The 144,179-nt window shown below is 42.4% G+C and overlaps 11 protein-coding genes, 3 long non-coding RNA genes and 1 pseudogene across 14 annotated transcripts; 10 read left to right on the top strand and 5 right to left on the bottom strand.

Moving 5' to 3' along the window:
• The first annotated feature begins 2,672 nt into the window (after positions 1 to 2,672).
• LOC143138774 (uncharacterized) lies at positions 2,673 to 3,454 on the top strand. The gene is made up of 3 exons (XR_012990295.1): positions 2,673 to 2,737; positions 2,831 to 3,000; positions 3,420 to 3,454. It is a non-coding gene; the product is annotated as an uncharacterized LOC143138774 (long non-coding RNA).
• A 6,875-nt stretch (positions 3,455 to 10,329) lies between these two features.
• Positions 10,330 to 25,165, bottom strand: LOC143118874 (cytosolic phospholipase A2 zeta-like). Its single transcript, XM_076280005.1, is given in 18 exon segments — positions 10,330 to 10,544; positions 13,680 to 13,866; positions 15,798 to 15,964; positions 16,236 to 16,442; positions 17,188 to 17,268; positions 17,432 to 17,569; positions 17,873 to 17,990; positions 18,461 to 18,683; positions 18,937 to 19,073; positions 20,274 to 20,412; positions 21,444 to 21,478; positions 21,584 to 21,673; positions 22,201 to 22,228; positions 23,411 to 23,451; positions 23,553 to 23,684; positions 23,963 to 24,099; positions 24,468 to 24,540; positions 25,157 to 25,165. Coding segments are annotated over 18 exon segments (2,157 nt in total).
• On the bottom strand, positions 22,282 to 23,083 carry LOC143138827 (uncharacterized). The gene is made up of 3 exons (XR_012990296.1): positions 23,043 to 23,083; positions 22,493 to 22,535; positions 22,282 to 22,325 (listed from the first exon to the last, which is right to left on the bottom strand). It is a non-coding gene; the product is annotated as an uncharacterized LOC143138827 (long non-coding RNA).
• A 6,462-nt stretch (positions 25,166 to 31,627) lies between the features above and the next one.
• Positions 31,628 to 39,438, top strand: LOC143118879 (polyunsaturated fatty acid lipoxygenase ALOX15B-like). Its single transcript, XM_076280018.1, has 13 exons — positions 31,628 to 31,841; positions 32,340 to 32,421; positions 32,516 to 32,638; positions 32,830 to 32,933; positions 33,026 to 33,195; positions 33,597 to 33,740; positions 35,568 to 35,774; positions 36,045 to 36,131; positions 36,363 to 36,532; positions 36,732 to 36,853; positions 37,196 to 37,296; positions 38,346 to 38,516; positions 38,897 to 39,438. The coding sequence occupies exons 1-13, from the start codon at positions 31,628 to 31,630 to the stop codon at positions 39,074 to 39,076; spliced, it is 1,875 nt and encodes a 624-aa protein (XP_076136133.1). The 3' UTR covers positions 39,077 to 39,438.
• Positions 39,439 to 41,687: 2,249 nt separating this feature from the next.
• On the top strand, positions 41,688 to 67,611 carry LOC143118889 (polyunsaturated fatty acid lipoxygenase ALOX15B-like; annotated as a pseudogene).
• Positions 67,612 to 90,799: 23,188 nt separating this feature from the next.
• LOC143138878 (histone H4) lies at positions 90,800 to 91,120 on the top strand. The gene has a single exon (XM_076299355.1). It carries the CDS (start codon positions 90,809 to 90,811, stop codon positions 91,118 to 91,120), a length of 312 nt encoding a protein of 103 aa, XP_076155470.1. The 5' UTR covers positions 90,800 to 90,808.
• A 1,061-nt stretch (positions 91,121 to 92,181) lies between these two features.
• LOC143138944 (histone H2B 1/2-like) lies at positions 92,182 to 92,837 on the top strand. The gene has a single exon (XM_076299476.1). It carries the CDS (start codon positions 92,375 to 92,377, stop codon positions 92,747 to 92,749), a length of 375 nt encoding a protein of 124 aa, XP_076155591.1. The 5' UTR covers positions 92,182 to 92,374; the 3' UTR covers positions 92,750 to 92,837.
• Positions 92,838 to 93,502: 665 nt separating this feature from the next.
• On the bottom strand, positions 93,503 to 93,981 carry LOC143139020 (histone H3). The gene has a single exon (XM_076299593.1). It carries the CDS (start codon positions 93,970 to 93,972, stop codon positions 93,562 to 93,564), a length of 411 nt encoding a protein of 136 aa, XP_076155708.1. The 5' UTR covers positions 93,973 to 93,981; the 3' UTR covers positions 93,503 to 93,561.
• Positions 93,982 to 95,717: 1,736 nt separating this feature from the next.
• Positions 95,718 to 96,159, bottom strand: LOC143139102 (histone H2A). Its single transcript, XM_076299712.1, has one exon. It carries the CDS (start codon positions 96,145 to 96,147, stop codon positions 95,770 to 95,772), a length of 378 nt encoding a protein of 125 aa, XP_076155827.1. The 5' UTR covers positions 96,148 to 96,159; the 3' UTR covers positions 95,718 to 95,769.
• A 6,141-nt stretch (positions 96,160 to 102,300) lies between these two features.
• LOC143127645 (uncharacterized) lies at positions 102,301 to 103,370 on the top strand. The gene is made up of 2 exons (XR_012987664.1): positions 102,301 to 102,643; positions 103,257 to 103,370. It is a non-coding gene; the product is annotated as an uncharacterized LOC143127645 (long non-coding RNA).
• Positions 103,371 to 108,614: 5,244 nt separating this feature from the next.
• On the bottom strand, positions 108,615 to 109,229 carry LOC143139183 (histone H1-like). The gene has a single exon (XM_076299817.1). It carries the CDS (start codon positions 109,227 to 109,229, stop codon positions 108,615 to 108,617), a length of 615 nt encoding a protein of 204 aa, XP_076155932.1.
• A 10,719-nt stretch (positions 109,230 to 119,948) lies between these two features.
• Positions 119,949 to 120,509, top strand: LOC143127697 (histone H1-like). The gene has a single exon (XM_076289353.1). The coding sequence runs from the start codon at positions 119,949 to 119,951 to the stop codon at positions 120,507 to 120,509; it is 561 nt and encodes a 186-aa protein (XP_076145468.1).
• Positions 120,510 to 122,106: 1,597 nt separating this feature from the next.
• LOC143127720 (histone H2A) lies at positions 122,107 to 122,685 on the top strand. Its single transcript, XM_076289384.1, has one exon. The coding sequence runs from the start codon at positions 122,118 to 122,120 to the stop codon at positions 122,493 to 122,495; it is 378 nt and encodes a 125-aa protein (XP_076145499.1). The 5' UTR covers positions 122,107 to 122,117; the 3' UTR covers positions 122,496 to 122,685.
• A 539-nt stretch (positions 122,686 to 123,224) lies between these two features.
• LOC143127710 (histone H3) lies at positions 123,225 to 124,130 on the top strand. Its single transcript, XM_076289375.1, has one exon. The coding sequence runs from the start codon at positions 123,452 to 123,454 to the stop codon at positions 123,860 to 123,862; it is 411 nt and encodes a 136-aa protein (XP_076145490.1). The 5' UTR covers positions 123,225 to 123,451; the 3' UTR covers positions 123,863 to 124,130.
• Positions 124,131 to 127,480: 3,350 nt separating this feature from the next.
• On the top strand, positions 127,481 to 142,896 carry LOC143127731 (polyunsaturated fatty acid lipoxygenase ALOX15B-like). Its single transcript, XM_076289400.1, has 16 exons — positions 127,481 to 127,605; positions 128,361 to 128,520; positions 132,140 to 132,341; positions 133,919 to 134,000; positions 134,085 to 134,207; positions 134,439 to 134,542; positions 134,659 to 134,828; positions 135,044 to 135,187; positions 136,007 to 136,210; positions 136,639 to 136,754; positions 136,810 to 136,813; positions 136,916 to 137,052; positions 138,631 to 138,752; positions 140,546 to 140,646; positions 140,947 to 141,117; positions 142,524 to 142,896. The coding sequence occupies exons 2-16, from the start codon at positions 128,368 to 128,370 to the stop codon at positions 142,701 to 142,703; spliced, it is 2,013 nt and encodes a 670-aa protein (XP_076145515.1). The 5' UTR covers positions 127,481 to 127,605; positions 128,361 to 128,367; the 3' UTR covers positions 142,704 to 142,896.
• Positions 142,897 to 144,179: the final 1,283 nt, after the last annotated feature.

Below are 144,179 nucleotides of genomic sequence, written 5' to 3' on the forward strand. Positions count from 1 at the left end.
ACGCAAAGCATTATGGGAGTACAGTCATAACAGCTAGGCTCAGATCATTACAATATGTTATTTCAGAAGTGAAAGCATAGCTTTTGTTGTGGATTTTCTTTTAACCTTGACGAGGAGTTACTCGCTCCTCTAAAGATCCACTCATGACAACGTAGCCGGCTGATTCGGCTGACTCGCACTCATAACAACAACATAACCAGCCCACTTGGCTGATCCGACTGGCTAGCCTACTCTCCATACAGAGCTTGCAATGTTTCGGACTGTCTTCGCGACCTAATTGCATTTTAAAGTAGACTATGCTTGCAGAATATATGTTATTTCAGAAGTGAAAGCATGGCTTTTGTTGTGGATTTTCTTTTAACCTTGACGAGGAGTTACTCGCTCCTCTAAAGATCCACTCATGACAACGTAGCCGGCTGATTCGGCTGACTCGCACTCATAACAACCTAACCGGCCCGCCCAGCTGATTCGACTGACCCGGGTAGATAGGCTACTCAAGCAGCTCCATGAGCGTGCAGTTCGGACTGTCTGCACGACCTAATTGCATTTTAATATGCTACATCTATACACCAAATCTAATTATGTCTAGGCTACATGCAGAACATTGAATGTTATTTCAGAAGTGAAAGAAATGGCTTTTGTTGTGGAATTGCTTTTCACCTCGAGGAGGAGCTACTCGCTCTCGCAGATCCACTCATGACAACGTAGCCGGCTGATTCGATTGACTCGTACTCAACGTAGCCTAACCGGCCGGCTGATCCGACTAACCCGGATTGCTACTCAGCCGCTCCAATCTGAGTCCCATGGTCTGTGAGTCTGCAATGTTTCCGGCTCTGCGGGAAGTTAACCAGTTATCTCGGACTGCCTGCTCACTCAGTCGCTTGAGTTGATTTGTGGAGTTGTGGTTGCCTACGAAATTGTTACATTTTTGGCAGCTACGATGGCTAGGGCTAGGAGGCTAGCTAATGTTGCAAGAGGTTTGTGTGTGGCGCTGTTTATCGTTTTAGATTGAATTGTAGTAGGACTCAACTGATCCGAGTTAATGATACTAGGGACTCGCGACTCATGGGTTAATTTAAAGATATGGGTGAAAGATCCGAGTGAATCACAACTCAAACAGGCTTACATCACAAACGTATAGGCTACTACCTTACTAAGACACAAAATCAACAAAAGAAAAAATATTATTTGATGACCAAAACTGATAGATCAGTATGTCTCTAGGCTAGGTTATTGCACATTGCCATCCATGCGGCTGACATATCAGGCCTAAAAGCTACACACATTAGTATTTTATTAAAGGTGAGATGACTATGAAACTATACAAACAATGTATTAGGCCTACCAAAAAAATATACTTTCCATAAGCACACTATATTACAACAAAGTATTAGCAATTTAATACACTTAAACTAAATAAACTTCTTTACCATTTAAAATACACTAACAACAAAGTACACTTTTAAAAACTACATTACAAAAACACTTTGAATATTGCACAATAAGTATATTTAATTTTAGTACACTGAAGTTGAACTTAATACTATGACTATGAAACTATAAAAACAATGTATTAGGCCTACCAAAAAATATACTTTCCATAAGTACACTATATTACAACTCTAAGTATTAGCAATGTAATACTCTTAAACTAAATAAACTTCTTTACCATTTAAAATACACTAACAACAAAGTACACTTTTAAAAAATACATTACAAAAACACTTTGAATATTGCACAATAAGTATATTTAATTTTAGTACACTGAAGTTGAACTTAATAACATCTACTTTGAAGTATACTTTCTAAAAGTACACATTAAACATACTTTACATAAAGTACAAAACGTGTAAGCATACTTGCTTTATACTTCATGTACTTTAATCATATTTCTAACACACTAAAGTATACTACTTTTTTACCTATCAAAACGAAAAATGACGGTTCCATGCTATCCATGTGGGGTTACATGCCCACCAAGTTTTGTGTACCCGGTCTTTCAGTGTCCCGGGAATCCTTGTTGGTGTACGTCACTAAATGTACACATAAATTATTTTATTGTAAGGCCCCCCATGAACGAAAGTACACAAAACTTGGCATGCATTCGGAGGGTGTCATAATGATCCTACACTTTTAATTTCGTGCAGTTTTGACCTTGTCAGCCAGAGATATTGTGATGAAAACACCTACTTTTTTGCTTTTTAATTTTGAACTAGGTGGCGCTATACATGAAATAAGTGGTAATGGGATGGGTTGACATGGCCCCTTGAGATCAACATACAAAAAAAAAAAGGTCCTCCTAAACCTTACGGTTCTTGAGATATTCACAGAAAACTGTGTCTGCCCTACCCTCCTATCGGGGGGTGCAGTCCAGCGGGGGGGCTACAGATCAAAACGAAAAACGATGGTTCCATGCTATCCATATGGGGTTACATGCCCACCAAGTTTCGTCTACCCCGGTCTTTCAGTGTCCCGGGAATCATTGACGGAAATTTGGACATGCGAAAAAGAAAAAAACTAAAAAATCTGACTAAACCTATATGACCGCCGCTTCGCTGCGCGGCGGTCATAATTATAGATCATTATTGTGTGTGTGTGTGTGTGTGTGTGTGTGTGTGTGTGTGTGTGTGTAGGTTAATTTATCTGAAGCTCAATGGATTAGCTGACAACAAAGAATCCTGGGAAAGCATCGACCAGCTGCACATGATCCATTGTGACATCACAAACAAAACCATTGGTAATCATCGTACTTGGATGTGCATAATTGCATAATGAGAACATAGCACTGGCTGTATCTGTTGCAAATGTTCTTACATGGAATGCTTTTCAGAATACGTTGAGGACCACTGGGACAAGGACGAGTTCTTTGGCTACCAGTTCCTGAATGGCCTAAACCCCATGCTGATCCAGCGCTGCTCAAAGGTGCCCGAGAACTTCCTCGTCACAGAGGAGATGGTCAAAGGCCTTCTAGGAGAAACCACCTTGAAGGCAGAGATAGCGGTAGGCAACACATTGGTCAACAGTCTAGCTTGGGGAAAAAATCAGTAGATTTGAGCACAGTATATAGCATTATGCAAATTAACTGAAAATATATAATTACATTTAATTTGCTGAAAGGCTTTTTGGTAGGAAATATTTCTCTTTTTTTAAGCATAAAAGCATAAGCATAAAAAGCATGAATCCAATAATCCAATGATTAATCCAAGTTGCTGGAAAGGTAGCATGGCCAACAAAGGCCCCTTTGACTGGACTGATTGAAGTGTAGCTTCAATCATGAATGTTTGTAGAAAAAAGAGACCAACACAAATATGTTGTTTTTTCATCTGTGTGAAGCTAGTTCATGTTATGTCTGATGCTAAACTCTTTTCTATATTTACTGTCTATGTATTGTTTGCCCTCCACTACACTAAACCACTCAGAAAGGGAACATCTTCCTGTGTGACTACAAGATGTTAGTATAAGTATAAGTATATATACTCTTTTGATCCTGTGAGGGAAATTTGGTCTCTGCATTTATCCCAATCCGTGAATTAGTGAAACACACTCAGCACACAGTTATCACACAGTGAGGTGAAGCACACACTAATCGCGACGCAGTGAGCTGCCTGCTACAGCGGCGCTCGGGGAGCAGTGAGGGGTTAGGTGCCTTGCTCAAGGGCACTTCAGCTGGTCCTACTGGTCGGGGTTCGAACCGGCAACCCTCCGGTTACAAGTCCTACCAGTAGGCCACGGCTGCCCAATGTTGGATGGGCTTGTGGGAAATGTAGTCCATGACAGGCAGCAGTATCACACCGCTCCCTTGGTCCTGCTCTACTGCAACCCTCAGGGTCTGATGCTGCCCATCGCCATACAGGTAAACAGTTTGCATTTATTTTACCTTCCTTATCCATGATATTCATCAACCGACACATTTCCCATGATTCATAACGTACAAATGACTCTATACTCTTCACTATTTACAACTTCCGACTCCATGTATAAAACACTCCTGCCTTAAAAAAATTCCTTTAACTTATTTGAGTTGTTTGTACAACCAGCCATGGAAAAAGTTGAACCTGATCTCATTTTTACTCATTTCCACAGCATTCGCTGTCAACAGCTGTTAATGTTACCGAAAGTTTAAAACAGTATTGGTTGTCATGGCGGTGCACATACTGTAGATCACTTACGAATAAGGTGCTTGAGCATCTGACGAGAATTGAGCATCTGACTGTCTTTTATACTTTTTTTTCTTTACTGTCTCTCTCCCCACTGGTAAGTATTTGGTGCCATGTATAACAGACCATTTTTGTAGAGAGAATTACCGTACTTTACTTCTAATTGCAATTCATCATGACAATCTTGCAGGATTTCATTCTGATGCATTCCTTTTGTCCACTTGACTGTTCTGCTGTTATTCAAAGTATGATCAGAGACTTTCTAATGAGGAGACACAGCACTCAATAAATCCTCCATAGAAATGCATGGGGTTAGTTTGTAACGCCAATATGGCAATTGTCTACACATATCACACCCCTTCCTTGGCAAAACGTTGACATGTGAATACATTGAGCCAATCATATGGTGTGTTGTGAAGACATCGTGCAAATCATGTGTTGTGATCTTGCCGCTGGAGGAAGATTGGTGTCGGGAAGCCTTGCGCACGCACATTTCTACTGAAATGGATGCCTGATGAGTGCCCAAAAAGCGTTGCAATATGGCCGCCGAGTGGAGCGAATTGCCTAAAAGGACTTTGGTATGATAGGTATACTGTATGTAGGCTAAAACTGGAGTAGCTGCCAATATTTAATTGGACTAAAAATTAAAGATCGAGAAGACCCTGTTGGGACAAAATGTTGTCGTTTTTTAGTCCAATTAAATATTGAGAGCTCCAGTGTGCGTGGACATTTATCTTCTTTTCATCCTAGCTGTACCTTTGTCCTGCAACTGGCCTAACAACAGGCGGGATTTGCACACAACTATTCTTCTATGCGATTAAGATCTTTTTAGGGTCGCATTCATTCATCAGAATGTTGGTTCCAACTTCATACTTTCACCACTAACATGTATGTCTCCCCTACACAGTTAGGGCAAACCCCTGGACCTGAGAACCCCATCTTCCTGCCCACCGATCCCAATCATGACTGGCTGCTGGCTAAAATCTTTGTGCGGGCCGCAGAGTTCAACGTGCACGAGTCCGACTTCCACCTGCTAAGAACTCACCTGCTATGTGAGGTGTTCACCATGGCAACATTACGGAACTTACCCTCCATACACCCGCTCTATAAGGTATAACACCTGGAAAACGGGTGGGGAATCATGGGAAACAATCTAATCATTGAAAGACTATAGGTAATTGTAGAACATATTCATATGTGCATTTATGGATTCCCCCCCCCTTTGCAGCTCATCTTTCCGCATATCCGGTACACGCTTCACATCAACATCCTGGCCCGGAATCAGCTGATATCTGAAAATGGGGTCCTTACCAAGGTATGTACATACAGCATTTTTCAACAGGCATTAACGATACAGTCCTTACGTTTAATCCAATATAGGGCAATTCCATGGAAAATAACATTTTTGTAACATCCATAACACCAAAAAAATGTGATGGTATGGTATGATGTGATGTGAATTTTCTGTCACGGCCTATGTCGACATTTTTCTAATTTAAACCGACTGGCATTGCCATTGCCATCAGCAAAAACCTAAACCTATTGCAAGCATATAAAACAGTTAACTTAAGCCGAACAATATGAGTCATTATTTGTGTTAAATATCTATGTTGGAAAAAATATATAGCCTGGACGAATTTCTGGGTATCGCTAATTTTCTCAACTGGCTCGTGGCTTAAAGGAAAATTCCGGTTTTTAGCACTTTAAGGCCCTTTTCTGGTTTGTTTTGGATGAACTAGAATGGTGGACACCGAAATTTTGACAATTGGTCCGGTCTCGACTTTTCTGACTCATTTTGAATCGCCTTTGACTTCTCAGGGTGGCTGGCAATGGGCATACTGTAGTAGGCTACTCAAACATGTCCTAAAACAACCCCTAACGTTCGTTTTCAAAACTGTGCAACTCACAGAGTGGTTAGTGGTGTTCGTTGATTATTAAAAGCAAATATATCGGCGCAATGTATGATTTCCAGCCGTCTTATTTGCTATTGTGGAACTATTCACAACCGCTCAATATTGGAACCTGAAGCATAGACTGCGCAGCTATCAACGTGCAATGAGTCTTCCAACAGAAATCAATGGGATTTTACAAAATGCCAAATAAAACACGACAGAAACTGTATTTCGCTACGCTACTTGTTTTGGAACATCAACCAACACCACTAACCACTCGGTGAGTCGAACCTACAACGCTGGGATAACAAGTCACCTGCTTTAGCCACTAACATGTATCACTATGCTGGTTTTAAGAGTCTGAATATTATAATACTAGCCTAACAAAAAGCAAGGAGAATATTATTAACAGCAAGAATGAGCCAAGTAGGGGAGTCAGTCTCTTAATCAAAATTAAGCTAAACAGGGGTGCAGGAGATATTTTGAAAGTGAGGGGGACCAAATTGTGAACACAAACCCATAGTGAGATCAGATTTCCAGATATAATCGGAGCGCCACCTCTGGCCCACTTTCGACCATCATATTTTAAACTTGCCAGAATATTAAGATAATACCATTGATTGTTTTCAAACAATTGTTTTCACTACTTGGGCCAATGGTAGAAAAAAGCAACATGGGATGTTGATATTTTATGAAGCCATGAATGAATCATCATGCCTATGATCCAAACATAGACTACATGATCAAATAGCCTAGTTAGGCCTACTTAAATTGTCTGGTATAAACCAAATCAACTCTCCACTGTGTGTTTGCAGTTAATATTTATGCATTGTTAGAACTTAACAAGTGTTGGTTTAACAAGTTACCAGTCCAGAACACACAGAAAATTGCAACAGAAAGTTGCCTTTATAATCAACTATTTGTTCCAACAGCATTTAAACAAAGCATTTATAAAATTGAAGAAAAAAAATTTACATAAGAAGTAAAATAAAATACTGTTACTGTAGTGACTGTATCACATTATCCCAAGCTTCAAAGAGCTCCCCACGTCATGTTGAGCAGGAGAAGATGAGCACTAGGCTACCATAAATCCTCAAATTTTCGGGATTGATTCTATTTATAGCAGGGCAAATAAAGGCAGGTTCCCATACAAGACGGGGTAACAATTGCCTACCATACCAACAATTGCCATTAGTCCAGTAGAAGACATTGTTCGATTTAAGTCAATGAAATAACCTCTTCTTAATATTTTATTATATGTTGTATTGTATTGTAGGCTATTATGTTGGTTGGATTAATAGCCTATGGTTGGCAAAGAAAAGTCGTTTTCCTACCATGGGTCTCCAACACACGTTCTCAAGCTCATTCTCTTGCCGCCCCTTTCGAGCTTGCCAGAGGCTGAAGCCTATTAAACACAATTGTTGCGACTCAAGGCATTCCAGCCTACAAATTTTATTTTAAAGAAATTACTAAATCATGCATAATTAAACAATAACTCAATTTAGGCTATACTTGTCTATGCAAAAAGGTTTCCATTACAGCACAACCCCTATTCAATGAAGGGCTGTCTCGCAATAAACAGCAGTGGAAATCCCGACACTTTTTCAACTGCATGAAACTTAACAGTGAACCATCAAATATTTCCCAAATATCAGTCCCAACATTTAGCAAAATAATCAAACAGTCCAAAAGTAAATTAAATCCCAAACCAAACCGAAAATGCTTTTGATAGCCTACCGGTATGCATGCCGCTCCAAACGAAATGCATGTCTAAATGCAGGTTAGACATATTTTAAAAAGCCTGCCTCGAATACCAGCCTGCCTCAAATAAAGATGATGATAAATGATTTATGCTAAGCAAGTAGCCTGGATTATTTTATGATTGTTAGTAGACAAACTGGCTTCAGATATCCAACAGAGTGAATATGAGATTGTGCAGTCTTACAGTAGGTAGATGGCTGTGGTTAGTGATGTGATGCTGTTAATGGGGAGTTTTACAGTTAGCGCAAATCCTATATGTTATTATTTATTTAGCGTACCTATAAGGCTTTTTTTTCCTTATCAAAAGTGAGGGGGACGACGGCTGTCTCTTCAGCACTGCGTGGGACATATCCCCCACGTCCCCCGTGCCTCCTGCGCCCCTGAAGCTAAAGGATAGATAAATCATTGAGTCACGAAATAAACATCCACTTCGGAATTTTTGGTTAGGCGGTTGTGATTTTTGGTTAGGCGCTCAGGACACCAACTGGAACTACCAAGGAACAACACAAGTGCGACTGCCCAGGGGCAGTAGTTCAAATGACCAAACTTTGCGTCCTTGTTTGCGATTGAGAGTTCGAACTACCTTTTCTAGGAACACCAAATCCAAGAACGATGGAGCGAACTACCAAGGTTGCGACGCAAGTTAGCAAACAACGCTTTCTAGAAACGAGCCCCTGAATGACCGCGAGGGAACGTTAGCAGCGAACGTTCCCACATCCTTCCGCAAACGTCCGCAGAACGTTCCCTGAATCGAAAATTGTTTGCTGGGTGAACACTATGGACGCGTGTATTAATTTCTTGACCAAGCACAATTCCCGTCTTTCCAAGTTGGTGTCATGGTTCTTATGCCTCCCTATTTCTCCCTAATAGTGCCATCCCGGTGGACCAAAGGAGAACTCGCAGCGATTATCATTGTACTCATCTTGGCACTCCTGGTTTTGGCAACTGTGGTCGTTACGTGCTGGTTGTAAGTGTCAATCAGAAGCACTTAATCAATTTGTCCATCTCAACAAAAATGAAAGTAACACATCCAAAAGAAGTAGATTATATTCTATCGAGTGATTTTAATGTCACCACCTCACACATTATTGCTGTCTTTTTGTGGGCGTCCTTAAACAGGAGGAAGAAGGCGATTGTAAATGAGGACAGCGTGATTAAAGCGGATGTCAAGGTATTTGAAATCATTTAGCATTGAACATAACAAATACGTATTTGATATATCGTATATTACTATCATTCCTTTCATACATAAGCCTGTAAACCAGAGTTACTTATCTGTTCTATGACATGTAATGATGGCTTTTAGAGGTTATTCTAGTTCTTGTTATTTGACTAGCCACTGTAATGCTACTTTTTAAAGGCTTCACAGGATAAGTATGTTTCTTTCCCCTATAATAATACTTTAATAACAAAATTATAAGTGGTTGTCAACTCTTTATAAGGGAATCCTCATTGTAAAGTAGTAGGCTACCAATGAATTAAGAAGAAAAGCGTACAAAGATATCAGAGTAACATATCCAAGGTAGATCCAGCAACAAATCAATCGAGTACAGGCCACACCTCACTTCAGACAATATACTGTATGTGATCTCCCCTCACCAGCAATGCACTAGTAATGTTTACTGCAGCACCGTAGCAACCATCTCTGACCCTGCATGCCTCAAGATGACCCCTGGCCCCCATGTCAGCGTTCAACATGACGAACACTACGCCACCCTTCACTTCACTCCCAGCTGGCAAGAGGTGTCTCTGAGCAGCAGCATAGCGAAGGAGCATCAGTTCAAATAGCCATGGGAGGAGTGGCTCGACACCTTTTCCAAACAACAATCATATCACTAGCAAAAAAATGAGCACTAATCACAAGCACGAGTCTGAATGTTTATTTGAAGTATATTTTTTAAATGTGCAAGCAAATGCTACATGTACTGTACACCACCCGAGACCAACACATGAAGAGTAGTCAACCAATTTTTAGTTTGTATGCAATTTTAGTTTAGTTTATATATTGATACTGTAACGTCGGTGTGTTGGACTAGCGCTATAGGTTCCCACAATGCATTGCGGCTGGGGTTCAGGGGGGGTTATTGTGTGTGTCTTTACCTTTGTTTACTGTTTATGGATGTGTTTTAGTGTAGTGTGTATACCTCATGTGTGACCCTTCTTGCTCGAGTCATTGCAATACATTTTCTGACACTATGGGGGCAACATTCTAACCTTAAAGCCTTTCAGTAGAACAGACTGTTTTTCACAAGTACAACATATATCATCATGCAGTATTGTAAGTAAGTGTGAATCCTTTTTTTATTTTCTATTTTCATATGAATGTACACGATAAGAATGCTTGAATAAGTATATCATGATTATAAACATGCAATTAAAGTAAATGAGATACAGTATCCCACCTTGGTCTCCATAAGAACATGCTTATAATTCTATATTCTCACAGACTATGTCTGGCTCCAAATAATCAAAATGAAAACAAATAGGTATCCATTCAGGGACAGGAGTGGTCTTCGTGTTCATCCTCGTCTTCGTGCACTCTCTCTCTCTAACGCCCGACGCAAAGCCGACAGGAGTGTGTCGCGGTTGTTCAGGATGTTGTAATGCATGAGATCCATCAGCTTCTGGAAGTTCTCCGGCTGATAGGCCAGGTTGCTAGTGACGTACGGCGAGTCTTCGGTGCTGACATCCACGTCCCCTTGTTTCAGTTCCTCCACCCCCTCGCGCCTGACACCTTAGTGCAACAACAAACAGGATGTATAGAGTTGATAACAATATGCGATTTTCACGGCAAGATTGTTGAGGCAAAAATAATTAAAATGAAATCACCACAATGTCTGTAAAACTTGATACTATATAAGACACGCATACACTATCCGCGGTAATTAACTTGTCTGATTCTGAGTTAAGTGTTGCACAATTGTCAGTGTTGTCTAAGGGGTTATCCTTTGCCCCCACTCACGATGTAACTACATTTGCCACTCGAGTGGATTTATTTCGGTTCTATCGTAGCCTACACCTGAAAGCATGGCACTCTCAGACTTTTGGCCACACTCAGAGCTCCCTGAGTGCAACCACACTTGATGACACCTCTGACACTTCTGACCTGCCCACTGTGTTTAAACCTAAATCCCGATTCACCCCTAAAGTGACCAACCCAGCACTTGTAACTTTTTCTAAGAAAGTAGACTTTGAGGTTAACCGGTTGTTGAATATGGACCCAGTTACGCACAGAACAAATCTATCCAAAAACGAGCGCATCGCCCTTAACGAACTTTCCAACAACCAAGCTCATCGTCAGCTAGACACCAAATACTATCAGACACTGTATACTAACCCGTTACCCGTTATAAAAAAAAAAAGAATTTGATGCGCTGTTAAAAGGGCATTTGATGAAGGCTACATAACATCAAACGAACTTGGTTTTTTAACTGTTGAGTACCCAGTTGTGGCAGCTTTTTATTTACTCCCTAAGGTGCACAAAGAACCCAGGGACAATCCCCCTGGTCGGCCTATCGTATCAGGCAATGGTACACTCACTGAGCCTGCATCGAAATATATTGATTCCTTTATTAAACCGTTGGTAAGGGAGCTCCCATCATACATAGAGGACACCACGGACGTATTGAACAGATTAAAAACATTGCCCAATGTGCGCACACATTTTCTAGTCACCATGGATGTTGAAAGTCTATACACGAACATTGACCACCAGCAGGGCTTGTTTGCGCTGAGTCACTATATCACAGGAAGAATTGACTTAAGTGAATTTCTATTGAAATTGACGGACTGGGTTATTCACAACAATGTTTTCATATTCATGGATGAGATGTATGTACAAAAAATTGGGGTACCCATTGGATCATGTTTTTCACCTAATTACGCATGTTTGTATTTGGGCCTGTGGGAAAAGGAACACATATTGAACTCATGCAATCCTTTTTTTGAATGTATTACGTGGTATGGTCGCTACATAGACGATGTTCTTTTGATTTTCAATGGGTCTGAAAGTCAACTGTTGGACTTTCATACTTATGTTAATGGCATTAATCCCAATATTAAATTGTCATTAGACTACTCACTTGATAAAGTCAATTTCTTGGATTTGACTATCTATAAGGGCTTGGAGGGCCAGCTACACACTACTCTTTTCAGGAAAAGCACCTCCCGTAATACCATCCTTAGAGCAGACTCGTTTCACCCCCCGCACCTTATACGGAATATCCCTTACGGCCAATTCCAACGTTTGAGACGTATCTGTGACAAAGACAACGACTTCAATGAACAGGCTGAGTCAATGGCTAGGAGGTTTTCGGATAGGGCGTATAGGCCAGAAGTTATTTCCCAAGCTAACAGTAAAGCGCAGGCACTTCAACGTAGCGTTCTACTTGAGAAGAATACACATAAACGGACTAATAAATCACCACCATACTTCGTCACTACTTACAGTAGTCACGCGGCACGGATTAAAAACATTGTAAGGAAAAACTGGTCGATCATTGAGAGTGATAGCCAATTACGAGAAGTGTTTCCTGAACCTCCAGTAATATCATTCAGATGCGCGCCTACTCTTAGGGATAAGTTAATGCGCTCATACCTCCCACCTGAGCGAAAAGACTCCTGGCTCAAAAAACCTATAGGTACTTTGAAATGTATGCATTGCCCCCATTGTGCCAATGTCAACCAATCCAAATGTTTTTTGGATGCAAGAACCAACAGAACATATGAATTAAGGGATTTTATTAATTGTAACACAACATTTGTAATTTATCGTTTGGCATCCTTGTGAGGAGGGGTTCTTTTATGTCGGCCGCACAAAAAGACGGTTAAGGGACCGTCTTGCTGAGCACAAATATGCCATCAGAGTGGTGAAAAAAGATTACCCCATGGCTAGACACTTTAACGAGTACCACAACAAGAACGACTCCTTGTTAACTATACAGGGCATTGAGCATGTCAGACCTTTGGCGAGGGGGGGCAATAGGTTACAGAGGTTGAACCAACGTGAGTCGTTCTGGATACATCGCCTGAATGCTATGGAATATCCTGGTCTAAATGAAGACATCAATTTCACTTGTTTTTTATAGTGATGTAGGCCTACTGATGTGAATGTCACTGTATATTTATTTTATATAATATTTTTTTATTTTACATTTCTTTTCTTATTTTTCTTTCTGCTGTATTAATGTGCAAAGGATCACCTGTTGTAGAATGTCTTTTCTGGTCATATGACCTCTTGACCCTATATAGGTGAGTCCTCATTCACTTGTACATGCCCTGATGAAGACCAAGTGTGGTCGAAACATGTTGCCGTTTTAAACTATGGATTAGCCAGTAACAAATAAAGGCTTTTTAAATATACCTTCCCTGGAGTGCCTGGAATTGCTTTCCTTTTCATGAACTGTTCCCATTTTCCAAGAGCACCCAATACGAGGATAAAGTCTACGCTTTACAATCAAGAGCTACCAGCCTCTTTTGCTGAAGTATATAATATATAATATCATTATAATTTGATGTATTATTAATAGTGAAATTAATTTATATTTGATTGCTTTGTGCTTTTTAACTAATTTGGGAAAATAAATTACACTCAAAATACGAGTGAAGTGGTGGTGAGTATGTAACCACACCCAAAAGCATTCAAATGGAACAATGGATGACTGAAAAGATGGTTAATATGTTTTATCAATAAGACATTAATTATTGCATTTATAAACATCACAATATTGACGGTTAATGCCTGTATTCTGTGACACATCCTGGCCCCTGGGATTTGAAACGATGAAAGGACTGAGCTGAAATAATCACAGGCATGGTATATTGTGGAGAATGAAAGATTTCTGAGGGGTCGGGGCTTGCACCTACTCACCTGGGGCTTTGAACTCCCTGAAGGTGAGATTGACCATGGGGAAGTGAACCACGATGGGTGCTTTGGGGTTCTCCTCATCCTCGAAGACGTACACCTCTTTCATGGGCTCGTTCTCCACGTGGCAGAAATCGATGTGGGGGAACGGGATCCTGTGGTCAGCACAGTGCTGCTGGGTTTCCTTTAACACCTGAGGAGTACATTGACAGGGCAAACAGGTCAAACGTGCCTCAGAGAAGATGAGGAACTCAAGCATGACCATGATAAATGGATAGGTCGTGGTTTAGTGTCGTTAGGTAGGTCATTGTTTATCCACAACTACATTTATTGGGGTCAGAAGAATGTCAAGAGAAAAGGCAGTTTGCTCTATTTTAATCAATAAGAAATGGTGTCAGGCATGACAGGTGCACGGTCCCTTCAAATTAAGAGCCTCAGATATGAGCACCATGCTGGCCAGGGTGTCACAACACGGCTGATTTGAGAATAACATACATTGCTCACACTGATGTACTACCTCATGTAAAAACAATTATTATGACCGCCGCGCAGCGAAGCGGCGGTCATATAGGTTTAGTCAGATTTTTTTTTCTTTTTTTTTTTTCTTTTTCGCATGCCCAAATTTCTGTCAATGATTCCCGGGACACTGAAAGACCGGGGTACACGAAACTTGGTGGGCATGTAACCCCACATGGATAGCATGGAACCATCGTTTTTCGTTTTGATCTGTAGCCCCCCCGCTGGACTGGACCCCCCGAAAGGAGGGTAGAGCAGACACAGTTTTCTGTGAATATCTCGAAAACCGTAGGGTTTAGAAGGACCATTTTTTTTTTGTATGTTGATCTCAAGGGGCCATGTCAACCCATTCCATAACCACTCATTTCATGTATAGCGCCACCTAGTTAAACACAAAAAAGTAAAAATGAGGTGTTGTAATTGAAGGTATCTGTGACCTAACAAAGTCAAAACTGTACAAAATTGAAAGTGTAGGATCATTATGACACCCTCTGTATGCACGCCAAGTTTCGTGGAATTCCGTTCATGGGGGGCCACACAATAAATTCATTTATGTTACTATACACCAACTGGCCTGTAGGTGGCCGGAGACAGTTTTCTGTGAATATCTCGATAACCGTAGGGCCTAGGAGGTCCACCTTTTTTATGTATGTTGGGCTTAAGGGGGCATGTCAACCCATTCCATTACCACTTATTTTATGTATAGCGCCACCTAGTTAAAAATGAAAAAGCAAAAAATTAGGTGTTTTCATCACAATATCTCTGGCTGACAAGGTCAAAACTGCACGAAATAAAAAGTGTAGGATCATTATGACACCCTCCGAATGCATGCCAAGTTTTGTGTACTTTCGTTCATGGGGGGCCTTACAATAAAATAATTTATGTGTACATTTAGTGACGTACACCAACAAGGATTCCCGGGACACTGAAAGACCGGGGTACACAAAACTTGGTGGCCATGTACCCCCACATGGATAGCATGGAACCGTCATTTTTCGTTTTGATCTGTAGCCCAGCACCCCCGAAAGGAGGGTAGGGCAGACACAGTTCTCTGTGAATATCTTGAGAACTGTAGGGCCTAGGATGACCATTTTTTTCTGTATGTTTGCCTCCAGGGGTCATGTTAACCCATTTCATGTGCACACATGTGCACAGATACACACACACACACACACATACATTCACAGTAATCATACGTATGACACATACTCACACAGTAGACATATGTACGCTTGCATGCACAGGCACATACGCAGGCACAAACACAAGCACGCACGCACACACACACACACACACACACACTCACACACACACACACACACATAACATAAACATAACACAAACAATCAAGAATTTATAAACAGGCAAGATGGAGGTGGGGTTGTATAAAATGTTTTGGTACTTGTTGTCTAGCAGATACCAGTGAGAATTGAGTGTGGATAATGCAATTTAGTGAGACAGTTAGAATCATATAGGCCTTTCAGCGTGATTTCTTTTTGTGGAAAAAATGTGCTGGACTGGGCGGCGGTCATATTTTGTACCGCTCTGCGGTACATCTAGTTAATACATAGCATAACATAACATAACATAACATAGTAAACCTTAAACTGATCGATCCAAATCCCAGGAGTAGTTGAGGGACAGGACGAGGTCCATGCGCCTGTGGGCTTGCAGCACTGGGATGAAACCTGTGTTACAGGCGAAGCCCGCGTCCACCAGGTTCAGGGTGGCGTCCGCTGGGGTCAGCTGGTTTGGGAACGCATCAGGGTGAGTGTCTGGACAGGAAGCCCAAAGGTTGGATTTATTATAACAATGGCAGCTGGTTCCAAATCGTGTCATATTTCACACACAAACACACACACACACACACACTCATACGGTTATTCAGTATATCACACATACTGTATATGACACACGTGTGTGACATATGTAATAAGCAGAACATATACAACATATATAATTGATTATGTAAATATAAACATGTGATACAACAGCATAATACACAACAGCTGTATAATATGTGACATGAAGTGGCATTATTCGTACCATTTCCCGCAATGAATCCACTTGTCTTGTTGTAGTCCCAGTGTAAATTTAGGCCTCGCATGAAGTTGTAAATGCGGCTGGAGATCGGTCGGCTGGTGAAGAAGTCGGTAATCCTTTGTGCCTTGTCGGTGGCCGGCTTGATGATGACGGTGTCGAGCGTGGACGGCCTGTTGTCCGACTCTGTGGGGGACAGAACACCTCACGAATCTCACAGGGTCCAACATGACAACACACACCAACAGCACAGTCATCAGACAGCTGGTTGAAGCTGCTGGGGCAAACTACTGGACTGATACTGTAGTTTGTCAAAATTGCTAAGAATGTGCCTACCCACTTTTAAGATGCTTGACTTCCACATTTCCCTGTGCTACCAATTACATACACGTTAGAAATCATAGGAAGAGTTTGGTTCCAAAAGGCTATATCCTCCATTTTAATGAATTTTCATTAATCTTATTTTTATTATTATTTTGTTTTACATGTAATTTTAGTAGAACTGTATTGGGTTATTGTTATTCAATTAATCTGTACTCAATCAAAACGACACATTTGCAATTTTGTTGATATTATCTGAAATACACAATGACATAACATGACTTGTTATGGAGATATAGTGTTTTGGAACCAAACTCTTCATATGCATGTACTGTATACAACATGTATGGATGCATTTATGTGTACAATATATAGCCTACATATTTAATCATGTATGGATGCATTTATGTGTACAATATATAGCCTACATATTTATCATGTATGGATGCATTTATGTGTACAATATATAGCCTACATATTTAATCATGTATGGATGCATTTATGTGTACAGTATATACAACCAGTCAGGTATTGAAACCACAACTTTTAGGCTCCTGCAGTGTAGTGGTAACTTTCCTTACCACTACACTACACAGTGCTGTCTTCAGAGCACCAGTACCTGTCTTGATGACATCACCAGGAAGCCAGGCTGGTTTGTTGCCAGTGACATAGTTCCACACATCGTTAAGGCTGATGGACATGGCACTGCTCCAGATTCCTACAGAACACACACACAGGATGGATGGATGGATGGATGGAAAGGTGGCTGTACTGCATGATCAGGGATCCCCTCACACATCCCCCCCCACACACACACACACACACTCACACACACACACACACACACACAATCCTTCTCCCTTGCTTCCTTCATCTCTTACCTATCAGGAATGGCAGCCGAGCCTCTGGAAGGTTCTTGACCATGCACCCCAGGAAGTACTCGCTACCAAAGTTCTCCGTGGGGATGGACGCACCGTATTTTGGAATGCCCACCTCATAGGGGCTGAACTCACACCACTCTGCAAACACAACAAAGGAACAATCTGAAGCTATGACCCAAACATGCTTTAGTCTGTAGAATCACAACATCTTAGCTACACCGGATACAGTAACATTCACTGACTACAATTAGCAAATTCCACTTTAATCAGTAGAGCTGGACGAATGTGTATGCACTGCAGACATTGCCCTGAATTATATTTCTATTTTTTTTTGCACAGCACTTGCCATGTGCTCCATTTTGTACGGGATCTGAGTTTAATATCTTAATTTAATTAATAGAAGAAGAAAGGGTTGTTTGGAATAAAACTGAAAACTCTTACCAGCATCAGTGACGTTGCCCTTCTGGCTGGTCTTCATGTTCACTGCAGTGTAGATGGGCAGAGGATTTTGTCCCTCAGATACTGCCCTCCTCTGGTCAGACAGGGTACTGTCCCATTTCTGCACAGGCAAAAGTGCACATTTAGCAATTGGCTCTGCAGAATCTATTGCTTACGTGTAATATGCAATCTGATTGCAGTTTGCAAATACATTTTGAACAAAGTTATGGGTGTGTGTATATGTATGGGTGTGTGTATATGTCTGTGTGTGTTGTATTGCTTATGTGAGAGATGAACAAGAGAGAGATTAAGAGAAAGAGAGATGTGTGTGTGTGTGTGCGTGCGTGCGTGCGTGCATGTGTGTGTGTGTCTGTGTGTGTATGCATGTGTGTGTATGCATGTGTGTGTGTGTGTGTGTGTGTGTGTGTAATGTAAAACCGTGCCTTTTATGGTTTTGTTGCTTTCTGTTTCTGTGTCCATTTCTGTGCTTTTATGTACTATTTCTCTGGGCCATTGCTTATGCAGCACACTGAATGACCCCTGTGCTATTTAAATAAACTTGACTTGAATTGACTTGACTGTATTCAGCACCTTGCCATAGATGAGGTGTTCGATGGCCAGACCCCACTTGTCGATGTAGGTGACTGGGACCCCCTCCTTCTCCCTCAGATCCATCTCCTCCCTGTAGCCACGGAGCTGCTCAGTGGACATGATGTCCTGGTACCTCTTAATCATCTCAACCTTCATGGGCTCGGCGACCACACTTATGTCCTTTTGCGACCAATCGGAAGTATCGTAGAGTGTGGATATGGCCCTGTAACATGCAATAATGCCATGTTATATGAGACAGAACATTATATGGAAATCATACAGGTAAGACTGGTTATGATGTGGTATATTCACACTATATATTCTCTCTCTCTCTCTCTCTCACACACACACACACACACAGAGCATTTCAGAAAAGGTCACACTGCACTGAAAGTCAGATGTGTGAGTGAGGTGTGTGTGTGTGTGTGTGTGTGTGTGTGTGTCGTCTAATCTTGTCTGAGGGGCTGGTCTCTCACCATGTGGCTCCTGAGACTCCCGTGATGTAGCTGACAGCATCCAGGATGCCCAGAGCTTGGAGACCCTTCAGACTCCCAAAGGTGCCAGTCATCGCCCTGGTCCCGCCCCCCGAGCAAACCACACCCACCAGCGGGACCTGGAAGGAGATGTGTCAATAGCAAAGATCCTAGAGCGGAGCTCTGTTCTAGAATCTTTGGTCAATAAGCTTCCAAAACAGTTCTAAACAGTACAGCCATTACCATGAAATAGGAACAGTGCAGCAAAATTACTTTTGTACTGTTCACACATTTTTGTCGGCATATTTGTACATCTGCCATTGTCAGTCCTGGAGACAAGTGTAATAACTACACACCTGTTGTCCTCTATCATCTCTCTATCTCTCTCTCTTTCTAGACCCTTTCAATCTGTTCCTAGATTGTTTCCGGTTTCTCTATTGAAACATTCAAAACCACATATACTTTGAAATTAAAATGTAAAATCTATTGGACTTTAGCGTAATGCTCTACAAATTGTTGATTTTAACTTTTTTGTGTCCCCAAGTTACTATAAAAACTACTAAATGTTGTTTTATGTGCCACCAGAAATGCCTTATGTTAGTTTATGCAGTTGAAATGGTCAATAATGAGTACAACTGTTTATGAACATTATGCCTTCAATAGGGAGTGATTCAGAATGTAGCATCATGTACGAGCATTCTGGGAAATGTAGGCAGTGGAGGTACTGTATGTATTGTGTTACTGTATGTCTGAGTGTGTCTGGCCCAGGCCTTTACTCTCTCTATTTGCATCCCAGGTCATTAGCCAAGGAGCTGGCCAATGTAGTGGAACACATATTTGGACCAAATTTGTACACTGAGGTGAGTCATCTCTCCGTGGGCATGTTTGTGTATGTGTGTGCGTGTGTGTGTGCGTGCGTGCATGTGTGCGTGCGTGCCTTTCCCCCTTCCTTAGCCCCCAAAAGAGCATTCTTGTTTTTAATGTTCCACTTGGTTTGTAGAGTTGGAAAAATTAAAGCCTCTATCCACTGATGAACAAAAGTGATTATCAAGCAAAATGAAATACCATCTCTGGCTAATTTGATCTACACAAACAAGACAAATTCCTTGTATGCAAAAAACCTGCTTGGCAAGAAACCAAACTCTGATCTGTATCTTCCCTTCAATGCACCCCCCACCCCCCTATCCCTCTGGTTTACTCCCTTATCTATCTCTCTCTGTCACACACACACACACACACACACCACACATACACACCACACACACACACACACACACCGACACACATACACACACACACACACACACACACACACACACATACACACACACACACACTACCTTATCTGTCTGAGGAGGTGAGCTGAGCCCTAGCAGCTTTTGCAGAGCATGCCCCACCACCGCCTTCCTCTTCTCCAGGAAGTCCCTCTCAGCCGACGGGATGTTAAAGTCCAGACGCAACGCCAGATTCTCCTCTGAGCTGCAGTGTCACAGTCACCAAACAACAGTGAAGAGGGCAACAGTAACAGCATATTTATGTCAGTTACACTTTGATCACGAAAAGGACCTCAAGAAAATGTAATCGATCAAATAAAATAATAGAAACTATTACACAGAGCCTTACTCACCGTGGCGATATGGCTCATTTAAAATCATAATGTCGAACTGTGATGAATAGCTGGTGGTAATGGCACATGTGTTCCTGTCTCCTTCACGTAACCATACACCATAGACATAATAGAAACCGTACACTACCAGAATTTGAAAATGATGACCAAAACATCTGTTGTCTCGTGTTAATTGTTGGATTTAGGTCAGAGGTTGGATTTAGCCTAAATCATTTAGGTCAGAGGTCATGATGGTGTGTGTATGTGTTACCCCAACCAGAGTGTGCTTTGCAGTTCTAGTTTAAAACTAGACTATGAAACAATTTGCTACTTTCTTTGAGGTCGGCTTTTTTTTTTATCAAGGAAGACATTTTGGTTATCATCTTCAAATTCTGGTTGTGTACGTTTACATGAAGGACAGATGAACACATGTGCCATTACCACCAGCCATTCATCACAGTACGACATTCCTGTCTTCAAAGGACACAGTTAGCATGTTAGCAAGCTTCTAGCAGTGCCAACAAGGCTCTGAATCAGGGCTGTATGTTAACTTTTTTTGCTGAGGTTGACTTTCTAACATCGGTATCTAGTTACAAACACCTCATTAAAATAATGTGTCACCGGTGCTAAGCTGGATAATCATCCAAAACTGTTTTTTTTGTAGCATGTGCTACATTATACGTTGCACTGTGCACTCCTGCTCTGGGTGGTGACTGCAAGGTTTTGTATGTCTTTGGTTAGCTCACTAGTAAATGTTGAATAAGGAGTGGATCTACAATGTATACCGGTAAGTGATTTACATACAGTTACAAACATGTTGTGTATACAATGAAGCACATTACCAAGGTATGCCTGTGTGGAGAATTGAGAGTGTATTAAGTTTTTAGGTAGAGGGAGGTTTTACCTTTCCCCTGTTTTCAGTTCCAGGTTAACAAAATCCTGTGGGAAATAAAATGGTGTTGTTTGATAACTGGGCATTTTCTTTTTTATTATTCAAATGTGTTCAAATTGAGCAATAGATGAATGTTAGAGTTTGTGTACTACCTTTCCAAGAGGCACTTTCATTTCCTGATTAGCACTGACTGGCCGCAAATTATCTGGTGAAAGATTGATTGACTGAATGGCATCTTCAACCTGTTGACAGCAGATTATGAAATAATAAAATGAATGAAAAATAAATAGAAATAAAATGTATGGCATAGTCTCAAATTCTCAATAGTATAGTATATTGGTTTGCAATGAGTATCTTCCTTTTTGTTACCTGAAAATTATTGTCTTTTCTAAATGAATCAGTAGTTTTTAAAATGTCAAAAAAGGTGGAGGATGTCAATCTGTGCTTTTCCTGAGACAACAATGACATCTTCCAATGCTTTGCTTTGTCTACACCCAAAAGATTATTCAGAATGTGGTTTGACAATACTCAAGATTATAACAATTGCCTATCAAAATAGTTCACAATTAATTAATATATAAATTGCTGCAGTTCTAGTTGACTCCACCACACCTAAAATGAGAACATGTTCCTTCAGGACTAAGTGTGTGTGTGTGTGTGTGTGTGTGTGACTGCGTGTATGCATGCATGCATTTATGTGTGTGTGTGTGTGTGTGTGTGTGTGTGTGTGTGTGTGTGTGTGTTTATGTGTTGATGTGTGTGTGTGTACCTGCACAGAGAGTTCTGTCTCCAAGTCTCTGTTGATGTAGTAACGTAAAGAGTCCATCAGGTCCGAGGTGAGAACATGTTCCTCTCTATAAGCTCCTTTCAGCTTCAGTATTAAGCTCTGTATTTCTGCAACACACACACACACACACACACACACACACACACAGAGAGAAAGAGAACATATACCTAAGTGAACTGAAAAAGTGTTTCCCCCCTAAACAAAAATTGACAGCTGTACTAAAGCTGGTGATTTATTTTCTTTCTTTGATCCTTCAATGTGTTCTACTGCTTACCTGGGTGTTTTACCGTGATGTCAAGAGTTGAGAATGGTGGTGCCTAGAAGCAGAAGAATCAGGACGAATGTGAGCCATAATTCTTAATTTATCCTTTATCTCGACTGAAAGTGTTACGCTTTACTTGACGGTATCGATATAAGAGTGACATGACACTGTCATGAACGTGTCATAAACATTATAAACAACCCATAAACGTTTATGACATAACGCTTCTGTTATTAAGTGTCATTCGGTTTTTGTCACGACAAGTTAGGGTTAGGTTTAGGGTAAGGGTTAGGGTCAGAGTTATGGTTCATGTGTCATGACAGTGTCATGTCACTCCTATGTAGATACCGTCAAGTATTACCAAAGTGATATTTTATTACATGTTTATGCTAACATTTTTTATAGAATTGACACTGCATATTTATAAATTGCAATTATTACGTATACTACATATTAATATCACTGCAATATGCACACTGCAAACAGAAATCTGTAACATCATACTCATATCAACAAATATTATTCTGAATCATTTAAGTAGACTACACAAAGTGACACCTACCACCAAGATTCCATTGGACAGGTAAGAACCTGGTGCTTCAGCGCTAAAAACAAGAAGGACAAGTGTGAGGCGTTTAATAGGCATCTGATGGTTATGCAGTCTATAGAGCTACTGTAACACTCTAAAAAACACAGATGAAAAAAAGGAGCATATGATAAAATATGCAGGGCAGCAATCAGCCTATTATAAATAATTGAAGCCAATGCTTTTTTCAACCTACAGTTGCTTTCACAGTCCTAACAGTTCAATGTTTCCAGGACAACAATTTATCTTTTCCATTTCATTGTTTTAATGCAATAAAAGTGTATGTATGTATGTACGTATGTATTCAGTTATGTATTTATTTATTAACTTGTCTGTTCTCTTACCTCTCAACCATCTCAAATTCGACCCATAACTTATCACTTGTCTGAGCATAGACAAAAAACAAAACAAAAAAAAGATGTCAGTTGACCACATTTTGTTATTAACATGGTAAAATGTCATAATGTCTCTTCAAGAGAGCTTTACCTGTGCATTTGTTATGAACACTTTGGTCTGTTTTTGGCCCATGGTGAGGTTACTTAGATCAAACAAGAAAGCCATGCAAATATCATCTCCAAAGATTGTGTCCTCATCGAACATTTGCAATTCTAGAACATTCTGTAAGAGAAGGATAGTTGTGTAAAAAAGGATAGATTGAGAAAGGAAAGCACTTTTAAAAGTTATTCAACTTTGAGTAGGTGGACCCTCAAACTGATGAATTTGAGACACACCAACCTGGTATCTTAACCAAGGGGGAGGCAATAAGTATAGTTGATAACATCAACAGTTAATAACAATTTGTCTGTAAAGTTTTACATCAGATGTTTGTAATGTATGGTTTTAAAGGGTCTATAAGCAGGATAAGCACAACATTGAGACGTCTGTGTGGGTCAGACCTTGACATGGCTGTTCACGCGGAAGTGGAACGTTTCGTTCCACTCAGGGCTGTCGCTGTTGGGAACTGTCCTGGTGCGGTGCAGGCGGGCGGAAGACGTGGGGAGCTTCAGAGTCACATAGCAGTCCGACTTCGACCCTGAAGAGAACCAGCAAGAGGGGGTTAGGGTTAGTACTAGCAATCAGTTCAGTTCAATTCATTTCAGTTTCTCTGCCGCTATCTGGGAAAGAAGTTGTTTTATCTTCAAGAACAACTGTGTACACATTGAATTCATGCACATATTGTACAAAACTCCGCACATTATTTAGTTAGTTAGAGGATTTCAATTCCATCCACATATTTTCTGCTATACCTAACAATAGTTGAAGCATGGCAATAGAAGACACTGAAATATCTTCCATATCTGGCAATCTATTGCGTTAGTAAAAAAAAACAGAAAAAAAAACAGTGAAAAGAGACAATTAACAGTCAAGCGGACAGAACACAGATTGATTGACGGGACTTACAGTAGTCATGGGAGTGGTGAAGTTCTGCTCGCAGGACGGTAACAGAGAGCTTCCAATAGGGGACCAATTCCAGCTGAGAAAGATAAATAAACAAATAACGTTAATCACAGCAGCACCAGTCTCATCACCATTATTGTCAAATTATCTTCTCAGTATCTTCACATTATCTCCACAATATCTTCTCATTATCTTCACATTGTCTTCTCAAAATCTTCTCAATGTTTGATCAATATCTTCACATTATCTTCTCAATATCTTCTCAATGTTTTATCAATATCTTCACATTATCTTCACATTATCTTTAACCATCCTGCATATAACAGCTTGCTATAGTACACCATCCAGAGTGAGGTCTGTTTTTTTCTGCTTTCATTTGAGCTTTGAGGTGTTTTCATAAAACAGAACATGGAATTCACCATGTAATTTATTCACACATTGTCCTGTAATATAAGGCACGCAATCTGATGAGACACAAGCATGAGTTGTAAACTTTTGACAGTTTTAAAATTGTGATGACCTAGAAAACAAGACTGGACAAAATTATGTTTTCAGAAAAAAATGGGTTAAAATAAGGACCAGCTGCATTAAAACTGAAGTAATACATTGCCCATATCGGACCAGACTGACCAGTGGTCCTGAGGAAATTATTTATACAACCCAACACATTTAGAACGTAACAGTTTGCTTACCTTGGCCATGGTTGTTTCTGCAGTGAGCTCAGCTCAGTCAACTTGAAGGCAAATATCTTGAGTGACTGAGGGCGGAGCAGTTTTTGCTTTTGTGGACTTTAGAATGGGTTCTGTTTTCATGCTGACCCATGGAACTGGACAGCACCAGGTAGGCCATTCCACTGTTCCAGTTCAACTGGTTATTGTAGTTCAGTTGGTTATTGGAGGAGTATCATGAAATCATTTGGTCTCACTTACCACATGTCCTGCCAATTGCCTGAATGCTCCACCAAAGACAAACAAAAATAAAAATCACCAACAGCTTTCGTGCACCAATAACATCACCAACAAAACAGCCTTTGAGAGCATTTCATTATCACTGGTTAGCAGGCATCCGTCATGTCCCCCCACCCTACACACGCACACACACACAGACGCCACGTCGTCTTCAATGCGATGCAATCAAAAACATAATCAGACACACCACAAGCCCTTGATAAAGGCACCAACAAATACCAAGAACCAGCAACAAATTATTTGGTCATTCTTCTTAGTTTATGATCCGATCAGCAAAATATAACAATAGCAGTGCATGTGAGACATGCTAAGATTCTCACAGAGCTACAAACATGGGATGTTCGATATAAGCTCCACCATTGGTCCACAGAGCCATCTGAGTGGGATAACCGGAAGCAGTTGGACGTCTAATTATCCTCAAAACGGTTTTGACAAGACCAACAAGGGGCCTGCAGGGTATGGAACTGCCAGACAATAAAACCATGCAAATAAAGATTCTTTATACAAACGAACATCCTCTGTGCTCCTTCCAGCAAATTGCAAAATTCCTGTTGCACTTCCCTAATGACACATTTGAAAACAATCTTTTTGAGACTTCATTAAAACTGGTGTTAAGGCAACTGGCCGATAATCATTTAAAACTGGGACGCCAGATACCTGTTGAGGTTTCTGGAGAAGCCGTGGGCCTATGAAACACCTGAAGGAAGGTGCCTGCTTGATAACTCCAGTGAAATGGTCTTAGAGGCTGTTCTGTTGGTGGGTTAGCTTGTTAAGTGCTTTGTGATTTGTTAGTGATTTTGGCTTTGATAGTAAATAGGCTTGGTTGTTGATTGGCCGCTGTGTGAAATCCCCTACCTATAGCACTTGGATTTAATATCTCTCCTGTGTATATGAAAAAAAAATAAAACAGTAGGCTACCCATACTGGTACTACGAGTGAGGGGTTTCAATGCCCTGGAAATATAATGTGTAGACTGCAGTGACATGAAACAAACAAACAAACAAACAAAAAAACTTTGCAACACAAAGACAAATCCTGGTATTGTTGCTTGGCCCTGGCTCTGTATAAGGGGCCGTGCACACGACGCCGGTTTTTGTGAAACCGGTGAGGTTTTGTTTACGGTTACGCCTTGCGTGTACAGGACGCCGGCAGTTTAGGAGACTGAAACCAAAGTCCTTTTAGTGCACACGACGCCGGTTTTTGTGAAACCGGTGAGGTTTTGTTTACGGTTACGCCTTGCATGTACACGACGCCGGCAGTTTAGGAGACTGAAACCGATAGGTTTTGAAACCAGCTTCCGAAGTGGGAACTTCTGAAACCGCCAGCTAGACCGTGCCGTGTAGACGTGTGAAGCCGGCAATCCTATGACGACATAGCCAGCCCCACCCCTAACCCAGCCAGGGCACTCGACCTGACATGTTGCTTGTCAAAACAAACCGAACCATTTATTTATCATATTAAAATGTTTTTCTTTCCCCTGTCATGATTTATATGCCTATCGAAGCACACGTTAGCTTAACCTTGTTAAACATTAGCTTACTGCATGTTAGTGTTTTCTCCAGTGGTGCTCAGACCTAATGCAATGCGTAGGCTAAGCATTTGAAATTTCACATAGCAGTCACATACCTTGAAAATTAACTTTATTAGTTTAACTTAATTAGTCTCCTTATTTCATGCAACTGCTTAACCAGAGCACTTATTAGACATTCTCTGGCTTAACAAACTGTTTCAACAATGTTTTCTTCTACGCGATTCAGCGAAACTATCGTGAAGCTTCTGCACAGCGGCGCCATCGACTGGTCTGGCATATGCACTACAGCACACTTAGCCGGTTACACCTCTGTGTGTACACGCAAGGTTTTTTCTTGCCGGAGTCGTTAAAGGGGTGAAAGCGGTAAGATAAAATCCACCCGGCGGTTTCGTGTAAACGGCCCCTAAGTATATTAACATAATGAGGGGGGTCTGGCTTGGCAAGATGGTACAAAGGCTCAATCCTGTTCAACCGGTTGAAGAACTGTCATGAAGTTGTATATTACGCAATCGTTGAGAGGTAGTTAGGCAGGTAGGTATGTGTGGCATCTGAGTATTTAAGAAGGAAAGCTACATGTGATTGTGCAGAGCTCTTCTCAGACGGCATCTCTTCCTCTTGGTCTGTGTGTACTCCACAACAGCACACATTATTTTTTAAAGGTAGGTGAGTCTTCCTCTGTCTCTGTCTGTCCACCTGCCTGCCTGTACTGAAACAAAGTCAAGACATGTAATTGCTTATCAAAATGCACACTAACATGAAGATAGTAACGTGAGTAGCCTACACTCTAAAATGAGATGTATTAATCACATCCACTTTGGATATGGGAGCTTACCGACTGTGCATATTCAGTTTTAAATTGACGTGAAGTCATAATCCCATAGCCTACTTCGAATCTGTCCATTTCTTGTCCGAAGTCATCCATACATTTGCAGAGACGTCTGCACTATTGTCGAGCAGCATTTATCATTCACCTTTTATCATATCAGTCTCTTGATTCATTTGTAACGGAGGCATTGTTATGCCAGTCCCTCTACTATATTAGAAACTGCAGGTGTCAATCTACAGCTTCGTTACCATAGATAAATTGATATTATGAGAAACTGCCTTTAATCTTTCTTTCTCAACAGTGAGTTTTTAAATTATGAATCTACACACCTCAAGCACGTCTTGACTCTTTATAAACAAATACCGTAAACCTCAAAGCAAAAGTTACAAATTAACATTACAGTATCAAATTTGGTGGTTAATATGCTGATACGGGTTACGCGCGATTTATGCACGTATTTCCCCCAATGCCCATAATTCTGTGTGTGAATGCCGGTATGAGTGTAAACGTTGTAGTTATGTGTTGCTTAAAGAGTTTTCACTATTTCACAATATAGCCTCATATTGGGAAATATGCCACCGTGTGACACTGTAATGGGGAAAAAACATGAAGCCGTATCAGCATATTAAGCACCAAATTTGATACTGTAATTTGTGTAACCTAAATGTATTTAGAACTAGGCCTACTGCCGACATCAAGCAATATGCTGTTTCACCCAGTGCTCGCCTCGAAGTCGGCCGGTAGGCTACTCACCGGCACGCAGTACCCCGGCACTTCTACCTGCACTTTCCCTTGCGTACTTCATCTCGTACAGGAGTACACCAGAATGCTTTATTTACATGTTAAAATCACAAAATTTTCTTCTGGGGGAGATGCCCCCAGACCCCTCTACAGAGGTTTGTTTTGCAAATAGGTAACCTTTTTCAGCACTTCTCAATTTGCAGGTCTGCAATAGCACACTGTGATTCCTTACCAATATCTATTAGTATATTTTATTCACTGTAAAATTAAGAATATAATAGCCTATTTGATGTCTCGATACCAGTGTTCTTCGACATCAGAAAAAAATGCTGATATCGATACACCGTGGTATGATGCAAGTGAATGATGAGTACCGGCACCATTTTTCCCACTTCAAGCACTAGTTTCACTTTCACCTTGTAGTGGCGCTCGACCAACCTTAATACAGCCCTCTGGAGCGCGTAGCTGAAAAGGTGCTTAGTCCAGTGCTTAAGCCAGTGGCAGAATGCGCGCAAGAGTTGTATAGCCATAAGAAACACCTAGATTGGGTTTGCACCTCCCAAAACGTGTAACTCCCTCTATCGAGCAAAAAATGCGTGAAGTTTGAAAAGCGCTTAGTTACACGTTTTTTTTTTTTTTACTTACATAGCTTACGCACATGGGAGAATTCCCCCCATTGTGCACACACAGCACAATACCGTCAGGATATCCATGGTGGGAAATCCTCCCATCCCATTGCAAATGTATTTTGTGAATGTGAGAAAATATTTGTTTTGGCAACCACAGATTACTCTTTCTTTACTGCTCAATTTAGCAACAAAGATCATCATGCATCTTACAACAGCAACATTGTGAAAGAATGAGAATAGAGACTCTCACACCAACACACAAACACAAATACTCACTCTCTCTCTCTCTCTCTCTATCTCTCTCTCTAATTCTCTTTGGACTTTAATGTGGGGTTCTGTTTGGTGTTTCCATCACATCTGTATTTTCTCTAAGTAGGCTAATCTGTGTCCACTCCTTTGCAGAATAGCCATGGCGAGCTACACAGTGACGACACACACAGGAACCCGCCTCTTTTCTGGCACCACAAGCTACATTTACATCCAGCTGCGTGGTGCTGATGCTGAGAGCCAGGAGGAGAATCTACACAAGCGCTTTTTCTCTCATGACTTTTGCAATGGATCGGTAAGTGCATTTAAAGCAACAGAAAAACAGAAAATCCAGAGGCATGATTTTAAAGATGTCCACATATAGTGTCACACTGTAGCTATCTGGATGCTAGCTGTTAGCCGCAACAACTAACTGGGTAGCACAGATTTTGTTTGTTCATTTTGAGAGAATGAAATAAATAAATTTTCTGAAATATTTTTTTTTAAATTGTGAATTTCAAGCAATATCAACCAATGTGAAGTTATTATGACCGCCGTGCAGCGAAGCGGCGGTCATATAGGTTTAGTCAGAATTTTTTTATTTTTTTTTCGCATTCCCAAATTTCCGTCAATGATTCCCGGGACACTGAAAGACCGGGGTACACGAAACTTGGTGGGCATGTAACCCCACATGGATAGCATGGAACCATCGTTTTTCGTTTTGATCTGTAGCCCCCACCCCGCTGGACTGGACCCCCCAGAGGAGGGTAGGGAAGACATAGTTTTCTGTGAATATCTCGAGAACCGTAGGGTTTAGGAGGACCATTTTTTTTGTATGTTGATCTCAAGGGGCCATGTCAACCCATTCCATAACCACTCATTTCATGTATAGCGCCACCTAGTTAAACACAAAAAAGTAAAAATGAGGTGTTGTAATCGCAGGTATCTGTGACCTAACATAGTCAAAACTGCACGAAATTGGAAGTGTAGGATCATTATGACAAGTTTCGTGGAATTCCGTTCATGGGGGGCCAAATGTTACTATACACCAACTGGCCTGTAGGTGGCCGGAGACAGTTTTCTGTGAATATCTCGAGAACCGTAGGGCCTAGGAGGTCCACCTTTTTTATGTATGTTGGTCTTAAGGGGGCATGTCAACCCATCCCATTACCACTTATTTCATGTATAGCGCCACCTAGTTAAAAATGAAAAAGCAAAAAATTAGGTGTTTTCATCACAATATCTCTGGCTGACAAGGTCAAAACTGCACAAAATTAAAAGTGTAGGATCATTATGACACCCTCCGAATGCATGCCAAGTTTTGTGTACTTTTGTTCATGGGGGGCCTTACAATAAAATAATGTATGTGTACATTTAGTGACGTACACCAACAAGGATTCCCGGGACACTGAAAGACCGGGGTACACAAAACTTGGTGGGCATGCAACCCCACATGAATAGCATGTAACCGTAATTTTTCGTTTTGATCTGTAGCCCCCCCGCTGGACTGGACCCCCCGAAAGGAGGGTAGGGCAGACACAGTTCTCTGTGAATATCTTGAGAACTGTAGGGACTAGGATGACCATTTTTTTCCGTATGTTTGCCTCCAGGGGTCATGTTAACCCATTTCATGTGCACACATGTGCACAAACAGATCCACACACACACACATACATTCACAGTAATCATACGTATGACACATACTCACACAGTAGACATAGGTACGCTTGCATGCACAGGCACATACGCAGGCACACACACAAGCACACACACACACACACACACACACACACACACACACACACACACACATAACATAAACATGTACATGCACACATGCACACAATTCAAGAATTTCTCAGAATTATGAACAGGCAAGATGGAGGGGGGGTTGTATAAAATGAATTTTACATGTGAAATCTATGAACTAATCATGTTTTGGTGCTTGTTGTCTAGCAGATATCAGTGAGAATTGAGTGTGGATAATGCAATTTAGTGAGACAGTTAGAACCATATAGGCCTTTCAGCGTGATTTATTTTTGTGGAAAAAATGTGCTGGACTGGGCGGCGGTCATATTTTGATTTTGATCTAGTTTTGATTAGATTAATTCTGCCTAATCAAAAAATCCATGGTTTATTGTTTATCTGTATCTGTGTATGTGTTTTTGCAAGCAAACTCATAAATCAAACTTAATATATTTACTTCAAAACTCCATCTCCATATGTTTATACAGGAGCGGACATTTACATTGGAGTGTGAAGCGTCCCTAGGCGAACTCATCTATTTAAAGCTCCGCACCCAGGCATTTTTGGGCCTTGACAACCAATGGTTTTGTGATAAGATCACTGTGAAGACCCCTGAGGGGGATGCCATTTTGTTTCCTTGTTACCGCTGGCTTGGCAGCGGTGAGACTGTTGTGTTAAGACCTGCCAAAGGTAGGCACTCCTGTTTCAGGGCATGGCCTCAATTCACATATTACTGGTGCACCTGAAAGTTCAGTGGTGAAATCTTGGAAATGTTCTGTGTAAACACATTTTATATACTTTATTTGATTCCACTTTACTAGTCAAGTTACATTAGGAATCAAATCTTCTGAATAATCCAGTAGATTAAAGCAGTTCTATCTATCTATCATGAGTTTACAGATTCAGGGGTACACACACACACACACACACACACACACACACACACACACACACACACACAGACACACATTTTGTGTGTTACACACGTTGGTGTATTGTTTGGAAGAAAACAGACTTCTGTATAAAAACAAAAAGAAGGGGGGAAAAGCACAATAGTGAGTCCTTACTCTTTCTGGCTCTAGTCTATGTCATTCACACACATGTAACACCTTCATTCAGTCAAAATTTGGACAAAGCAGTCAGTCAGTTAATATTGACCTGTATACTGAGATTACATTTCTATTTCAGCTTCGCTTGTGTTCCAGGACACCAACCCAGTTGCCCAAAAGACAAGGGAGAGTCAGCTAGAAGGACGACAGAAGTTAATTAGGTATGTGGGCAACACACCAAAACTAACTGTGTGTGACAGCAAAGTGTCTAAGTTAAAATACCCTTTGCATTTCTCCTGTATATTCTTTTTACAGGTGGAGTGTGTATGCTGAAAGCCTGCCCCGGATTAGCAATTATGAATCTGCCCTTCTTCTGCCAGAGGAACTCCAATTCTCTTTCTCGAAGGAAACAGAGTTATCTTATACGGCAGGAAAGCAGTAAGTGTCTAAGTGTTTTTTTTTACCTTTTCTATATTTTTATATTTTTCTTACATTCTCATTGTGGATGGGTGTGCTGCCTCCTTCAACATTAGTAATAATATATATTTTATAACTACAAAGACGCTCACAATTGTCAATTGTAATTATGGATCATTATTGTTTGTGTGTGTGTGTGTGTGTATGTATAGGTTAATTTATCTGAAGCTCAATGGATTAGCTGACAACAGAGAATCCTGGGAAAGCATCGACCAGCTGCATATGGTCCTTTGTGACATCACAAACAAAACCATTGGTACTCGTCGTTATTCAGAATTGCATAATGAGAACATAGCACTGGCTGTAGGCCTACCTGTTTCAAATGTTCTGACATGGAATGCATTGCAGAATACGTTGAGGACCACTGGGACGAGGACGAGTTCTTTGGCTACCAGTTCCTGAATGGCCTAAACCCCATGCTGATCCAGCGCTGCTCAAAGCTACCCGAGAATTTCCTCGTCACAGAGGAGATGGTCAAAGGCCTTCTAGGAGAAACCACCTTGGAGGCGGAGATAGCGGTAGGCAACGCATTGGTCAACAGTCTTGCTTAGGAAAGAATCAGTAGATTTGAGCACAGTATAGCCTTGTGCAAATTAACTGAGAATACTATCTAATTACATTTAATTTGCTGAAAAGCCCATTGATAGGAAACATTTCTCTTTCTTTAAAATGTACAGGCCATGAATAAAAAGAACATTGGTCCAATATTCATTAAAGTTGGTGGAAAGGTAGCATGGCCCAATAAAGACCCCATTATACTTTGGACTGGACTGATTGAAGTGTAGCTTCAATCATGAATTGAAGATCAACACAAATATGTTTTTTTTTCATCTGTGTGAAGTTAGTTCATGTTATGTCTGATGCTAAACTCTTTTCTGTCTATGTATTGTTTGCCCTCCACTTCACCTAAACCACTCAGAAAGGGAACATCTTCCTGTGTGACTACAAGATCTTGGATGGGCTTGTGGGAAATGTAGTTGCTGGCAGGCAGCAGTACCTCACCGCTCCCCTGGTCCTGCTCTACTGCAACCCTCAGGGTCTGATGCTGCCCATAGCCATACAGGTAAACACATTACACTTTTGAAATGTAGCAAAATAAAAAGAAAATGTATCATTTCAAAATGTTGTGATGTTTTTCTAGTGACCAAAATGGAGGAATGCATACATGCACTAGAAATAGAAGTGGACACTGATTTAAATTGTTTAGGAGAAACTGAGCTCAGTTATATTTAGGCAAGACCAACAAAACATCTTATTTTTCAATTTATCTTTTCCTCTGGGACACACTTATGCTAGGGGGCCTGTCTCACACTTCAGGAGCCTAAATAACTAAACATGCCACAGTGATTATCATACACATCTGGCTTCATGACCTGAGGGGTATTTCACAAAGGCAGAAATCCAAGATAAGTGATAAAGCAAGGCTTGACATATACGTTGTCTAGTCATCCTATAGCTCAACTAATTTCATTAACACCAATCCAGGATGAGTAGGAGCGACTATGTTAAACCAGGTGCCAAATAATTCAGATGCTAATTCAAGCGTCATTCAGACAAAGTGAACAACCGCTTTTGATATAGACTAACAAGTAAAGTTCTCCTTTTTTGAATGGGGAAACATGGCTTCATATTGTCATATTAAGGCATAATATTATCATATTAATTCATATTGTCTTAATAACCGAGTTTGTTGAAAAAATTGCCCTGCATTTGCAATCATCTACTACAGTAGGCTATATATCAAACGTATATCAACAAAAGAAGCAAACAATGAGTATGTTAATAATTATAAGGCTATCACAATTAAAGTAACTAGATGTACCGCAGAGCGGTACAAAATATGACCGCCGCCCAGTCCAGCACATTTTTTCCACAAAAATAAATCACGCTGAAAGGCCTATATGATTCTAACTGTCTCACTAAATTGCATTATCCACACTCAATTCTCACTCAAGTACCAAAACATGATTAGTTCATAGATTTCACATGTAAAATTCATTTTATACAACCCCACCTCCATCTTGCCTGTTCATAATTCTGAGAAATTCTTGAATTGTGTGCATGTGTGCATGTACATGTTTATGTTATGTGTGTGTGTGTGTGTGTGTGTGTGTGTGTGTGTGTGTGTGTGTGTGTGTGTGCTTGTGTGTGTGCCTGCGTATGTGCCTGTGCATGCAAGCGTACATATGTCTACTGTGTGAGTATGTGTCATACGTATGATTACTGTGAATGTATGTGTGTGTGTGTGTGTGTATCTGTTTGTGCACATGTGTGCACATGAAATGGGTTAACATGACCCCTTGAGATCAACATACAAAAAAAAAATGGTCCTCCTAAACCCTACGGTTTTCGAGATATTCCCAGAAAACTGTGTCTGCCCTACCCTCCTTTCGGGGGGTCCAGTCCAGCGGGGGGGCTACAGATCAAAACGAAAAACGATGGTTCCATGCTATCCATGTGGGGTTACATGCCCACCAAGTTTCGTGTACCCCGGTCTTTCAGTGTCCCGGGACTCATTGACGGAAATTTGGGCATGCGAAAAAATAAATAAATAAATAAATAAATCTGACTAAACCTATATGACCGCCGCTTCGCTGCGCGGCGGTCATAATTACCATTAGAATTAACTTGCTGAACAGCTTGGCTGTTAGCCTAGTCGGGAGCAGGCTAGGTGCAGAGAATAAATCCCCATGGTAACTTATGTGCCACCTCTTGTCTTTTGTGAAACCAAGTCAATGCTAAATTCATCCAGGATAGTCAAAAATCCCAGCTTAATCCCTTTTCTAGGTTTTGTGAAATACCCCTGTTAGTTTAGAGTTTAAAACAGTTTTTTGCACTGTGTATAAATGTCAACCTGTTCTAGTTTCATGGATTTGTCATTTCTCCACAGTTAGGGCAAAACGCTGGACCCCATCAAAACCCCATCTTCCTGCCCACCGACCCCAAGCATGACTGGCTGCTGGCTAAGATCTTTGTGCGGGCCGCAGAGTTCAGCATGCAAGCGCTCGACTCTCACCTGCTGAGAACTCACATGCTGTCTGAGGTGTTTGCCATGGCAACGTTGCGGAACCTCCCATCCCCGCACCCTCTTTTCAAGGTATTGAATCTGCGGGTGTAATCTCACATGCATTAGCTGGTGTGAGGCCTATTACCAAACAATTCAGTGTTCCAGGAAGAACAAAAAATATCCAAGAATGATTAGAAAAATAGAGCATCACATGGGCTGATCATTTGAATTTGGAGATGCTGTCTATACTGTCTGAATCTATCTATCTAATTAGTTCCAAGTATATTATTATTTTAATTTGTCTTTAGGAACTGTCCGTATACCACATGCTGAATTTTCTCTTTACTGTTTTCCTTGTAGCTCCTCATTCCCCACACCCGCTACACACTCCACATCAACATCCTGGCAAGAAGTGGCTTGATTTCCGACGATGGATCCATTACCTTGGTACTCATACAGCTTTACATAATAAAACCGTAAAAAATGGATGTTGATATGATCCCTACTGTCAGGTAATGAGTAAGGAGTTACTAGGTTTCCATCCGACAGCAGCAATATTATAGAGATATACTATACAAGTATATTTGTATACAAGGACCATTTTAATTTGATTATGATTTCAGATAAACTGTGGTATTTTATACTTTATCCTTATAAATTCATTATGTATAATCCTAGTATGCCGGCATTGGTGGAGAGTCATTGCCTGAGTTGCTGAAGCGTGGAACCTCCTCCCTGACCTACAGCTCCCTCTGTCTGCCTGAGAACATCTCTGAGAGAGGCCTGGAGGACGTCCCCAACTACTACTACAGAGATGATGGCACACAACTGTGGAACATCATCAACAAGTATGCTTACCGTTTGAGTCAGAGTAGGGTTGCCAATTGTACCCCCCCCCCCCCCTCTTTATTTGTGTGTGTGTGTGTGTGTGTGTGCGTGTTTAAAAAAGAGTCAAACTATTTAAATATGATTTCACTGTTCACTTTCACAATGACTTCATGTATACAGACAACTATATAAGACACTGAATCATGTGGTCATTTGCAGGTATGTAACAGGAGTCTTGCAACATTACTACACATCTGATGAGCATGTGCAGAAGGACACAGAACTGCAGAGCTGGATCAGAGAGATCTTCACCAATGGATTCCTGGAAAGGAGCAGCACAGGTGTGTGCAGTAATACTGTCTTTTAGGAATAAAAAAAATAATTACCAATAAAAAAGACCAAACTCTAAAATATATTTTCAAATATATTTTAGTAAATGTCACCCAACACTTTCATGGGAAAAACTGGGGAATTTTTATGGTATTTCATGAGGAATTTAGAATGTCAGAACACACAGGGATCAATGGCCGCCAGTTCCTTGTGCTGTCATGACTGCATGGTGTTCAGTTCATTTTGTCGTCATCTGATGTTTCACAGATGTGAATGCACTTTTATGCTGATGGAGTTGTTTTGTGTTTTGTGCAGATTTTTTATTTACATGTCAATGTCTTATTCCTCCACAGGCGTACCTGAGTCTTTTCAGACAGTGAGCGATCTCATCAAGTTTGTTACCATGGTGATCTTCACTGCATCCGCTCAACATGCTGCTGTCAACAATGGACAGGTAAACTTTTAAAAAAGGGTCTGTGTATCTATTTGGTTCAGATTCTAAAAAGAGATCCAGGGCAGGATTGTGACATTTAATGAATCAACATTATGCGAAGATGCTCTACACATAAGCTCAGAGGCCACAATGGAAATTCTAAAACGGATTGTTCCGGTCCTTGATTATGATTGGCTGAATCGCGTTTGATGCCGTTGTAAAATCCAGCACCAACATACACCATGACCGAATTTTGTTCTATTCTTTCACACAAACTCGCGTCACAGACCTACGTCACCGTCCATTTGGAGGTGCAAACAATTTTTGGTTATTTAGCCATCAGTTAACTTTAGGAGTGATTAACGTCAAATAATGTAGACTGGAGTAACTCAACATTTGACATGTTTAGTGTTCTAAAGACGTCAAATAGCCCGTTATCGTTACCAAATTGATAGCCAAGGAGCCAAAAGTGAACACGCATGTATGGCTATAAAAACTGTGCCTTCATTTTCATTAGATAGATAGATAGATAGATACTTTTTTGATCCCCAAGGGGAAATTCTAGAACAGCTTTATTAGAATATAATATATTAATTAGAACAGCTAAGGGGGGTTTTAGGCACTCTGCTTGCGTGTCGTGACTAACAACGCTACCACAGTAAGCTTTTCCAAAGTCAGTGTAACCTACGGCCTCTAGGGGCTTACTGCTGAAATGGAAAACCTCCCTTTATGCTTCCTGACCACTCTCCAAACCAAGCAATGTTATTTTATGAATCAACATTATGCAAAGATGATCAACACCTTAGTCCATAACACATGAGCTCAGAGACCCCAATGGGCAAAGGAAAACCTTCCTACCATAAACACAGGCCATACACACTGTCCATGTTATAACTTAGGATAGTGGTGCACTGGACTTCCTTGTATAAATATCCTTAAATATCTGACCCAAATGTGACATGTACGCCTCATTTGGACTTTGGCGGACAGGTAATTTAACAACGTCCACATTCCATTTTTCTTTTTTTAACTCGTGTCTAAACGCTCTTGCGTCCAATTGCCCCATGCAGTTTGACTTTGGCGGCTGGATGCCCAACTACCCTACTGCCCTCAGAAAGCCCCCTCCCAAGGAGAAAGGCCAGACCACAATGGACACCATTCTGGAGACTTTACCTGATATAGGTACGACAGTGAATGCCATGGCTGGCCAGAGCCTGCTGAGCCAAACATTTTCAGATCAGGTGAGTTTTTGTTCATAATCAAACTGCATGTTTTCACTGAAACTGCAAATTCAATTTAACAAAAGTGAAAAAAATCCATCTTTTTAAAATTCTGAATATCTTTCTTGTGTGTTCCATTTTATTATACTGCTTGACGGTGTTTTCCATTGTCTTATTGTTACATGATAACAAAAACAAACTATGTTAATTATGTTCCAAGAAAATCTTTATTCATGTCAGACATTTTGCAAACTGTTGCCTTAGTGCCATATAGTGTTGCTGCTGGGACTGATATAATATTAACTATTGCCTACATTTTTATGTCTGTTGCTTTTTATGTCATACATGTCATTATCAACTTTTTTATTAGTAACTTTTTTTTTGTTTTACACCACACTCAGCACATATTGGGAAGTTTCCCAGAAGATCTGTTTGATGAAGAAGTCCCTTGCAAGATCATTGCAGATTTTCAGAAGGATCTGAGAGAGCTCTCTGATCTTATTGAGGAGCGGAACAAGAAGCAGGAGTTTCCGTACACCTCTCTGAGCCCCCGAAATGTGGAAAATAGTGTTGCCATTTAAAAAGATGTATTTTTTATAACTGTAATAGCCTTATCAATACATAGTAAGTGAATACCAAATCATAAGTACATATAACTGAAGACCAAAGTAAATATAACTGAAAGTGAGGTCATGGATAAAGCCGTTCAATGCCTTTCAAAATGAAAAGCTTGTATGCATAATATGCCTTATCATATAATGTGGTTACACATGAATATTGTGAAGAATTTTGGGAAGATGTCCTAGAGTGACTATGATTTGTCTTTGTGCTGCTTGTGTTGATACAAGTCACTGCGTAAGGATTGTGTAAAGTGATGCAAGTGGTGTGTGTGTAATGTACACCGTTGAAGTTGGTCAAGTAAAGGCGTGTGTGTGTGTGCTAACCTGAGAGTGGACATTCTTTATTATCCATGAGAAGGATTACTAATATGTGTGGAGAGATTATACTGAGATTCCGATGTATACTGTAAACTGTAAACTAGATGTACCGCAGAGCGGTACAAAATATGACCGCCGCCCAGTCCAGCACATTTTTTCCACAAAAAGAAATCACGCTGAAAGGCCTATATGATTCTAACTGTCTCACTAAATTGCATTATCCACACTCAATTCTCACTGGTATCTGCTAGACAACAAGTACCAAAACATGATTATTTCATAGATTTCACATGTAAAATTAATTTTATACAACCCCACCTCCATCTTGCCTGTTCATAATTCTGAGAAATTCTTGATTATTTGTGTTATGTTTATGTTATGTGTGTGTCTGTGTGTGTGTGTGAGTGTGTGTGTGTGTGTGTGGGTGTGTGTGTGTGTGTGTGCGTGCTTGTGTGTGTGCCTGCGTATGTGCCTGTGCATGCAAGCGTACATATGTCTACTGTGTGAGTATGTGTCATATGATTACTGTGAATGTATGTGTGTGTGTGTGTGTGTATCTGTTTGTGCACATGTGTGCACATGAAATGGGTTAACATGACCCCTGGAGGCAAACATACGGAAAAAAATGGTCATCCTAGGCCCTACAGTTCTTTAAGATATTCACAGAGAACTGTGTCTGCCCTACCCTCCTTTCGGGGGGTCCAGTCCAGCGGGGGGGGCTACAGATCAAAACGAAAAATGACGGTTCCATGCTATCCATGTGGGGTTACATGCCCACCAAGTTTTGTGTACCCGGTCTTTCAGTGTCCCGGGAATCCTTGTTGGTGTACGTCACTAAATGTACACATAAATTATTTTATTGTAAGGCCCCCCATGAACGAAAGTACACAAAACTTGGCATGCATACGGAGGGTGTCATAATGATCCTACACTTTTAATTTTGTGCAGTTTTGACCTTGTCAGCCAGAGATATTGTGATGAAAACACCTACTTTTTTGCTTTTTAATTTTGAACTAGGTGGCGCTATACATGAAATAAGTGGTTACGGAATGGGTTGACATGGCCCCTTAAGACCAAGACACAAAAAAAAAATGGTCCTCCTAAACCTTACGGTTCTCGAGATATTCACAGAAAACTGTGTCTGCCCTACCCTCCTATCGGGGGGTGCAGTCCAGCGGGGGGGCTACAGATCAAAATGAAAAACGATGGTTCCATGCTATCCATATGGGGTTACATGCCCACCAAGTTTCGTCTACCCCGGTCTTTCAGTGTCCCGGGAATCATTGACGGAAATTTGGACATGCGAAAAAGAAAAAAACTAAAAAATCTGACTAAACCTATATGACCGCCGCTTCGCTGCGCGGCGGTCATAATTATAGATCATTATTGTGTGTGTGTGTGTGTGTGTGTGTGTGTGTGTGTGTGTGTGTGTGTGTAGGTTAATTTATCTGAAGCTCAATGGATTAGCTGACAACAAAGAATCCTGGGAAAGCATCGACCAGCTGCACATGATCCATTGTGACATCACAAACAAAACCATTGGTAATCATCGTACTTGGATGTGCATAATTGCATAATGAGAACATAGCACTGGCTGTATCTGTTGCAAATGTTCTTACATGGAATGCTTTTCAGAATACGTTGAGGACCACTGGGACAAGGACGAGTTCTTTGGCTACCAGTTCCTGAATGGCCTAAACCCCATGCTGATCCAGCGCTGCTCAAAGGTGCCCGAGAACTTCCTCGTCACAGAGGAGATGGTCAAAGGCCTTCTAGGAGAAACCACCTTGAAGGCAGAGATAGCTGTAGGCAACACATTGGTCAACAGTCTAGCTTGGGGGAAAAATCAGTAGATTTGAGCACAGTATATAGCATTATGCAAATTATCTGAAAATATATAATTACATTTAATTTGCTGAAAGGCTTTTTGGTAGGAAATATTTCTCTTTTTTTAAGCATAAAAGCATAAGCATAAAAAGCATGAATCCAATAATCCAATGATTAATCCAAGTTGCTGGAAAGGTAGCATGGCCAACAACGGCCCCTTTGACTGGACTGATTGAAGTGTAGCTTCAATCATGAATGTTTGTAGAAAAAAGAGACCAACACAAATATGTTGTTTTTTCATCTGTGTGAAGCTAGTTCATGTTATGTCTGATGCTAAACTCTTTTCTATATTTACTGTCTATGTATTGTTTGCCCTCCACTACACTAAACCACTCAGAAAGGGAACATCTTCATGTGTGACTACAAGATGTTGGATGGGCTTGTGGGAAATGTAGTTGCTGGCAGGCAGCAGTACCTCACCGCTCCCCTGGTCCTGCTCTACTGCAACCCTCAGGGTCTGATGCTGCCCATAGCCATACAGGTAAACACATTACACTTTTGAAATGTAGCAAAATAAAAAGAAAATGTAGTATTTCAAAATGTTGAGATGTTTTTCTAGTGAACAAAATGGAGGAATGCATACATGCACGAGAAATAGAAGTGGACACTGAATTAAATTGTTATTCATTTTAATTCATGTTACAGTCAAAGCCTAGCTGAGCTCAATTGTTTAGGAGATATTGACCTCAAGTATGTTTAGGAGAAATAGGCAACACCAAAAAAACATCTAATCTTTTAGAGTTTAAAACAGTTTGTTTGCACTGTGTATAAACTAGGTCTGTCAATCGATTAAAAATTTTAATCAAATTAATTACATACTCTGTGATTAATTAATCTAAATTAATCACATATATCATTTTTGCTGTGAAAGTATTTTAAATATTCAAATTCAAATGAATCATTGAATAATCAGCATTAGTGACATTCAAGTTCAAAAACTCTTTTATTATTATTTTCACTGTTCAAATAATGTTCATAATAATCTATGATATGACCTAATATGCTGAGGAAATAAATTCAAAAGTGCTTCGGGAAGAAGTTTTTTTTCACATACAAGGCATTTCAGGCCACACCTGAGGACACAATGAAAATAAATTAACACTCCCCTCAATGTCAACACTATTTCTTTGAATTGATTTTTGACATTAGAGTTGACAAACTCTGGTAAAATGCAAATTCCTTGCTGCAGACATTGCAGAGGACTTTATTTTAATCAACACTTTATTTTTATCAACACCATCAGACCGTTTTTTAAAAGCAAATGTTCCAATCTATGATCTAGGCAGCACATTTTCTTCTCTCTCCTTCATTTTACAGGGTAATGGTTACTGACTAGAATGGCTCGGAGTCAAAGGTCATACGGAATCGATTAATCTGCGCTATTTTTTTTAATTATTTCTCAAATTAATTAATCAAAATTAATCAGTTATTTTGACAGCTCTAGTGTTAACGTCACACTGTTCTAGTTTCATGGATTTGTCATTTCTCCACAGTTAGGGCAAATGGCTGGACCCCTTCAAACCCCCATCTTCCTGCCCACTGACCCCAAGCATGACTGGCTGCTGGTTAAGATCTTTGTGCGGGCAGCAGAGTTCAGCATGCAAGAGCTCGACTCTCACCTGCTGAGAACTCACTTTCTGTCTGAGGTGTTTGCCATGGAAACATTGCGGAACCTCCCATCCCCGCACCCTCTTTTCAAGGTATTGAATCTGCGGGTGTAATCTCACATGCATTAGCTGGTGTGAGGCCTATTACCAAACAATTCAGTGTTCCAGGAAGAACAAAAAATATCCAAGAATGATTAGAAAAATAGAGCATCACATGGGCTGAGCATTTGAATTTGGAGATGCTGTCTATACTGTCTGAATCTATCTATCTAATTAGTTCCAAGTATATTATCATTTTAATTTGTCTTTAGGAACTGTCCGTATACCACATGCTGAACTTTCTCTTTACTGTTTTTACTGTTTTTCTTGTAGCTCCTCATTCCCCACACCCGCTACACACTTCACATCAACATCCTGGCAAGAAGTCGCTTGATTTCCGACGATGGATCCATTACCTTGGTACTCATACAGCTTTACATAATGAAACCGTAAAAAATGGATGTTGATATGATCCCTACTGTCAGGTAATGAGTAAGGAGTTACTAGGTTTCCATCCGACAGCAGCAATATTATAGAGATATACTATACAAGTATATTTGTATACAAAGACCATTTTAATTTGATTATGATTTCAGATAAACTGTGGTATTTTATACTTTATCCTTATGAATTCATTATGTATAATCCTAGAATGCCGGCATTGGTGGAGAGTCATTGCCTGAGTTGCTGAAGCGTGGAACCTCCTCCCTGACCTACAGCTCCCTCTGTCTGCCTGAGAACATCTCTGAGAGAGGCCTGGAGGACGTCCCCAACTACTACTACAGAGATGATGGCACACAACTGTGGAACATCATCAACAAGTATGCTTACCATTGGAAAGTCAGAGTAGGGTTGTCAATTGTACCCCCCCCCCCCCCCCCTTTATTTGTGTGTGTGTATGTGTACGTGTTTAAAAAAGAGTCAAACTATTTAAATAGTATATCACTGTTCACTTTCACAATGACTTCATGTATACAGACAACTATATAAGACACTGAATCATGTGGTCATTTGCAGGTATGTAACAGGAGTCTTGCAACATTACTACACATCTGATGAGCATGTGCAGAAGGACACAGAACTGCAGAGCTGGATCAGAGAGATCTTCACCAATGGATTCCTGGAAAGGAGCAGCACAGGTGTGTGCAGTAATACTGTCTTTTAGGAATAAAAAAAATGGAATTACAAATAAAAAAGACCTAACTCTAAAATCTATTTTAAGACACTTTAATAAATGTCACCCAACAGTTCCCTGGGAACAACAGGATTTCATGAGGAATTTAGAATGTCAGAACACACACGGATCAATGGCCGCCAATTCCTTGTGCTGTCATGACTGCATGGAGTTCAGTTCATTTTGTCGTCATCTGATGTTTCACAGATGTAAATGCACTTTTATGCTGATGGAGTTGTTTTGTGTTTTGTGCAGATTTTTTATTTACATGTCGATGTCTTATTCCTCCACAGGCGTACCTGAGTCTTTTCAGACAGTGAGCGATCTCATCAAGTTTGTTACCATGGTGATCTTCACTGCATCCGCTCAACATGCTGCTGTCAACAACGGACAGGTAAACTTTTATAAAGGGTCTGTGTATCTATTTGGTTCAGATTCTAAAATGATCGCCCCTTTTAAAAGTGAACTGAGATTTAGTAGACACTTTTATCCAAAAGCGCCATGGGCTCTCATCAGTGTGTTCAGAATCAAACCCAGGCCGACCCTTTTCAGTTTAACACTAGCAGTTGGATGCCCAGAATCAAACCCAGGCCGACCCTTTTCAGTTAAACACTAGCAGTTGGATGCTTAGTTAATCTATTGAATTCAGAAAGCCCCCATTGACTTGAGATAGAGCAGACCATTGCCTTATTGTCTTCTATGAATCAACATTATCTGAAGTTGCTCTACACATAACATAAGCTCATAGTTCCGGTCCTTCATTATGATTGGCTGAATCGCATTTGATGCCGTTGTAAAATCCAGCACCAACATACTAGAGGGAGAGCAGATAGCTAACAAACGTTCAGAAAAAGTCCTGTTGGCAAATTTGAGGAAAAGTCGGTAAAGGGGCTATTTCACACAATTTGAGGGTGCTGAATTCAAATATTTTGTTCACCAAGCTCAATTTTGAGTTTTAAGCTTGCTAATTAGCATAATTCACATACTTTTTGGTTTTGCCATCAGATATCATAGGAATTGCCAAAAATAAGGCATTAATATACTCTTTATGTATCAGATATGTTGTAGGACAGGACAGGAATTACCCCAATGACCCTCAAGTAGCAAATGAAAATAAGATAAAATTAAAATATAAATTGAAAATATAGCCGCAAGCGGCAATGGCGGGCCCGCAAACCTGTGACATGTCGGAATCCAACAAAGCACCGACGTGGTGCGTTGCGTGTGTGAAATGTACATATTTGATGCGGGTGCTACTATTTGTTTTTGTATTTTATTTTCTGCCACATTTACTCGCTTGGCCAGGTGGGGGCGTAATGCAAGGCAGGCCCATTGGGTGTCATCATAATCATAATATATATTAACCTGAGAAATTTCAGACCATTCATTTTAAGCAAAGAACATTTCTGATACACTTTTTGGTTGGCCAGATGGTGGCGCTATGTTAGGCATGAAAATTACACATGTGAATATCATCACAATAATGATATCCAAAATGTTTGTAAACTTTCAGATCAATCACTTAAGGCATTGTCCATTTCTGGCACATTTCCTGCTTGACCAGGTGGTGGCGCTATGCCAGGCAGGCCCATTGGGTGTCTGGATATCATCATAATCATAATATCTATTAACCTGAAAAGTTTCAGACCATTTATTCAAAGCATAGAGCAGGGATGTCAAACTCAGGCCCGGGCTGCTTATTTGTGGCCCGCGAGGTCATTATTATGACCGCCGCGCAGCGAAGCGGCGGTAATATAGGTTTAGTCAGATTTTTTATTTATTTTTTTTTTCGCATGTCCAAATTTCCGTCAATGAGTCCCGGGACACTGAAAGACCGGGGTAGACGAAACTTGGTGGGCATGTAACCCCATATGGATAGCATGGAACCATCGTTTTTCGTTTTGATCTGTAGCCCCCCCGCTGGACTGCACCCCCCGAAAGGAGGGTAGGGCAGACACAGTTTTCTGTGAATATCTCGAGAACCGTAAGGTTTAGGAGGACCATTATTTTTTGTAAGTTGATCTCAAGGGGCCATGTCAACCCATTCCATAACCACTCATTTCATGTATAGCGCCACCTAGTTAAACACAAAAAAGTAAAAATGAGGTGTTGTAATCGCAGGTAACGGTGACCTAACATAGTCAAAACTGCACGAAATTGGAAGTGTAGGATCATTATGACACCCTCTGAATGCACGGCAAGTTTCGTGGAATTCCGTTCATGGGGGGCCACACAATAAATTAATTTATGTTACTATACACCAACTGGCCTGTAGGTGGCCGGAGACAGTTTTCTGTGAATATCTCGAGAACCGTAGGGCCTAGGAGGTCCACCTTTTTTTTGTATGTTGATCTCAAGGGGCCATGTCAACCCATCCCATTACCACTTATTTCATGTATAGCGCCACCTAGTTAAAAATTAAAAAGCAAAAGTGTAGGTGTTTTCATCACAATATCTCTGGCTGACATGGTCAAAACTGCACGAAATTGAAAGTGTAGGATCATTATGACACCCTCCGAATGCATGCCAAGTTTTGTGTACTTTCGTTCATGGGGGGCCTTACAATAAAACAATTTATGTGTACATTTAGTGACGTACACCAACAAGGATTCCCGGGACACTGAAAGACCGGGGTACACAAAACTTGGTGGGCATGTACCCCCACATGGATAGCATGGAACCGTCATTTTTCACAATAAATTAATTTATGTTACTATACACCAACTGGCCTGTAGGTGGCCGGAGACAGTTCTCTGTGAATATCTTGAGAACTGTAGGGCCTAGGATGACCATTTTTTTCCGTATATTTGCCTCCAGGGGTCATGTTAACCCATTTCATGTGCACACATGTGCACAAACAGATACACACGCACACACACACATTCACAGTAATCATACGTATGACCAGTGTTGGGCAAGTTACTTCAAAATCGTAATGTACTATGCATTACTTATTACTGTCATTTCAAAGTAATTTGTTACATTATAATATTACTGTCTCTGAATTGTAAGGCATTACACTACTATTGCATTACTTTTAAGTTACTTTCACCAAAATATCTAGAAATATGGATTTGCCATTCTAAATGCAGTTTATTACGCTCAATGCAGCTCATTGCTCTTCCAATGGAGGGAGATGTGGTATAGCATAATGACTGAGCTAGGCTTAAGGCTAACAACATACAGTAAGAATGCAATAGGCGCAGTGCTCATGATGAAAAACAAGGAACAATCATAGTCAGAATTTTGTTAAAAACCGACAAAAGGTCAAAGTCTGGTAAATTGTGATATAAATACTGTAACTTTAAGGCCTAGGCCTGCTCAATAGAGAGCCTATTGTAAATCAAAGCTTAATAAAGACATGTCAAGATGGTGGCCTACTGGCCATTTCGGTGCCCTAAGTGAGTGACATTTAAATGGTAACTCAAACACCTAAAGTAAAATAAAAGGCCTATTATACAGACCATTAATGTGTGTTTTTTAACATTAATTTCTGAAGAAATGCTGTTTTCTTATAAATGCTGCACGGTCACTTTAAGAGCATTGATCTTTACGTTCTCATAATGCCCTTTTGTCAGCTCTTGTTTACAAGCCTTGTTTGTTGAGTTACATTGATAGCACAATATTAACAATAATATGCACAATGTTAAGTTGTTTTAAGCAGCCTTGGAAAGTATGCAATGACATGTTGCTTCACATTTCGTTTTGCAAATAAAAGTGAATTATGAGCCTGGTATCCACCTAGCTATCTGAATGGATTTTTTGTCGACTTGGCATATCATGTGCTTCATGTAGCCTAAATGCTTGGGAAACGAATTATTGAAGACCCACCAATTCCATTCTACTAGTACGTGGTGGAGATTGAGAGAACCCAAAAAGTATCAAACTTCCATGTACCATGGTGTTAGTCAGTGGCGTAACAAGCCAATGGTGGGCCCAGGTGCGAGAGCGCTACACGGGCCCCATATCAACGAATTTTGGCCCAAGATGAATTAGCTCTGATACATGCAATACACATTAAGGGTGACTTCAATTGTTTATGCAAAGGGCCTGAGGCACCGAAGTAGTTTAGTTACAGATTACAATTTCAAATAAAAAACACACGACTACATATCCATTACATGTCAAAACATTAAAAAATGATTTTATTAACAGCCTGCAGGCCAGGGTAATCTAATATTACTGCATTAACATCAACTCGCATGGAATTATGGGAACACTCAATGCGCCTCTTCAACCCTCTGCTGAAACTGCAAGCGTAGATTGCTTGCTTATAAACTCGCACTGCGCAGAAACAAAACTTAATGTAGCCTAACTTATTTAACCGTCCAGAAACCAAATAAAACTAGATGTACCGCAGAGCGGTACAAAATATGACCGCCGCCCAGTCCAGCACATTTTTTCCACAAAAAGAAATCACGCTGAAAGGCCTATATGATTCTAACTGTCTCACTAAATTGCATTATCCACACTCAATTCTCACTGGTATCTGCTAGACAACAAGTACCAAAACATGATTAGTTCATAGATTTCACATGTAAAATTCATTTTATACAACCCCACCTCCATCTTGCCTGTTCATAATTATGAGAAATTCTTGATTGTTTGTGTTATGTTTATGTTATGTGTGTGGGTGTGTGTGTGTGTGTGTGAGTGTGTGTGTGTGTGTGTGTGTGTGTGTGTGTGTGTGCGTGCCTGCGTATGTGCCTGTGCATGGAAGCGTACATATGTCTACTGTGTGAGTATGTGTCATGATTACTGTGAATGTGTGTGTGTGTATCTGTTTGTGCACATGTGTGCACATGAACTGGGCTAACATGACCCCTGGAGGCAAATATACGGAAAAAATGGTCATCCTAGGCCCTACAGTTCTCAAGATATTCACAGAGAACTGTGTCTGGCCTACCCTCCTTTCGGGGGGTCCAGTCCAGCGGGGGGGCTACAGATCAAAACGAAAAATGACAGTTCCATGCTATCCATGTGGGGGTACATGCCCACCAAGTTTTGTGTACCCCGGTCTTTCAGTGTCCCGGGAATCCTTGTTGGTGTACGTCACTAAATGTACACATAAATTGTTTTATTGTAAGGCCCCCCATGAACGAAAGTACACAAAACTTGGCATGCATTCGGAGGGTGTCATAATGATCCTACACTTTCAATTTCGTGCAGTTTTGACCATGTCAGCCAGAGATATTGTGATGAAAACACCTAATTTTTTGCTTTTTAATTTTTAACTAGGTGGCGCTATACATGAAATAAGTGGTAATGGGATGGGTTGACATGGCCCCTTGAGATCAACATACAAAAAAAAGGTGGACCTCCTAGGCCCTACGGTTCTCGAGATATTCACAGAAAACTGTCTCCGGCCACCTACAGGCCAGTTGGTGTATAGTAACATAAATGAATTTATTGTGTGGCCCCCCATGAACGGAATTCCACGAAACTTGGCGTGCATTCAGAGGGTGTCATAATGATCCTACACTTCCAATTTCGTGCAGTTTTGACTATGTTAGGTCACAGATACCTGCGATTACAACACCTCATTTTTACTTTTTTGTGTTTAACTAGGTGGCGCTATACATGAAATGAGTGGTTATGGAATGGGTTGACATGGCCCCTTGAGATCAACATACAAAAAAAAAATGGTCCTCCTAAACCTTACGGTTCTCGAGATATTCACAGAAAACTGTGTCTGCCCTACCCTCCTTTCAGGGGGTGCAGTCCAGCGGGGGGGCTACAGATCAAAACGAAAAACGATGGTTCCATGCTATCCATATGGGGTTACATGCCCACCAAGTTTCGTGTACCCCGGTCTTTCAGTGTCCCGGGAATCATTGACAGAAATTTGGACATGCGAAAAAGAAAAAAAAAAAAAAAAAAAAAAAATCTGACTAAACCTATATGATCGCCGCTTCGCTGCGCGGCGGTCATAATTATTCATATGCATACAATCCCCAATATGCGTGAATTAGGCCATTAGAAGAAGGCCATCTTACGAGCCTTTCGTTGTGCAAAATCGTCAACGATGTTCCCAATATTTAATGCTCTGGCTCTCGTATTTTCAATGGACAGGATAGCTAACCCACGGAGCCTCTCCTGCCCCATGCTGCTCCTTAGGTATAGGTCTTAATAAATTTGAGTTTGGAAAAAGATCGCTTAGCTGTTGCCACAGTCACAGGCAATGTCAGAAACAACATGAGTAGGCTACACACTTCCCCGAATGTGGATGTTACACTGTCATAATCTACCACCAGCATTTTGGCAAGTTGAAAAATAGATGACATCTGTGAAATCTCTGCTTTAAAGCAAGACCTGAATGAGAGGAGTTGTGTTGGGAATGTCGGTGCAATGCCCCTAATGGTCTGACAAACGTCTTGCCTTTTCAAGCAGTTCATCATCACCTGCGAGTTGAAGGGTCATACGTAAAGACTCAAACACATGACAAGTTTCCCGCATACTTGCAAATCTTTGGGAGAGCTGACTGATTATGATGTCCAGAGTTGCATAAAATACCTGCACTTTGACTCTCTGCATCGGTTAAGCGCTCATCTTCCGATAGATCGTCAAAGTGACGCTTCACTCTCCGTGCTCTAAAGTTCTAAAAAAAAAAAAAAAAAGGAGGCAGGGCGGGGGTAGCGACGGGCCCCGGGAGGTCACGGGTCCTGGTGCGACTGCACTTGCTGCACCTACTATAGTTACGCCACTGGTGTTAGTGCATTCTGACATTGTAAACGTTATTGATGAAGAGTGAAACGCAGTTTGCAGTAAAGCTACTATTCATTGGTTACATTTGGGTGCCCCCTCTGTCCTTTGGTGCCCTACGCAGTGCGTGATGCGGGGGGTGGGAGCGGTGGCACTGCCAGGCTACACAATCTTTTTCTGCATTTCTATCCCTTTATTCTCTTTAATTCAAGTTCACAGCTCAAAGCTGTCATGCACTAGAAGAACATAGTTTGTGTTTTATCAAGAATAAAAAAGATTAGCGTGGCACCACTTTAGATGTTTCATTAAATGACTTGTGCTATTTTGCGAGGCATAGTGAGATCTTTTGGTTTCGCACACAAAGTGCACTAACTATTATGTTCTTCATATTCTTCATATCCTTGTCTCTGACAAGCTAAAAATAATGAGCGTAGGCTTATGTCCATCCCGCAAATAGAGTCCGACTTTGAGTCTGCTGCAGCCACAGTCATCTTCAACCAGTATCAGGAGATACGTTCTACTATTTTTCGCGGATTTTTTCTCCTCTGTTGTTCTCGCGGTGGTGTTTGCTAATATGTATCAAAACAAAACAAGCGCTTAATTTTGGGTTAAATGCATTGTAACGCGCGTTACTGAAGTTTGTACCGAGTAAATATTACCCAATTTTTTTTTGTAATGCCTTACATTACCGCGTTACCGCAAACAGCAATACATTACAGTAATTACATTACTTTTGTAACGCATTACTCCCAACACTGCGTATGACATATACTCACACAGTAGACATATGTACGCTTCCATGCACAGGCACATACGCAGGCACACACACAAGCACGCACACACACACACACACACACACACTCACACACACCCACACACATAACATAAACATAACACAAACAATCAAGAATTTCTCTGAATTATGAACAGGCAAGATGGAGGTGGGGTTGTATAAAATGAATTTTACATGTGAACTAATCATGTTTTGGGACTTGTTGTCTAGCAGATACCAGTGAGAATTGAGTGTGGATAATGCAATTTAGTGAGACAGTTAGAATCATATAGGCCTTTCAGCGTGATTTCTTTTTGTGGAAAAAATGTGCTGGACTGGGCGGCGGTCATATTTTGTACCACTCTGCGGTACATCTAGTTCAATCTGTATTAGAAGTGGCCCGCTGCATAGTTTATACAGCGCATCCATATCTGAGCTGGCCCGAGAGTATTCTCTTAAGCGCATCCGCGTTAGAGCTGGCCCAGCACGCTATTCTATTCAGCGCATGAGCGCAGCCCAGGGCAACGCAGCCCATCAAGTTGCTACATACTGTACAGTGTATCATACACCGATAACACTTCATATCCCAAAATGCGTTGCATCGTTAATGCCGCCTTTTCTGTTCATAAACAAAACATGTATCTATGCAACCAGATAGGGTGACCACCCGTCCCGCGTAGTGCGTGCGCGCACAGCGTTTGAAGCCCCGCAAATTGAGACTGTGTCACGCACAATCAATGCTTACTCAAAAAAAAGTTGGTCGCTCTATATCCTGCAGCCGGTTGCACCAGTTGAACGTAAGTTCCATCTTAGCTTAGTTCTAACGTAACTTAGAACTCTAGCTTAGTTCAACGCACTACGTTGAAGTTTACGAGCTACTAAAATGTATCGGGTTGCATCAAACTGAATAGTTTCAACGTAACACCAGAGAATCGGTAGACGGGCTCTGGTAACACAAGTTATGACTTAAATTACACCCCCCTCTCCCTAGGTGTAAGGTCCGTCGTAGGTAATTTGTTAACATGGTTTTCTCATTTATATTGTGGGGATGTTAAATTTAACAAAGTACAAGTTGAGAAGAGTTACATACGCGACCGATTACACACATTTAATTTAGCTACTTGAGCAGTGTTTGAATGTTTGTATTCACTGGAAATCATATGGACCTAGCAGTATACAAATAGGCTACCAAACATCTATCATTACCACACAAAGCATACATTTCATTGCTGTGGATTGAGCTGTTATCAGAGATTTCATTAGCCATAGGCCTACTTGAAAGAGTGTTAACGTTACCATTACCTTCACTAACGTTAACGTTATCCACTGCGGTAGCCTATACGTTTAGGCCAAGTGGTGGCTGAAATATTCCCAAAGCACATATAGGCCTACAACAAAATAAAGTCTGTTATTTTCAAATACAGTGTTATTTTATTCCATACAACAAAGTAATTGCGGAGGAAGTCAAACCCAATGTGGCTTTATCATACAACATTACAGTGAACGTTAGGCTACCCAGAATACTGAACAGTTTTTTTCCCCCTGCGCCTGAATTACTAACACGCAAGTTCACCATCCTTCCTCCCCCGTCTTGTTCCGTGAACCTCTGGAGTTGTGAGTTAAGACTTTTTTTTAACTGTTCCTGTGGTGTTGAGCAACTATAATTCCTGTTAATCCTACAATTTTACAATATAATTTATGTAAAGTGAATAAATAATGAAAAATAAATAAAATGAAATAGCTAAAGTAAATCATAAGTGGAAGTGCTTCTGTCAATTCATTGAATGTTCAAAGTATTATGAATCTTTATTTAGAAAAAAAAAATACACATTGGTTGGCCTATTCATGATACATCAGCAATTACACATGTTTAGGGGAATAGGGCATATTAATATACCATGTAAGGTGGTATGTGCTAGAAATGGGTAAACCACTATCAGTGAGTCTGCTCGTGAGGTGGGGGCATCACCGCGCCAGGCAGTGTCCCACATTGTCCCTCAGAAACATACCCCTTGTCCCCCCTTGGGCTTATTAGCAGGTGGTCACCCTACAACCAGACAAACTGGCGAAGCGAAAGATTGATAATCGGAGCTTTCAAGATAGGTGGGAAAACGATTATATGTTCATATTATTCAAGGACAAACCCGTTTGCTTGGTATGTGGATTCACCGTAGCTGTCACTAAAGAGTACAACATAAAACGGCACCACGTTGAACGTGACTGTCATGACGTGAACTGTCATGAGTTCATGACCGATATTTTATAAAGTTTCAGATCAATCACTTAAGGCATTGTCCATTGTCCATTTCACATTTCCTGCTTGGCCAGGTGGTGGCGCTATGTCAGGCACCATGGGGTGTCTGGATATCATCATAATTCCATCTATTAACCTGAGAAGTTTCAGACCATTCATTCAATGCACTGTGATTTATGACACATTTCCTGTTTATCTGGTGAGATATTAAAATCATATCAAATATATGAGTTATCAAAAATCCCTTTACAATTCAACATCAGCGACATCTTGGCATAATATTTGCCAAATTTCAGATGAATCTGACAAACCGTCTAGGTTTGTTCAAATTGATCATATGGCATCAGTATAATTGTCATTCTTTCTGTTGCCAGTTGGTGGCGCTATGCCAAACATGCATTATGGGCATGTGAATATTATCATTAACATGGTCTTCAATGACCTGTGAAATTTAAAACATTTCGCCATTTCGTCAAATTACAACATATCAAAAAAAAGCTTCACAATTTATAATCAGGAACATCTCGGCGTCATGTATACCAACTTTGACATGAATCGGATCAACCGTCTAGGAGGAGTACGTTAAAATTGATCATGTCCACAACGCACAAAATCTCAATTACCTCACTTCCTGTGGGCGTGGCTAATGGCATGTTAATACAAAAGTTGTTTGTTTTTGGGAGTTACATACACCCACCAAATTTGGTGTGTGTATCTAAAACTATATGCCAACCACAAGTCACAGTGACATAAGGGGGCGCTATGGAGTTCCTGGGCAACGCCCGGTGCCAAGCTTTTATCCCTGTCTATTCACTGTATCACTTAATATGTGTGCCAAATTTCATGCGTTTTCACCCATGGGAAGAACCTCTTTTGGCATCATGATTCATCACATATTTCATCACATATTAGTCTGCACAAAATCCCAAATACCTCACTTCCTGTTGGGCATGCATTGTACATACGAAAGTCGTTCATCTTGGGGAGATACAGACACCTACCAAATTTGGTGTGTGTAGCTGAAAGTATATGCCCACCACGGGATCAGTCATCTAAGGGGGCGTAAGGGGGCGCTAGCGAGTCTCTGGGCCATACCCGGGGCCAAGCTTTTTTACCTAGCTGCTTTGTGTGACACCTGATGTGTGTGCCAAATTTCCAGACTTTTCGATTATGTTAACCACCTCAAAATATTTGGCAACAACGGGATCAAGTTCAAGTTCAAGTTCAATTTATTTCTTTGTCCCAAATGGGCAATTTGATTGCAGACAGGATCACATACCACACGACAAGACACAACACGATACAATACAGACAGATATGCACAAAATAATAATTTAGTTGTGATAAATAGGTCTGACAATGCCTAAAAAGTCAGTAAAACCAAGATAAAAACTTCAATAAATAAACTAAACTAAATGGACAAATCTATGTTTTCCTGCTGTGTGCATTCAGTACTTGGATAGAGAAGGGGATGAAGGGATTTTTGTACCTCTGTTTAAAAGCAATAGGAGTTTTAAAACGCAAGCCAGATGGCAGCAGCACGTATTCAGAATACAGGGGATGGCTTGTGTCTTGATATATTTGTATCGCTTTGTTGAACACCTGCTTATTAAAATATTCGGTGAGACTAACAAACTTCACTCCCACTATCTTACTGGCCATATTTACAATCTTGGAAAGTGCATTTTTGTCTCTGATGGTGACATTTCCATACCAGCAGATAATGGAGAATGTGAGGAGTGACTCAATAAAAGCTTTGTAAAACAATGCCATCAATGTTTTGTCCACCTGAAACTTAGCCAGTTTCCTAAGTGCAGAGAGTCTTTGTTGCCCTCTCTTGCACACCGAGGTGGTGTTCAGGTCGAATTTAAGCCGGTCATCAACAGAGATGGCAAAAGTACTCACTTCCCATACTCAAGTAGAAGTATAAATATTTGTGTTAAAAAATACTCTGGTAAAAGTAAAAGTACTGATTTAACTTCTTTACTCAAGTAAAAGTAACAAAGTATAGGCTTAGAAATGTACATAAAGTATAAAAGTAAAAGTAGTCTTGTGAATAACAGCCATTTTATTTTTTATGCAACGGTACCTAGACCATACAAATGTTACTACAGTGCAAGAGTGCCAGTGTCTCTTTTTAAATCTTCCCGTAACATGTTGGGGCATTTCTGGGTTTTGCCAGACAAATAGGTCCAACACCACAGTATGAGAAACATCCCAATAACATGCACCACCATGCTTTACTGTCTTCAGTGTACTGTGGCTTGAATACAGTGCATGTGCAAGGGTCCGGTGCCATGTGATCCTTTGTTTGTTCCCCATGTGCTTTGTGTTTACCTGCCTGTCACCTGTCTTTGTCTCCGCCCCATCTCCTTATTTGGTCTGTGCTTAGTTTTCCCTCCTTTTCTGTTTCCACACCTGTTTTCTGTTATTGTCTTGTTGGTCTCGTCCAGTCCTCTGTCTTTCTGTTAATTAGTCTGTTAGTTTAATTATGGTTTCCACCTGTCTTGTTTTACCCTGATCATTGTCCTGTGCCCTGTTACCCCTGTGTATGTAAACCCTCTGTCTCCTCTCAGTCTCAGTCTTTGTCGGTTATTAGTCTTATTGTGTTGTATTACACACGGTTTGTCCAAGTACAGAATAAAGAATCTTGTAAATTCCAAGGTTGTGGTGCCTTGCATTGCGTTTCGGCTCAGCTCTCCCCAGCTTACCGTGACAGCATGCGGGTCGTTGGACAAACTGTCTGCGGCCAGAACGCTATACAGTTGAGAAGAGAGAGAGAGAGAGAGGAGAGGAGTGGTTGTATGGTGTGGCAGATGAAAAGTCCATGACAGCACTATGCTATAGCATAAGGCATGGTGAAGGGTAGTCAACACTAGCACAGGTATGGTCAGTGACCACCGTCGCACGCATGACTGGGGTGCCAGTCACAAGAGGACACAGCAGGGTGGTACATTCCAAAAATGCCTGAGGTGGTTGAAGTTTTTGAGATTCTTGGGATTACAAGAAGTCCAATATTCTGTGATCGTAGCGGTCTAGGTGGGTTGTATGGGACTAGGAGACCTTTAATATATTCAGGTGTCCGGCCATTCATGGCTTTGTATATTGAAAGTAATATTTTTAAGTCAATGTGACTTTTAACAGGTAGCCAGTGTAAAGATGCTAGGATGGGGGAAGTATGTTGTAATATGTCTAATCATGCAGGTGACTCCATGTCATATCCATTGCACTGCTTCACTGGGGGACCTTGTCATGGTGGAAGTGCACTCTGACGACAGGCTCTTTGAAGACCAGAGGGTGAAGAACTTCTGTTCCCGTGTTACCGCTGGCTTAGCTCCAAGGCAGGGCTGAGACCCATGTTTATTCTTTATTGCCATGTTATCATGTTATGGTATTTTGTTGCACTATAGAATATAGTGCTGAATCACTGCTGAATGTCCCCCCCCCCCCCCAACACATATTACATATGAGGTCAGGTCTGCAAGTGTAATAATTGTAGGTGCTATCTTAACTGTGTCCTCATCCTAACTGGGCCTGGTATGTGTGTGTGTGTGTGTCTGTGTGCGGAAGTGTTCTCTTTCTGCACCTGCTATTCCCACACAAAGTCACAAAATTGTTACATTTAAACCACTTTCACCTGTTCTGATTAAGTTCTAAGAAATAGTCACCCATAATTATCAATCAAGTTTTCTATTTTTTCACCTTTTTATAATGGAATTTCCTAATTGTCTCTCAAAAAACAAAAATGATCATATGATAATAAATGTGATTATTACCATATGTAAATGGCAAATACGAACCATAAATGATGTCTATATCATTGGTAATTGAGGTAAAGTAAACATATGTTAAGTATTTTTACATGCATTCTTATCCACCAGACCTGGGAACATGTGCTGTGTAACAAAAATAATATTTTATAACATGTTATGAACACCATACAAGGGTTAAAGTTCTACCTGGCACAGAACACATTTCTTTTCATCACCATCATTTTATTGCATTCTACCTTGAGAAAGCGACTCGCAAACACATTTCTGGTTATGTCCTTTCATAACCAGTAAAAAACAGCATGATTTCTAAAATCATCCCTGTGTCTTTGACCTTCAAGGCAAATTGCCATTCCAGGATACTCACCCGATAGCCTATAAACAGAGGCAGAGACAACTGGACGAGGCTCACAACAACTTCAGGTCAGTCTATTGAGAGATCTCTTTAATAAATGGAAAAGGCTTGCTCTCTGAAGTGCTAAACCAACATATACTTTGCACACTGTTCTTTAAATGGTGAAATCTATTTAGTGAAGGGAAAGGGCTGTGATTGTTCTCTGTTTCCCTGAGTACAGAACACTCACAGAGCTCATGTCTCTATTAGAATTGGAAACGGTCAAGGCCGGTGAGGCCAGGTATAGACTGCGGACCCAAAAGAAGACTCAGAGACAGAGGGTAGATTAAATGTAGACAAACACAAACTCTGCAGATCAGGGAGAATCATTTGGTAACAGAAAAGACAAATAGGCAACTCAAAAAATGTCAAAAACCACAGCGGAGGTACAGGCAGGGTCCAGTCAGACCGCCAAAGACAGAGAGGCAGAGAGGTCTGTGTATAGTTAGGCAGATAAATACACAGGTACCTGTAGCCTTTGGCCAGAAAAACAGTTACTCCAACAGGAGCAGGACCATTTGCAAGAATCCGCTCTGAAAGCCACAATAATCTGGCAAAGGGTAGGTTGCACCAACATGGATCAAGTTTTAACCTGGATTAAATCAAGGTTTTTCCATTAATGAAGTTTAAAGTTAATCAGGTTTACATTTAAAGCTTGGTTGATGCAACCCACCGGTCAAGGTTTTAATCACAGGTGAAGGTTTTAATCATCGATTTGTTAAACCAAGCTTAAAATGAAGTGGTGCAACATGGCTCAAATTAAATTAAAACCTAAATCTACAAATCCTTGATTAGGCCTAAACCAAGAATAATTTAATCCTTGGTGGTGCAGGATACTTTGGTATTTTCCTCCTGACACGGCCGAGGCTAATGAGGAGAGTGGCAGCAGGTGCAACAGATCAGGCACTGGAGATTGAACCAGAGACTTTCTAATGAGGAGACACAGCACTCAAAAAATACTCCATAGAAATGCATGGGGCTAGTTTGTCACGCCAATATGGCCGTTGTCTACACATATCCCACCCCTTCCTTGGCAAAACGTCGACATGTGAATACATTGAGCCAATCATGTGGTGTGATGTGAATACATTGAGCCAATCATATGGTTTGTTGTGAAGACATCGTTCCAATCATGTGTTGTGATCTCGCCGCTGGAGCAAGATTGGTGTCGTGAAGCCTTGCGCACGCGCAGTTCGACCCAAAGACTGTGCCCGATGAGTGCCCATAAAACGTTGGTATATGGCCGCCGAGTGGAGGGACTTGGCCTAAAAGGTCTTTGATTGAACCCCTCCCAGGTATGACAGGTCACAGACTAGGGAGTGGTGTTTCTGGGCCGGACCGTGACAGAAACAGACATTGCATTGCAGAAATGCTTGACGTCCTTTAAAAATGGACACAACTGTTATCATCCAGAAGAGCAGTTGTATTGTTATCCACAATAGCTTTCTTTTTTTTCTTTCTTTTTTTTATTGAGTTTTTTCCAAACATATAAATAAGACCCAACAAACCTTACAAAACCCAACTAAGTGTAACAGACATGGATCGTACAGTATACAAAGACTATTTGAGATTATTGAAATTATAGATAGAGCATGTGAACACAGACAACATGAAACAAATAGAGACAGTATTTGACAAGACAATACGCTACAGGGGACCGATTACAATGGGGGTGGAGGAGGGGCGTGTGTTTGTGCATGAATAGCTATGTCCGTGCATGAAGGTGTGTGTGTGTGATGAATGTTTCTGTGTTGAAATGTTAAAATCCACAACAGCTTTCTGTCCGGTTTAAGTCGCTGTGACATATGTCTTAAATCGCATACTTCTGTACTTACAATACCTAATATTAGTGCACATGTACATTCACTTGTGCACTAATATTGGGTATTGTAATTACAGAAGTATCCGGTTTATGACATGTCTCTGTTGTGTGTCCACAGATGGCGTGTATACGCTGAAGGTTTGCCTCAGACAGTCGACGCTGATTCATTCTGCCAACTTCCTGCAGAGGTCCAGTTCTCATTCAAAAAATGTGTTGAGTTTTTCTCCACTGCAGCCACTGAGTAAGAAACCATCCTCAGTCATACTTTTTCTCACTCGTGTAACCAAGACTCATGTAACCTTTGCCTTGTTCACCCGGCGGCCAGAACGAGGCTACAGGGGACACTTGCCATTACACCTCAGTCCAGCAGATGGTGGTAATGCACTCTGGCAAACTGCCAAAAAAAATAGCTCAGCGAAAAAGAAGAAGGGTTCGCTGGCCTGTTCTTCTTCTTCTTCAGTCAGTATTTTTTGGCAGTTTGCAAACGGAGTGCATTACCACAACCATCTGCTGGATTCTGAACTTAGCCATTTTTTACTGATTCTTCCATAGCTCTATTAGCGATAGCAACTGCAATAAATCACTTCTTTTAACCCATCTACAAGGCTAACAAGAGCTCCACGCTTCATCGACAGTGTAATTAGGTCCTTAAAATTTAAAACGAGGCACTGGCAACATTGTATGTGTGCTGAAAGAAGACAGTTTATACACACACTACATGGAGTAGCTTTTCCACTTGCTACCACTGCGTCGATAGATAGATAGATAGATAGATAGATACTTTATTGATCACCAGGAAATTGAAGATTTGAAGATTTGAAGGAACTTCAGTGATTTGGGAAAAGTCATAAAAAAGTTTTTAAAAAGTTTTTTGTATGTCCAAAGTTTTTTATTTAATTTTTCTGAAGTGTTTACAACTTGGTGTTAACTAATAATTGTTGCAAACTGGAACCCAACAAAATATTAGTGCATTCCTGGAACTGGGTGTCGTTAGACTACATCCTTATGTATCGCTTTCTGCCAGGACTTTTACAGTCTTTTCCCAAATCACGGAAGTGACGTCGACACAGTGGTAGCAAGCGGAAAAGTAGAATAGAATGAAGAGCAGTAGAAAATGGCAATTTATAAGTGTAATTACAATACATTTATAAATAAACATAAGACTATGGGTGGGATAGGGTAGCACAATGGGCACAATGTCCGCCTCCTTGTTGTCCCTGTCAAGGTTGCCATCAATAGTGGCCTACGACATTTCTTTCAATAAAGAGTAGGCTACAACTTAGAATGCCGAAGTCTCGCAGTGATCACCTATTTACTGTAAAAGCTTTGTGAGAGAACGTGAGGAAAAAGCACAAACGCCTACTTTGATGTATTGTCATGCTACGCATTGCACCACCACAGAAAGCAGAGAGTAGCAAGATTCCTAGAACCACACACACGTCAAGTTAATATTTTTGAAGTTGAATAATTTTCCTAAATTCTTCACAACTAGTGAATATGTAAATCAATGCTTGGTGACACTGTTGGGGGGAAAAAGTTTTGACTTCTATTTTTGAAGTTGTAGACTACAGGTGATGAGAACATGAAAGGTTGACATAACTGTCTTTTGGGCCTTGTTTCCTGACTGATGGGTTTTTCTGCAACACAGCTTGATTAAGCTTTAAAGTTAACTTCCTACTGAGCAGGCTAGTTCTGTGGCATAAATTACCATAGTAACCATGCTGGGATTCACGTAAACCACACTAAAATGAGCGAGACTTATCTCTCACTAAAATTAATATAAATATAAGACAGGTTTGGCATTCAGCGAAGTTGATGGAATACTCCCCAGCAGGTGGTTATGAAAGCACAGTGTCCAAGCAGGTATACTGACAAGATTTCAGAAATGGGCAGTAATTTTAAAACTTTTCAAAACATAACTTTATTCAGAGCCCTTTGGACAGTGTGTCTTATGCTGCATTCCAGACACCTCGGAAGTCTCGGAAGTAGTTGGATTCACTCGGAAGTAGTTGGATTCTCCCAATTTCATTCCAGACAAACTTGGAGCAGTTGGAGGTCAAACATTCTGACCTCCTACTGGGAAAAAGTACAATAGAACACCACTTGAGTTATCATTTCTGAACTCGGGGTAAGTCGATCTGCCCCAACTGGAGTTCGACCTCAGACATCCAAGTTGTCTAGAATGCAGCATAACTACCTTTTTTTTAAAGTATCTAATGTAGTTTTGGGTGTTTTGGTGAATCTAGAAGTCACAAAATATTTTACCCTGCCATTGTAAATTGTTCCATTGCCATTGTTCCTTCTGTAGATTATGTGCATTGGGGTTAAAGAAGTATGAACATTGTACCAAATCAAAAAAATTATGTCAGAATCCTTTTCACCCAGCCAAACCTACGGTACTCACCATAACATGAAGGGCAGCTGTTGCTTTTTTTTGCACATCAAAAGCACTGTAGTGTTTTTTTTTCTGACACAGCATGTCTTGCAGAATACGTCCTGAAGCACTGGAAAGAGGATAAATTCTTTGGCTACCAGCTGCTGAATGGTCTTAACCCCATGATGATCCAGTGCTGCTCAAAACTGCCCGAGAACTTCCTCGTCACAGAGGAGATGGTCAAAGACTCTCTGAATGGGAGCAACCTGGAGCATGAGATTGAGGTAGGTTATATGGTGTATCAACAAGCAAAATATTAAAGATATTTGCAAGACTTGTGAGATGTAGAAGCTTGGAGCAGGAGATGATGGTATGCGTTTATCAGCAGGTTACAGTCATGACCTCTAAAGGCTTCAGTGCTTTAGCAGTGCATGTAATCAGCTAATCATGCACATGGCATCTTTTCCTTTAAGGTGTTACTAAGAGTTTATACATTCACAGTTCCTAAAACAAATCTTAAGGGTGTTTAAACATCCCTATAATAGGACACTCCAAGGCCAACACATAAAATTGTAAAAATTACACTGGTCACAAACACTCAATTCTATATTTCAGATATAATTAATCACACACAATATTGTTCACTCCATGATTGTTTTGGTGAATCAATTTACAACATATTCAGAATGAATTAGGATTAACAGAATAGAGTGAGAATTGGTGGATGTATTAATATATTTCCCATTTTAATCTGCCTCGCAATCCTATAGAAAGGGAACATCTTCCTGTGTGACTACAAGATTTTGGATGGGCTTGTGGGAAATGTAGTCCATGACAGGCAGCAGTATCACACCGCTCCCCTGGTCCTCCTCTACTGCAACCCTCAGGGTCTGATGCTGCCCATCGCCATACAGGTAAACAGTTTGCATTTATTTTACCTTCCTTATCCATGATATTCATCAACCGACACATTTCCCATGATTCATAACGTACAAATGACTCTATACTCTTCACTATTTACAACTTCCCATGATTCATAACGTACAAATGACTCTATACTCTTCACTATTTACAACTTCCGACTCCATGTATAAAACACTCCTGCCTTAAAAAAAAATCCTTTAACTTATTTGAGTTGTTTGTACAACCAGCCATGGAAAAAGTTGAACCTGAACTAATTTTTACTCATTTCCACAGCATTCGCTGTCAACAGCTGTTAATGTTACCGAAAGTTTAAAACAGTATTGGTTGTCATGGCGGTGCACATACTGTAGATCACTTACGAATAAGGAGCTTGAGCATCTGACGAGAATTGAGCATCTGACTGTCTTTTATACTTTTTTTTCTTTACCGTCTCTCTCTCCACTGTATTTGGTACCCAAGTATTTGGTGCCATGTATAACAGACCATTTTTATAGAGAGAATTACCGTACTGTACTTCTAATTGCAATTCATCATGACAATCTTGCAGGATTTCATTCTGATGCATTCCTTTTGTCCACTTTACTGTTCTGCTGTTATTCAAAGTATGATCAGAGACTTTCTAATGAGGAGACACAGCACTCAATAAATCCTCCATAGAAATGCATGGGGTTAGTTTGTAACGCCAATATGGCATTTGTCTACACATATCACACCCCTTCCTCGGCAAAACGTCGACATTTGAATACATTGAGCCAATAATGTGGTGTGTTGTGAAGACATCGTGCCAATCATGTGTTGTGATCTCGCCGCTGGAGCAAGATTGGTGTCGTGAAGCTTTGCGCACGTGCATTTTTAGGGTCGCATTCATTCATCAGAATGTTGGTTCCAACTTCATACTTTCACCACTAACATGTATGTCTCCCCTACACAGTTAGGGCAAACACCTGGACCTGAGAACCCCATCTTCCTGCCCACCGACCCCAAGCATGACTGGCTGCTGGCTAAGATCTTTGTGCGGGCCGCGGAGTTCAGCGTGCACGAGTCCGACTTCCACCTGCTGAGAACTCACCTGCTATGTGAGGTGTTCACCATGGCAACATTACGGAACTTACCCTCCTTACACCCGCTCTATAAGGTATAACACCTGGAAAACGGGTGGGGAATCATGGGAAACAATCTAATCATTGAAAGACTATTGGTAATTGTAGAACATATTCATATGTACATTTATGGGTATTTCCCCCCCTTGCAGCTCATCTTTCCGCATATCCGGTACACGCTTCACATCAACATCCTGGCCCGGAATCAGCTGATATCTGAAAATGGGGTCCTTACCAAGGTATGTACATACAGCATTTTTCAACAGGCATTAACGATACAGTCCTTACGTTTAATCCAATATAGGGCAATTCCATGGGAAATTAAATTTTTTGTAACATCCATAACGCCAATAAAATGTGATGGTATGGTATGATGTGAATGATTTACATGAAATTTGAGCATTTGCTATTTTTGGCTGAAGAATGTAAATGAGAAAAAAAAGAATGGCCCATAATTGTTTTGTTTTTTTCAGTTTAGTATGTCTGTTCTTACAGCGCTCTGTAAATGGAGGGGAAAAAATCATAGCTTGGATCATAGCTTGGACTAATCTCTATCATATACCAGCCAGTCAACAACAGAGTGTTATGTTGGAATAGCTGTTGAAGTCATATCATCATAACAGTAATGTTGAGTTTAGTTTTAATTTGCCCCTAGCAAATGTATTATAACAAGTGACTTGCCTTACAAACACCAGCAACAGGCACTGAACCTAGCTAACCATATATATATATATAAATATATATATAAAATATATATATATATAAATATATATATCTATATATACATATACTTACAAGTGGGCATCCGTGGCCTACTGGTCAGCGCTTCGACTTGGAACTGGAGGGTTGCCGGTTCGAACCCCGACCACGACCAGTAGGAAGCGGCTGAAGTGCCCTTGAGCAAGGCACCTAACCCCTCACTGCTCCCCGAGCGCCGCTGTTGTTGCAGGCAGCTCACTGCGCCGGGATTAGTGTGTGCTTCACCTCACTGTGTGTACACTGTGTGCTGAGTGTGTTCCACTAATTCACGGATTGGGATTGGGATAAATGCATCCCTAACGGGATCAAAAGAGTATACTTATACTTATATCATAAAATTGTTAAAAACATGCGCTTTGACCTCATGGATAATTCAACTTTTTCATTGTTTGTTAATTTACTTTGGCGGGGCATTTCTATCGGATTTATGGTGCTCTGTTTTGTCTCTGTTAACGATACGACTCTCAGTATTCAGGAATGGGCGGAAAGTCATTGCCTGAGTTGCTGAAGCGTGCAACCTCCTCCCTGACCTACAGCTCCCTCTGTCTGCCTGAGAACATTTCTGAGAGAGGCCTGGAGGACGTCCCCAACTACTACTACAGAGATGATGGCACACAACTGTGGAAGTAAGATTACAAATTAATTAGCAAGTGATAATTATTTATATATTCGTGGACCACTTGTTAGAAATCTGACGCAAAAAAAGTTGAGGATGTTTTCAAAACTAACATAGAAAGAAAACATAAATGTTTACAGGCTGTAGGTCTAAGCCATTTGGTTGTTGACCAGTTATTTTGAAAAATGATTTAGCCTGTTTCACTTTAGTTGGCCAATGGTTTAGCCTGTTTCACTTTAGTTGGCCAATGGTTTAGCCTGTTTCACTTTGGTTGGGCAATGGGCCCATACTATGCTGCTGCTCTAACACAAGGCCATGTGATTGTTTGCAGGCATGTCAAAGGAGTACTGACACAGTACTACAAGTCTGATGATTATGTTCAGGAGGACACAGAGCTTCAGGGGTGGATCAGAGGCATTTTCGTATATGGGTTCTTGGGAAAGGAATGCACGGGTGAGTTTGAGGCCCTCATCGTGTTCATACTGCACAGTAGTACACACTATTGAATCAAAGATCACACCCTGTGAGCCCAAGATATCCTGAATTTGGAGATATCCAAATGAGCACCAGGTATCCAAAGTGTACAAAATTAAGAATGCCTATGTGTGACTCAGTAGGGCAAGGTTACCTTTGTAATTTGTAATTAGTTCTTAATTGGTAGGTTCTAATGTTCCAACTACAAACCAAAGTGGTGTCTTATCCACTTGTGTCAATGTTCACTCTAATAATGTGGTAAAGGTTCAGTCAGCGATCGTACACGTTTTCAGGTGTATAATTTTTTTTTTTTTGTTGCATTCAACAATCATCTCACAATTCACTAGCTGGCCATTCCATTACAATGTTAAAAAAAAAAACCGGTCTCTGTAGGCTCCAAAAACTGGAAACAAACCAAGTGGGCCTGTCCCCAAAACAAAAACAAAACCCTATGCAGTTTCTCTGCAAATACTTATGGGAGGGGTGAGATGCATCTCTGGTGTTTTTTGTTTGGTCCTTGTTAAAATATAGTGTATGTTGTTTTGAAAAAAAGTGCCTACTAATAATTGTAAATATAAACTTAAATATAAATAAACGCAACTTCCTGCACAATCGCTGACTGCATCTTTAAAGAGGCATGGGCTCTCTGTGATATTTTGTTCAACATTATTTAAATGCTGTTTCCCTTTCCTTTTTCAGGAATACCACAGTCTTTTAGTACAGTGACAGATCTCATTAAGTTTGTCACCATGGTGATTTTCACTGCGTCAGCAGCGCACAGGTAATTTAACAACAAGACGGAAATTATGATGCCGTTCTTTTGTAGTGCGTCTAACGTTCTTATGTCAAATTCCCCCCAGTTTGACTTTGGCGGCTGGATGCCCAACTTCCCTAGTGCACTCAGAAAGCCCCCTCCTAAGGAGAAAGGCCAGACCACGGAGGACACCATCATGGAGACCCTGCCTGACAAGGGAACGACTGTGAACATAATGGCCATCCTGAAGCTCCTTAGCAAGGATTCTTCAGACCACGTGAGTCTCTTTGTACTAGATCTGAGCAACAACTACATCTGACTAGGTATGATAGTTCAGTAATGCTATTGTTTGAAAGCACGTTTGTACCTACAGTGTAGCCTAGCAATGGGTCCGTATTCACCTTTGTGTTTAGGTTACAATTATGAAAATTAGCCTACTATCTGCCCTTTGGTTTATTTACATAATTACTGTGTATAGCTGAAGTGTTTATTTAAGAGTGTTCTCAAATATTTCACAAGTAATTACAATGACTGCAGGCCAAACATACCTCTGATGCTATTTAACTTTGTCCATAGTATCCCCTGGGTAACTTCCCTGAGCAATGGTTTGTGGGTGATGTTCCACACAAGTTCATGAAGCACTTTAATAAGGACCTGGATAAGTTGACACACCACATTGAGAAGAGGAACGCTAAGCTTGAGCTGCCCTACATTTTTCTGAACCCCACAAATGTGGACAACAGCATTGCCATCTGAAGAATACTTTGCATTCTGCTTTTTGTGGAGGAGTTGTCACATTGTGCAAAAAATAAATACATTGAATTACATAAATATTGGGTATGGCAATTCTTATAATGATTTAATATCATATTGTGGGTAATTTCAAACGGGGTAACTGTTTGATTACTTTTAGATTACTCAGTTTTTCATTTAATGTTGAAGGAACTTTGGGGTGGAGGGAGCATAGGGTGTAAGGGACTGAAGGAACTTTGGGATGGAGGGAACATAATGTTGAAAGAACATAGGTCAGAGGACACACACTGCGGAGGAAACATAAGACGTAAGGGACGTAGGTCAGAGGGGACACACCAATTAGCACTATCCATAGTTTCTTTCTCCAAATGTAGCCTATACAATGCTATTTCTTTGATTTATACAAAAACATATGTTCATATTGAATGCTGGAAATTATGAAGGGTGGGCCGGTGCGGTCAGAATTTTCCCGGTGGATTTTAGTGCCCCACTCCACCCCTGGTACCTTGCTCCAGCGTGGAGATCACACCACATGACTGACACAATGTCTTCACAACACACCACATGATTGGCTCAATGTTCACATGTTGACGTTTTGCTGCGGAAGGGGTGGAATATGTGTAGACAACGGCCATATTGGCGTTACAAACTAACCCCATGCATTTCTATGGAGGATTTTTTGAGTGCTGTGTATTCTCATTAGAAAGTCTCTGTCTGTAGTCCATAGTGGCAACAGCTGGAGCCACTGTTAGTTACTTTCTACCATTAGCCTATAGTAGTTTATTTTAACGTTCCTGTGTTTACTAACCGGAGATTCTAGAGTGCTACGTTCATTCTCAGAGGCGGACAGAGTACACAGCTTAATTACTTGAGTAAAAGTACAGATACCCTTTGCTAAATTTTACTCAAGTACAAGTAAAAGTACAACAGTCAGATGTCTACTTAAGTAAAAGTACTGAAGTACTTGTTTTTAAAAGTACTTGAGTATCAAGAGTACAAGAGTAGCCTACATTTTCTAAATATTGCATTACTACTGCCACAGTGCTTACATTTATGTACAGAAACGTCCTACATGGAGTTATGAAAAATGCTAATATTAATACCTTGGAGAATGTAAAATGAATTGGAAGAAATTTCAAAAAGTAATTTTCATCTTTTTACCATATTGCCAGGGATGGGCAGTATTTGTAATACATGTATTTAAAATACGTATTTCAAATACAAAATACTATTTTGTAATTGAAACACTTGAAGCGAAAACTATTATTAACTTGTTTAGAAAATTGAAGTAGTCTGGCGAGGTGGGGCCACATGTTGGCACATTGCCGGAATGGACCTGCTGCTTCTTCATCCATTGTTTCGTCCATGGTTTCGTCTCTTATCTAAATCTGGCCATGAAGTTGATTTTGGCGGAAAGCTGAAGGTGATTGCTGATAGGCTGTCCCAATCAGTGGTGCCTGCACAATCCAATCACATTTGAGAGGGAAACAAGAAATTGAGGGTTTCCGACAATTCCGAGATTTTTCTTTTTTCCTTTTTTTTTTAGAAGTAGTAACGGGTACTCACGGTTATGGATAGAAATGTAGTGGAGTAAAGAGTACAATATTTGCCTCTCAAATGTACTTAAGTAAAGTCATGAGTACTCCCCCAAAAAAATTATACTCGAGTAAAGTACAGATCCCTCAAAATTGTACTCAAGTACTGTACTCAAGTAAATGTACTCCGTTACTGTCCGGCTCTGCTCATTCTACAAAGTCATGTCTAGTGAGACAACTCTCGCTCAAGGCTGCGAACCGCTGCCTTCCGTTTCGAACAGAGCCATAGTGTTGAGGGGAACATAGGACAGAGGGGACATAATGTTGAGGGGAACATAGGACAGAGGGGACATAGTGTTGAGGGGAACATAGGACAGAGGGAACATAATGGTGAGGGGACATAGAACAGAGGGAACATAATGGTTAGGGGACATAGGACAGAGGGGACATAATGGTGAGGGGACATAGAACAGAGGGAACAGGCCTGTGTGATGAGAGGACATACTGTGGAGGAAACGTATATGGACAAAGATGGTACTAAGTAAGTATAAGTATATATACTCTTTTGATCCCGTGAGGGAAATTTGGTCTCTGCATTTATCCCAACCCGTGAATTAGTGAAACACACTCAGCACACAGTGAACACACAGTGAGGTAAAGCACACACTAATCCCGGCGCAGTGAGCTGCCTGCTACAACAGCGGCGATCGTGGAGCAGTGAGGGGTTAGGTGCCTTGCTCAAAGGCACTTCAGCACCTACTGGTCGGGGTTCGAACCGGCAACCCTCTTGAATTTCCCCTTGGGGATCAATAAAGTATCTATCTATCTATCTAACCCTCGGTTTAGAAGTCCGAAGCGCTAACCAGTAGGCCATGGCTGCCCCCAAGTAGTACTAGTGGGGCCAATTCTGAAAAGGGCTCCCGTTAAGACTTTTGCGGACATGTTTTGGTACAAGCTGTCACCCTATTTTTTTAGTTAGACGACACCCACAGGTAAGATATTAGGGTGGTTGTCAAGATGATTTTTCATCCGCACCAAATCGTATTCATCTTCTCCACAACTTTGGTGCGGATGAAGTATCAAGTCCAGCTATTCCTCAACAGAACAGTTTGTTGCAAACTGTATGATCCAAAAACAACCAGCACTTCAATCCAAATAGCCACATAACATTCCATAACAGTGTGGTCTCTTATTTAAACAAAACATTCAAACCTCATATCTAAACACAATATAACCCTGGAATTTTACATCATTCAAATTTGTTCTTTTTTTTCCACATTTTTTTGTTTGTTTCTCACAGGTTTAGTCTGTCTGGTTTCTTTATTTCTCTGCCTGACCTCGATCTCATGATGTCAGGTGTGTTTACAGACTCTGTGGCTGGTGGAGGAGTCTCTACGCCACTGTCTGCTTCAGGTGGCTGTTTGGGTTGTTGCTCACACTCTGACCCCGACTCCGGCATTGGAATCAGGTGGCAACGATTCCGCCGCAGTGCCAGCTTGTGGTCCCATGACCAGGTATGATCGTGGACTGCTGTGTACGGATGTCACTTTACCTTGTTCCGCTGCATCAGTAATCCAGACGTTGTCTCCAGGTGACAGCTTACCCAGATCTCGTGCCCTGTGTCTGCGCTGTTGAAGCATTTCGCTTCTGCCCATCTCTTCTCCCTCTCTGTCTGCCGAAGCCCTTGAAGGTCTGGAAGCGCCGGCTGCAACCTCTCTGGCAGGATAGGCAGTGTGGTGCGCAGGCGTCATCCCATGAGCAATTCGGCAGGGCTGTAACCGTTACTCAGGGGTGTCGCTCTGTATGCTAGCAGTGCTCGATAGGGGTCACTGGCCTTCTTAAGCAAGTTTTTGACTGTTTGAACGGCAAACGGCCTCGCCGTTGCTCTGTGGATATTTAGGACTGCTCGTTATGTGCTCAAAGCAGTAGTCAGTTGCAAATGCTTTCATCTCATGTCCCCGGAATTGTGGGCCATTGTCACTTATAAAGGTCTCTGGGATACCGTGGCGTGCTAACATTGACTTGAGATGAACAATAACGTCCATAGCTCTTGTAGGGCTGAGCTGGGCTATCTCTATGTATCGAGAGAAGTAGTCAACCACTAAAAGATAAGTCTTTTCTCTCAACATGAAAAGGTCTGCACCTAGTTTTTGCCAAGGCCTATCTGGAAGTTTGGTTGGCATCAGGGGCTCTTTTGGGTTAACTCTCTCCTTGATGCATTCCCTGCAATTAAGTACCAGCTCCCTAATCTGATTACTCAGCCCAGGCCACCATACAGTCTGACTAGCCCTCTCCCTGCATTTCACTACCCCTTGATGGCCTTCATGTACTTTCTCAAGCACATAATTTCTCATGTCAGCGGGTATGACTAACCTTGAGCCACACAGGAGTAGTCCATTATGTATGCTCAGGGCTACTCTCTCATGCCAGTAGTGTTTGACAGGTCCTTGTAGCTGGTTTCTGTCTGGCCAGCCGTCCACACAATATCTCATGACCTGTACACAGACGCTATCGTCCCGTAGCCGTTCACGTAGCTCTGTCAGGTATCTGTCGCTGGTCGGAAGGTTCTCCAGCAAAGACTCCACATAGATATTTGTGCCCTCCATTAACTCATTATCACTTCTGGTCACTGCATTTTTCAGAGGGGAACGTGAGAGAGCATCAGCTGAAGTGAGGCTTTTCCCAGGTGTGTGAAAGATGGAGTAGGAGTACCTCATTAGGCGCATCCTGAACCTCTGTATCCGTGGAGGCAAAGCATCCAGAGCCTGACCTCCAAGCAAGCTCACCAGAGGTTTATGGTCAGTTTCAAGTTCAAAGTGTAGTCCTAGAATGAAATCGCTAAATCTTTCACAGGCCCATGTCAAAGCTAGCGCTTCTTTCTCTAGCTGGGCGTATCGCTGTTCTGTTTCAGTCAGCGACCTGGAAGCATACGTGACTGGTAACCACATCTCTGCCTTCTTTTGCAGCAACACTGCCCCTAGCCCATAGGAGGAGGCATCTGCTGATATCTTAAGTGGACTGTTGGGATTGTACAGTTGGAGAACTGGCGCAGAGGTGAGCTCGAGTTTGAGACTGCAGAACGCCCTCTGCTGGTCGTGACCCCAGCACCACGTTCTTCTTAGACAGGAGTTCTCTTAGAGGTTTGTCCTTCTCAGACAGGTTAGGGATGAACTTCCCAAGCTGGTTCACCATTCAAAGGAAGCTCCTCAGCTCACTTATGTTCGTTGGCTCTCTCATGTCCTGTACAGCTTTTGTTTTTTCAGGGTCAGGTTTCACCCCGTCCGCTGAGATGATGTGCCCTAAAAACTTCACCTCTCGTTTCCCAAACTCGCACTTTGACATGTTGAGCGTGACACCCGCCTTTTTTGCTCGCTCCAGGACTGCATGAACTCTAGCGTCGTGCTGCTCCATCGTAGCTCCCCAGATGAGGATGTCGTCCACATGGCAGACTACACCCTCCAAGCCTGCTGTGACTTCTGATGTCATCCTATTCTGGAAATGCTCGGGGGCGGAGCTTATTCCGAAGGGAAGCCTGTTAAAGTGGTAACGCCCAAATGGCGTAATAAAGGTGGTATAGCGAGCTGATTCTTTGGACAGTGGTATCTGCCAAAAGCCCATGTTTGCGTCGAGCTTTGAGAAGTACTGTGAGCATGCCTAGGGTGTGTTCAACAGACGGCAAAATGAACTTTTCCCTGCACACCGACTGGTTCAAAGGTGTCATGTCCACACAGATTCGGACTTCATCTTTATTCTTTTTGGGAGCTACAACCATGCCGCAACACCACTCAGTTGGTGCCTCGACACGGCTGTTGACGCCAAGTTTTTCCATTCTCTTTAACTCCTGCTTCACGTTCTCCATGAGAGGCAGTGGTACTCGCCGTGGTACTTTAAGAGAGAAAGGTTTGGCATCTGGCTTGAGTTTTATAGTGTAGGGCTTCTGGACCAGCCCAAGTCCATCGCAGAGTTTAGGATATGTCATCCTTACTGTCTCTTGGTCTATAGTGTCAACTCTGACTACCAGTTTAAGTCTCACTGAAGCTGGCCTGTAGCCTGGGTTTTCCCATGCTGCCTTGCGCGTGCGATTTAATTCGCGCTGCAAGGCAGCCTGGACACCATGGAGCAAATTTTCGCCTGAGATAGGGGACCAATCACAGAGCGGGGAGGGTGCAGCAAGACGATGACGACACACCGAAGCCGTTATGAGCTATGTACAGACGCATTTGATAGACATTCGTAGCGCCCAATAAACGGCTCTGGGCATTCGTAAACCATGTTTCAAATACGAGAAAATGAATGCCTAGTTTCCAGACCCCGTCTCATTTGAGATGAGGGTATGACGTTAGCCAGGCTAGCTGGCCTGCTCAATAGACCCATGTGCAGATCTTTGACAATATAGATTTTCTCTGTGATGCTCCTCTCTTTATAAGTGAGTGTTTCGGTGGCTGACCCCAGGACCGTCAGTTTCGCACCACCAGGACCATAAAGTTGTTTCGGGGCTCCGTTCAGCTTTTCATCTCCGTGCCGGAGAGTTTTATATACTTGCTCGGGTATGGCTGTTACATCGGCACCAGTATCTATTTTAAAAGTTACTTTGCTGCCTCTTAGGTCTATATCAGCCATCCATGGCTCATCGCCAGAAGACACCACTCCGAGGAAAAATCCATCCATGTCCTTTGCAAGCTCATTCACTGTGTTGGCCAGTCTACACACTCTCCCATAGTGTCCTCTTTTGCCACAGCTGTGGCATTCAGCACTTTTTGCTGGACACTGAACAGCAGAATGAGGTGGCGATTTTCCACATTTGTGACATGTTTTGTGGTCTGTTGCACTCTGCACCATTTTCTTAAATTTTGGATTTCCCTGCGTCTGTCCTTTTGGTTTAAATTGCTTTGCGTTCGACGGCTTTCCTCTGGTCTTGTTCAGTGCATCTACAGCTACTTTACTAGCAGCGCTCAACTCTCCCCTCAAGTCAGTCTGCTGCCGCTTTACTTCCTCTGACTGCCTAGCCATGGTGATCGCTTTCGTGAGAGTGAGTTCCCGGTCGAGCTGCATTCTCTCTGACAGTTTCGAATCTTTAAGTCCAACCACCAAACGGTCTTGCAAAAGTTCATCATGCAGTTCGCCATACTCACAGCTCTCCGCTAGAGCATAAAGTGCCGTGAGGAATACATCCACTGTTTCTGTAGGCTGCTGCATTCTTTTATTAAACTTGGCCCTTTCGTAAATCACATTTTTCTTTGGAACGAAATATTTATCGAATCCTTTCTTTACTGCACTGTATTGCTGACGCTGCTCATTAGTTAGTTCTAACCCGCATAGCACGTCGTCGGCCTCATCACCCATGCTGTAGACTAATGTGTTAACTTGATTTGCCTCAGAGGAATTGTTCAAATTACTTGCCAGTCTGAAACGCTCGAACCGCCGAATCCATCTCTCCCATTCGTCTGGTTTAGCAAAGTCAAAGGCTTCCGGAGGCTTGATAGTAAACGTCGCAGTTGGGATAGCGTTAGCAACTCTCTCCCCACCGGGCACAGCGGGTGCTTGTTGTCCGCCTTCCATGCTTAACGTTTTTTTTTTTTTTTTTTACTTTCTCCTTCGTCGTCGCTTACGGGATCTCGACATAGCACACTGTCCCTTGACCGCTGCTTAATGTCCGCGCTTCTGACACCATGTCGGTATTCATTTTAAGATTCTTTTACTGCCAAAAAAACCTTGCATTGCATTACCACTCTAAACTTAACCTAGAGAGTCTCCCTCTAGTGTCCAGGCGACATATTGCCCGTGAACTCATCAGGTCCAAACCATAACCATATTACATTACACCACAAGTATCAGGCAGAAAACATTATTCTTGTATAGCTTTTTTTTTATTATTATTTAAAAAAAAGGGTCAATATGACCCGAACATCATACAAGGGTTAAGAGTGCCTGTCCTGTGTCATAGTGATAAAAAAAAAATAAAAAAAAATAAAACAGTTAGTAACAGTGCAAAGTAACAATGTCGGTCCTACTTTGTTTCGTTGGGTGAGGTGGGTGAAGCCAGAGACTTTCTAATGAGCAGACACAGCACTCAAAAAATCCTCCATAGAAATGCATGGGGCTAGTTTGTAACGCCTGTACCGTTGTAACTACAGATATCACACCCCTTCCTCGGCAAAACGTCGACATGTGAATACATTGAGCCAATCATGTGGTGTGATGTGAATACATTGAGCCAATCATATGGTGTGTTGTGAAAACATCGTGCCAATCATGTGTTGTGATCTCGCCGCTGGAGCAAGATTGGTGTCGTGAAGCCTTGCGCACGCGCATTTCTGCCGAAATGGATGCCCGACGAGTGCCCAAAAAGCGTTGCCATATGGCCGCCGAGTGGAGGGACTTGCCTAAAAGGACTTTGGTGAAGCTAAGATTTGGGCGTTTGTTGGTGACGTATTTTTGCATTTGTTTTCCTGGAGAACGTGATTCGCGATGCCGTCACCTACACCGAGCACGCCAAGAGAAAGACTGTGACCGCCATGGACGTTGTCTATGCTCTGAAACGCCAGGGTCGTACACCAGGGCCGTAGTCACCATAGACTTTGGGGGGGACGTGTCCTCCCCAATATTCAGACGTGACCAAAATGTCCCCCCCAATATTCGGACATAGAAAAATAAAGAAAGAAAAAAACGCTATAGGCTATTACAGGAAACCAACAAGTCCCGCCATCTGAAATGCAATCAAACGTAAATAACGCACAAATTAGTGACCTGTTGATGGTTTCAGAGACAGTAGCCTACACTGTGAGTGGTTTGTCCTGGAGGTTTTGCGTTTATCGTTTGAGGCGTGCGCTATCAAAAGCTTCCTGCACCCTGCTGCGGTGCGGGGCTGTCAACAATATCGCAAAAGATACCGGTACAATTCTCACAAAACTTGTTGGAAAGGTGTAGCACTGTCAACTTTGAAGCAATTCCATATTGTAGCCTATTTTCTCGCAATGATAGCGAAAGTGAAAAAGTGAAAGTGTCCTTTTATTTGAATTTGTGCGTGCCTGTGTCATTCATTTCTTTCACATGTCTTACAACATAAATAATGCATTAATATGCTAGTAGTAATGTCAGAAATGAACCGGTTTAATAAGCCTCTTAGAAATGGTTGTTGCATCTTGCATGTTACATTTAGATTCGCGCTCAATCGCGCATCCACGCAGGCAAAACGTAGCACTCAAATGTGGCGACGGCACAAAAGTTGAAAAAACTTTTAAAATGACGGTGATAGCCTACAGTTAATGTGAATCGCGGACAATAACCAAAGAAAGGAATTTCCATCTCCAGTCACCAAATAAAGGCTGTGTTTCTACATGTTAACACAAAACGTAATTTCTGTCAGAAACAAGCCTATAATGCATAGGGTAACTTGAGGTGAGTCAGACAGAAGAGGGACCTGACTTAGTAGGCTAGCCTATCTTGAATCCCATCCCTTTCAAACTACCTTAAAATTGTATGATTAGCTGCCAGAATAATAAAATCAAAATACAAAATATTATTGGGCTATAGGTCCAAACCTATGAGTAAGCATTCAGTGTAATATAGAGGTTATCAAAGATACTCTAGTTTGTATTTTTCTTTTAAAATATACATTTTGGAGACAAATGGAGTCATACCACAGGTCTATATCCAGGGATGGATTACTGAATGGACCTACTGGGCCCAAGAGCTCAGGGGGCCCTGAAGCCTAATAGTCCATGGGCCAGATGAGATGTCGGTACCACTCAAGGTGGCAAAGGTTGCTTATACTTTTTGAAAAGATACATGTCTGTAGTTTGCATTTTTGTATGATAACCCTTCTGGAGTCATAGCTAAATTAGTGTTATCAGCTGTTAAAGATACCCTCCCCCATTGAAAAAACACATTTTTGACGCAGGTGCCTATCTTGCTATTGGCCTTTGTTAAAGACATATTTGCATATTTGATTTTATTATGTTTGGTATCATTTTAAAGAGGACAATCTGAGCCTTCATTCAAGTCCTTTTGTGAACACTTTGGACAAATACAGCCGACCCTGGAGCTCTTCAAACTTTTAATCACACAAATTTTCCTGCCATTTCCGCCAAATCATCTTTTTTCTTTTAATCCTGTGGCATCAGGGAGCATCAAATACAACCACTGCAATACTGGCATGACTCTAAGGATTCAGAAAATGTATAATTTACCCATATTATCTCATTCTGAGGTGGTGATATTCAGCTTTATATCAGGCGTGGCGTTTTTTCGAAGAAAGGTAGTTTTGCCAACCTCTGAGGTTTCCTTTGCTATTGGACTCTGACTTTAATTTATACTCAACCATCTTCTGGGCTTTGTGATTTTGTAGTTTATTTTGCTATTGCTGGTCCTGTCAGCACTGTCTGACCACTTTTATTTGACTTCAGACAGTGACAAATGTATGCTTGTTTGTGTGAGGCCAAAACTGGTGCATGAACATAACTTCTTGTCCATGAAGGGTTGAGACCAGACCAGGGTCAAACCTGAAACTTAAAAAGCCTCAGGGCAGGGCCACAAACACTGACCCTGGTGCTTCACATGAAAATTAATGGTTCTCTATCAGTCGAACTACTCAGCGTTAATCAATGGGAATACACTCCTCGATCACGTGATGACCACTGAAGTCCTCTAATAGGTTCTATTGGCGCGAAACGGCTCGGCTATATATTAGCCGGCACGGCCAATGGCATAGTCTTTAAGGGCCTTCAGACATACGCGTAAGACCGGAGGTTCTGTGGATGTTAAACGGTTGGGCCGTATATCTGAACAACATAAACGACCATATGGAAGTCCAAACTTAGCCGGCTGTTCTACTGCTCCCCTCCTAGTATTTCCTCCGCACATTATGTAAATGAGCTATGTCTGAACGAAGCAGAGAACATGCGGTTAAGATTCACACCACGTGAGGACGTATCAATGACGTTTCTTTCGTGCGTCCATGTGGCGGGAGCACTTAAATGCCAGGGTCATGACCATGATGGAGTGGCATAATGCTGTCCAGAAAATCTCTGACCTGGAAAGACGAAGACATCGCGGAGCTACATGAGGGCAGACAGCGTTGTGATAGAACACATGAAGGGAACGGCAAGAGACACTTTGATGTAGGCCTACAACCGTATTGCAAGGCCAAACAAATTACAAAGACCAAATCATCATAAGCAGAAGGCGCTGAAAAGGCAGTACAACGACGTCATTGATGACAATAACAGTATTACAGTATAATATAAGAGTATTTAATAAATTGTTAGCCAACACGGTCGTCTTTCTGTTCATTGATAGCCTTCTCATGACCTCACTGCTGAGCTCGATATTTTTTGAGAATGAATAATACCTAGCTAGAGAAAATGAAAAGAAGGAAACCCAACTTTATCCCAAGCTCCTTACGTAAATGCAATAGACACATACAGTATTTGACTAGTTTGCAGGAGCACACAAAAGGCATGTGAATGGCAGATTATCATTTAGGCTGACACTCAACGAAATGCAGGCACACGTTTGATGGACTGTAGTTAGCAGGTGCACCTGCCATTGGGACAGGGGAGATGCTTTTGGAAAAATAAACCAGGAAAAAACTAACCACTTCACCGTTATGTTAGTATTTTGTTTGCTGTTTTAAACCGATGGCCTTGAAGTCTTGAGTTACTGAATTGGCTGGTAACATAAAGCCTACAAGTTCATGCATGCTCTCTCCAACGCAAACCAGATTTGGGTTCCATAGCCAAGTAATTCTGCTACTTAACGAAAACAGATAAATGTGTTTATTTGAAGCACACTGTAGGTCAGCTTCAAGTAGGCCTATGCGCACTTACGTGACTACTTCAAGTATTAGCCTACGCACAATAGATTTTTCTTCTTTAGCCTACATAATGCATAGATTTTGTAAACAAAAACAACAGCTGTGACAGCGGCCGCATATATTCTGCGTCATAACACGCCTCTTGCGAACTCTGCACGCCCCCACTCCTCACTCGACAACCACACGGAGATTCTGTAATGTGCATGTATGTCGTTCACACATAAGTCAGTATAAGGTCCGCAGGTTAGCATCATATCTGAATCACCCGAAGGGTCAGACCTCCGTTTGACAAACCTCCGCATATACTCTGGAGGTTATGTCTGAAAGCCCTTTTTCATTCTTCAGCGACGTCTATTGCCACTGGTCTGAGAACGGAAGAATAGGATCTGAAACAACTGACGGAAGACAGAATAAACATTTTCTGTCAAATCAAATAATAAAAAAGCAATGTCCGAGGCCGCCCAAATGAAGCGGTGTGTCCAGGGGTGTGGGCAGTTCATTCCATTTGCATAAACTGTCTGGGTATATCTCATGCCTGGACAGAGTTGGCGGTCCCACAATTCTGCTCGCACTGGGGCCAAAGGCTGTCCTCTTCCGGGCTCGCTTGCTTGAGGAGATGGAAGCCAACGCCCCCCCTCCCAGTCCGCCACTCAAGGGGAGCCACACGCGCGAGTGGCTGCTGGTTGAGCAGGGGGAGGCGAATTTGCCGGTCAGGCTGGCTGCAGAGTCCCCCACTCTCCAGGAAGCTCTCAGGGGTCTCATGATGATCAGGTGTCCGTGGCCTCCGAGAGTAGCTCGCGTAGTAGCTCGGACGATGCGCTCTTGGTGGAAACCCTATTCAGCGTGATCACCCGTCTAGGGCTTCGGGCCTTTCTCTGCCCTGCACAGGGCAGAGGAGCAGGGGCTGATCCACTTGCCCAAGGTGGAGGAGGCGCTGGCTGCCTACCTCGCCCCCCAGAGAGCATCAGCCCGTAGCCCGGCCACTCTCCCATCTAAGCCGCGCAGGGCCACTGCCGGTCAGGTGTCTAAGGCTGACGCCTGTGTGGGGCAGGCATGCCGTGCCCTCAACACCACAGCATTCCTTCATGTCTACGCCGGGGAGAGCATGGGGCTGGCTGCAGAGGAAAACAAAGCCCACGACTCCATTCCCTGAATGGAGGAGAGCACTGGACCTGGCCTTGCTGGCCTCGAAGTGCGCAGCCCTGGCACAGGGCAGAGCAATGGGCCATTTGGTGGGGCTGGTACGCCATCTGTGGCTCACGCTGTCCCAGCTACCCGACAGGGAGAAGACTCCATTGCTGGATGCGCCTATCTCCCCCTCCGGATTGTTCCAGCCGACGCTGGAGAGTATGAGGGAGCATTTTGAGGTGCCGCAGAATAGCGCCGTGGCGCACAAGACATTCCTGCCCCGGCAGGAGGCGATCTCCCATCCCGCCCCCCCCCCCCCCCACTAGCTCCGATGGCAGTACATCAGCAGAGACAGAGGCGCAGGCAGCACCCACAGCAGCAGCAGCAGCAGCAGCAGCCAAGATCGGCCAGTCAGCCCCAGAGGAATAGTTTCCCGCAGCTGGCTCCTTCCTAGGTTGGGGAGCGGTGTGCGAGGGGCGAGCGGTCCGAGAGACATGGAGCGAGCAGCTGCAGTGGCCTCACATTAATGCACTGGAACTTTTAACGGTGCATCTAGCACTCAAGCATTTTCGCCGGCTAATCGCAGGGCGTGATGTATTGGTGAGGTCAGACAATACAGCGACGATAGCCTATATCAATCGGCAAGGCGGCATTTGCTTCCCGCAGCTATGAGGTCTGGCAAAAAGGTTGCTGTTATGGGCGAGGTGTCACCTCCTCTCAGTCTGCGCAGTTCATGTTCCGGGAGAACAGAACAGGGCGGCAGATATGCTCACGAGGGGCTACCAATCACTAGCCTGGCTCCGCCCTCCTACGTACTTCCGCTCAATTCGTCTGGGTCTGCGGTATATTCACAGGTTTTCTCAGGGCCAAAAATGTGCAGTTCCAATCAGCAAACAGAAAGAGTAGCTGAGAACGATGACGTTGAAGTTGTGCGCTAGTTTGAGCATGACATACGTTACGACCAAATGTTAGCGATTGGTTATGGCAGATGCAATAGTTTTTAACTAGTGGCCAGACTCTCTGTACATTATGAAATATGTACGAGAGTTTGGTAGCACCAGGCTACTATCACATTGGGAGTGGCATCTTCACCCACAGGTGGTGGAGGGGGTGTGGCAGCGATTCGGGAAAGCTTATGTCGATCTCTTTGCCTCGCGCGACACGATACACTGTGTAAAAGTGGTTCTTCCTGACCGAGAGCGAAGCTCTGCTGGGGGTGGATGCTCTGGCACACGAATAGCTGAAGGCCTTGCTGTATGCTTTCCCCCCGAAGGCATTGATCCCAGCGATGTTGGAGAGAGTGAGGAGAGGCAGGCATAAAGTGATTCTGATAGCCCCTCATTGGCGCGATCAGATTTGGTTTCCGGTTTGACCCTGGTCTGGTCTCAACTCCTTCATGGACAAGAAGTTATGTTCAAGCACTTGTTTTGGCCTCACACAAACAAGCATACATTTGTCATTGTCTGAAGCTCAGATCAAATAAAAGTGGTCAGACAGTACTGACAGGACCAGCAATAGCAAAATAAACTACAAAATCACAAAGCCCAAAAGATGGTTGAGTATAAATTAAAGTCAGAGTCCAATAGCAAAGGAAACCTCAGAGGTTGGCAAAACTACCTTTCTTCGAAAAAACGCCAGGCCTGATATAAAGTTGAATATCACCACCTCAGAATGAGGTAATATGGGTAAATTATACATTTTCTGAATCCTTGGAGTCATGCCAGTATTGCAGTGTTTGTATTTTGTATCTCTGATGCTCCCCGATGCCACAGGATTAAAAGAAAAAAGATGATTTGGCGGAAATGACAGGAAAATTTGTGTGATTAAAAGTTTGAAGAGCTCCAGGGTCGGCTGTATTTGTCCAAAGTGTTCACAAAAGGACTTGAATGAAGGCTCAGATTGTCCCCTTTAAAATGATACCAAACATAATCAAATCAAATATGCAAATATGTCTTTAACAAAGGCCAATAGCAAGATAGGCACCTGTGTCAAAAATTTGTTTTTTCAATGGGGGAGGGTATCTTTAACAGCTGATAACCAGTGTTGGGTGTAACGCGTTACAAAAGTAATGTAATTACTGTAATATATTGCTGTTTGCGGTAACGTGGTAATGTAAGGCATTACAAAAAAAAATTGGGTAATATTTTACTCGGTACAAACTTCAGTAACGCGCGTTACAATTTAACCCGAAATTAAGTGGTGTTTTTTTTATATATTTGCAAACACCACGCGAGAACAACAGAGGAGAAAAAATCAGCGCAAAATAGTAGAACGTTATCTCCTGATACTGGTTGAATATGACTGCTGCAGCAGACTCGCAGGCGGACTCTATTTGCGGGATGGACATAAGCCTACGCTCATTATTTTCAGCTTGTCAGAGACAAGGCTATGAAGAACATAATAGTTAGTGCACTTTGTGTGCGAAACCGAAAGATCTCTCTATGCCTCGCGAAATAGCACAAGTAAATTAATGAAACATCTAAAGTAGTGCCACGCTAATCTTTTTGATTCTTGATAAAACACAAACTATGCTGTTGTGCATGTCAGCTTTGTGCTGTGAACTTGAATTGAAGAGAATAAAGGGATAGAAATGCAGAAAAAGATTGTGTAGCCTGGCAGTGCCACCACGCGCATCACGCACTTTGCGTTGGGCACCAAAGGATAGAGGGGGCACCCAAATGTAACCAATGAATAGTAGCTTTATTGCAAACTGTGTTTCACTCTTCATCAATAACGTTTACAATGTCAAAATGCACTAACACGATGTTACATGCAAGTTTGATACCTTTTGGGTTCTCTCAATCACCACGTAGTACTAGAATTGGTGGGTCTTCAATCATTCGTTTTCCAAGCATTTAGGCTACATGAAGCACATGATATGCTGAGTCGACTGAAACGCATTCCATTCAGATAGCTAGGTGGATACCAGGCTCATAATTCACTTGTATTCGCAAAACGAAATGTGAAGCAACATGTCATTGCATACTTCCATTTCCAAAGCAATGAAGGTTGCTTAAAACAACTTAACATTGTGCATATTATTGTTAATATTGTGCTATCAATGTAACTCAAACAAATAAGGCTTGTAAACAAGAGCTGGCAAAAGGGCATTATGACAACGTAAAGATCAATGCTCTTAAAGTGACAGTGCACCATTTATAGGTAAAACAGCATTTCTTCAGAAATTAATGTTTAAAAACACACAGGTGTTTGAGTGTTTGACTTATCATTTAAATGTCACTCACTCAAAGCCACTCACTTAGGGCACCGAAATGGCCAGCAGGCCACCATCTTGACATGTCTTTATTAAAGGAACCGTATGTAAAAAATGTATTTCAATTAATCATAAAATTGCCCTGATATGTCACTAGACATTAAGAAATCATGTTCATTTCAAATACTTATATCACTGACAACAGTAGTCTGGCCAGGATATTGTCATTTAAAAAGTGAAGTTGCAGCCCTCAACTGATGTTGATGTTGTCATGTTGTGTTTTGGCCTAATGCGCCACCCTCCACCTATCTACTAATCACAAAGTCAGTAGTGTTTCGTCATCCGGTTGCCAACTCTGCCAGTCAGAGGGGAGGGGAAGGGGATACACCGCTCTACAGTAATTTGAAAGTGATTGTAGTACCAGTGTTGGCCACAATCTTACATACGGTTCCTTTAAGCTTTGATTTACAATATAGTAGGCTCTCTATTGATTTTAATGAGTAGGCCTAGGCCTTAAAGTTACAGTATTTCTATCACAATTTACCAGACTTTGACCTTTTGTCGGTTTTTAACAAAATTCTGACTATGATTGTTCCTTGTATTGCATCATGAGCACTGTGCCTATTGCATTCTACTGTTGTTAGCCTTAAGCCTAGCTCAGTCATTATGCTAAACCACATCTCCCTCCATTGGAAGAGCAAGCTGCATTGAGCGTAATAAACTGCATTTAGAATGGCAAATCCATATTTTGTAGATATTTTGGTGGAAGTAACTTAAAAGTAATGCAATAGTAGTGTAATGCCTTACAATTCAGAGACAGTAATATTATAATGTAACAAATTACTTTGAAATGACAGTAATAAGTAATACATAATACATTATGATTTTGAAGTAACTTGCCCAACACTGCTGATAACACTAATTTAGCTGTGACTCCAGAAGGGTTATCATACAAAAATGCAAACTATGTATCTTATGTATGTATCTTTTCAAAAAGTATAAGCAACCTTTGCCACCTTGAGTGGTACCGACATCTCATCTGGCCCATGGACTATAAGTACCATCACAGAGGCTAGCTACTGGTGTTTCTTACTGCAGCTTCTTCTGCTGTGTAAGTAGTTAACGTTAGTCTTTTCACAACAGCGACACCTCTATTCAGGAGAATATTGCAACTAGTGTCGCGACCACCACGCGCGAGTATAAATGGTTACGGCGCTTCTGTGACGTCACATTATCGCGCTACTGGTCGGGTGCGTCGAGTATGTGGCACACTTAAGACTGTGTGAAGTTGCTTCTCCGCCCTTCTCTTCTATTTCCACAAAACTCACAAGTCGTCATAATATAAAGGGTCATTTTTTTTTAAGTCTTCCGGGGAAGTATGCCCCCGGGCGCCCCTATCTTAACAGGGGAGGGTTTTTTTTGCATCTACTGTATGCCCAGAGGTTCATAATCCATCCGTGCCTATGTCAAAATAGGGTCTTTAATATTGAGAGCTTGTGAAAAGATGTTCACATGTGTAATAAAGTTTTGCAGCTGTGCAAAAGGAGTTCTGCATGTGAAAAGAAATTTCGTACCTGTAGAAATATTTTGTACATGTGTGAAAAAATTATGTACCTGTAGAAATATTACGTACTTGTGTGAAAGAAATGTGTATCTGTAGAAATGTTTTGTACATATGTGGGGGGAAAATGCGGATCTGTAAAAATATTTTGTACACGTGTGGAAAAAATATGTACCTGCACAAATACTTTGTACGTGTGTGAATCTCCTACGCGATGCTTTCCTGCGCAACACTGAAACTACGAGTGTGAAACTGAGATACAAGCTTACGGACTTTTGACCCTAATTTTACTGCCTTTCTGAAGAGCCAATCAACACATTGCTTACTGCCAACCAATCAGCGTTTCCCACCGACCACCTAGATTTTGGTGCTAAACAGATTGGCTTCATATCGAAGAGTATACTCAGAGCCCGTCTATAATGTCTTATTAGAAATTCTCTGGTATACTCTTTGATTGGGGTTGCAAAATTATAACTTAATTAAGAGTGACGTGGTAGCTCAATTTATACTGTGATCGCAAAAAGGGTTGAAGCGGAGCCGTAATGTTAACGTTAGCTATCCCATCCGCTTTTTAGACTGTAACGTTATAGGTTAGCTTCTAGCTAGCAGTAATGTTGACGAAATAGTTGAATTATTCATTCCATTTCCGAAAGGGTGATTCAGTGGTGTCATTCATGATTAAAAACAGTAATACTGTACACACATTTATGTTTATCTGCTATTATTATTTGATATGAGAACACGTTTATTTTATCACCCTTTGCAAGCCTATAATAATAGCCTAGTGGACGGCAAAAAGACGAATCAAATGAATGGGTTGTAATGGGACATCCACAGCTAGGAGATTATAGTGAGTGAGATTATAGTAATGCCCTTCCAGGACTGTTGGTTTGTTGTTTGGAATACAACATCCCATTTTCTTACATAGTTTTGTTTTCTTTGTGTTTGGGGAGTATGTTAACCACACGGTTATCTCGTCAGTTTATGAAGCACAGCAGTGGTTGCTATAGCAACCATAGACTGAACAGGACGGTAGACTACCAAGCAAGCAAGCGCTTAGGCAAAGTCTATGGCAAGATCTGAATGTAAATGGATAAACCCGTTCAAGCGTTTTCTTTATTTCCTATTTCTTTCAATTCTTTAACTTAAGACATGTAAGAATTAAGCCTACCTATTCGCTGGGCAACGTAAAAAACTGACGAGTTACATTAGCCCTTGCACTATGAGCTACGATAAACGTCAGCTAGGATAGCTATGGCAGCTATCATACAGTTATTATTTCAGGTTCTGGTATGATATTCTTAACGTTTTGACTATGTTACAACTGATAAAAGCATGACAAATAAAGTAACCAAATCGCTTTGCAATATTTTAGTCCAGAAATACTTATGGGTGTTAATTTACAGTAATGTTACCACCTATCTGCCCTTGCTGTTACCACCAGTTTTAATAACTAGATCTGTGGGTTAGCGGCAAAATCTGGGTGGTCGGTGGGGAACGCTGATTGGTTGGCAGTAAGCAATGTGTTGATTGGCTCTTCCGAAAGGCAGTAAAATTAGGGTCAAAAGTCCGTAAGCTTGTATCTCAGTTTCACACTCGTACTTTCAGTGTTGCGCAGGAAAGCATAGCGTAGGAGATACGTAATACGTAATATTTCTACAGGTACATACTTTTTTCACACATGTAGGCTACAAAATATTTCTACAGGTACGAAATTTCTTTTCACATGCAGAACTCCTTTTGCACAGCTGCAAAACTTTATTACACATGTGAACATCTTTTCACAAGCTCTCAATATTAAAGACCCTATTTTGACTCCATAGAGAATATCCTTTTGGAGATTATGATCGATTGTCTATGATAGTCACGGTGCTTCTGTGAATGGAGGTGCGTGTATACAACGGTGTCCACTAAGCATACCATGCTTGTTTCGACCCTCTGCCCAACATAGCTTGGAGGTTGCAGTGGTAATCGTGATGATAGTGTCCGTAATGGATGTGGTACAGACAGCAGGGCTAGTAGAAATAGGGCTCTAAAGAACTACAAAGTCACCCGCAATATGATGCGAACTTCTGGGTACTGCAGATTACCCGCGATAGGAACTGTTTGACCAGAATACTTTATTGTAGGCCTATATTGTAGTAATCTATTACTAAACCACAACATCTTAGGTGTTGGTATACATCTTAGGTGTTTTCCTGTTAATTTGTTATGTGGGTAATATGAAAAAAGGAAAGTAAACCTGCTTAAATATGTTCATCCAGTATTTACTGAAAGGTGCATAATTTGAGGTGCTTGCCATCCAGTGACAGATTAGCTCGGGGCCCCAAGCAATTGCTTGGTTTGCTTGCCTTCTAGCGACGGGCCTGGTTATTAGGAAAGTGCGGTGTAAGTTTAATTTGTGCGTAGTGCCAGTGTCGTTAATTTATTTTACATGTCTTACAACATATATACATGCATTCACAGTCGAGTGAAATCAGATATAAGCATACAAAGACGCTTAGAACTCACGTTAAGCCGATGGTAGCACACTGAATGCGAATGCACGATTTGATGCAGGCAAAAGTATTAACTGTTACTAACGAAGGTTTTATAGCAATATTATAAATGTGGCGACAGAATAGCCTACAACTTGGGTAAGCCTTGCGTTTAGTAGCCTAATTGCGGTGATAGCCAAAACTAATGTGAATCACGGACTATCCTACAACCAAAGAAAGTAAAGGTGATTAGTAGGCTTACCTGCGTTAGCCAAATAAAGGACGGGACTGCACCCTTCACAAACCGTAAAATAAAGTTTATTAGTTTTACAGTTGACTACAGTTGACAGTTCACCATCAGTTCACACAAACAATTCTGGTTTCCTTGCAATAGCCATTTCGTTTCAGTTTTGCAAGTTTTGGTCAATTTCTGTAAAGAAACAGTGCCACCTATAGGCCTGGGGTATGAAGTAACGTGTTGAGTCGTGTTGAGATGGATCCGTTTGGACGCAAATATTCTTGATACGGTTCCAGGGAAGACGGAGGGAAAAAAGATCGGTTTGGTATGTGTGGACTAGGCCTAAGTAGGCACACGATTTTAAAGACGAGGCATTGCCATAGTCGCCTAGTCAAAACTCTAATTCAAGATATCTATAAACATTTTGACTAGGCAGAATGAAAGTTATAGATATGGGACAACCCATGCAGAGGCTGCGGTGTTAGGCATAGGATGCGAACGTGTGTAGCTAACTTTAAGAGAAGATAGCTTAACGTGGCAAAAGTTAATATTTTTCTCTCGAACCGGCCCAAAAGTGAAGCGGCCCACCGGGAATTCTCCCGATTCTCCCGATTACCTAGCCTGGCAATTTGCCATCCCCTTGGTACGCTTCGCTTCTACAAGGGTCTGGGATCTCGGCTATTGACGAACGTTTGCAAGCTGGATGCGTGGACTCTGTAGAAGTTTGAAACGATTGGATCTGATTTCACCCAATCGCTAAAGTTTGGCCGTGATGTATGGTATGCGCCAGCTCGATCGTGAAGTAAGCTACACTACAACACTCAGAATTTGCCCACAACAATCATTCCCCACCAAAGCGAACAAGATGGATGTAAATGACCATGCCAGCTTTGCGATACAAATGTAAGAGTTAGTGGAAGAATAGCAAATAACTATTCAACAGTAAGGTTGAAGATAACATATTGTAACGCCGATGAGAAGTTAGGAGACGGGGAGGCTGATATATCGTTCCAAAACTCCGGTAGTTTATTTCCTATAGATGTACAGGCTAGTGCACGGGCAACAGGAGGTGTCCACTACAAAACAACAAAATGATCGCTGATAAATCACGATCTCAATCACTCGTCATTCACACTCATCGGCCAACAACACAACGCAACACAACTCCGTCGCACGTAATCCACTTCTACTCTGACTAAATTTAGACGTCTTAGAACCCCCTATTCTATTCCCTCCCCTTAGCAATCGCTAACCTATCCATACACCTAAATATTCCCTCCCGGACACCTCCCCCCAATCAAAACACATCAGAACTCATTGACACATTCCATGACAGGAGGGAGAGGGAGACACAAACACTCGCGCACACACACACACGCCGGGAACACATTGTCAAAGCTAGATGTGATCATCATTGAAAACACGCCGCTTCATTCATACCGGGTCTGCCGCACATGCTGTAATTTAATGTCGAGGCTACTGCGCGATACAAATCAAACGTTTCCCAAATCCCATAGGGAGTAGGGCCACGACATCTTTGCCCGAAATAAAATGTGTTAAACACTCTTTTTGTTCGGAGTTCAGTTCCTGAATATTTGGAAGCATAGCCGGCACGGACTGAATTGCTTCATTAACTTATGCCATTGCCAAACTCCTCGAGGACTACAATTCAAACACAGCGCAGAATCTTGACGTCGTCTCTCACAACACCCGCCTCCTGCTCGCTGATTGGCGCGGAGTCGAATCTACCGCTGCGAACGCGGCCAATGGCCGGAATCCCAGACGGAGTGGTGGAGGGAGATGAAAATCGAGCGGAAGTACGTAGGAAGGCAATTAAGGCCAGGCTACCGATTACCCACTCCGGGCCTGATACGCAGTAAACCAACGAGGCTTCCTGACATAATTTGGCACATTTGGCACTGATACTAGATAGATAGATAGATAGATAGATATATAGATACTTTATTGATCCCTAGGGGAAATTCAAGGTCTCAGCAGCATACATACAACACAGACACATTCTTTAACATCAGAAAGAGTAATTAAAGTATATAATATAAAAACACAACTAAGCAATAAGGACAGTAGAAGATAAATATACTAAAATACAAATTATATAACTAACACTTAATACAATATATAAAAATATACTAAAATACAAATTACAAAAATACAAATTATACTAACTAACAATTAATCTAAGTCATTCTAGAAACAGTATCCACATAGTGGTAATTAATCAATCAGAGGCGCTTGCAATGACTGAGGCAGGGACTGAGCCTGTGATTCTCTGTACTGACTAACAAGCTGAAATTGTTGTATTGGTTTTGGATACTTTGTTTCAAGTTTGGATGCACCTGTAGTTAGAAGTGATTTTGTGTTACCGTAATAATTTACCCAATATAATGTATTTTAAAATTGTATACACAACCCATTAGGCATAGGGGTAAAATGAGCCATCCTTTTATAGGAAACACATTTAATCATGTGACAGCTTTCTAAGGAAGAGGGACACATTCCTTACAATCTGTGGAAAGGTACAGCACATGGCAAATGTGGTAAAACGAAAAATATGTAAAAATATGTTTTGCTCTCCAAGTGGCTTCCGTTCATGTCCAGAGTCCAGGGTGTTTTAGAGAAAACGTAACTATAACAACATTCAGATGCATTACACTTGAATTTGTTCCGCCTTCAGCAGAGAAAAACTGTAATATGCTACGTCTTACAGAATTGAAGTATCTGACAAGGTTATGGAAACAACCAAAAGCGCCAGAATTACATCTATGGTATAACACAATAGAACACGTATTACAAAAGGAAAAGCTTACATTCATAGCCAGGAATAGCTTAGAAAAGTGGAACAAAATATATCCCAAACATCTAATAGACAAAATAACAAAGTATTTTGATAGCTTGAGGTAGGATAATTGTGCTTCCACACAAAAACATCCATTACACACACATATCTATGACCTTTTTTCTGTGTTTTCACTGTATGCAAAGTAAATATGTCGGTCCTACTTTGTTTCCTTGTGGGGTGGGGTGAAGCTCAGATGTGGGCGTTTTTTGGTGACGTTTATTTTTCCCGCGCACACTCTATTCATAAAATGGGAGGGAGAGTGAAGGGGCAGTGCTTAGTAGTTTTCAACAAGGTCCTCTCTGTGGAAACTAGAACGAGTTGCAGGCCATTGCTGTTTCATTCGTGCAACTCTGAGTCTCAAGAAGATTTAATAATGTCCGGCAGAGGCAAAGGAGGAAAGGGTCTTGGAAAAGGAGGCGCAAAGCGTCACCGCAAAGTTCTTCGTGATAACATCCAGGGCATTACCAAGCCTGCAATTAGGCGTCTGGCCCGCCGTGGTGGTGTGAAGCGTATATCTGGTTTAATCTACGAGGAGACCCGTGGTGTGCTGAAGGTTTTCCTGGAGAACGTGATTCGTGATGCCGTCACCTACACCGAGCACGCCAAGAGAAAGACTGTGACCGCCATGGACGTCGTTTATGCTCTGAAACGCCAGGGCCGCACACTGTACGGTTTTGGTGGTTAAAGATCTCTCAACGTATACACAAAGGCTCTTTTAAGAGCCACCCAACTCCTCATAAAAGCTTGTGTTCCTGTATTTATAGGGTAATCTGAATTATGAAAAGGCTATAAATAATCGACTTTCATGCCGTTGTCTGACAACAATATAGTATGTTGTCACACGACCCAGACTGAGGCATTGCCATTTAAGTATATATACTTTTTTGATCCCGTGCGGGAAATTTGGACTCTGCATTTAACCCAATCGTGAATTAGTGAAACACAAACAGCACACAGTGAACACACAGTAAGGTGAAGCACACACTAATCCCGGCGCAGTCAGCGGCGCTCGGGGAGCAGTGAGGGGTTAGGTGCCCCTAAATCTAATGAGACGGTTATAGTGCAATCATCCCATGGTAGTCAAGAGAAAGCCATGTATTTATGAAAATCATTACAAAACAACCAAAAAGTGCCAGAACAATTGATATAATAATCTCTCATAAAGTGCGACCCATGACTGCGCTATAGAACATCAGATAAGGCTAAACTCACTTCACATCAAACAAAGCGAAACGAAAATACATGCTGAAAAGTCGCGTGTGCCATTAAAAAGTCTTAAACAAGTTGGTGTCATAGCTATTGTTTTAATAATCGGTCAGGTTTGACAGACAGGAACGTCAGGGTGTATAGAAATAGTTACTTTTACAGTGTTTTAGAGTGTACAGTACTTTTAGAGTGTTTCCTATATTTTACTGTTCACTTGCAATTTCCCTTTGCACAATGCTGTAGAAGCCTTCGTTTTTTATACTGTAAAATGTCTGTCAAAACAATGGCAGTAAAAACAGTGCAGTAGTGAAAATGTTTTCTTTTTTTTTACCGTATATTTGTTGAATACATGGTTAACCATAATTCGAAAAATGCCCCAAAGGGACTGAGAAAACCTGTAATTGTGATATGTAATGCTTAATGTTTTTGGCATTTGGTAGCCTATTTGCCATACATTTCGAAGGATTCCTTTCATTCAGAAGAAAAGTGAGGGAAAGGAAACAAAAGAAGGTGGTGTAAACCGATGGTCTGTGGGTGGTACTAACCTTCTAGATTCTGCCCCTTCGGTTCAGAACGACCAACCGTGTCTGGGTATTTGATTTCGGAGGGAAATGACAAAGAATTCTGGCCGTGGGTGTAAAGTGACGCAGTCCTCTGTTTGCATAAAACTTGACATATATACCGGGTGACTTGAGGACAGCCAGATTATCGAACAGACAGTCGAGACACCAACATGCCTGATCCAGCCAAGCCTGCCCCTAAGAAGGGCTCCAAGAAAGCCGTGACAAAGACCGCCGGCAAGGGTGGTAAGAAGCGCAGAAAGACCAGGAAGGAGAGCTACGCCATCTACGTGTACAAAGTCTTGAAGCAGGTCCACCCTGACACCGGTATCTCTTCCAAGGCTATGGGCATTATGAACTCCTTCGTGAACGACATCTTCGAGCGCATTGCTGGAGAGGCTTCCCGCTTGGCTCACTACAACAAACGCTCCACCATCTCTTCCAGGGAGATCCAGACCGCAGTGCGTCTGCTTCTGCCTGGTGAGCTGGCCAAGCACGCCGTGTCCGAGGGAACCAAGGCCGTCACCAAGTATACCAGCTCCAAGTAAAGCCGGATTTTGAACGCGCTTTAATCCAAAGGCTCTTTTAAGAGCCACCCACGTTCTCTTTTAAAAGTAATTCCAATATAAACACTGACTACACTGCATTGATTTGCATTAGATAATTATCTCAAATAAAGCTTAAAACGAATGTGTTGAAAACAACACAAGTTGCGTTATTAAAACATCTGTGTCCAGATAGGGACAACATTTGTTTTGAGAGCAGTAAGGTTTTCGGCCCAGCAATCAAATGTTACTTCCTGGATTAGGTAGAATTCCTAGCCTACCTTTTTATTTACCGTTGATCTTTCTCCACGGCTGCATCAGTTGGTTAAAAGGAAGGTGCGTCAAGGAAGGCTGCAGCTGTGTTGTGGTCTCATTTTGTGTATTTATTTGTGCATTAGCCTACTATACTATACTATACTAACTAGTTTCGAATGTCAAGAATAAATACGGAGTGTCGAGATTAAAGTCGACCTTTCTTCGCGAAATGTTGAGTTTAATCTCGTAGTCATGGCAAAAATGTCCCCATGGGTGGCTCTAAAACTCCGACGTAGACAAGCTCGAAACTTAAATTGTGAGGGATCACATGAGCGTGTAGATGTTTAACTTGCTAGCATTGATCTCTTGCACCTGTTGCCATTACATTTAGCAATGAAAACGCGACACCTACTTATTACAAAGTAGAGCCATGCAGATGTTAAAGAATAGTAAGATTAACCAAAAACCAATTCAACCAAGAAATTGGAAAACAGCTTTTTTTCATGTTTGGGTGGCTCTTAAAAGAGCCTTTGAATATTCGGTTCCTGACTTCAAATCACTTAAGCACGCTCCCCACGGATACGACGAGCCAGCTGGATGTCCTTGGGCATGATAGTGACTCTCTTGGCGTGGATGGCGCACAGATTGGTGTCCTCGAACAGACCGACCAGATAGGCCTCGCTAGCCTCCTGAAGAGCCATGACAGCAGAGCTCTGGAAGCGCAGATCGGTCTTGAAATCCTGGGCGATTTCCCGGACCAGACGCTGGAAGGGCAACTTGCGGATCAGCAGCTCAGTGGACTTCTGGTAACGACGGATCTCTCTCAGAGCCACGGTTCCAGGCCTGTAACGGTGAGGCTTCTTCACGCCACCGGTGGCAGGTGCGCTTTTACGCGCAGCTTTGGTGGCGAGCTGCTTCCTCGGAGCCTTGCCTCCGGTGGACTTGCGGGCAGTTTGCTTGGTTCTGGCCATTGCTACGTATTCTTCGGAATTGAACAGTATGAACACGATTGCGGAACTTGGGTATATAAGGCCTACGGTCTTAGCCTCCCCCTGTGTACGTCAGGTTGTCGGTCTCCGCTGATTGGTCTTCCGAGTGCCGCCTGAAATTCAGAATACAAAGCACACCCCGTAATGGCCTACGTCAGCGGTTCCCAAACTTTTCCCCCCGCGGACCACCTTCTACATCCTGACTCGGCTCGCGTACCCCCACCATCCAACACATAAAAAAGTAACACATTCTATTGACGCATTCCAGGCATCGTGTTTAATTAGCCGCCCTACATGATAACAAAATCAAAATGTGCAACTGGTCTATGAGCTCTCACACACACAAAAAAAAAAAAACAGTGTGGAGAACCACATTAGAATGGTTAGATAGCATCTCACTGCAGACCACGCACTGTGGCTTTGGGCAGTCTGTCTCCCAATCCACGTGAAGCCGAGGGCTATATGCCTCATCATACTTTCGTTTTCTTCGCACAGTCTTTTCTGTCTCGTTCTTTCTTTTATCCCCTGTGCTCCATATCCACCTTCATTAGTCTGCCCCCCATCCCATTCCATCATTACCTGTGTCCTGCTCTGTTTCTCTCGCTTCTCCTCTTTGACCGCTTTAATTAGGCCTTTTGGACAGTGTCCCTGTTTTTAGCCAGTTTTCCATGTTTACGCAGCCTTCTACCTAGCCTATACTTCAACGAAACTGTGAAAACATAGCCTATTATAGAGTTTATAAATGATTTCCTTTAATTTCACGTTTCCATATCATTATTACCCGATTCGAAATTATGTATTATTTATGAATTAATTAGATTATTAATTAATTAATAATTTTTAACTCCTTTCCGCCATTGCCCTTTTCATCTCGCGTACCCCCTAGTGGCAGCTCGCGTACCACCGGGGGTACGCGTACCACAGTTTGGGAATCCCTGGCCTACGTCATTGTGTTGATGGACTAATCATAAAACCTCTTCATTTAAATTATGCTTAAAATAAATATACTGAAACATTCCATCGGTCAGTAAATATAGGCTGCTATAGAAACAAACAATTGACTTATTGGTCGTCATGTACAACCAAAAATAATGACCTAAGGTATAGCTTGTATTTGCTACGTTAAAGCCTACAAATAACTGCTTGTTTATAATCAGTAAACACCAAACTACCTCTGATATGACTTATTTTTCATACATCATGGAGATAATGCAATTACATGACTGCGTAGTCACCTTGAACTACGAGGCCCGAGAAACATCTTCATGATTAACAGTTTACATTCAACATTACATTAGTGGGCAGCCGTGGCCAGTGGGCCGCGGCTGAAGTGCCCTTGAGCAAGGCACCTAACCACTCACTGCTCCCCGAGCGCCGCCGTTGAAGCAGGCAGCTTACTGCGCCGGGATGAGCGTGTGCTTCACCTCACTGTGTGTTCAGTGTGTGCTGTTTGTGTTTCACTAATTCACCGATTGGGTTAAAATGCAGAGACCAAATTTCCCTCACGGGATCAAAAGAGTATACTTCAAATACTCATTCTTCAACCAGACAGATAGGCCGCCTACTTCTTGACATTTTGTGGGGGCAAGGGTGGTCAGGTATTGGCAGGAAAAGGAGTGTTTACTCAACTGCTTTATACAGGTGTATGGTGTGTGAGTAAATATTTGTGACGCCACAGAAAACAGGTCAATGGCAAAGGCATTTGGAATTATTTTTTTTTATGGGTATTTGGGTGGCTCTTAAAAGAGCCTTTGTTTCAGAGACTTAGAAGGAGCAGGTTTACTTGGACTTCTCAGTCTTCTTGGGCAGCAGTACAGCCTGGATGTTGGGCAGTACACCACCCTGAGCGATGGTCACTCCGCCGAGCAGTTTGTTCAACTCTTCGTCGTTGCGCACAGCCAGCTGCAGATGGCGGGGAATAATACGGGTCTTCTTGTTGTCACGGGCAGCGTTGCCAGCCAACTCCAAAATTTCAGCAGTCAGATACTCGAGCACAGCAGCCAAGTAGACCGGTGCACCGGCGCCGACACGCTGAGCATAATTGCCTTTACGCAGAAGTCTGTGCACACGGCCCACGGGGAACTGAAGTCCAGCCCTGGATGAACGAGTCTTGGCCTTTGCTCTGGCCTTGCCACCGGTTTTGCCTCTTCCGCTCATTTTTTAGTAGATGTAGAGAGTTCGTCTGAATACTCAATGGCGAAAAGGGGCAAGGCATGTGTACTTATACAACACCGGCGCGGTGCTACTCCGTGCCTCAGTGGCTAACAACACAATAGTGAGAGCCAATCAACGTGTAGTTTGTTGCGTGACGTGACATAATTTCAAAATCTATTTGGCGCGTATAACACTCCCACCTTCCTTTTAGACCATCAGCTCAATCACAAAAAACGTTACCACATGTCATAGCAGAAAAGTAATATCCCACGTAAAGTGACAGCGAAGGTTTCCAGAGGTTCAACTTCAAGTTTTTTACAATTGTTTACACACGTTTTCAAAACTCTGTGTCTATTTTTCAAAACTCCACACACAAAACCCACAACTGCTCACACAAAATGCAAAATGCCCCAAATCTCCAGCAAAATGACACACAACATTCAAAATGTCAAAAACACATGTTTAAAGCAAACATTCGCCTCACATTACAAACACTTTTGTCATAATATGACATTTTGGATACATCATGTACACACTGTTGCTCAAAACCTAAAGCTCTTCTGTCTTAGGCTTTCTATATGTATTTCCATACAAGAGTGAAAGTTACGGTATCAACAAAGAGAAGTTGAAATAGCCTACACAGTAAAAATGCAAGCAATATTGAAACCAAAAATAGTGATTTTTCCCAAATAATTTGCTGTTGTGAATACAGCATGTTGACTTTCCAACAAGAGGAGATAACATCCTGGACCTGGTCTACACTACACACAAAGGAGCATACAAAGCCACCCCCCTCCCCCACATTGGACTTTCAGACCATATCACTGTTATGCTAATGCCCGCATACAGACAAAGGGTAAAAGTGAACAAACCGGTTCAAAGTGTGGCCTGAGGGAGCCTCCGATGCTCTTCAAGACTGCTTTGACACAACAGACTGGGAAATGTTTAAGCAGGCAGCCACTTACAACAACCAGACAGACATAGAGGAGTATACAGACACTGTAACCTCTTACATCACCAAGTGCATCGATGATGTGACCCACACAAAAGACATCATCACTTGGGCTAACTGGAAGCCATGGCTGACAGGGGATGTCCTCAGGCTACTGAGGGCCAGAGACAAAGCCTACAGAGCTGGGGATGAAGCTGGCATGAGAACAGCGAGAGCCAACCTGTCCCGTGGCATCAAGAAAGCAAAAAAGGAATACACTCACAAGATAACCACCCACTTCAAAGACAGCAGGAACGCACAAAGCCTATGGCAGGACATTCAGGCTCTCACGGACTACAAGCCCGCGCCACAGAGCTGCGAGAGCAACATCCCTCTGCTCAACAACCTGAACCGCTTCTTTGCTCGCTTTGAAGCACAAAACAGCACCTGCCCACAGAAGACCCATCCCCCTCTACACGAGCAGCCCCTGTGCCTCTCTGCCGACAGCGTGAAGAGGACACTTGCTGCTATCAACACCCGTAAGGCAACAGGTCCAGACAACATCCCTGGTCGTGCACTGAAGGACTGCGCAGGGGAGCTTAAGGATGTCTTCACAGACATCTTTAACACTTCCCTGAAGCAAGCCATCGTCCCATCATGTTTCAAAGCTGCCACCATCATACCATGTGCCGAAGAAAACTGCTCCATCCTGCTTCAATGACTACCGCCCTGTGGCACTGACACCCATCATCATGAAGTGCTTTGAGCGGCTTGTCATGTCACATATCAAATCCATTCTCCCCCCCCACCCTGGACCCCTTCCAGTTTGCATACCGAGCCAAACGGTCTACAGAGGATGCAATCTGCTCTGCCCTCCACCCAGCCATCACCCACCTGGAAAAAAGAGACTCATATGTGAGATTGCTGTTTATAGACTTCAGTTCTGCATTCAACACCATAATACCACAACAACTCATCTGCAAACTTGACAAACTGGGACTCAGTACCTACCTCTGCAACTGGCTACTGGACTTCCTCTGTCAGAGGCCTCAAGTAGTACGTGTTGACAACAATACCTCAAGCAGCATCACACTGAGCACAGGGGCCCCCCAAGTCTGTGGCTCAGTCCGCTGCTCTTCAACCTGCTGACGCATGACTGCACTGCAACCTACAGCAACAATCACATAGTGAAATTTGCTGACGACACAACTCTGGTGGGTCTCATCACCAAGGGCGACGAGACTCAATACAGGTTGGAGGTCGACCATCTGACCACGTGGTGCAGGGACAACAACCTCCTGCTGAACGTCAGCAAGACCAAAGAGATTGTTGTTGACTTCCGGAGAGGTCACACCCAACACCTGCCACTGACCATCGACGGTGCTGTGGTGGAGAGAGCGAGCAGCACCAAATTCCTGGGGGTGCACATCAGTGAAGACCTCTCCTGGACCACCAACACTGCATCACTGGCGAAGAGAGCTCAGCGCCGCCTGTACTTCCTGCGGAAACTCAGGCGAGCAAGTGCTCCACCAGCCATCATGACCACATTCTACCGAGGCACCATTGAGAGCATCCTCTCCAGCTGTATCGCTGTGTGGGGCGGAAGCTGCACTGAATACAACAGGAAAGCCCTGCAGCGCATAGTGAACACAGCTGGAAGGATTATTGGTGCTTCACTCCCCTCCCTGAAGGACATTTACACCACCCACCTCACCCGCAAGGCGACCAAAATTGTGAGTGATGCAAGTCACCCCGCTCACAATCTGTTTGATCTACTGCCCTCTGGGAAGAGGTACAGAAGCCTGCGCTCCCGCACTACCAGACTCACCAACAGCTTCATACACCAAGCTGTTAGGATGCTGAACTCTCTCCCTCCTCTCCCCCCTCCACCCTCAGCTACATAACATCCTGGACATTGGACCCACAATGGCCGCCTGCACCACTCCACTTGCACACTTGTACACTTTGCAACTTGTTGTTGTTGTCCTGAAAACACAACACTTCTGCTGCTCTTACATAACTTGCACCACTATGCCACTTTATTTCTTACTTAGGTCAAACAGAACTACCTCAGCCTTTTATTGGCCTGACTTTGCACTAGTATTTTATTTTATTGACTGTCTATGCACAATTTCAACCAAATTTTGCTGCTCTTATTTGTTCATTATATGTACCCTCTTATTTACTTATTTACTTACTTTTTTGTTTACTTGAATGTTATGTTTGTCTGTGGACTTAAATTGGTAAAATATGTCTTGTCTCCACCGTGGGATAGTGAGAAACGTAATTTCGATCTCTTTGTATGTCTGGAACATGTGAAGAGAAGAAATTGACAATAAAGCTGACTTTGACTTTGACAGTATTTTACAGCAAACAAGAAAAAAAGCAAAGAAGAATACAGTGACCACCAGATGTACATGGAGTTTTGAAAACACTGATTTAGTTTTTTTCTAAAGACAAGTGTGTGTGTGTGTGTGTGGGGGGGGGGGGAGCTAATGGTACTGTAACATGGGGACAAACAAAAATAGAGTAAAAAGACAAATTTTACATAAAGTCAACTTTTTGTAGAACATTACTGTAAGCTAAAGTCCAATTACTGTAATTTTCAAAGTATCTGCATTGGTTCTGAATATTTCAACCGGAAATCCTCTAGGAGCAGATTGAAAGGGTCTATACCTACAGTATATAGAGAGTATATCTATTCATAGACGTATACTAAGGCAATGATTGGATGGTGTTCAGTAAAGTAAAGAGTGTTTGCACATGTGAAGAGAAAGAGTGAAGCACTGGTGATTTAGTGTGGCATTTTGATGGGCAGTGTTGGGGAGTAACGGAATACATGTACCGGCGTTACGTATTCAGAATACAAATTATGAGTAACTGTATTCCGATACAGTTACAAGTTAAATAGTTGGTATTTAGAATACAGTTACATTGTTGAAATCAATGGATTACATGACGATACTTCTCTGTTTCATAAGTTTATTCACTCTCTAAATAAATTAAGGCAACTCCATTTCCCAGAAGCTCCTGAAAGCAATCTATGATGAAATTGTTTGCATGTTTAAATCCAAGCCCCGCCGTCTTGCACTAGCCTCAAAACGCAGCAAGCGCGCATTATGGACGTGTCATCGGAGACCCTGAAATTACTGTTTGCACAGCAAATTAGGAGTAAAGTAAGTGGAGGTACCTCCTGTTCCTCACTGATCGTGGTTCCTGATGTCTGTTCAAAGGATATTTTCCCAAGTATTAATAGCTCAGGCTACTTCGGCCAATCGGTTACACAGTTTGCTAAGCAATAAACAAAGCCTAGTTCACGTGTTGATTTAGACCTACAATAAAACCAATCTCTAAAATAGTCACTGCATTCTAAGTTTTTTATTCTAACTTAAAATAGCTTTATGGATTATTATTTTTTCTAATTTGATCTACATTTACGTTTTTAAATGAATTATATGGTGCAGTCTCTGAAGAATTACATTTACAGGTCATTTGCGTTCCACCTGTCATATGCGCCCCTCACTTGTACTGGGTTGATGCCTCCGAAAAATCTCACAGGCACACCTTAATTATAATTTCTGGCTACGCCCTTAAAGTAGCCTATTTATTTTGTTTGTTTTAATTAGCCTAGTCGCCTGCTGTAGTTTTAGTGGTCACCTTGCTATTTTAAAGTTGTATCAGGTAGCTTAGTTGACTTTACATTCTCCTATGTGGGCCTAACACTTCAGCCATTTGGAACAGAAGAACACACCAGAATAGGCATGTTTAGTTAGCCTAAATCTAGACGCACCCTCTAGCAACTCTCCGTTGGCTTGTGAGCTGGAAAAATTAAACTTCTATCAGGCCAATCAAATCGTGTATAGAGATGTTAGGCGGGCTTAACATAATGATTGATGGCAGAGTTGCAACGGTTTGGCTTGAATTCCCTGCTACTTGAAAACAAAGAAAATGGATGTTGCTGTTGGCGAACAGCCTGACACGAGTTAAGCTTTTTTTAAGTTGGCAAAAGTTTGAGCCAACTAGCTCAGCTAGTGGGAAAATGTATGGGATAGCGCTGTCCTTTTGCGTGCAGAGGGAATTTGAAAGACAACCGATTATCCCGCCCCTCGGACTGAGCACTGCCAACGGTGAGTGCCCAGACCCTACATTTTAATGTGGGTCTGGCTCGTCAGGCTACTGTTTAGTAGGCCTAAGCAGGATTTGATGGCTGCATTCCTACACTTATAAAATGCAATTCAATGCAGAAGTAATCTAAGTATTCAGAATACGTTACTCAGATTGAGTAACGTAACGGAATACGTTACAAATTACATTTTTGGGCATGTATTCTGTATTCTGTAACGGAATACATTTTGAAAGTAACCCTCCCAACACTGTTGATGGGTTGTGTTTAAAGAACGAAATCAAGTTACTTCCTGTTAGATTTTTGTGTGTTAGGTATGTGGCGTTACCAAGAACTGGCAAGAAGTTTAATTTAGTAGCTGACTACGCCACCCTAGTATCAAACCAGGGAACAGGTTTCTGTTAGTCAAGAGACTCAACAGGCTCACAGGTTCAGGCATGAGACGGAGACAGAGTTCCACAAAATGAAAGGGTTTTATTTAAGCACATAGGATGGAGGTTTCTCTAGGTACGAGGAACCTAGACCGGAAGGAAAGCTGTAACACAGACTAAGAAGATATTCATTTATTATTAAAATTGTACAACTTTATGCCACAGAGTGGGAAGGTAACAAAACATAAGACAATTACTTGAACAGGAGGAAGGGGCTTACCAGAGGGAGGCAGGCTATCCTGAAGAAAGGGATGTCAGGATCACACGTAGGAGACAGCAACCACCGCAACCCACACAAGTGAACAGTACTGGAAACACACACAGTGAAGCCACACATGCACTACAAGCTAGACTCCCACCAACACCAGGTGACCAGCCTCCCCTGTAGCTCCCCCTACTCCTGCAAAACAAACCACAACAGACAACAAACAAAATACAGACAACAACAGTAATCACACTAGGCCTGGATGACACAGGCTGACCCTTAGAGCTGACTGAATTGTCCCGTTACCACAATGAATACAAACAGGAACTAAATCAAAGACATACAAGACAAACACACAATAAGGGAGTGGATGGCCATCCAAACGACAAATTCAAATCGTTAGACAGACAACTGCTTGGAGAAGCCCAGCAGCAATAGGAGGCCTAGTAGGCGGTGGGCCGAAGCCGCATATCTGTTCAATTTTGAAAAACGAGAGATGGACTACTTGTTTTTTTACTATTCAGTAGGATACATTTATTTTAAGCGATATGCCACTTGTTGCCACTGACGTTCGTGACGCAGAAACTTGAAATATTAGTTTTATTAAGTCTTAGTGGTTCAGGCGAACGCTGTGGTCGCCCATGTCAATCTACCAATAGCATAGTACGATACTGACATACGAATATGACAAGCCTATCAGATTTGGCTATACGAATCAGCTGTTGGACAACAACATACAAACTTTTTTAGCAGCCGTCCGACATGGCTACCTGAGCATGGACATCGCCAAAGAGGATTGGTTTTGTGGGGTAAGTATCTTTGATAGGTCCTATATTATATATTTATCCCATGTTGGTTTCGTAGACAGCGATGGTCAAATGTGTTTTGTCAATGTAACGGCAATCTTGGTTAATTAAGGTTTGCCTTCTTGGTAGGCTTATGCTTGTTGCTAGCTTGTCGAGCTAAAACTGTCTTTAGGTACATTGATTTTGAACTCCTCCGTGTACAAGACGTCTGCGATTACTTTAAAATGCAGTTGTTGTTAACACAGAACGATCCATTTTGTTACAGTGTCTGTTAACTTCCTTAAAATTGGCAGGCTGTATTGACAAGATGGCTATTTACTTGCCACATGCGGTAGGCTATATGTGCGGTATAGAACTTTTGACGTAAGTGACTGTTACAAATCAAGTAGCAGTGCTAAACCTTATGTCAGTGTTGCATGCATGAAAAGAAACAAATTTGACTTGCTTCGGAATGTCGCAATACATCATACTTTCATAAAATCATGCAACATACTCTACCGTGTCTGTGGACATTGTTATTTGCAAAGCAAATAGAATAAAAGTGCTTTAGTGTTGCTTTAAAATGTCCCCTAATATGAGATTTGCCACTAATTGCCATTTATTTTCTCATTTACAGGGCAAGTTGAATTCAACATTGACGTTAACACAAACATTCATTTTAATGTTTTATCTTTGATAGCAAACTTTGGTTACATTTTCTTTCAATAAATCTCTCCACTTTTGGGCTCTAGTCTTTGTATCTTGGTTTTATTTGTGAAATGGCAGTAGCAGTCTCTGTGGTAGCCACTGTTGTCTGGAATAGCAGTTGATTCCTGGCTGTTCAAATTAAATCTCTGCACTGCCTCTTCTGCAACAACACTCTTTACAGGCAAGGTCTTTCCAGAGAAACACTGAATGAATTTATCCCAATTTAAAGCTGTAAATGGGCTTATTGATATTTGGTATTATTGGCTTATTATCAACTTCCACTACAGGCATGCAGCAGTTCATGGTTGTAGATGATGTAGGTACCATGTGCCTAAAGAGCCTACTACCTGACTTTTTCATGACGTGATGGATGTATAAAACTTGCACGAAATACAAATTCCAAAATGTATGGAAAACGTTTATTAGTGTTAGTTCAAAGAAACAGAACAACCATCATACATTATGCTGTAAACGTTACTTCTACACCCATACTTGTTTAATTTAGCCTACAGCCTTTTTTTCCATCAAGTTGAGTAAAGAGTTCAAAAGCCTAAAAATTACCCAAATATTCCACATTTCACGTTGGACACAGGTGTTTGTTTACAGTGTTGCATTATATTAAGGTACAAAAAAACTCTTTGGTGTTGCTTTAAGAAACTAGTTTGTAGAGTACTTGCGTCTGTTCCAAGACCTAGGAGTTAGCTTCACCCCCATCTTCAGACCTTTGTTAAACACTGACGGGCTTCACCTGTATGAACAGGAAGACTGTAAATAACTGAACATTGCAAGGGCCAAACTTTTTAAGGCAGGAAAATGTTCAGAGAGGGACTTACCTCCAAATAAAGACTGCTTGCACAAACATATTCAGCGGGCAAGTGATCAGGTTGCAGTACACCGCCGAAGCCATGGGTGTAAGTTGGCTGGAGATGGCTACGAAGTGTAGTGGATGTCACTGCCACCAGGTCCAGAGGCTGTACTGGCACTTACAAAAAAAATGTACTAAGGGTAGATGTACATGCAAAAGATCTGCCATGTACAGACCTATGCCAGTGCTCAATGTGTGAGAACAGGTAAAGCAATGACTAGAGTGGCATTCTCCTGAATGATGTTCACCTCTTGAACTATCAGCTCTGTTTATTTGGTTATCAAATATTTGTTAATTAAATGTTTTAATTAAATCTTTTTTACAATGTCTCTTCATGCATGCAACACTGACAAAGTTAAGCACTGCTACTTAATTTGTAAGACTGTCACTTACGTCAAAAGTTCTATACTGCACATAGCCTACCGTATGTGCCAATTATATAGCCATCTTGTCAATACAGCCTGCCAATTTTAAGGAAGTTAACAGGCACTGTAACAAAATAGATCGTTCCGTGTTAACAACAACTGCATTTTAAGGTAATCGCAGACGTTTTGTACACGTTTTGTTCAAAATCAATGTACCTAGACAGTTTTAGCTCGACAAGCTAGCAACAAGCATTAGCCTACCAAGAACGCAAACCTTAATTAACTAAGATTGCCGTTACATTGACAAAACACATTTGACCATCGCTGTCTACGAAACCAACACGGGATAAATATATAATAGGCTATATCAAAGATACTTACCCCACAAAACCAATCCTCTTCGGCGATGTCCATACTAAGGTAGCCATATCGGACGGCTGCTAAAAAAGTGTGTATGTTGTTGTCCAACAGCTGATTCGTATAGCCAAATCTGATAGGCTTGTAATATTCGTATGTCAGTATTGTATTATGCTATTGGTAGATTGACATTGGGGACCACAGCGTTCGCCTGTACCACTAATAGTTAATAAAACTAATATTTCTAGTTTCTGCGTCACGAACGTCAGTGGCAACAAGTGGCATATCGTTTAAAATAAAAGTATCCTACTGAATAGTAGAAAAACAAGTAATCCATCTCTCATTTTTCAAAGTTGAACAGATACGCGGCTTCGGCCCACCGCCTATAGCCTAGGCTGTAGAATTGCACAGCGGGCAGGCCTAACTATGCCTGCATATGTGCCTACTTAAAGCTTCCCAAAATCATGCAACAAAATAACATAAAGCCAAAAGAACATGAAAATAAAGGACTTTTACACTTAACCAAATAAATCACAAGATACAATGACAAGGACAAGACATGTAAATCAAATGAGCAAAGACAAACAGAGGCAAAACAGCAGCAAGCAAAGGATGGCGACCCTGGCGGTAACACCATACAACCTGCACAGTGGAGGGTTAGACGGCACGCTGTAGCTTCAAAGTGTTGGGAGGGGACAGCCACAAACACAGTGCAAGTCAATTTATAAAGAAACCAGTCAGCTGTATCCACCGATTTACTAATGAACGGCCTTAAAGGCACAGGTGCACTATTTCAACCCGCTACAGGTAGAAAATTGTGTGTGGTGTTTTGCAAAATGTGTTTTAGTCAATAGAAAACTGAGTCAAACATTGAGAATTAGTGTATGGTTTTGCAGATTTGGTGTCGGGTTATGATGTTTGAAGGACATGTTTAGAAAATTGTGTGACAAGCAAAGATTTAGTGTGTAAGCAGTTGAAAAAAACTGTAACAAAGTCCTTTTAGGCAAGTCCCTCCACTCGGTGGCCATATACCAGGGGTCTCAAACTCAAATGAGCTGGGGGCCAATTCTGCCAAGGTCATCTGATTGGAGGGCTGGCTATTTCTGAAAATGCAAAGTTCTTTTTTTCAAATACCACACAAAACTGCAAACAGAAAGTGCAAGTGTTTTTATCTAGTTTTAGACACCTGTGCTAGCAACCTTAGCTTATAAATAAAATAATGATAAAATAAATATTAATACAAATTATAAAATAAATGAAAAACATAAAAACAGGTATGTGTGTGTGTTTCACACCAAATAAAAATATTTCCTCTCATAACTTTTTTAAACCTGGCAAACTAGGCATCAGGGTTAAGAAAGCCATTGCCAACACCATTGGATTTTTATATCAAAATTTCAAAAGGCCATGGCTTGAAAGTGGTCAGAGATAAAGTCCTACTGTAAATGTAAAAATCTTTAAGTAAAACAAAAGTTTATGAAGGAGGTAAATTTACCCATCTAATTTGTCACTGGATGGCAAGCACCTCAAATTATGCACCTTTCAGTAAATACTGGATGAACATATTTAAGCAGGTTTACTTTCCTTTTTTCATATTACCCACATAACAAATTAACAGGAAAACACCTAAGATGTATACCAACACCTAAGATGTTGTGGTTTAGTAATAGATTACTACAATATAGGCCTACAATAAAGTATTCTGGTCAAACAGTTCCTATCGCGGGTAATCTGCAGTACCCAGAAGTTCGCATCATATTGCGGGTGACTTTGTAGTTCTTTAGAGCCCTATTTCTACTAGCCCTGCTGTCTGTACCACATCCATTACGGACACTATCATCACGATTACCACTGCAACCTCCAAGCTATGTTGGGCAGAGGGTCGAAACAAGCATGGTATGCTTAGTGGACACCGTTGTATACACGCACCTCCATTCACAGAAGCACCGTGACTATCATAGACAATCGATCATAATCTCCAAAAGGATATTCTCCTTCAGAATTAGAATAGGTGAATAACATAGCTTACCTAAGACTTCATCACACGTGAACGTTTTTCAACATTTGGTGTAGGCCTATTTCTGCTTAATTTCTGCTTCAATTTCTGCAACACTATGGCCTGCATCGCTTCCGCGTCATTAGGTACATATGCACGTCTTTGTGTTTCTCTCGTGTAATACAAGTATTTCCTGAAAACTTTGCGCAGCGATTTTGGGTTTGAATCAAGCTCTGGATGTCTTGCACATAGTGGAGCAGAGTAGGCCTACAAATGAGATTTGTCACCGTACCTGGATCTATCGTCTATTTTAATCAGTATCGTTGTTTGTCGCATTTAATAGCTTCAAGGACCGGATTACATTATTATTTTGTCATACGTCGCGGGCCGGAATTGGGCAGGACGCGGGCCGGGTGTTTGAGACCCCTGCCATATACCAACGTTTTATGGGCACTCATCGGGCACAGTCTTTGGGTCGAACTGCGCGTGCGCAAGGATTCACGACACCAATCTTTCTCCAGCGGCGAGATCACAACACATGATTGGCACGATGTCTTCACAACACACCATATGATTGGCTCAATGTATTCACATCACACCACATGATTGGCCCAACGTATTCACATGTCGACGTTTTGCCGAGGAAGGGGTGGGATATGTGTAGACAACGGCCATATTGGCGTGACAAACTAGCCCCATGCATTTCTATGGAGTATTTTTTGAGTGCTGTGTCTCCACATTAGAAAGTCTCTGGCTATAGTGAGCAAATGCAAAAAGAGTATAAATGTGTATTTGCAAACAGAATATGTTTTGCCTACAATGTTACGTTACGTTACGTTACAATGTAACGAGCTGACAGTATTGCAAGGTTTTGGATACTTTGTTTCAAGTTTGGATGCATCTGTTACATTAGGTAGAAATCATGTTGTGTAACCGTAATAAATTACCCAAAATAATGTATTTTAAAATTGTACACACAACCCATTAGGCATAGGGACAAGGTGAGCCACCCCTTTTTCTGGGTAAATTGAGCCAGCTAACTAGTACTAGTGTTGCATTAGTGAATTGCCTACACACAACGTAATACCACTCGCTTTTGTTAAAATGTCCCTCTCGGCTAGCTTGGGGACTAATTCATTTGATCTATGACGCAGTAGAGGTTTTGTGAGCTATAGCAAAGTCCTTTTAGGCAAGTCCCTCCACTCGGCGGCCATATACCAACGTTTTATGGGCACTCATCGGGCACAGTCTTTGGGTCGAACTGCGCGTGCGCAAGGCTTCACGACACCAATCTTGCTTCAGCGGCGAGATCACAACACATGATTGGCACGATGTCTTCACAACACACCATATGATTGGCTCAATGTATTCACATCACACCACATGATTGGCTCAATGTATTCACATGTCGACGTTATGCCGAGGAAGGGGTGGGATATGTGTAGACAACAGCCATATTGGCGTGACAAACTAGCCCCATGCATTTCTATGGAGTATTTTTTGAGTGCTATGTCTCCACATTAGAAAGTCTCTGGCTATAGTGAGCAAATGCAAAAAGAGTATAAATGTGTATTTGCAAACAGAATATGTTTTGCCTACCAGCAGGCGCTGGTGGAATAAAAGCTTTCCGAGAGCATTTGGGTGGCTCTTAAAAGAGCCTTTCTGTACACATAGTGTAATAGACCAGAATAATGTGCGCAACATTTACTTCTTCTTAGGTGCAGCCTTTTTGGGTTTGGCAGCTTTAGGCTTAGCCACCTTGGGTTTCGCTGCCTTTGTTTTCTTGGGGCTCTTCGCGGCCTTCTTGGGTGCAGCGGGCTTCTTGGCTTTCTTCGGGCTCTTCGTTGCCTTTTTCGGTGTGGCGGGCTTCTTGGCTGCTTTCTTCGGAGACTTTTTGGCGGCCGCAGGCTTCTTGGCTGCTGCCTTCTTGGGCTTCTTTGCCGTGGCAGGTTTCTTCGCTGCTGGCTTCTTGGCTTTAGGAGCTGCCTTCTTTACCGGCTTCTTCTTTTCCACTGCCTGTTTCTTGTTCAGCTTGAACGAGCCGGACGCGCCGGTCCCTTTAGTCTGGACCAGAGTTCCCTTGGTGACCAAACTCTTGATGGCCAGTTTGACACGAGCGTTGTTCTTCTCCACATCGTATCCACCAGCCGCCAGTGCTTTCTTCAGTGCAGCCAGAGAAACTCCTTTCTTTTCTTTGGAGGCAGAGATGGCCTTGACGACGAGCTCACCCACACTTGGGCCAGTTTTCTTGGGTCGGGGCGCCTTCTTCTTGGGGGCCTTTGCTGGGGTCGCAGCGGGAGCTGGAGCTGTTTCTGCCATTGTTTCATTTAGGTTTCACGCACAGACTACTCGGGAGACCTGAGAGAAAGAATGACAGCCATAGCCGTGGGGTGTACTACGAATCTCGATTAGTGGGTTAGCGAGGTATGTTGCGCTCAAAGCCAGGGTATGCTGTGACACGAAAGTGGATTTGTTTTAGTGTCGCTATATCACCATGGCATCTTATGCTGTCAACCAAACCTGGTCGGGAGGAGGTTATGTGCTTTATAGCTCAAATCGTGTAATCTACCGCACACTGACCAATCAATTGTCTTAAAACGAAGTTATCTCACGTGTAGGATTCTGACATATATCTTACAGGTGGAGCTCCGCCTCTACTAACATTTTGGATCTCGAATGCGCTTTAATAGGGCGGTGCGTGCAAATATCCCACTATGGACGTGCATACCATACAACAACTGATGACAATTGATTTATTTGATGTTATAGGTTAGACACAAAAAATCACCGCAGTGAAGATTAAGCTATCGCTCATGAATGCGGAAGTAATTGTTTTTAAATAGAGGCGGTCTTGTGCGTCTCCACATTACACAATTGGCCAAAGTCATCCCAACACCGAGAACGCGCACAGATCTGAGCTGAAAGCCTAGTTTGACAAATATATCACATAACTGCAATCGTAGTATCACTTAACGTATACCCCTGAGTCAAGGCTTTGTCAAGCCTCGATATGTCTACATAGCCTAGATATGTCTAACGTGCTTCGTAGTATACCCCACAGTGGGCTGGACTTATAATAAACATAACAAACGTTGGACATCTAGGTGGAGATGTTGCAGTCAGACCGAGTTTTGTGAGGACAACATGCACACAACCATAGTAAAACCGTGCAATACGTCGACAAAGAAGTGCCTTAGACCAAAACATGAGTCTCTGTCACTGCTTTTACGTGTTACAATGTGGTTTTTGCGAATGTGTACTTTCCAATCGGTAGCTTTTTGGACACTGCGAAACACAATTGACACGAAACACGAAACACACGGATACACCACATACCGTAGGTCTAAATTATAGCACAACGTTATGGGAAGCATAAGTGGTGTGGCAATATTTGCTAAGGCTGCTTATGCAGACATATGACCAATAATGAATTATAATAGAATGTTTCTAACACACTGGCTGGCATAGACTATTCTTTGGACTGCCCATTGTGATTGTGATTGTGGGGAGGACATTACGCAGCATTTTGCCTGCTTTGTATAGAGCTACCACAGGTTACTCTATACAACCACAGGTGGCAGTGTGGTGGCAGTGTGGTAACTATCAAATTGGTGTTTTCAAAAAAAAGGGATCAGGGAAAATAAAGAAAAACATATTGTAATGATCTGAGCCTAGCTGTATGACTGTACTCCCATAATGCTGTGCGTGTGTGTGTGTATAATGTTGATGTTGGTTGTAGTATGAGTAGTGGCGTTTGCCTTGTTGTGTATGTGTTAGCTGGTATGGTCTTTTTTTGTGTTGTACCTCATGTGTTTACCCCGTGTATTGTATGTGACTACCCTGTTTGTGTATCGTGCTTGTTTAATTGACCTCCCTTGTGTTGCCTGTTTTATGACGTTCGTGTTATTGGGTGCGTAACCAATAAAGACCATTTTGAGACAACCTTACAGTTTGTTACATTGGTGTCAGAAGTGGGATGACGACCCCTACTGGACGGGAGGAGAAAGCTGCAACTGATTACCTGACGATGATGAGTTTCCTGCCAAGACGGCTCTTCGACAGCACGCTCGCCCATGGCCACCTGCTGAGCCCAGCAGACGGAGCCAGCCTGCAGCGTGACCGTGATGAAGAGACCCGCCCCCGGCCACAGGAGGAAACGAACCGGGCTGATGGCAGCATCCCGCCACTTGAACCCGCTCCACACGGGAGCGATGGAAACCGGCCGGTCCTCGGTGCAACGGCGGCGGTAGAAGGGCGCCCCAGCGCAAAGTTGCCCCACTACAATGGCGAAAGGCCGCTGGCGACATACCTGGTACAGGTCCGGCTGGCAGCCGAGCTGAATGGCTGGTCGGCGGAGAGAACGGGCGTACAGGTGGCGTTGGCCCTGGAAGGGGAAGCGCTACAAGTATTAGAAGATCTGCCACCGGCGGAGCAAGTAAGCTGGACCGCAATCGAAGCAGCTCTGCAACGACGATTCGGCCAGAGAATCTTCATCAGCGATGCCAGAGAACAACTCGCTTCCAGACGGCGACACAAGGACGAGAGACTGGGCAAGTTCGCGGCTGACCTGCAGCTGTATGCCCGGCGGGGCTACCCAACGTACAGCCAGGGTCTACATGAAGAGATGGCACTGGAAGCGTTCGTGCGAGGCATCCACCCAGAGCGGCTAAAAGAACACCTTCGCCTGAGCGCCCCCAGCTCGCTGTCCGTGGCGCTTGCGGAAGCCGAACGGGTGGAAAACATCTTCCGCACAACAGAGTCGCGGCATTGCGTACGCCAGACATCGATGGAGGTGACGCGGCAGACCACGGCACAGCCACCACAACGGCGCCCACGCGAGTGGAAGAGGCCGGCCAGCGGAGACGGATGCCACCGGTGTGGCGAGCCGGGACACATCGCGTGGTACTGCCCAGCCCCGGCACCCCTCACGCTCGCACCCCAGTTACTAGAAGAAGGTGGCACGGCGGGAGGGGCTATGGATTGCATACGGCTGGGCCGGCTCGGCCAAACCAGAGGACTGTATGTGGACTGCACGCTAGATGGGACTCGGTGTCGCGCCTTGATCGATACTGGCTCCACCATCTCGCTTGTGCGCCCCGGTCTCTTACCCGGCACGCTGGTAGCCAGACCCAGAGGCTGGGAAAAGACAAAAACGCGCATCACAACAGTTACCGGAGAGCGAGCGGAACTGTATGGACAAAAGGTGGTGTGCGTGTGCATCAACGGTGAGACGGCGAGCCGCCGGCTTTGGTTGGCTAGCATTCAGGATGATTGCATTCTCGGCCTGGACGTGCTAGAGAAATGGGGGGCTGTGGTGGACATTTCCCGGTTCACACTACACTTAGGGACGAGCAGCGTAGTGTTGCACACGGCGGGGAAAACAGAGCATGAAGTGCGGAGAGCTGGCGCGACGAAGAACTCTCCAACTCGCTCCACACAAGCCCGCAGGAAGCAAACTCGCAAAGAGTGCTCGCCATCCAAGACTCCGCCCCTCCCCACACAAGCCCGCGAAACTCAAGCCCGCGGAAACAACAGGTCTCATCCAGGTCCGCTTGCTGAGTCTCCGCCCCTCCCCACACAAGCCCGCGGAACTCAAGCCCGCGAAAACAACAGGTCTCGTCCAGGTCCGCTTGCTGAGTTCGCCACTGCTCAGCTCACGTCCACTAGAGAGGAGCCAGGAGCGCGGGTTGAGCAATCACCACTCTCCATTCAGAGAGCGCAGCCCTCTGTAGAGACAAGGCAAGCCGTAAATGAACTCTGCACTCGTAGCTGTGAGGGGCTGAGTGAAGCACAGGGTAGCCAGGTGCGGAGACTACTAGCAGCGTACACCGACATATTCGCTGCAAGAGATGAGGACTGCACCCGAACGAGCCTGGTCCAACACGAGATCGACACCGGAAATGCTCGGCCCATCCGACTTCAGCCTCATCGCTTACCGTTCGCCAAACGACAAGCAGCTGAAGAAAAGATCAAGGAAATGGCCGCGGCAGGAGTGATAGAGCCAAGCAGTAGTCCCTGGGCTGCGCCGGCTGTACTCGTCCGGAAGAAGGACGGCTAGTGGCGGTTCTGTGTTGACTACAGGCGCCTCAACCAGGTAACCCGGAAAGACTCCTACCCGCTCCCCCGCATTGACGATGCGCTGGACAGCATTGCCGGCTCCTGCTGGTTTAGCTCGCTGGACTTACGCAGTGGCTACTGGCAGATTGAACTAGCCCCGGAAGCTCGGCCGAAGACATCGTTTACCATCGGGCAAGGGCTGTGGCAGTTCCGGGTACTTCCGTTCGGCCTATGCAACGGGCCAGCGAACTTTGAGCGGCTGATGGAGCGTGTCCTGGCGGGCATTCCACGAACATGCTGCGTGGTTTACCTGGACGACATCCTGTGTCATGCAACAGACTTCACCGGTGCCATAGGACATCTGGAAAAGGTGTTCGACGCCATACGGGGTGCTGGGCTCAAACTGCACCCGAAAAAGTGCCACCTGTTCCGGAGGCAAACCGGATTCCTGGGCCATGTCGTGGGGGCCGCCGGAGTGGCCACCGACCCAGCTAAGGTGGAGACGGTGAGACGTTGGCCTGTTCCGCGCGATGGTGCTGAGCTGCGGAGCTTCCTGAGCCTGGCGTCATATTACCGGCGTTTCATCCGGGACTTTGCTACAGTCGCCAGCCCGCTGCATCGTTTGACGCACAAAGGCCAGCTCTTCGAGTGGACGCGAGAGTGCGACGCGGCATTCCGGCGGCTGCGGAGGGCGCTATGTGAGGCCCCAGTGCTCGCTTTCCCTGACCCTCAACTGCCTTTCATCCTGGACACCGACGCCAGCGACGTGGGCGTCGGCGCCGTCCTCTCTCAAGCAGGCGAGCAGGGCGAGCAGGTGGTCGCATACTTCAGCCGCTCACTGGACCGAGCGGAGAAGAACTACTGCGTGACCCGCAGAGAACTGTTGGCTGTGGTGGTGGCAGTGCGCCATTTCCGAACCTACCTCTACGGCAAACGGTTCCTGCTGAGAACGGACCATGCATCGCTCACCTGGCTGCTGAACTTCAAAGAACCAGAGGGCCAGCTGGCTCGCTGGCTGGAGGCGCTCCAGGACTACGACATGGAGATTCGACACCGGGCGGGTCGCCTTCACGGCAACGCGGACGCCCTGTCCAGGCGTCCGTGTGCAGCAGACCAGTGCCAGCACTGCCACCGGAGGGAGGAGAGGAGCCTGGCCGCGGCTCAACCGGAGCCCGCTCGTCGGCTACAGGCTGCATCACCGCTGGCAGAGAGAGAGAGAGTCGCTGTTGTTAACGCTCACCAGCGTCGCGCCAACGAGAGGGTCAACGCTCGCTGGAACAGTACTGGAACAGGTACATGGGGCTGTGGGGGCGGCTCATTTCGGCATCGCAAAAACTCTTCGTCGGCTGAGAAGCCACTTCTATTGGCCGGGATGCAGGCTGGACGTTGAACTGCATGTTCACTGCTGTGACGCCTGCACAGCGAAGAAGGGCCCCACGCGACGCTCGCACGCTCCGCTGCAGCAATACGCAGTCGGGGCTCCCATGGAGCGGGTAGCCGTCGATATCATGGGCCCACTGCCAGTCACAGAGCGGGGAAATCGCTACGTGCTCGTAGCTATGGACTATTTCACTAAGTGGCCGGAGGCGTATGCAGTGCCAGATCAGAGCGCCCACACGACAGCGGACAGACTGGTCACTGAGATGTTCTGCCGGTTCGGGGCACCGGAGGAGCTCCACAGCGACCAAGGGCGGAATTTCGAGGCGGAGGTGTTTGCTGAGGTTTGCCAGCGCATGGGCATCCGGAAAACGAGAACGACACCTCTGCATCCACAAAGCGACGGGCTGGTCGAACGGTTTAACCGGACGCTAGCAGTGCAGCTGGCCATATTGGCCGACCGCCGACAAAAGGACTGGGACTTACACTTGCCCCTGGTGCTATGGGCATATCGCACAGCGGTGCAAGAGTCAACGAAATGCACACCGGCAGCTCTGATGTTCGGGCGAGAGCTACGCACGCCGGTGGACTTGGTGTTCGGTTCGCCTCCGGAGGCGGAGATTGGAGGTAAGCCAGGGCTGGAATACTACAAGCAGCTACGCGAGAGACTCAAAGGAGTACATGAGTTGGCCCGGCAGGCTATGAGTGAAGCTGGAATGCGTCAAAAGCGAGCTTACGATACACGCTGTCGCGGCCAGGAGTTCCAGACCGGCGATAAAGTGTGGGTGTACTGCCCGGAGAGAAAGAAAGGCATTTCCCCGAAACTCACTAGCCAGTGGGTCGGGCCGTGCGATGTCTTAGAGAAGCTGTCTGATGTGGTCTATCGTGTGAGACTGATTAAGCGTCGGAGAGTTGTGGCTCTCCACCGTGATCGACTGGCCCCGTATCAACCCCTGGCCTCAGCTGAGGGTCGTGGAGACTTTGACACTGACTCTGTGGAACGTGGTGACAATGGAGCTGTGGCTCTAACACCGATCACCGTGCAGCCTTCACCGGAAGTCACCGACGCGACAGCGGGGCGCCCACAAAGACAGCGTCGCGTCCCAGCCAGGCTCATGGACTGACGTAGGGTAAGACTTGAGTCAAGGGGACATGGACTAAGTCTCGGGGGGCTGTGTAATGATCTGAGCCTAGCTGTATGACTGTACTCCCATAATGCTGTGCGTGTGTGTGTGTATAATGTTGATGTTGGTTGTAGTATGAGTAGTGGCGTTTGCCTTGTTGTGTATGTGTTAGCTGGTATGGTCTTTCTTTGTGTTGTACCTCATGTGTTTACCCCGTGTATTGTATGTGACTACCCTGTTTGTGTATCGTGCTTGTTTAATTGACCTCCCTTGTGTTGCCTGTTTTATGACGTTCGTGTTATTGGGTGCGTAACCAATAAAGACCATTTTGAGACAACCTTACAGTTTGTTACAATATTTAACAAATCTTTGTATATTCCCACAAGGTGTTTGGGTGCTCTGAAAATGATAACCAAAATGATTTTTCAGACTTGTGAGGTCTGCTGTTCAGACCCTGAAGGGATTTATTTTCTGTTCATTGCTTTTTGTGAGAGTGTTTCTACTTATCTCAGTAAGGAAAATAAATCAAGAGCCTAATGAGTACAAATATGTCTTCTGAAGGCTTAAACAGAGCCCAGCCAGAAAACTCCAATAAAATTTGTATCAACTTTGAGGGACAGCTATGACCATGCAGGATTATCCAGACCAAACGTGATGATTTATACTATTCCTATTTATGTACCAGCATGCAACATTTGAGCCTCCTACATGGTTTAGTTCTTGTGCTGTGGGCTTGTGAACTTTGACAAAAAAAAGAGGCCGGACAAAATCGACACCCCCCTCCCCCTGTAAAACTGGCTGTATCTTGGAAAGTATTGATCTTACATAATACTACTTTTACAGTGTGTCTCCTGGGTAACATAGGTACACCTGGTAATTTTTTCAGAATTTTTTGAGACCTAAGTGCGTGGGCCCTGGTTGAACTGACGTGGAATGACCCCTTATAGAGTGCAAAAATATTACACATGTTTATGGCGCTTTACAGAGTGTTAGACAATGAGAGAAAAAAAAGAAGGGGTGAGGAAAAACTGCCTATAATTGGAGATACATATAGAAAGAAACCTCGAGCAGATCCACGACTCAAGGGCCTGACCCATCTGCCTAGGGTCAGATACAGAACAGTAAGGTCTGTATACATGATAAATGCAAAAGTTAGTCAGATGTAGAGTATAGAACATGGTGTTTAAAGCCACCTGAGGTGTATGTTACAAGAGGTGGGATGGTTGCATATCCGGTATGATAATGCATGAATCATATTTAGTGTCAAAGTTCAAATAGTCCATTGTAGGAAATGGAATTCTCCAAGGGGATTAGGAGTTGTTATAGGGCAAGTGGTGGGTCGCTAGGCTGTACGAGCCAGGAATCCGGCAGGGGTTGTCATAGGGCAAGTGGTGGGTCGCTAGGTTGTACGGGCCCGGAATCCGGGCATAGGGCACAGTAATAGGCGATGATAGGGCAGAGATGGGACTGGTGAGATGAGTGAGATGAGGGCCAAACACACGGATGACTGATGACTGGTGATGGTATACCTCACAAGTGACGTAAGGGGGAAGAAAGGGAGATGTAGAGTGCAGTGGCGTAACTATAGTAGGTGCAGCAAGTGCAGTCGCACCAGGGCCCGTGACCTCCCGGGGCCCGTCGCTACCCCCGCCCTGCCTTCTTTTTTTTGAGAATGTTAGAGCACGGAGAGTGAAGCGTCACTTTGACGAACTATCGGAAGATGAGAGATACTTTTTAATGCAACTCTGGACATCATAATCAGTCAGCTCTCCCAAAGATTTGCAAGTGTGCGGGAAACTTGTCATGTGTTTGAGTCTTTACGTCCTATGACCCTTCAACTCGCAGGTGATGATGAACTGCTTGAAAAGGCAAGACGTTTGTCAGACCATTATAGCAGGGACATTTCACAGAAGTCATCTATTTTTCAACTTGCCAAAATGCTGGTGGTAGATTATGACAGTGTAACATCCACATTCGGGGAAGTGTGTACTGCTCTCATGTTGTTTCTGACATTGCCTGTAACTGTGGCAACAGCTGAGCGATCTTTTTCCAAACTCAAACTTATTAAGGAGCAGCATGGGGCAGGAGAGGCTCAGTGGGTTAGCTATCCTGTCCATTGAAAATACGAGAGCCAGCATTAAATATTGGGAACATCGTTGACGATTTTGCACATCGAAAGATGGCCTTCTTCTAATGGCCTAATTCGCGCATATTGGGGATTGTATGCATATTAATTATTTTATTTGGTTTCTGCACGGTTAAATAAGTTAGGATACATTAAGTTTTGTTTCTGCGCAGTGCGAGGTTATAAGCAAGCAATCTACGCTTCAGCAGAGGGTTGAAGAGGCGCATTGAGCGCATTGAGTGTTCCCATAATTCCATGCGAGTTGATGTTAATGCAGTAGCCTAATATTAGATTACCCTGGCCTGCAGGCTGTTAATAAAATAATTTTTAATGTTTTCACATGTAATAGGTCCTATGTAGTCGTGTGTTTTTTATTTGAAATTGTCATCTGTAACTACTAAACTACTTCGGTGCCTCAGGCCCTTTGCATAAACAATTGAAGTCACCCTTAATGTGTATTGCATGTATCAGAGCTAATTCATCCTGGGCCGAAATAAGCCAGTATGGGGCCCGCGTAGCGCTTTCGCACCTGGGCCCGCCATGAACTTGTTACGCCACTGGTAGAGTGGGTTAGTATTAAAGCAAAGTGGTTAATATCAATCAAGTATATCAATGGTACTATACAGTGTTAAACCATAGTGAGAATATGCAAGAGAGGGAGAGAGAGAGAGAGGGGAGGGGAGAGAGGAGAGAGGGGGGGTTGTATGGCGTGACACATGAAAAGTCCATGACAGCACTATGCTATAGCAGCATAACTAAGGCATGGTGAAGGGTAGCAAACACCAGCACAGGTATGGTCAGTGTGACCACCATTGCACGCATGAGTGGGGTGCCAGTCACACGATGATACAGCAGGGTGGTCCATTCCAAAAATCCCCGAGGTGGGTAAAGCTCCACACTGCACCATACCTTACTATGGTACTTACTAGGCACTAAAGAGGCATGTTTTAAGTAGACTTAAAACAATAATACAACTTTGGTCCTTTTTGCTAATATCATTGCCATGTTTTTAAAGTTCTTCAGAAGTCCCTTAAATAAGTTGTATTTCAGTTCTTATCACATTTCTTATAATTTCTGATATTTCTTATATTGTGCTGATAAAGTATTAAAAAGTTATGATTTGGTAAGAGATTGACTGCAGGGAATAACTGCTTCAAGGGTAGAAGGTGATCCTGTTGTATTAGTAGTCATATTTTCTCTCAGAAATATTGTTAATTTAATCTGACTATCATGAGGCTCCATGACTTTGTGGGCATCTGAACACACAACACAATTTTGATCATTTTAATTACAATGTTGGTGTTTTGTTTAAGTTCAGAACACCATTCCTGGCCAAAAATGGCCGGCCATTAGAAATGAATGGGTGAGAAATTGGTCAGTGTATAAAATTGACTCCAGTCACATACCTATTGATCAGATGGACAGTATCTGTGCTTCTGTACATTCACACACATTCTCTCTCTCTCTCTCTCTCTCTCTCTCTCTCACACACACACGCATATATTGTATCAGGAGTTCTTCGGTAATGAAAGAGTTACTTTGGGTCCAAAAGAGATGGTACAATATGTTATCTAAACCCGATAAATAGATTGCGTGCTCATAATGAGCAGGCAAAATGCAACTGCGTAATGTCCTCCCCACAATCACTTACAGCATATGGGCAGTCCAAAGAATAGTCTATGCCAGCCAGTGTGTTAGAAACATATATTCTATTATAATTCATTATTGGTCATATGTCTGCACAAGCAGCCTTAGCAAATATTGCCACACCACTTATGCTTCCCATAACTTTGTGCTATAATTTAGACCTACGGTATGTCGTGTATCCGTGTGTTTCGTGTTGGTCAATTGTGTTTCGCAGTGTCCAAAAAGCTGCCGATTGGAAAGTACACATTCGCAAAAAACACATTGTAACACGTAAAAGCAGTGACAGAGACTCATGTTTTGGTCTAAGGCACTTCTTTGTCGACGTATTGCACGGTTTTACTATGGTTGTGTGCATGTTAACTCGGACTGACTGCAACATCTCCACCTAGATGTCCAACGTTCGCAGTTCGTTGCAAAAGTGATAAAGGGCGACCAAAGCCCCCATATATTCATTTTAACGTGTAGGCTGTGCTCTTCACAAAAGACATCGTCTTGTTTGTAAATGTCATGTCGATACTCATATTTCTTACAAAGAAGTGTGTGAAGAAAACACAAGTGACTTCTTCGTCACAGAGAGGCCGGGACAGCTCTCACTCTGCTGAGTCTAAATGGTTCTCATGTTTATTATAAGTCCAGCCCACCGGCTATGGCTGTCATTCATTCTCTCAGGTCTCCCGAGTAGTCTGTGCGTGAAACCTAAACGAAACAATGGCAGAAACAGCTCCAGCTCCCGCTGCGACCCCAGCAAAGGCCCCCAAGAAGAAGGCGCCCCGACCCAAGAAAACTGGCCCAAGTGTGGGCGAGCTCGTCGTCAAGGCCATCTCTGCTTCCAAAGAAAAGAAAGGAGTTTCCCTGGCTGCACTGAAGAAAGCACTGGCGGCTGGTGGATACGATGTGGAGAAGAACAACGCTCGTGTCAAACTGGCCATCAAGAGTTTGGTCACCAAGGGAACTCTGGTCCAGACTAAAGGGACCGGCGCGTCCGGCTCCTTCAAGCTGAACAAGAAACAGGCAGTGGAAAAGAAAAAGCCGGTTAAGAAGGCAGCTCCTAAAGCCAAGAAGCCAGCAGCGAAGAAACCTGCCGCGGCAAAGAAGCCCAAGAAGGCAGCAGCCAAGAAGCCTGCGGCCGCCAAAAAGTCTCCGAAGAAAGCAGCCAAGAAGCCCGCCACACCGAAAAAGGCAACGAAGAGCCCGAAGAAAGCCAAGAAGCCCGCTGCACCCAAGAAGGCCGCGAAGAGCCCCAAGAAAACAAAGGCAGCGAAACCCTAAGCCTAAAGCTGCCAAACCCAAAAAGGCTGCACCTAAGAAGAAGTAAATGTTGCGCACATTATTCTGGTCTATTACACCATGTGTACAGAAAGGCTCTTTTAAGAGCCACCCAAATGCTCTCGGAAAGCTTTTATTCCACCAGCGCCTGCTGGTAGGCAAAACATATTCTGTTTGCAAATACACATTTATACTCTTTTTGCATTTGCTCACTATAGCCAGAGACTTTCTAATGTGGAGACATAGCACTCAAAAAATACTCCATAGAAATGCATGGGGCTAGTTTGTCACGCCAATATGGCTGTTGTCTACACATATCCCACCCCTTCCTCGGCATAACGTCGACATGTGAATACATTGAGCCAATCATGTGGTGTGATGTGAATACATTGAGCCAATCATATGGTGTGTTGTGAAGACATCGTGCCAATCATGTGTTGTGATCTCGCCGCTGAAGCAAGATTGGTGTCGTGAAGCCTTGCGCACGCGCAGTTCGACCCAAAGACTGTGCCCGATGAGTGCCCATAAAACGTTGGTATATGGCCGCCGAGTGGAGGGACTTGCCTAAAAGGACTTTGCTATAGCTCACAAAACCTCTACTGCGTCATAGATCAAATGAATTAGTCCCCAAGCTAGCCGAGAGGGACATTTTAACAAAAGCGAGTGGTATTACGTTGTGTGTAGGCAATTCACTAATGCAACACTAGTACTAGTTAGCTGGCTCAATTTACCCCAGCCTTAGTGGCTCATCTAATCCCACAACCGTCATCTTGAAATAACATGCTTCTCACAACAAGCCAAGGGTAACATTCATGATTTTATTCAGCCCTCACATCATAGCTGAAGACGGAACCAATTAAGGTGTAAGTGATGCATCTGAATGTTGTTCTAGTTACGTTTTCTCTAAAACACCCTAACTCTGGACATGAATGGAGGCCACTTGGAGAGCAAAACATATTTTTACACATTTTTCGGTTTACCACATTTGCCATGTGCTGTACCTTTCCACAGATTGTAAGGAATGTTTCCCTCTTCTTTAAAAAGCTGTCACATGATAAAATGTGTTTCCCAGAAAAAGGGGTGGCTCACCTTGTCCCTATGCCTAATGGGTTGTGTGTACAATTTTAAAATACATTATTTTGGGTAATTTATTACGGTTACACAACATGATTTCTACCTAATGTAACAGGTGCATCCAAACTTGAAACAAAGTATCCAAAATCTTGCAATACAACAATGTCAGCTTGTTACATTGTAATAGCCAGTGCCAAATGATGTCAGGAAGCCTCGTTGGTTTACTGCGTATTAAGTTGAACCTCTGGAAACTTCGCTGTCACTGTAGGTGGGATATTACTTTTCTGCTATGACATGTGGTAACTTCTTTGGTGATTGAGCTGATGGTCTAAAAGGAAGGTGGAAGTGTTATACGCGCCAAATAGATTTTGAAATGATGTCACGTCACGCAACAAACTACAAGTTGATTGGCTCTCACTATTGTGTTGTTAGCCACTGAGGCACGGAGTAGCACCGCGCCGGTGTCCTATAAGGACACATGCCTTGCCCTCTCTCACCATTTGAGTATTCGGACGGACTCTCAACATCTACTAAAAAATGAGCGGAAGAGGCAAAACCGGCGGCAAGGCCAGAGCAAAGGCCAAGACTCGTTCATCCAGGGCTGGACTTCAGTTCCCCGTGGGCCGTGTGCACAGACTGTTGCGTAAAGGCAATTATGCTCAGCGTGTCGGCGCCGGTGCACCGGTCTACTTGGCTGCTGTGCTCGAGTATCTGACTGCTGAAATCCTGGAGTTGGCTGGCAACGCTGCCCGTGACAACAAGAAGACCCGTATTATTCCCCGCCATCTGCAGCTGGCTGTGCGCAACGACGAAGAGTTGAACAAACTACTCGGCGGAGTGACCATCGCTCAGGGTGGTGTACTGCCCAACATCCAGGCTGTACTGCTGCCCAAGAAGACTGAGAAGTCCAAGTAAACATGCTCCTTCTAAGTCTCTGAAACAAAGGCTCTTTTAAGAGCCAACCAACCCATAAAAAAAATCATTCCAAAATGCCTTTGCCATTGACCTGTTTTCTGTGGCGCCAAAAATATTTACTCACACACGATACACATGTATAAAGCAGTTGAGTAAACACTCCTTTTCCTGCCAATACCTGACCACCCTTCCCCCCACAAAATGTCAAGAAGTAGACGGCCTGTCTGGTTGAAGAATGAGTATTTAAGTATACTCTTGATCCCGTGATTTGGTCTCTGCATTATAACCCAATCGGTGAATTAGTGAAACACAAACAGCACACACTGAACACACAGTGAGGTGAAGCACACACTCATCCCGGCGCAGTGAGCTGCCTGCTTCAACGGCGGCGCTCGGGGAGCAGTGAGGGGTTAGGTGCCTTGCTCAAGGGCACTTCAGCCGCGGCCCACTGGTCGGGGCTCGAACCGGCAACCCTCCCGTTACGAATCCAGAGTGCATTACGAAGCCACGGCTGCCCACTAATGTAATGTTGAATGTAAACTGTTAATCATGAAGATGTTTCTCGGGCCTCGTAGTTCAAGGTGACTATGCAGTCATGTAATTGCATTATCTCCATGATGTATGAAAAATAAGTTTTATGAGGTAGTTTGGTGTTTACTGATTATAAACAAGCAGTTATTTGTAGGCTTTAACGTAGCAAATACAAGCTATACCTTAAGTCATTATTTTTGTTTGTACATGACGACCAATAAGTCAATTGTTTGTAGTCCATCAACACAATGACATAGGCCATTACGGGGGTGGGCTTTGTATTCTGAATTTCAGGCGGCACTCGGAAGACCAATCAGCGGAGACCAACAACCTGACGTACACAGGGGGAGGCTGAGACCGTAGGCTTTATATACCCAAGTTCCGCAATCCTGTTCATACTGTTCAATTCCGAAGAATACGTAGCAATGGCCAGAACCAAGCAAACTGCCCGCAAGTCCACCGGAGGTAAGGCTCCGAGGAAGCAGCTCGCCACCAAAGCTGCGCGTAAAAGCGCACCTGCCACCGGTGGCGTTAAGAAGCCTCACCGTTACAGGCCTGGAACCGTGGCTCTGAGAGAGATCCGTCGTTACCAGAAGTCCACTGAGCTGCTGATCCGCAAGTTGCCCTTCCAGCGTCTGGTCCGGGAAATAGCCCAGGATTTCAAGACCGATCTGCGCTTCCAGAGCTCTGCTGTCATGGCTCTTCAGGAGGCTAGCGAGGCTTACCTCGTCGGTCTGTTCGAGGACACCAATCTGTGCGCTATCCACGCCAAGAGAGTCACTATCATGCCCAAGGACATCCAGCTGGCTCGTCGTATCCGTGGGGAGCGTGCTTAAGTGATTTGAAGTCAGGAACCGAATATTCAAAGGCTCTTTTAAGAGCCACCCAAACATGAAAAAAAGCTGTTTTCCAATGTTTTGGTTGAATTGGTTTTTGGTTAATCTTACTATTCTTTAACATTTGCATGGCTCTGTACTTTGTAATAAGTAGGTGTCGTATTCATTGCTAAATGTAATGGCAACAGGTGCAAGAGATCAATGCTAGCAAGTTAAACCAGAGACTTTCTAATGAGGAGACACAGCACTCAAAAAATACTCCATAGAAATGCATGGGGCTAGTTTGTCACGCCAATATGGCCGTTGTCTACACATATCCCACCCCTTCCTCGGCAAAACGTCGACATGTGAATACATTGAGCCAATCATGTGGTGTGATGTGAATACATTGAGCCAATCATATGGTTTGTTGTGAAGACATCGTGCCAATCATGTGTTGTGATCTCGCCGCTGGAGCAAGATTGGTGTCGTGAAGCCTTGCGCACGCGCAGTTCGACCCAAAGACTGTGCCCGATGAGTGCCCAAAAAACGTTGGTATATGGCCGCCCAGTGGAGGGACTTGGCCTAAAAGGACTCAGCCTACCTTCAGCACGTCATCTCACGCTGACCATGTCCGCAGGGCCTACCTTGTTTCCTACTGTCCAAGTTATATTTCTCAACATAATCTCTAAGAAGAATGCTTAAATCTATAAAGGCATTTTCTCAACTGCAAGAGAAAAAAAAACACGGAGGTTGACGCTTGTTAGGCTAACAGTAGGGCCTACTGGGTAGGGTAGCCTATAATGCGTAGGGGAGAACTGGTAGCCTACAATTGTAACAGCGGTACAAATGTATCAATGTTTTATTCTCAAGATATGGTGTAGCTACGGAAAGATCATAGCATGTAATTCTTACAGCCATCCAAACATGGATGGTCTACTTAATACGACCAGATTAAAAGGTGCAAAATTCAAGCATCGCGATTTTTTTTTTTAAACCGCAACTTGTTTGTTTAAGTTTGGTTCGTGAAATTTGAGCGTGTGGACTTCAATCACATGTCATTGATATCTTCAGTCCCTCTGTTTCAAGTTAACATGAGTGCCATTTATATAGTCTTAGCAAATGCAATTAAATAAAAATAAAAACATGACCTGTGCGGGTCAGTTGTAACCAGTCTCTATGGCAAAATTAACTGATTTTTTCGCGCAACACTTCTGATTGCGAGTTATGGATTTTGTTGTGCCGCGATCACACCCAATTAAAGTTAACAGAGCAACTTGAAATATCACGGTTGGACCAAATGCTTCAGACATGTAAGAAATAACCAGTTTATCAACTATATTTACTGGTTTTATCAAGTGGACAAAAATAAGCATAAAGGTGAGCTATCATAACACTGTGACATATGGTCTGCAATGGCTAATGCAATAAAATAACAGTCATACATTTGGTCTATTTTTGATTTTATATGAAAAGAGAAGCTCTTTGTTTAAGCCAGCAGGATTCAAGATTCACTTTACATGTTACATTCATGACGCTATACTGTTACAACTGTACCGCACTTTTTTATGGCTGCGTCAAGGTTGTAACAGGCCTAGGCTAGGCTACATGCCGCTGTTAATTAAAAACATGCACATAAACAATAGGCTAGGCTATATAGAGGACAATATTATGTTATTATATTATATTATTGTTGCATGTTCCCTTTGGGACTCGCACAGGCTACTAAACTATTAAAGAAAATACCGATAGGCTAGAGATAAAATGCATTGATGTTATTGCCTATGTTCAAACAAATATCAAACCCGATGTCCTATTGCAGTGACAGGGATACTGTACTGCAGATGTTTTCCTTTGCATGAATGTTAAATTGAGGTCCTGACTCACCAAGGTTGTTAAAGATGCCATGGCACTTATTGCAAAGAGTAGGTGGTTCCCTGATTTGCTTTATTTATGTACACATACATAAAGACAGACACACATAAACACATACACACACACACACAAAGACACGTAAACACACACACACACTACACATGCACACACACATACATGCACACACACGACACGCACAAACACGCACACAAACACATGAACACACATACACACACACACACATGTACCCATACAAACACACCTACATACACAAACACAAACACACACACACACACACACACACACTCTGCACACACTCAATTACAAACACACAAAAAAGGAACAAAGTAGGAAGTGAGCACAATTTGACACGCGTGACTTATATTTGTAGAAAAAATGTGCTGGACTGGGCGGCGGTCATATTTTGTACCACTCTGCGGTACATCTAGTTATTCTATTTGCTGTATTAAAATGTTTATGTAACTGCAGATTGCAAGTTGGCATGCATCCCATACTGTTGGTTGCGTGAATGAGTGTCACATACACACATGCGCAGTGCAGAGGAAAGTGTCTCTAGATACAGACATGCTGATCCTCAAGATGCCTGACATTCACAAGAAGTCTCAGATGTCTGAAAAAACAAGTGAAAATATCATGTTACATTTCCTTGTTTGAAAGCTTCAGGCAGATATTTGTCAATGCCAGTGTCAATTTATGCATATAGAACTTTTATTAGCAATGGCAGTTTGCCAAAGTGCTGTTCATTCAAGGAGAAATTCTGTGATTTTTCACATAGCTCTCCGTTTCTTGAGATCACGGAGTACTGTCAGTACGAAAACAGGTTTTACCGAGCTACCCAGATTTACATGGTAGATATGCATGCCTTTTTAAACCTAGTCCATATGGAAGCAGTATACAAAGGAGTGCAATATGCTTTAAACAGGCTCATTTTTATGTCATCTGTGCTCATGTGGAATTTTCTTTCCAGCATGTTAGCTTGGGCATATAATTTGCAACGCTGCCTGTATATATCCTCATCGTCAGATAACTGATCTGTAAGGTAATGATCCAGATATTCTGTCTGGAAAACAAAGATCTTTGTCCTACATATTAAGACAGCACTCTTTTTGGTATTAAACATCACATCATATTTCATCCATATTCAGAGCAGATATTCAGTAGCTGCTGAAAGTCAGCACTGCTGGGAGAGAAAATGGGCAGATCATCAGCATGAAATTATTTACCAAGGTGTTACCCATCAATTCCATAATAATCAGATCCTTCCTATCAGACAAATTTCTAATATTGCACAGGCACATTTACTGTATATGCCAATTTTTTTTTTTTTTTTCAGATAAATAAAGATGAGCAAAAATGTATTTCAAGTGTAACCCAGAACACCAAAGATGCACTTAACAATTCCCCAGTGGGACAGCCCTACACCCTTACAAACTTAGCAGGAACATCATCAAAGAAAGTCTGTGAGTCCTTTTTGAAAATTGAACTGGGGATCATGGACCCTGGGAACATAGGGCCCTGGGAACATAGGACCCTGGGAACATAGGACTTTGGGAACATAGGACTTTGGGAACATAGGAAGGTGGAGTTATCTTGGCATGGACACCATCCTGTATGTAAATGATGCTATAAGGAAGTTAAAATCCTCCCATCCATTTGACTAGGTTTCCCCTTATTCTCCCCTTGGGCCAGTAGTGTGTTTCCTTGTGTGCTTCCCTGCAGGTGTGCTCTTGTGTGCAGGTGTACTTGTGGTTTAAAATCAAGGTTACTCATCCCCTCCTTTCAGATGTTTGTCTCAGAGTCCTGCTCGTAAGCCAGAGCTGTTTTGTGAGAAAGCTAGTCGCACCAACTCTGCTGTTCAGAATATTTTGGTAAGCATTAGTGGCAAGCATTTCCTCTGTTGTTTGTCTTCTTACTGTAAATAATAATGGTATTCATAATAATTTAGTATACATTTACTATTACAATAATAATTTTGTATAATACTAATAATTTAGTACATTTAGTTCAACATTATTCAACATTCTCCACCCTCTTGTTGTTGCATTCACACCATGGGCATAGCAACTGGGAGCTACTCTACAGCTAGAGTCTGTTGATAGTCTGTTGATGGATATACTGGTTTGGCCTGATACAGGAGCAGTGCCATATGGAGGCTTCACTGACCTGGTGTTCTTTAAATTCACTGTACTGTAGATACCTCAGTGACAAGGAAAACTTGTTAAGTGCTCCACACCTTAATAACAGTAAAGGAGGGTGGAATAGAAATCGACTTGTTATTGTTGTAGCTTACTGAAACAACTGATTTGTAATTTCATAGAGTTTGACCTAATTGATCTTGATAGTGAGAACAATTTTGAGTTTTGTATGGAATTTTGAGTTTTGTCAAATGGCATTGACAATTCATGTACCGATAATTGTAAATCCAGTATGCAATTTGGTCATGCTTTTTGTATATGTTCTGCAATTTAGTGTACAAAGTAGCAATGGAATCCTCACTTCAGTTCTCCTTGTCAGTAAGAATGGTCTTCCTTATTCAGTGGGCATATCTGTGACAGTAATCAAATGACCATTATTTTATTGTATAAAAATCATTACTTAATTAATCATTTCCATTACTTTTCAGAATAACCATGGTGATCTACACAGTGAAGACATACACAGGAAATTGGGCCTTTGCTGGCACAATGAGCTATATCTCCATTCAACTTCAAGGTCTCAAGGACGAGAGCAATGAAATATGTCTAGATGGGAGCCTTTTCTCTGCGGCCTGTTATCAAGGATCAGTAAGTGCCCTCATTTTTAAAGTGCCCATATTATGACTATTTTTCAACAAGTTAAAATAGGTCTATGAGTTCCAGAAAACATATTTCTGAAGTTGTTTGCTGGAAATAGCTTGTAGGAAAAGATTGTTACCTACCTCTATTACCCTCTGTTTTAGTCCCTTTCAGAGTGTGCTGTTTCTGCTGCTCATTACATATTCATGAGCTGCTGCTCATTTGCTCACGCCCCACCAAACTTGTAATCTCCATCACACACACTTGTTTCGCACTGGATTGTTTTGTAAACAGCTTTGTAAACTAGGCACTGATGCTCACTGTGTGGTTGTCAGTGTGCATTAGTTATGAGAAAGATAAAAAAATATATATAGACATCCCTTAAAGGCATACTATGCAGTTTCAGGTATTTTTGGCTACTCTAGAGCTCCCCCTAGAGTTGTGATATATTTATGTTTTACTTTGCCATTGTAAATAGTCTACTTCTCATAGCTTGTTCCCCCTGTACACAATGACAATGCTTTTGTTGTGGAGGCGAAGGGCAAGCAACAGGCAAAAACTATCTTCAAATAGCTATATCTACTGACGAGGTAGTGTTTCAGGAATATCGCGAGATGTCTCTTGAAGTAGCATTGCTGGTTTTCTCGTTATGGATGCAGCTATGCTCTGTGGCTATGCTAGGTGAACGATTCCCTAATTAAAAGTTAGTTTAACATCAAATTGGCTTCGTAGAAGTTATATTAAGGTAAAAATATTGTATAGTGTATCTTTAAGGAGCTGCAAAATTATACAACGATTAATTTCTACACCGAAAATTACTGAATACATTTACATGAAAATTAGAGAAAAAGTAAGGCTCATGTTCCTAAATTGGCAAAGAGCTGCACTGTGTACAAAGGGATTATATCTGCATATGTACTTTTCTGTTTTTTTGTTTTTCTAAGCTTTACATACAGCAGTATACACTGACATTTTGGTGGGTCATCTTATTTAAATGCGATTGGTGTAGCAACGTAGCATAGGCTGTTGTTAAAGTTAGCGATGCCACTATAGTTTACTTATGGGCAATTCCACGAAAAATTGACTTTTTGTCACAGCCATAACGCCAGTGAAATGTCTTGGCATTTGTATGATGTTAATGATAACATTCATTTTTTGTGCAATTTTTTCTCATGTACATTCTTCAGCCAAAATAGCATATGCTCAAATGTCATGTAATCATTCACATCATACCATACCATCACATTTTATTGGCGTTATGGATGTTACAAAAAACATAATTTTCCATGGAATTGCCCTAATCAGTCTGTAACCTATTACATTTCAAAAGTAATCATCCCCACCCTTATTGCCTTATTGCAATTAACTGCTGATTGACTTCCTGGTTAACTGCCCAATGCATCTTTGAATAGAATTTATTGTCTAGTTGAGTCTTTGAATATCTGACCATTACTTTTCATGTAAAATATGTGTATGAACATTGTATGGCGGGATGATAAACAAAGGTTGGAATTGATTATGTGTAATTAATTATGTATGTATGATTTGCATTATAAATATATTATGTATATTATTAATTATGACCGCCGCGCAGCGAAGCGTCATATAGGTTTAGTCAGATTTTTTTTGTTTTTTCTTTTTCGCATGTCCAAATTTCCGTCAAGGATTCCCGGGACACTGTAAGACCGGGGTACACGAAACTTGGTGGGCATGTAACCCCACATGGATAGCATGGAACCTCCTGTTTTCGTTTTGATCTTTAGCCCCCCCGCTGGACTGGACCCCCCGAAAGGAGGGTAGGGCAGACACAGTTTTCTGTGAATATCTCGAGAACCGTAGGGTTTAGGAGGACCATTTTTTTTTGTATGTTGATCTCAAAGGACCATGTCATCCCATTCCATAACCACTCATTTCATGTATAGCGCCACCTAGTTAAACACAAAAAAGTAAAAATGAGGTGTTGTAATCGCAGGTATCTGTGACCTAACATAGTCAAAACTTCACGAAATTGGAAGCGTAGGATCATTATGACACCCTCTGAATGCACGCCAAGTTTCGTGGAATTCCGTTCATGGGGGGCCACACAATAAAATAATTTATGTTACTATACACCAACTGGCCTGTAGGTGGCCGGAGACAGTTTTCTGTGAATATCTCGAGAACCGTAGGGCCTAAGAGGTCCACCTTTTTTTTGTATGTTGGTCTTAATGGGGCATGTCAACCTATCCCATTACCACTTATTTCATGTATAGCGCCACCTAGTTAAAAATTAAAAAGCAAAACATTAGGTGTTTTTATCACAATATCTCTGGCTGACATGGTCAAAACTGCACGAAATTGAAAGTGTAGGATCATTATGACACCCTCCGAATGCATGCCAAGTTTCGTGGACTTTCGTTCATGGGGGGCCTTACAATAAAATAATTTATGTGTACATTTAGTGACCGTACACCAACAAGGATTCCCGGGACACTGAAAGACCGGGGTACACGAAACTTGGTGGGCATGTAACTCCACATGGATAACATGGAACCATCGCTTTTCGTTTTGATCTGTAGCCCCCCCACTGGACTGGACCTCCCGAACGGAGGGTAGGGCAGACACAGTTTTCTGTGAATATCCTGAGAACCGTAGGGCCTAGGATGACCAATTTTTTGCGTATGTTTGCCTCCAGGGGTCATGTAAACCCATTCCATATGCACACATGTGCATAAACAGATACACACGCACACACATACATTCACAGTAATCCTACGTATGACACATACTCACACAGTACACATATATACGCATGCATGCACATGCACACACACAGGCACATAAACAGGCAAACACACACATGCACGCACACACACCCACCCACACACCCACACACACATAAACATAAACATGTACACACACACATGCACACAAATCAAGAATTTCTCAGAATTATAAACAGGCAAGATGGGGGTGGGGTTGTATAAAATGTATTTTACATCTGAAATCTATGAACTAATCATGTTTTGGTACTTGTTGTCTAGCAGATACCAGTGAGAATTGAGTGTGCATAATGCAATTCAGTGAGACAGTTAGAATCATATATGCCTTTCAGCGTGACTTATTTTTGTGGAAAACATGTGCTGGACTGGGCAGCGGTCATATTTTGTACCGCTCTGCGGTACATCTAGTTATGTATGCATGATTTGCATTATAAATATATTATATACATTACATATATACAGTGTCGTAATACAAGAGATTCAAGCACGTGTTATAGCTGGTTTGCAATATCTTCCGTAGATATCTGGACATCACATCAAAACAGTTGTTTCTTCACATTATTTTGCTATTTAGGTCCATGTTTGATGTTTTAAAGGAGAAATGTGTCATTATTTTGGCTGTGAGCGCAGCCACCCGACACTCTCACAATGACTTGCATTGTATTTAATACTTCAGTATCATGTGGTACATGGTGGCACTAGTTTTTTTGCATGCTAACTTCAGTGGATACCTGGACAACATGGAGCATAGGCATTTTTGACATCAAACCAGTCGTGTATATGCCACATAGCCTCTTTAAAAACAAACAAAACAACTCCACATAGTGCTTTACAATCTTAAAATCGCTTTTCATATGTCTTTACAGGAACGGACATTCGAGGTACAGTGTAAAGAGGCCCTGGGGGAGCTCATACTTATCAAACTCCACTCCAAGCCATTTTTACGTCTTAACAACCAGTGGTTTTGCGATAAGATCGTGATTACAACGCCTGAAGGGGATGAGATTTTGTTTCCATGCTACCGCTGGCTGGCCTGTAATGAGAGTCTTGATCTAAGACCTGCCAAAGGTAGGCACTAGGGGCAGACTTCACAATTACTGTTGTACTTGAGAGTTCAATGGTGATGTCTTGTAAATGTACCGCACACGCACGCACGCACGCACGCACGCACGCACACACACACACACACACACACACACACACACACACATACTGCAGACAAATTCCTTTTGCACATAGCCAGCATGGTTGGGAAATTATTCAAATGACTTAATTTCATTGTCAATACAGTATTTATTTGAATAGCAGCTCCTGCAAGCATAAACATTTAGAATTGTATTTACAGTAAAGGTAGTTTATCCACATCCATTGTTTGCTGGCTGCTTCTCAAGCAGGGACCAGATATTGAACTGAATTCTGTTGAATGAGTTTGGCTTACCAGACTACCTTGAAGGTGGCTCGGCCAATTTTTCCAGATACCAGAAGGCGCAGTGCCATGGCAAAACACAATTATTAGGAAAGGTCTCCCCAATTAAGTATTTATCGTCCGTCTTATGTCACAAAGTTATGAATGTTATACTTATATGACCATACGACACGAGTGGAAGTGGGGTTGGTAACAGTGGGCTGCAGGGTGGGAGAGGTGATGCTACACCCACACCGAAGTGTTTCAGGTGGACATCTTTGATGGCTGGTAGTTGGATATCAATGCCGTTCTTGGGCTTTCCTGAACAGAAAAGAGGTGTTTAGAGACCATGTCAAGTCCTCGGCAAAGTGGACTAGGGTTGCACAATTCTGGGAATTTTCAGAGTTGTAAAATTTCCATGACGAGCATGTATGGGAATTAACGGAAATAAACAGGAATTAATAATAATATACTGGAAATGTGTAATATTACAAGATTACAACACCTTGCAGCATAATATTAAAACAACGTGATTTAATGCAAATTCACTGCGGAAGATGCAGAACTTTTGAAGCTTGTCCTCAGTATCTCAGTTCTGGCCAGTGGCGTAGGTTTGCATGGGGATGCGTGTCCCTACCAATATTTTAGCAAACTCATTCGTATTATGTGTGTTGTGAAGTTGTAGCCTCGTCATTTTGATGTATTCTGCAGGAAAACCAGTTTAGACATGCTATCATTTGATTGGCTGAAACCAAGGGGGATTTATCTGACACTCACATGAAAGTGTCAAAGCAACTTAGATAGATAGATAGATAGATAGATAGATAGATAGATAGATAGATAGATACTTTATTGATCCCCAAGGGGAAATTAATTTGTTGCCTGCATGAAAGACTCAGAGGAGGCAAGCTCCAAGGAACAGAGGGGGCACCAACATGTAGTCAATAAATCGGATTGGCTTTACTGCAAACTGCTTTGAAATCGATTGCAACACATTCCACTCAAATAGCTATAGGAGGCTACAATTTTATTTTTATTTGCTAACAATAACTGTCTAGCATCATGTCATTGCCTGTTTCCATTTCCAAAGCTGTGTCCCTACCAGGCTGAGACCAAACCTACGCCCTTAGTACTGGTTTTCAGGCAGCGGTAACGTTCCCCAGACCGTAGCACAGAGAAGAGGCTATAGTTGTATATAGTGGTATATAGCTCTGGACTGACATATCCTGTTCTATTTCAGCTTTGCTTGTGTTCCAGGACACCAACAAAGTAGCCCAAGAACAAAGGAGGAAGCAGCTAGAAAATCGACAGGATACATATAGGTTTGGGGACAACACACCAAATATCTCGATTTAAATTCTGTTAAATTAAATATTTTCCTAACTGTCTGCATATTCCTCCCACAGGTGGCATGTGTACGATGAGGACATGCCCCGCATTACCAACTTTGATTCTCCCTTTGCTCTGCCTGCTGAACTCCAGTTCTCTTTCACAAAGGAAATTGAGATTTTCTACACAGGAGGAAAGCAGTAAGTAATTTGGAAGAAAGAAAGAAAGAAAGAAAGAAAGAAAGAAAGAAAGAAAGAAAGAAAGAAAGAAAGAAAGAAAGAAAGACAAAAACTCCTGTGCTGTTCAAAATATAATTTAATTTCTATGAAAGTCCTGGTAAACAAGCCAATATATGTTTACAGTTTCTAACTTTTACCTATTTGTACCTTACATTCTTTTTAATGGACGGTCTACCAATTCTTTGTGTTTAGGTTAGCTCTTCTGCAGCTAAATGGATTAGCTCGTTGCAGAGATTCGTGGAAGAGCTTTAAAGAACTTGATGCCCTCATTTGCGGAATCAGAAATGAAACCTTGGGTACTCATCTTAAACAAGCGCTTCAATGAGCTGTACAGAATTTCTGTAGTTAAATAACAAGTACTACTGACCTGTCTATCGGAGCATATGTTCTTCTGACTTGGCATCATTTGCAGAATATGTTAGAAAGAACTGGGATAAGGACGAGTTATTTGGCTACCAGTTCCTGAATGGCCTAAACCCCATGATGATCCAGCGCTGCTCAAAGCTGCCCAAGAACTTCCCCGTCACAGAGGAGGTGGTCAAAGGTCTTCTTGGAAAAAGCACTTTAGAGGCGGAAATAAAAGTAGGCATTACAGTCACTCAACGGTCTAGCAGAAGTCATTCATGGATTTACTTTTACACAGATGCATGCATGCTGTCCAAAATAACTTAAAATACAGTACTGACATACATTTTCTGAATTAATGTGTACTACTTGGTTTTCAAGTTTATGATTTTAAATAATAATAAAACATTGTCTATTTGTTGTTTTCCCTTAACTAAACCTAATCCATCCAGAAAGGAAACATATTCCTGTGCGACTACAAGATGCTGGATGGAGTCATAGGAAATGTGGTGAACGGCGAACAGCAGTTTATCACCGCTCCTCTGGTGCTGCTCCACCTCAACCATCATGGCCTGATGCTGCCCATCGCCATACAGGTAAACACACCTGAAAAACACTAAGATCTGAAGAGGTGAACAGTGAACAGGAGGAGGTATCGTATGTGCACCACAATGCTAATCAAGCTTTAAATATAGGGGAGCCTTTACAGCTTAGTTTCCTTCTTCTCCACCTGACCAGCCTCAAGGAAATGGGTAACCTCTATAAGCTGGGTGCTCTGGGATCTCTGGCTTCTGGTTTGCCTTTTTTCTACATTTACATTACCGTAATTTCCCAACTATTGGCCAAGGTTTACACATTGAGGTTAATACACAGGGGCAGTTAATAATATGCTTTTAATATGTTTTTGGTGTTGTTTTTAACTTGCATAAAACAGTACCCTGTGGCTTATACACTATGCGGCTAATACACAGGAAATTACTGTATTCATTTAGACACTTTTTCCAAACAACAACTTTTGTATGTCAATTATATTACAAAGGCATTGTTACATTGTCCCCAGAGCAGGGTTCAGGGTTAGTGCCTTGCTCAAGGGCACACCGGTGGAAGCTGGGAATTGAACCCACAACTTTTCTGGCTACTGCATGCTAGCCCAGCTCCTTAACCACTATGCTACCACCGCCCCAACATATTCTATTGGGGAGCCTAGGATTAGGGGTGGGGTTTGGTCAGGAACGTGGACCATCTCTACGCGTCAGCTAAATACCACAACCATAAATACAGCAATGAGGAAGAAAATGGCAATTTTACCAAAGGCCAGCCATCCCTTAACTTCGGCTAAATGGTAGGCACTGGCCATATTATGCACATTCAGAGTACTGGTGTAGCAGTTCTACATGTCTGGCATTTCTCCACAGTTAGGGCAAACACCTGGACCTGAGAACCCCATCTTCCTGCCCACAGACTCCAAGCATGACTGGCTGCTGGCTAAGATCTGTGTACGGGCCGCGGAGTACTGCGTGCAAGAGGTCGACTTTCACCTGCTGAGAACTCACGTGCTGGCTGAGGTGTTCACCATGGCAACGCTGCGGTGCCTCCCCTCCATACACCCCCTTTACAAGGTATGGAAGGATGACTTGTCCCACAATTAAAACAAACACAGTGTATTTGTGGTCCATGTACTTCACAGCCATTTGATTTTCATTTTGAAATGGTTAGATTCAAATTTAGATTCAAATTTATTGTCAATGTAGGCTACAAGTACAGAGACAACGGAATGCAAATGGTGACACCACAATCGGAAAATGACTTGTTTCCTGTTTTTGGTTTTGAAATTGTAATGGAGAAATGGCCTGTTATCTGTTCTTTGTAATGAAAATACAAATGAAAGGTGGAACATGATGTGTTATCTGATTTTATATGCTATAACATACAGTGACCTCATGTGACACAAACTGTTGCTGATATAGTTAAACTCTCTAAATTATTTTAATGGGATGATATAGACATCAAAGTGTAATGACCAGCTGTTCACTTTTTTCCCTTGTAGCTCCTCATTCCCCATACTCGTTACACACTCCACATCAATATCATGGCACGAAATCTGCTGATTACCGAGGAGGGAGTCTTTGTGAGGGTAAACATACAACATAGTACAAATATACTGTGTCTGACTAGTTTGTAGATATGCACCATGTATTTTCAACTTCATTGTGAACAGTTTTGTCTTATAGCCACATGTAGTTGTTTTATGCCATACCATTTTGTGGTATCACTATAATATTCAATTTCATTACTGATTATAATGTGATGTGACCTTGGATAAGTTGCTGAGGCGTGCAACAGGTTCCCTGACCTACAGCTCCCTCTGTCTGCCTGAGAACATCTCTGAGAGAGGCCTGGAGGACGTCCCCAACTACTACTACAGAGATGATGGCATACAACTGTGGAACATCATCTACAGGTACGTGTAATGGCTGCCAGCTGGTATGTAACTGCAGTATGTGCATTGTGTGAACCTCCGTCCTGTCGCCTTCAGGGGGCTTCACATTGTATACGTGCAAGCGGTAGCGCTGCGCTGTGAAATCCATTATTGTCAACGGCTTGCGCACTAGAGGGTGACACGGGAAGCAATTTTCACTCCCGTCCCATCCCGAGCCCGCACAAATACTCCCGTCATATCCCGATCACGTGACAGCCCCCCCAAAAAAATTCTGTCCCGCAAAATCCCGAGAGAAAGACTCCCGAATCCCGTCCCGCTCCCTATGTTGATGTCTAAAGTTATCCGACTGTTAGGCTACAGTAGCGTGCGGTGATCATACATTTTGGTAGGGCAGAAAGCCTTGTCTAACTTTTCTTTAATAGCCGATCATTTTGGGCTACATTAAAATTACATATTTTACAGTACTTTGCTGTAGGCTATGCTTAAATAATTTCTTAGTTAGATCTCATCCCATCAGTTAAGTTTGCACCAAAGATTCTAGAACAGAGCTCTGTTCTAGAATCTTTGGTTTGCACCGTTCTCATCACGTTAAACCAGCGAAGCATAGCAACGTTGTTGCTATGAGTAAACAAAACTATTTTTTGCGTTCCGCCAGGTTATGCGATAGATAGGCTAAATATATTGAGGAATGCGATCGTCGAGGTGCCATGCCCCAACATTGCATGACACATTAAACTCAACGAGAATCGCTTTTCCCGGACAGCTCGTGCAATTGAATAGAGCCGTCCTTTGCTGACACTTTCGCCTGTAACTGTTTCTTTGCATCCATTTTGCCTCAGGGCCTATCTGAAGCTGATTGATTGTGAACAGGGCAGCTGCTTGTCTTGCTCTGATAGGCTACCAATCAACAACAAACGTATTGTGGGTTGTAATTGGTTATCTTTTCTAAAACGAAATGTCTCACGTCTTTGGGCGCACTCACTGCATTGCAGCGTCATTTTTTTAAGTTAATAGCCTAATTTTTGGCTTCCCGCCAGCTCCCGTTTATTATTTCCTGTCCCGTCCCAATCACGTTACCAACAGTGAAATTTACTCCCGTACTGCGGGAAACCCACGGGAATACCGTGACCCGCGGGAGTCCCGAAAAATTGTCACCCTCTATTGCGCACGCAACAACTGGCCTGCCACTGCGCTGAGCAAAGCACAACAAAACCCCTTCAAGGGGGCTTCACATTGTACACAGCATGCGCTGCGCTCACCGCTAGGTTGCTCTTGGTTGAGGAAATGTCCGCAGATTTGTGTTGTGGTTGCCTCCGGGCTCAGCGCAAAAGACCTATGATTTACAGTGTGCCGCGGTCACCATGGTGTTTTAGCAACCTCACAGCTAAATTTTGTAGAAACGGAAATTGTGGGGTCGAGTCCAGTCAAGGGCAACACAACACAGATTACATACATTTACTACTATAAGTAGTGTAGTAGATGCAGATTTTACATACAAATCACATGTTATAGTGTTTGTGTGTGTGTGTGTGTGTGTGTGTGTGTGTGTGTGTGTGTGTGTGTGTGTGTGTGTGTGTGTGTGGGGGGGGTCATGTGCAGGTATGTAACAGGAGTCTTGCAACATTACTACACATGTGATGAGTATGTGCAGAAGGACACAGAACTGCAGAGCTGGATCAGAGAGATCTTCACCAATGGATTCCTGGAAAGGAGCAGCACAGGTGTGTGCAGTAATACTATCCTTGGTAGGAGATTTGTGATTTTTTGAGGGGTCTTGATTACAGCCACACAGCACTATTGCATCAACTAAATTAATATTTACAACAGCCCCACATGTGGTAAAAAAGTGGTATTACAAGACAGCTGGGCTGATGCTTGCTGGTTTGTATGCAAATATCTGGGCCCTGGCATTAGAAAGTGATTATTATGACCGCCGCGCAGCGAAGCGGCGGTCATATAGGTTTAGTCAGATTTTTTTTTTTTTTTTTTTTTTTTTTCGCATGTCCAAATTTCCGTCAATGATTCCCGGGACACTGAAAGACCGGGGTAGACGAAACTTGGTGGGCATGTAACCCCATATGGATAGCATGGAACCATCGTTTTCCGTTTTGATCTGTAGCCCCCCCCGCTGGACTGCACCCCCCGAAAGGAGGGTAGGGCAGACACAGTTTTCTGTGAATATCTCGAGAACCGTAAGGTTTAGGAGGACCATTTTTTTTTTGTATGTTGATCTCAAGGGGCCATGTCAACCCATTCCATAACCACTCATTTCATGTATAGCGCCACCTAGTTAAACACAAAAAAGTAAAAATGAGGTGTTGTAATCGCAGGTATCTGTGACCTAACATAGTCAAAACTGCATGAAATTGGAAGTGTAGGATCATTATGACACCCTCTGAATGCATGCCAAGTTTCGTGGAATTCCGTTCATGGGGGGCCACACAATAAATTAATTTATGTTACTATACACCAACTGGCCTGTAGGTGGCCAGAGACAGTTTTCTGTGAATATCTCGAGAACCGTAGGGCCTAGGAGGTCCACCTTTTTTTTGTATGTTGATCTCAAGGGGCCATGTCAACCCATCCCATTACCACTTATTTCATGTATAGCGCCACCTAGTTAAAAATTAAAAAGTAAAAAATTAGGTGTTTTCATCACAATATCTCTGGCTGACATGGTCAAAACTGCACGAAATTGAAAGTGTAGGATCATTATGACACCCTCCGAATGCATGCCAAGTTTTGTGTACTTTCGTTCATGGGGGGCCTTACAATAAAACAATTTATGTGTACATTTAGTGACGTACACCAACAAGGATTCCCGGGACACTGAAAGACCGGGGTACACAAAACTTGGTGGGCATGTACCCCCACATGGATAGCATGGAACTGTCATTTTTCGTTTTGATCTGTAGCCCCCCCGCTGGACTGGACCCCCCGAAAGGAGGGTAGGCCAGACACAGTTCTCTGTGAATATCTTGAGAACTGTAGGACCTAGGATGACCATTTTTCCGTATATTTGCCTCCAGGGGTCATGTTAACCCAGTTCATGTGCACACATGTGCACAAACAGATACACACACACACACACACACACATTCACAGTAATCATACGTATGACACATACTCACACAGTAGACATATATACGCATGCATGCACATGCACACACACAGGCACATAAACAGGCAAACACACAAGCACATGCACATGCACGCACACACACACACCCACACACACATAAACATAAACATGTACACTTACACATGCACACAATTCAAGAATTTCTCAGAATTATGAACAGGCAAGATGGGGGTGGGGTTGTATAAAATGTATATTACATGTGAAATCTAATCACTGTGCATAATGCAATTCAGTGAGACAGTTAGAATCATATACGCCTTTCAGCGTGACTTATTTTTGTGGAAAACATGTGCTGGACTGGGCGGCGGTCATATTTTGTACCGCTCTGCGGTACATCTAGTTAATTCACATGTCTGTCTTTATTTCCCTTAGGAATACCTGAGTCTTTTCAGAGAGTGGAAGATCTCCTCAAGTTTGTTACCATGCTGATCTTCACTGTATCAGCCCAGCATGCTGCTCTCAACAATGGACAGGTAATTTATTATAAATTTCTGAGAATCAATTTGGCTCAGATTATAAAATCAACAGTTTTTTTTCAGCTGGCTGTAGGTGGGTGGTTCCCCAACAAAGCCCCTCTCCAGAGGAAAAATGCCAGACCATTGTTGGATGTTGTCTCTATTATGTCTACCATGACGCTGTGTAAGAAAAATGACAATCAGCATAGAGGTCACAATGGGAAAGGCCTTCTTTAAGTAATGATCTATTGTAGTTCTTTATGAAACTGACTCATATGCCAACTTTTGTCATCCTACTATCTAAATTCCCCCATGCAGTTTGAGTTTGGTGGCTGGATGCCCAACTACCCCACTGCTCTCAGAAAGCCCCCTCCCAAAGAGAAAGGCCAGACCACGATGGACACTATCCTGGAAACCTTACCTAATGTGTGCACAACAGTGAATAGCATGGCTATCCTGAAAGTGCTCAGCATAAATTCAACAGACCATGTGAGTGTGTGCATCCTGTTTTAAGAAAACAACAAATAATACTAGGGATGCACGATATATCGGCGGCCGATATATTATTGGCCGATAAGTGAAAAAATTAAAATATTATTATCGGTCCGATAACAGAATTATGGCCGATAATTTGCGCCGATATTTTTTAAAGTCCTAATTTAGGCCTACGTAAGGTCCGTCTGGCTACACTGAGCTACTTGAGCTTGGTTGGCTATACTTTTTCCTCAATATAATGTCAGCGGTGTGAATGTATTTCACCACTCTAACAAAATCTGTGGATATGCGTTCATTTGGGAATCTGTGCATCTCAAAATCCTCTCGTGAATTATCCGCCATTTAACCTTACCAGAGCGGAGCTCAGCCCTATCTAGAGTCTTCTTGTGCTGATGTGTTTGCACTTTACCGCGCTGGTCGGGAAAACAAATAAACAAACTCGTTAGTGGGACGAGTACATAAGTAGGCCTAGTTCTAAGTTGTGTTTTAGTATTATATTTGCATTACTTTAGCTTGGGTTTTGTATTATTACCTAGAAATATGCTAACCATTCCTGCTTTAGTTCCAGACAGGTCATCATAATAAGTTATTAAAACCTTCGGGGCTAACCCCTTTCATTTCTGCTGCAGCAGGTTGTGCGCAACAGAGTAGACGGACATAAGATACAGTCTGAGGAGTTGCAGCTTTATTCAGTTACCCGCAGTTGAAACTAAACCTAAGTTTCCCTCACAAACTCTGATTTGGTCGCTATACTGTAGCTTATTCCCAGCTGAGCCGAGTGTTTAGTCCTAAATGAAAACGATTCATACTCTCTAGCCACTCACTCGCAATTCACTGACGTCAGGTTCACTTAAAGGAGCCACACATACTGTAGGGCTAGGCTCCTGTTATGTTGACTGCTGTACTATTGAGGACTATTATGAGTTCTGTCCATCATTTGGTGGTAGGTAAAATTACTGCAATAAAATTATGCTTATTAAATGCTTTCCCCAAATCACTTTTCACAATTTTTTTTCAAGAGTAATATTATCGGTTATCGTATCGGTATCGGCCACAACAAACCAATAAATATCGGTTATCGTTATCGGCCCTAAAATTCCATATCGGTGCATCTCTAAATAATACACTAATATAACACACAATCTAAATGCCTTTTGTCTACCATTATTATTAGTGTTGATTTAATACTGCACTCTGAAGTGCCAAGCTGAAAGGTTACTTAAGAAATAAACAGGTTTTGGGTTTGCATCACCCAATAAATGCAACTATAAATGACATTTCAAACAAGGGCAGAGAAAATATCCAAAATAAGCATTTAAGTATTTATTTTACTTCACTTTGGCTATCTGAGTCTGTGATTTTCAATATCAATACACATAGTTATCACATTCTCTCTGCAGTACCCTCTTGGATGTTTTCCAGAAGAACTGTTTGACGAGGAAGTTCCTTGCCGTTGTGTCAAAGATTTTCAGGAGCGGCTAAAGTTGTTGTCTGGTCGAATTGAGGAGCACAACAAGACGCTGAAGCATCCCTACACCTATCTGAACCCCAAAAATGTGGACAACAGTGTGACACTTTGACCCTTCTTTACTTTTGTCTTTTCTATTAATAATCTTGGCAATGAAAATAAAAAATAAACCAAGAAACAAATAAAAAATAGGAAAACAAATGATTAACACTGAATCCCAATACTACCTCCCCTTCCCCTCTATTCCTTGTGTTCTTGTCGTATAGGGGCAAATTCTCCCATGTGTCTAAGGGTGCATGAGTAAAAAAAAAAAAAAAAAGCGTGCAACTAAGCCCTTTTCAGCCTGAGCACATTCTGGCACATTCCCTTGACTTAAGTCATGTATGTGCACTGGAGGCAGTTCCGTACTTCAGGAGCAGCTACTCCATAATTTCTAATGTAAACAACTCTTGTGCAAATTCTGCCACTGAGTTACATGCTTTTGCAGCTAATTGCACTTCTGAGGGCTGCATTAAGGTTGAGCGCCACTACAAGGTGGAACAGCATATTGCTTGATGTCGACAGTAAACCGAGTTGTAATTACATGTAGGTTACAAAGAATGTTACAAATTAACATTACAGTATCAAATTCGGTGCATAATGTGCTGATTTGGGCTTTATGTTTTTTCACATTACAGTGTCATACAGTAGGTAGGGCTGTAACGATACACCAACCTCACGATTCAGTTTGTATCACGATTTTTGACCCACGGTTCGATACGAACCTCAACTTTTTATTATTATTTTTTGGATGGGGGGGGGGGGTGTTAGACATTTTATTAAATAACATTTCAATAGCCTACCTTGGAACACCAGATGATTAGAATATAACATATAATATAATGCATCTGTACTATTTAATATCCTGATATAAAAAAAGAGAGTACTGCATTGGACTGTTCACAGGCCTTCCTAAAAAAGACTATCAAACAGCTTCAGGTGATACAAAATGCAGCAGCTAGGATTCTCACAAACACTAAAAGAACTGACTACATTACTCAAATTCATCTTCAAATGTGTACATTATTACTTTTTTACAACTTTTATTTTTTTTTGTCTTATCAATTATTCTTTATGTTTAAATGGTTTACCTTGTTTATGTTTTCTTTTTCTTATGATCTTTACCTTTTGAAGTATTCTTTGACTATATTGCCCTTCTGTGCTTTTATTTGTTAACTTTTTGCTTTTGTTTATGTAAAGCACATTAAATGACCTCTGTGTATAAATGCGCTATATAAATAAACTTGACTTACGGCATGTTGCTGTGAAAAAAAATGGCAATTACGTATTAAGTATGATTATCATACATAGTGTGGGCCGTGTTATTTGGCTGAGGGGCCCCATTCAGATATCAGGGGCCCATGGTATGATAGAGGGGCCTATTAAGACATATCAAATAACATAAACCATGCCATTTGACTAAGGGGCCCAATTAAGACATATCACATAACATAAGCTATGTTATTTGACTAAGGGGCCCTATTCAGATGGGTGGAGAACATATTAGTGACTTCATGCAGAGGCTTGAGCTTCAGGCATACCTGTGAGA

This window comes from Alosa pseudoharengus, unplaced genomic scaffold (assembly GCF_046254945.1).
Source record: "Alosa pseudoharengus isolate Yale_2024_CS ecotype anadromous, Long Island Sound unplaced genomic scaffold, YU_APseudo_1.1 YU_APseudo_1.1_scf_1, whole genome shotgun sequence".
Lineage (NCBI taxonomy): Eukaryota > Metazoa > Chordata > Actinopteri > Clupeiformes > Clupeidae > Alosa > Alosa pseudoharengus.

What these genes read in the sequence shown, in the direction of transcription:
- LOC143127720 (XM_076289384.1), top strand. Translation starts at nt 122,118, where the DNA reads ATGAGCGGAAGAGGCAAAACCGGCGGCAAGGCCAGAGCAAAGGCCAAG.
- LOC143118879 (XM_076280018.1), top strand. Translation starts at nt 31,628, where the DNA reads ATGTTTATACAGGAGCGGACATTTACATTGGAGTGTGAAGCGTCCCTA. An exon ending in TGTGTTAAGACCTGCCAAAG is followed by an intron (nt 31,842 to 32,339) that starts GTAGGCACTCCT and finishes TTTCTATTTCAG; the next exon opens with CTTCGCTTGTGTTCCAGGAC. An exon ending in TCTTATACGGCAGGAAAGCA is followed by an intron (nt 32,639 to 32,829) that starts GTAAGTGTCTAA and finishes GTGTATGTATAG; the next exon opens with GTTAATTTATCTGAAGCTCA.
- LOC143139183 (XM_076299817.1), bottom strand. Translation starts at nt 109,229, where the DNA reads ATGGCAGAAACAGCTCCAGCTCCCGCTGCGACCCCAGCAAAGGCCCCC.
- LOC143138944 (XM_076299476.1), top strand. Translation starts at nt 92,375, where the DNA reads ATGCCTGATCCAGCCAAGCCTGCCCCTAAGAAGGGCTCCAAGAAAGCC.
- LOC143127710 (XM_076289375.1), top strand. Translation starts at nt 123,452, where the DNA reads ATGGCCAGAACCAAGCAAACTGCCCGCAAGTCCACCGGAGGTAAGGCT.
- LOC143139020 (XM_076299593.1), bottom strand. Translation starts at nt 93,972, where the DNA reads ATGGCCAGAACCAAGCAAACTGCCCGCAAGTCCACCGGAGGCAAGGCT.
- LOC143127697 (XM_076289353.1), top strand. Translation starts at nt 119,949, where the DNA reads ATGGCAGAAACAGCTCCAGCTCCCGCTGCGACCCCAGCAAAGGCCCCC.
- LOC143139102 (XM_076299712.1), bottom strand. Translation starts at nt 96,147, where the DNA reads ATGAGCGGAAGAGGCAAAACCGGTGGCAAGGCCAGAGCAAAGGCCAAG.
- LOC143127731 (XM_076289400.1), top strand. Translation starts at nt 128,368, where the DNA reads ATGGTGATCTACACAGTGAAGACATACACAGGAAATTGGGCCTTTGCT. An exon ending in AATCGACAGGATACATATAG is followed by an intron (nt 134,001 to 134,084) that starts GTTTGGGGACAA and finishes TTCCTCCCACAG; the next exon opens with GTGGCATGTGTACGATGAGG. An exon ending in TTCTACACAGGAGGAAAGCA is followed by an intron (nt 134,208 to 134,438) that starts GTAAGTAATTTG and finishes CTTTGTGTTTAG; the next exon opens with GTTAGCTCTTCTGCAGCTAA.
- LOC143138878 (XM_076299355.1), top strand. Translation starts at nt 90,809, where the DNA reads ATGTCCGGCAGAGGCAAAGGAGGAAAGGGTCTTGGAAAAGGAGGCGCA.